At 36.1% G+C, this 144,179-nt stretch overlaps 4 protein-coding genes across 10 annotated transcripts; 2 read left to right on the forward strand and 2 right to left on the reverse strand.

Moving 5' to 3' along the window:
* Positions 1-2,435: 2,435 nt before the first annotated feature.
* On the reverse strand, positions 2,436-19,750 carry lyar (Ly1 antibody reactive homolog (mouse)). 5 transcript variants are annotated; one of them, XM_041276298.1, is made up of 10 exons: positions 19,666-19,683; positions 16,898-17,098; positions 13,466-13,580; positions 12,813-12,920; positions 12,525-12,608; positions 10,135-10,549; positions 8,551-8,619; positions 5,756-5,841; positions 4,497-4,567; positions 4,317-4,408 (listed from the first exon to the last, which is right to left on the reverse strand). In XM_041276298.1, the coding sequence occupies exons 2-9, from the start codon at positions 17,017-17,019 to the stop codon at positions 4,499-4,501; spliced, it is 1,068 nt and encodes a 355-aa protein (XP_041132232.1). In that variant the 5' UTR covers positions 17,020-17,098; positions 19,666-19,683; the 3' UTR covers positions 4,317-4,408; positions 4,497-4,498. The 5 variants fall into 5 exon arrangements, with proteins under 5 accessions (XP_041132205.1, XP_041132214.1, XP_041132241.1 ...); XM_041276271.1 differs by lacking the exon at positions 4,497-4,567 and having other exon boundaries at positions 2,436-4,408; XM_041276280.1 differs by lacking the exons at positions 4,497-4,567; positions 19,666-19,683 and adding an exon at positions 17,485-17,572 and having other exon boundaries at positions 2,436-4,408.
* Positions 18,161-29,368, forward strand: zbtb49 (zinc finger and BTB domain containing 49). Its single transcript, XM_041276257.1, has 8 exons — positions 18,161-18,217; positions 21,958-22,130; positions 23,035-24,173; positions 25,433-25,479; positions 25,626-25,699; positions 26,074-26,156; positions 27,977-28,138; positions 28,476-29,368. The coding sequence occupies exons 2-8, from the start codon at positions 21,979-21,981 to the stop codon at positions 29,138-29,140; spliced, it is 2,322 nt and encodes a 773-aa protein (XP_041132191.1). The 5' UTR covers positions 18,161-18,217; positions 21,958-21,978; the 3' UTR covers positions 29,141-29,368.
* Positions 29,369-40,046: 10,678 nt separating this feature from the next.
* On the forward strand, positions 40,047-46,821 carry LOC121330070 (neuronal vesicle trafficking-associated protein 1-like). Of its 2 annotated transcripts, none has more exons than XM_041276341.1 (5): positions 40,047-40,481; positions 40,798-40,979; positions 41,829-41,945; positions 45,077-45,187; positions 46,429-46,821. In XM_041276341.1, exons 2-5 carry the CDS (start codon positions 40,848-40,850, stop codon positions 46,618-46,620), a joined length of 552 nt encoding a protein of 183 aa, XP_041132275.1. In that variant the 5' UTR covers positions 40,047-40,481; positions 40,798-40,847; the 3' UTR covers positions 46,621-46,821. The 2 variants fall into 2 exon arrangements, with proteins under 2 accessions (XP_041132275.1, XP_041132280.1); XM_041276346.1 differs by having other exon boundaries at positions 40,047-40,298.
* A 1,667-nt stretch (positions 46,822-48,488) lies between these two features.
* stx18 (syntaxin 18) lies at positions 48,489-96,981 on the reverse strand. Of its 2 annotated transcripts, none has more exons than XM_041276320.1 (11): positions 96,738-96,981; positions 74,199-74,266; positions 65,216-65,331; positions 64,126-64,203; positions 63,739-63,805; positions 60,506-60,621; positions 59,388-59,479; positions 56,984-57,042; positions 54,632-54,701; positions 53,997-54,077; positions 48,489-48,930 (listed from the first exon to the last, which is right to left on the reverse strand). In XM_041276320.1, exons 1-11 carry the CDS (start codon positions 96,888-96,890, stop codon positions 48,835-48,837), a joined length of 996 nt encoding a protein of 331 aa, XP_041132254.1. In that variant the 5' UTR covers positions 96,891-96,981; the 3' UTR covers positions 48,489-48,834. The 2 variants fall into 2 exon arrangements, with proteins under 2 accessions (XP_041132254.1, XP_041132263.1); XM_041276329.1 differs by lacking the exon at positions 96,738-96,981 and adding an exon at positions 76,274-76,393.
* Between the last annotated feature and the right edge of the window lie 47,198 nt (positions 96,982-144,179).

Genomic DNA, 144,179 nt, shown 5'->3' on the forward strand with positions numbered 1-144,179 from the left:
TGATGAGCTGATAATATTTTTTCAGCCAAAGAATCAGTCACAGTAATTTAAGAGCAATGTTACCATTATGTAAAACAGTATGTGGCATGAGCTTTGTACTAAAGCAAGGTCAGCTGTTCAAACTGACCATTTTAAAAATGTGAAAGCAGAACATACAGAAATGCATGCTGTCAGCTGGCTTGCATTCCCTTCCCTTCTCCCATGACGTACAATGATCTATAGCCACAAACAAACGCACATTAGTTCGTAGGGCTTTAGGGGCAAAAACGGTGTAATTAACCCTTTCCAGGAATCGGGTAACCCGGTTCCTAGAAGGCCTAGAACCGACTCCAAACTCTTCTACCCACTTCTTACATTTCTTTAAAAATAAAATACTAGACATCAGAAATGAGATTCAACAGACACCTTCTGTTAAGGAGGACTCCAACACAATGTTACCAACTACACCTATAAAGGCTACTATGAGGGCTTTTTCTTTGATTACCTTACAGGAACTGACGGGGCTATTTCAACATACAGTATGAGAGCTGCTACATGATGCTCTCTTGATCCGATTCCTGCAAAACTATTAACAAAAGATTTTCTTGGTGTTATTAACACTTACGTTTTAAACATTATAAATGGTTCACTCTCCACCAGTATAGTTTACTCAGCTCTTAAGGCTGCTGTGGTAAAGACTCTGCTTAAGTTCTCAATAACTATAGGCCAATCTATATTGGGTATATTCGAGAAGTTTCAGTCTGGTTTTCCTGCTACACATAGCACCGAGACGATCGTTGTCAGAGTTGTGAATGATCTGCTGATAAACTCATGCTTTCCATCAGTTTTAATTCTTCTAGATCTAAGTGCTACCTTTGTTATTGTAGACCATTCCATCCTACTGAATCATCTTGGAAGCACAGTAGGTATCTGCTATCCTTCTCTTCATTTTCCCCTTGGGGGAAGTAAGGTTTGCTTCTCAGCCTTGGAGGCCAAACAGTTCGGTGTCACCTCTATGACAGTGACTATCCACGAGCCAAGGAGAAATCCTATCCTATTTCAATTCCCAGGGCTTACTCCACGTAGCCCTTGCTCGTGTCCCATGAACTATGTGTCGACTCTTTGTTTACTTGGGGGAAAAAAAAAACAGAAAAAGAAAAAAAAAAAATGCAAGCATAAATAAATCACACAAACTTGACATATGATGATTTTCTTTATCTCCTTCTTGTGTGTCCTGGAATACTGTATTACTGTAGTATATGCTTCTGAAGACTGAGGGGAAAACATTGGCTGTGCTAACAGTCACTTCACGCTCACATTTTAGGACCCCCCTACTTTTTGTCCCAAGCACCATCTTTCTGCCAGAGCAACAGAGGGATTACAGGGATGCCCATATTTTGTATTCTGAACCTGACTTGGTACTAGGTACTGACACTGAGATATTTGGATGTACAAATTTGTACCGGTATTTTAAACTCTAGTTGTGTGGTAGAACACAAACCGCAGTACAGCTTAGACCAGATGTGGAGCATAGTTTTGCAGTCAAAACAATTTTGAGAGAAAAATTCTGAGATCAATCAGCTACCAGGAACCTGACAAGCTGAGATGGGCCAAACAGTCTCCTCTTCGTACATTTTCTTGTTTTTATGTTCATGTCTGTTGTCAAAATCTTTTTTCCATCTATATCAAATCCAAAATAGACCCATTTGTGCATTTTTCTTCATTTTAAAGCAAGAAATGTTCTATTTGATAAACATTTCCTTTTAACCAAGGTTAAAATCTAAATACAGACACTGATATAGAATCCACAACACAAAGATTGCCAATGTTTTCAGAAGTTAAATATTGAATGATTTTAAAGATTTCCACCCAAAAAATTGAGAAGTGTAGGTAACATTCTTCTAATATCTAAAGTATGTGATAGATATATACACACATAAGCACCACAACGAATAAGGATCTGTCTGACCCGATGGATTAGCTGAGCTTCATAATGAACTGGATTTTCCTTCTTCACCCACATTCTGTGTGTGGATAACAGGTTATTTATTCTACCAAGGAATCAGATAGCATTCAAATTCAATCAGACTTTAACACCATTATCTTGTTCTGAATACACAAACAGACCTGCATAGGGCTTCAATGTATCCAGCCAGGTGACTACTGTGAAGGGTGCAGTGGAATGTGCATTAGTCTACTCTAAAGTAAGTGTCAAATGTATCCTTGGGTTTATTTAGCACTTAAACAATTAATCTGTAAAGAAATGTTGTATTACATTTCCAAACTCGGCACCTGAAATATTAAAAGGAGCACTGTATGTGTGTTGAGCCCGACTTTATCTTCACTCTAAATCTTACCAGAGACAATATAGTCTAGTGTTGAGAAACAAGCTTACCAAGTCACAGCTTCCAAGTAGGCAGGTAATTATGAAACATAAGCAAGGACAAAGACATTTCTAAAAATAACTATTTAATGGGGACATTGTTCTTTAAAGTCCCAGTTAACTTGACACAGGAGACAGCAGGGTATTGAAATCATCTATTCATTTTTTTTTTTTTTTTTTAACAAAAGAATGTCCAATGCAATTACATTTTTATGCTGGACATTAGGGTCAGGATTTTCCCCTCTATCTTTAGTAACGCAGGTTTCGTGCGGTAAACGCAGATTTTCATCACCTGCTCACTTCTTAGTTCAGTGCGATTCTCCTCCCTGAACGTGTGGTATTTCTGCAGGCATGCTCCTGCAGGTAATACCATATAACCAATGGTAAAAAATAAACTTGCTGATTGTGACAGGGATGACTGTCGGGCTTGTCGGGACTGAGATGATCAGGAGGTCCTGATTGGCTGGAGGGCGTGCCCAGGGAGCCTATTGCTGCTTGAGAACACAACAGCGGCAGAGTTCCGAGGCGACTGCTATGCCATGGCTGCAGACGGGTGCAGAGCAAAAAGCTTGCTTTATGTACATATAAGAGGAGAGCCTCCACTCCAGAGAAAAGGATTACACAAAACTCTTCCATTCCCAGATGGCCCCATGAAGACTTTGCCCAGCCAGGGCCCTTGAAAAGAGTCAGGAGGCCGCCTGGACTCCGGAAGCGAGATACCTAGGTCAGTAGGGGATTTGAATAAGGATAGAGAGGGTTTTGTCGAGTAGATTCCTGGAGCGGGATGTCTCTTTTAATGAGGCTAGCGCTCATCTTGTGTGGTAAACTCTTATTTTTAGCTTTGATAAATCATGCATTAGGATTACCACTGTTGGTACCCTAGCGTCACACCTGTGTTGTATTAAATCTGCACACTTGCGAAGCGTGTCAATGCCTACTGTTCTGTGTGACTCATTAGTCAGTGACGACCCATGCAGGCAACATCCCCGTTGCAATGACAATTTTCAGGTGCAACGAAGAACTTAATGCAAGACACTATGGGTTTAACAAAGGCAGCACTGACTTGTTTAATACACCATAACATAGCTGACTGTAGGCTACAAAAATGTGGAAACTTAATAAAGTAAAGTAAACAGAAGTTTAAAAAAAAAAAAAAAAAAAAAAAGTTTATTCTGGAGCCTTACTTAGCACTAGCAAAAGGCAGGTGGGAGCAATACTTTGTGGTACAGCCCTTTGCCTTAAGTAATGAGATCTGTGGGACTGCAGCCCATATCTGACACAGAAACTGCAGTCCCAGGAAATGGGTTTACTGGGTTAAGGATAGCCTAAATGAATACAATGGTTCATGTCCAGTAATTGACCATGCCCTGGCAGAGTTGTGATGCCCCGACTTTCTTTCCATCTTTGCATGGGCGGCATCAACTGGAACACCATCGTACATAAGAATACTAGAACTTCTGCCCGACACATCAACATTCTCTAAGAGGGACTATTGACAGTCTCTGCTAATTGTCATCTCTAAAGAGGGCAGTATTTTTATGGAAGATGGTGTTGCAGCTCACTCTACCTGCCAAAGCAGAGACTGGTTAGAATACAATAACTATCTGTTTAGATTTCTAAAGGGAACTGCACATTGTATTTCAAAATCATGAAATCTGGCAACAAAAGCGTTTAAATCAATGCATGACATTTCAGTTTAGAAACATTAAATTAAAAACACTTGAAAAAAGAGAACAACAAAATGTATTTTAAACAAGACCTACACAGTAGCTGCAGAGGATTATTTTACCTACACATTTCCAAATTTTCATTCAGTTATAAAACTAAAACAGCAAACTAGGAAATGAGATGGAAAACATCAAGTGAAGTTCTTTCGGTGATCTAGCAAAATGGTGAATACTCATGCGATTACTTCACAAGTTTCACTTTGTCTTTCAAAACTCTAAACTTAGGATTGCTGCTAATTTTCTTGTTGAACAGTGAAAGTAGTTTTTCTTCAGACTTGTGGTTGTCTTCTCCATTCACAGAGTAATACTCAGCCAGGACCTACAAAACAAAAGGAATGCATTAAAATTAATTTTTTTGTCTGGCTTAATTTGTCGCTGAAATTCAATATGCATTTGGTGGCACATACTTTCACAGGTACTGCACTGTGATAGTGTCCTGGTATATTTGCCTCAGGTGGCCGAGAGAACACACAAGGGACTGTGGTAGGAAGAATGACGTTGTTATGCAGACACAGGATTTAATTAACAAACACAAACAAAAATGACACTACCAGCAATGGTAGCACAGAGAGGACGATACATGACTGTAAAAACACTAAAAATAAAAAATACAATAAACTATGAATCAAAAGGTGACGTGAAAACTAGGGATCGCCGTGTTTTTATAACGATGCTCCGCTGAGACACGCCCACCTGCCTGCTGGAACAGCCCACTGCTTTCAGCTACAGTTCCACGCAGACAGGTAGCGATCCCAAAAGAAGCATCATCACAATTAAATAATTCAATTAATCTATTTACACAAATCCATGTATTTACAACAATTAATCTCAAATATACAAATAAACATAATTCCGTGTGCAGGGCTTCCGCCCTGTCACACGCACTCAACTTATTTAATACAGAAAGCAGGACAGTTCAGAGCTGTTAACCGTAACATGGGTTTACCATGGGGTATTATGTCAAAGGCACTTATTTTACTACAGGGTGTAAGGCATTGTAAATTAATCTTGTGTTCCGTTTTGTTTTTTACATTACAATTGATTTTATTTTTCTGTACTCTGTGACCCAACCCACAACACGATACTGTAGGTTGAATTAAGGGCTGTTCACACCGGACGCGGCTTGCATGCCACCTCCTTGCGCGCCGCTCTGCAGTCGCTGCAGACCACTTCACACTGAACGCGGCAGGGGGCGGTCAGTGGGCGGTCTGCTGTTACGGCTGCATGTATAAGTAACAAACAATAAATGCCACGTCTGGTGTGAACGCCCTTTTACACTGCAAACTGGCTATGTGTGCTATTCCTGAAAAATGTAAACAATTACAAAACGGTCTATTACTGCACATTCCAAGATAAAACACATACCTAAAGCATACTTTTCAAGCAACATGCAATTGCTCATGCTCCACAAGTTTCTTTTAAATAAAGCAATTACATATAAGAGTTACACATTGTACATATACATTATTATAACAAAGCACTATTTCAGCACAGGTCTGAGAGTAAGGTATTTCTTCTTTCACCAAGTTTTGAGAGTCTGCATTGTGTGGATATCCTACAGGGGCAAATGCTACAATACCAAGTATGTTAATAGCATACATTAAAAATAGTTCAGAGGTGCAACACTTAAAACATGTAACACCTGTTAATTTTAAGATAATCCTACCTTCTTTCTGAGTTTTTTTACTGAAATTTCACCTTCTGGGGACTGTTTTAAGACCGCTTGTATGGTTCCTTTCCAACTGAATTTACCTGTAAAAGCATAATGAAAGTTAGATTAAATACAGCAACCCTAAAACTCATAAACTGGCTCTATCACAGACCCCAATTTGAATGCATTTAGCAATGTGTACAAATTGATCAATAAGACACTGCCTAGGAAGAACTGGAGTTCTCACTGGTCCCCCACAACCATGTTTAATTTACACTATAATAGGATTCCAGTGTGAACGTTTTTACATCCTTCCACAGTTCAGCAATCTCCTTTTCAATTGTTTTTATACAAGGGGGGCTTGTCTCTGTCTGTTCTTTCTCCAAGAAAATAAATGTTGGCACATTAGAATACCAAAATAGTGGTTACAGTGCCACCTTGTGGCTAAAACAAGTAAAACAACCAAGTGGAAATATTTTTTAAAAACTAAATGCTTAGCAAAAATTATAACAGTCGCTAAACGGTAGCTTGCTTGTTTAAGCACAATTAGTTATCTAACATGTAAAAAAAAAAAAAAAAAAAGAGTGCTCTGTTACAACAGTAAACAGAGTTTGTACTGGCTCGTGTATTTGTACTGTATGTTTTGACTCCACACACACAAAAAAAAAAAAAACTGCTCTAGCTGTGACCTTTTACACACAGTAAGACAGCATAGTTCTGAAAACCTCATCAGCCAGACAAGGTCAAATCACTTACTGCAAAACCAGTCATTTTAGAAGAGGCTGGTGTCACAATGGGAGATTATTGTCAAATCCTGGAATATATTTAACGCTATTTATATTGTTTACACTTAGCCAAAGTAAAAGGGGGAAATACGTTATTGAGTATCTAGAATTACTAGGTATGGAAATTTTAAACGTTTAAAAACATATCAACTAAAAAAAAGTAGCTAAATGTTGAACAACATGCTAGACGTATAACCGGTCACGTGGCAAATTTCACCATACGCACATTTTTTTTCTGTATTAATTTTAGTAATTTGTCATCCTATACAGCAGTCCGTCGCATATCCACCTGCTGTGGCGCCACATTAAGGGCGGGTATTATAAAAGGAAGAGGTTTGGCAATTGCCTCCAAATAGCTTTTCTAATTGGTGCAACAGAAAGATTGACACTGGGGTGGGTTTTATTCTCAGTCGATCTGGCGCTTCATTGGTGCACAGCGGGTTCATGCTGTAGTAGGCGTGGTATGGTTCAGTCCAAGCAGAGTAAAGAAAAGCGTTTTTTCTGTCGTTTATTTATTTTTAATAAAATTCCATCTCTAAACAAAGGAACGAGGCAAAGCTGCGTTTGAAATTATTTGGAGGAACTGGACAAGAAAACCGTGGCATGTAAATTGTGGTCCCAAACAAAATTGCTGTACAACAAAAACACAAGTTTAATGCTTCACCATTTGAAATGAAAATGCTCAGAATTACTGTGGATGGAGCTACTGAATGCAGTAAAGAGCAAACATCCATAATAAACAGAACTCTCCAGATGGCGACTGTGAATACATATAACATGATTTAAAAAATATATATATTTTCAATATTAATTCACAGAACGCATACGTGTAAATGAATTATGTATATGCTTTAATTTACCAGTAGACTTTTACATTTTAAAAAATGTAATGGATTTCCCGTTTAAACATGGGAATTTTTTGCTTTAAAAGTAAGCAAACCTAAACAAGATTAATTAGGCTACAAATATAGCATTGCTATGCGGTTTGCTATAAAGCTATCTCCACGCAAAGGTTAAAAACAAATACAAAAAAATGTAAATTTACAGTAAACTGCAACTAATGGCTTCTTTCTTAACTCTCCAAGTCTCTGCCTTCCTGGTTCTGCTTTCTTAATATCTCTGTCATGGTACTTTGCGCTATTTCTTGATACTGACAACAGCCGATAAGCAGCTTGGTTTGAATATTGCTTCAGCTATTTTACACAAACGGCCGGTAAGCATTGTGTTTATGAAGCTTGCTTTGTTTAATTCAAATGCATTTAAAAGCTACAACAATATGCTGCCAATAACTGCAAGTGTGCGCTCCATCCTATAAACACATTGCACAAAAAAAAAAAAAAAAAAAAGCTCTCGACTGGTGTATTGAAACATCACTGCTACATGCAGCTGACTGACGCACACACACTCTCACACACAGTCCGCTTCTCTTAAAGAAGAACGCACCAAAAGACTTATAGTTATAATGCTTCTGTTTCCATCACAGAAGCTGCATTTCCTACCAATGCCATTACTCTTGTAGCCTACTTTTAATATTTACTTATTTAGCGAGGCAGTTAATTGATAAGGGCGGTTATGTGATGGTCAGCTATCCGACGTTCCACTGTACATGTGATATTCTGTAATGTGATATTTTGTAAAAATTAAGTCACCCTGGATAACAGCCTCTGCTTATAAACAATAATAATAATAATAATAATAATAATACATTTAAGGACCAGAAGCAGTCATGTTAAAATAAAATAGTTTTTCTTTAAACATGTACAAAATCAAAACAGCAACTTATCTTCTGACTAAATACAGTAATATCAGCCTGATGACAACATGTCAGAACTGCACACCTGGTAATTCCAAATTTTTAGGAACATAAAACATCACCTCAATTAGTTTTAAAACAATTCTTATTTTTAATTTCACTGCCATTTTCCTTGATTTTTAGTTATTTGTATCTTGCATGACTGCTTGACTCTACACTGCACTAGAATTTCTAAAACCTTTGAATGCCTGAACACACTGTATATAAGATACCTTTGTCTTCGCTGTCACATTCTGCTTCTTCAGCAATTTCCACCTTGATATGTTTTGACTTTGGATTATCTGAGACATACAAAAAGAAGCATATGATCAAAACATTTTAAAATAAATGAATACATTGATTGTGCTTGAAATAAAATGAAAAATACCCACATCCCATGTATTACCAAATAAGTACCCAATTTCACTCTTTTACTCCAAAAATTGCACCCTACACACGTTTGAGATATTTTTGCCCATTCTTCAACACATACAGCTTTGAGTTCTGCAATCGACTTTTTTTTGCAACAACAGCCTTCAAGTCAATCCACAACATCTCAATGAGATTCAAGTCTGTAATCTTCCTTTTTTCGGAAATTCCTTTGCAGACTTTGCAGAATGTTTAGGGTTATTATCCTGCTGGAATACAAACTTCTGTCCAATAAGCCCTCTAAAGCATGGGGTAACAAATGAGTGCAAAATGTCTTTCATATTTTGCAGATCTCATTGATCCTTCTGCAATATAAAGGTCGCCAGAGCCTGAGAAAAAAAAACAAGCCCATACCATCACACAACCTCCATCATGTTTAACACTGGGCATGAGGAACCTTTCTTTAAATTCTTCTCCTCTCTTCTTCCGAACATCTGGTGAAAATAGTCATATTTTGGATTCGTCCGACCATAAAATGCGGTTGAAGAAATCATCAGGCTTCTTCAAGTATTCAATGGAAAACTCCAATCGCTTTTTTGTGTATTATTATTAAAAAAGGTCTGCATCTTTTCGTTTCCGCCCATGGACATTCACCTTGTTAAGGTATTGTTGAATTCTCAATTATTGCGTCAAATCTTTTGCAGTAATCCGAGCATTTTGCCGGGCTGCTCGAAACGATGATTCTTCCAGATTTTGCAGAAATCTTCCTTGGTCTTCCACACCTGAGCTAGTTGCAGTAGCTCCTGTTCTCATGTGTTTTTAAATAAAAGCCCACAGCTTGTTTTTCAGTAAAAAAAAAAAAAAAAAAAAAAAAAAAAAAAAAAGAGTCTCTGCTATTTTCTGGTAGTTTCTCCTTTTTCATTTAGTTTATCTCTGCCATTTTGAGATTGCTGCTGAATCTTTAGTTTTAACCATTTTTGTTGCTTTATTTTTCAGCACTTGCCGACTATGTATTTATTTTATAATTATCACCAGGTGTTTTCAATCATAATTGTCAATAAATAGCAACAAATGGGTTTCATTTGAAATATGCTGATTGCCCAAATACTTTTGTGAAAGTATGAAATTCATTTTTGCATGTTAGGTAAAAATTTGTTGTTTTACTATCAAGCTTACTCTCTAATTTATATCTTTCAATACAACAATTAGAAATTACAGAAATCAGTTTGTGTGTTGTTTTTTTTTCCCTCTCAAATTGGCAACAGAAAATAGGTTATTATAATTACAATACAACCCTGGTACAGTACTGTCGTAAAAACAACAGGTTGTTAGTGAGTGGATATTCTGCATGAGAACGGGTCACACAGCGACAGTTTTTCATGGATCGGTTCAAAAGTGTTTGTAAAAAACAAATATGGGAATTATGCTTTTTTTTTTTTTTTTTTTACCTTCAGAACTTTCATGTTTGCGCTTCTTGCTGCTCGTCATCGCTTCGTGCCGATTGTCGTTTCCTGTTCCGTTTTCTCTCATGACCTCAACAGAAGCAGCTTTCTTTTTGTTTTTCTTCTTTTTCTTTCTTTCGCCGTTTTCAGCCTCCTCCTCCATGTCTCCATGGTCATCTTTGTGTTTCTTGGTCTTACTATTTTCTCCATCTTCCTCTTGGCTTTCCAGTTTTAATTGCTTTTTCTCTTTCTTGCTCTTCTTTTGTCTTTCCTCTTTGCGTTCTCGCTTGTTCTTTTTTTTTTCTTTTGCAGAGGTTTCATTTTCTGTCACTGGAGTGTCTGCCTTACTGTGATCACCTTCCGGCTGCCCCCCTGTGCTAGGCTGCAGTTCGGACTGGCTTGGTTGTTGGCTGCTAGGGGCCTGTGCACAAAAAGCAAAACAAAAAAAAAAAAACATATTTATTACAAATGCCATTAAAAACATCCTATTCTTGTATACTGCACAATGATAGGGCCTCAGTCACAATATGTATTTCTTCACTACAAAAGCAGCTGGTTTATCCTTTATTTTTTTTAAATACATAAATAAATAAATAAATGAAGTCTGCCTAGACAAAGGCTTCAAGTTAACGTATATCTGGTAGCATTTTGATACCCAAAACTCTTAATTTGCTACTAGTTCATGCAGTAGCATTTTTCTGATACCTTACGTTGTAGTTTATATGACCGACTGAGTGAGCACATACACATGACAGGTGTCCTGGGGAAAAAGTAGACCAGAGAAAAAGTGGATCGCACTCTAGAATTTAAAGGGGAGGTTCCATTGTTTCTAAGGTTTAAACATAGATCGCTGTACTAGTGCTATGTCTGAGGAATAAGTAGATTGGATATATTAACAAAAAAATACTTCAATGGATTTTGTGGATGTTTATGACAGTATAACAATAGATAAGAGAGTGCTGTAATATACATCAACAATAAATACATCATTTTACATGAAGTTTGTAAGTGTAATTTGTATGTCTGTTTAACAAACGTTATTGCAACTCAAAGTTTTTTTCTAATTTAGCTGTCTTGTTGAGTTCTTCTAGTGTTTTACTTTTCTTTAAAACTGGGACGATAATGTTTAGTCTTTGTAAACTGTGATAGTTACTGCTAGGCCTACTGACAAAATAATATAAGCAATACTATATATGATTGTATGTCATTAGAATATATTACTAAAACATTTTAATTTCGATTAAAGATTGACAACATTTTGACGTGTATAAAGCCTTTTAATAATACACAGTAAATAAATCTTTGCGATCACACATCAACTACAGCCTACATCTGACTAACAACAACATTTTTAAACACACACCGGCAGAAATAGTTGACAAACGTTTAACACTTTAGTCCGAGTATAAAGACATAACAGAAAACTTTGCATCACACATATTTTAGACAGAAAATAAATAAATAAAACCAAGAAAGAGGTGTGTGAACACATTACCATACGATCTGGCAAATAAAATGATCAGAAAGAAAATGCTGAGTGCAGTTAACCCCAAAATAAATACCCCAAATAGCAGCCGCGCCTTCCTTTTACCGTACTGCGCTAGTTGACTGAGGTTTGTACCGCCCCATGTAGATATGCACGAAGCCCACAATGCAAATCGTATTGGACAGTGGAGTACAAATACCTACAGTACAGAACAACGTGGATACAATTTTAAAGACGGGCTCGTAATTTATGACATCACAGAAACCCCAGATGGAATTATTTTCCTGCAACTCAATGAAACCCATCTATTATTCTATCTATCTATCTATCTATCTAATATATATATATATATATATATATATATATATATATTATATATTATATATATAAGATGACAGATATGGTTGCATTCTTGTAGAACTTAAGGATAAAACAAAATACATTTCGACAAGGAATTGCATTAGTTCCATTTCTTAGCTGAGCACAAGGTGGTTTCAATAAATACTTTCTTATTTAAATATGGGCCAATTATGTGATAGTTTGGGATATTTGGTATATTTAAAACAGTAAGTAGGTGTTTTATTATATATAATTATTATTAGTCGAATAAACCGCTACTGAATAAGACCATTTTGCTGCCTACTTTCCAGGCACATAGCAATCCTCACTACTGCCTTTTTTACAAGTCCTATTTCATAGTTTTAAAATATAATGCAAGCTACATATTTTCCCTATTTAACATTACATTTCCAATGTGAACTACTCAAAGTCTAATCTCAATAGACTGCTCTACATTTGTATTCAAGTTAAAAATACTGCAAATAATACACTGCATATTAAACCCTGTGATTAACAAATTAAAAAACACTGCTATTTCTGCATTATATCTTAGTGGCTTCTTGTTACTTACATTACTGGTTGCTGCAGAAAAGATTTCCCACACCTGGTCATGCAAAGCTGTATTGAAGACCTTTAGACTATTCTTCATCCAGTTCTTCAAAACAGAACAAGATTAAATTCAGACAGCACCAATACAGAAGCCTGACGTAAAAGACTTTACAATGTACTGAAGATGTATTGCCTACCATGGAGTACATTTTTGTGTTAGAAATTCAAAGACTAGAGCTATCCAAACATAACCCTACCAACACATGGCTACTTATTAAAATAATTAGGAAATTCAAATAATTAAATTTACCTGAAACTTGGCTTTTTTCCTTGGCACATTGTCATACAAGCTGACTTCCTTCAGTATGCCACATACTTTTGGAGCGATACCTGGTTTATTCATTGCTTCGTGGATTTTCTGTAATAATAAACAGAATAATATAGAAACTGCTCTCCATCGTAAAGACCAAGCCAAGTACTGTGAACTATCAACATCAGTGATGGAAAGTGGCATAGCCATCAACCCTGGGCAGAACCGGCAGAAATAGCGGACGCGAGGCTGAAGACTGCAATCCAGTGCATCTGCATGCTTACTTAATAATCGAACAAACTAAATGTTTAAACAAACAAACAAATCACATCAAAACAGCACCCAAGCAACGCCATCCCAGCGCAAAGGCAGGGGCACTTCCTGCTGCTCCCAGTCTTCTCAAACTAATTAGGGACTGGGATTCTAACACCAGCCCTGCCATATCTCTGTCACACAACTTTTATATATATTATTTTATATTTATGTATACTGTAAATGTACTGTTGTTGAAACTCAATGGGTTGGTTCCATTGCAGGAACACTGCTTGTACCTGTCTCACCTGGGTCTGAGTGCTGGGGAAAGTGTGTCCTAATTACAGCAGGCTTTGCGACAGACATACGATGCAGAAAAATATCAAAATATATATTATTACCTGAATCCACTGTTGCTGTTTCACATCCCCTTTATTAGACTTGGCTGCATAGCCCTTTCCACCATACTTCTGATCTTCACTGATGCACTTTAGATGGTTTTTGTAATCATCCCCCCTGCAAAAGAAAAACCAGCATTACAACAGGTATTCAGGTAACCCAACAGGTTGGAAACAAAAACAAACAATTGTATTGGCTACTGCACAGGTCGGGAATTCTCTCGGTACTAAACAAAAGATTGAAGATGTGAACATGAAAAACATTAACACAGGTAAAAAAAAAAAAAAAAAAAAAAAAAAAAAAGTAGAAATGTTTTTTTTTTTTTTAAGATTCTAATTGCAATGCTTTGGCTCAGAAAATATCCAGGAGAATTAACAACAGATAAGATGAGATGCCCTGGACCTTGATTAGTATATAATTAACAATTCTCTGAGTTTACCTCTCCATGTATGTTAGAAAAAACAACATATGATATAACCTACATTATCCTACTTATTTTGCTAAAAAATTATTTTAGGAAGTATTTTTTGGATATTTTCTATATATTTCTTAATAGTAGTATAATTACGTTTGTAGGGAACTAAATAGACACACATTATCAAAATCAATCATTACTTGATATAGTGCCCTTCACAATAAATTGTTGCAAAGGTGCTTCACAGGCACAACATAACAGTAATTACTGACACTATACAAGCAATAGAAAACATGCAATAAAAAAAAACAATTAAAATGCAATACAATACAGGATAAAAACATTACTTAATATTAAGATGTAAACGATACACTACAGAAGTGTGTCTTCAGTCGTGTTTTAAAAACTGCAACAGTTGGTGCCTCCCTTATGGAAACGGGCAGTCGATTCCATAATTTGGAGCACCTAATGCCAAATGCTCTACCACCTGTGTTCTTTTTTTATCCTTAGGGACAGTAGGAACCCTGCCTCCTGGGATCGCAGTGGTCGTCTAAGTATATATGGGATTAAAACATAATTTAAACCGTTTAATGCTTTATAAGTAATAAGCATGACCATAAAAATCAACCCTAAACCTTAAAGCCAGGGGTTGCCAATACCGGCGTAATGTGATCATGTCTTCTACTTGTTCAAACCCTGGCAGCAGCGTTTTGCACAAGCTTCAGTCTGGATAACACATATCTGGGAAAACCAGAAAACAGAGCATTGCTATAATCCAGTCTGGATGTTATGAAAGCATGCATCAGTCTCTCTGCATCTTCCATGGAAAGAAAGCGTCTTCATTTAGCAATATTTCTTAAATTAAATAAAGACACTACTTATTTTTCTAATATGAGGTTTGAATGAGAGATCTGGGTCAGACACGGCACTCAGATTTTTCATTTCAGACCTCTCAACTGCAAGAACACCTGAATTTGTATTGTTCATTGATTGGTTTTATTTATTTTTATTTTTTTTTAAATAAATTTAGTCATTGCCAATTATTTTTGTTATTTTCTCCCAATTTGAAATGCCCAATTATTATTTAGGCTCAGCTCACCGCTCCACCCCTGCACTGACTCGGGAGCGGCGAAGATGAACACATGCTGTCCTCCGAAGCATGTGCCGTCAGCCAACCACTTCTTTACACACTGCGGTTTCACCATGCAGCCAAAAAGGAGCTACAGCGTCGGAGGACAACGCAGCTCCCGGGCAGCTAGCAGGCAAGCCCGCAGGCGCCCGACCAGACTACAGGGGTTGCTGGTGCGCGGTGAGCCGAGGACACGCTGGCCGACCTAAACCCTCACCCGCCGGCACTCAGCCCATTGAGAGCCGCCTCCTGGGAACTCCTGTCTACGGTCGACTGTGGAATAGCCCAGACTCTAACCGGTGACGTCCAGGCTAAAGGACGCATCCTGCACTCAAGCAGAGCGCTTTTACTGGATGCGCTACTCTGGAGCCTCGTGTTTCATTTATGTTTTGATCCCACTAGTATTACCTCTGTTTTACCAGAATTTAACAATAAATAGTTTTTTCACATCCATTGCTTAATGTCGGCCAGACAGATAGTAAAGATATTTATGATTGAGGTGTCACCAGGTTTAGCAGATAAATATAACTAGGTGTCATCTGCATAGCAATGAAAAGTGACCTCATGTCTACGGATAACATCAACCAAAGGCAGCACGCAGATTATGAATGATCCGGAATGAATAGGTGCTGAAGTAGATAAAGCTTCCAAGAATGTTTTAATTGTGGTGCAATTAAGGGACAGAGTTTTAATACAATATTCAAGGGGTTTTATTGGGCTAGGTATTATTAGTTCAAAAATAACAGCAGAATGGTCTGAGACTGCAAGATCATCGATAGACAAATTCTGGATGTCAAGACCACAGGTGATAATTAGATCAAGTGTATGACCATGAATGCGAGTTGGGCCTGATGTTGAACAAAACCAACAAACTCAAGCAAACTCATAAAATTATCTCCAAGGGAATCTCCGTCCACATCAACATGTACACTGAAATCAACCAGAGCCACAATTCTATCATGCTTGATAGCGAGCATAGCCAAGAGTTCAAACCCAGACAAGAACAGAGAGTTGGGTCTAGGAGGCCGATAAACAGCTACAACATAAATCCAAGTAGGACAACTAACCACAAAAGATAGAATTTAAAATAACAAGTATCCGTATACATCTTTATGAATAAGGTTAAACTCATTTCCAAACAGTGCAGCAAGACCACCACCCCGGGCTGCAGGGTGTGCTTTCTGATGAAATGATAAACCAATTGGATAAGTCTCTACTAGTGGTATATTATCATCTTGTTTTAGCCAAAACTCAACTAACATTATCCAATTTGGTTTCCAAGATAAAATCATTAATTAACAGAGACTTGTTACCAAGAACTCTTGTGTTAAATAATGCTAACGTGAGCGAGGTTAGTGCAGGGCTACTGGAATTGCATCTTGTTGAGGGTTTTTTTTTTTTTCAAATTTTAATTAGATTTGCATTATAAGACACCTGGGAGGAAGCTGGTAGTTTACAGTGAAGGACTGATGCTACCTCAATATTATACTTAACTGGTGATTTCAGTGATACTCAAATTCTAGGCAATATAATAAGTCATGCATTTTTACAGTAGTTCTCAATATGTTGTATTATGGTTAGTGTCTTCTACAGTGCACGCTAGCTGAAAAATCAGTCTACTTCATGTACGTTTTATCTTAGAACATTAATGTTTAGAAGGTATGGATAATTTGGTTACCAATTCTGACAGCATTTTACAGGAGTTTGACATTTCTGTGGCATTTGACCTCATGATTTCAAAATGTTCCATATTTAAAAGTATCTGAATTCTGAACTTATGAAAATGTCAACAATAAATTGACAGTAACGGCGCTATTTGAAAATAGTCATATAAAAGGAATAAAATCATCGGAACACCTTTGAAAACTTGCAGGAAGCTACTATACTTACCAGAAGTCTTTACCACAGTCAATACAGGACAAGCACCGGCAATTCCTGCAACTGTTTAGATGTTTTTCTACTTGGTTTTTCTTTAGAGATTCTCCACACGCATTACAAGTGAAGAAAACCATTCTGAACAACGTCTTATAGCAAGCGAGTGCAAGACAGAGATGTCAAGTTACAGTACTTCGATCATCCCAGCCACCTTCCCTGCAAAATGAAGCAACACAGGCCTATTACCATCCCGCTCTTTGCACGCAGCACTGCTGCAGAAGCAAAGCGAAACAAGGTAAAACGACACAATACTGGTCCACATACACAATTAAATACCATTAAAATACTACAGCTCCTGACGTGTACTCCATTAAACTGTATTAAAATAACTATGCTGTGAATTCAAAGACAAACATTACAAAGAGAGCTTTTTTTTTTTTTTTTTTTTTTTTTAATCTACGAATTCAAAATTACTCCAAATCACGTTTGGTCTCTTAGCTGGGCAAATACTGGTTTAGTAACAACTAATTTGAGATTTACTTTATAATATCTGACAAACGTTAGACAACATCATGTGCAGTAAAGCATTATTGGATACTTACGAATGAAATGATTTCCTTGCATGTACCAGAGAAGCAGTGCAAAACCACACGTGTCTTGCCGGAAGTGTACCACTATTTACATTCCGCCGCGATATAGCGATGATGCTCATTGAGTGTTCCGACTCGACACCATCCGCAGTTTTATAGATTTATCTGAATTTTTACATTACAAATGAGAGGAAGCACACGGATTTATTTGTATAAATGACAATAAAATATATTCATTATGCTCAGCTCGGTTGTGTTACATAACCCAGGTAAAAAGAACGGAATTGCCGTGTCCATCCTACTATGATAAAAACAGGGACATTAGTTTGATTAACTTTGTGGACAGTGAAATTGCCAAATAGGTGCCCGTAGGGATAAGATAGAAAAAAAATCTACGGGACCACAGCACGAGAAGCTCAGAAATATAGGATTTCTATTTGTTTTTAATTATTTTTAGGAGCGCCTTCCATCCATACATTTAGATGATTAGCGCCCACTGTCTTTAGTCATTAGCCTCTTTTTAATATCGTCTTAATTCATCATCTATAAAATTCCTGCTTTTCATGTTTCGCTAATATATTCAATTATTACATTCTCTCTTAATCCTTAGATCATTGGATTTCCAATTTACTCTTAGAATGCAAGAAACATATTGACCACTAGGTGGCGGGCGAATTCACTGTGGCGGAAATGAGGTAAGAAGTCGAGGACGTGGTGACTGATCATCCAAATAAAACTGGCAAAGGTATTTAATTAAATACATATGTTTTAAAGTATCTGTGTTAGTATTTGTCACGCGCACTATATTTAATTTGTCGGTTTTTTTTTTCAAACAGCATCGATCTTACTCAATTCCAGATAAATGTAGCTATGCAATTACAACGTTTTTTTTTTTTTTTCCCCGCTGGGCCTAATTTTGTCTTGGCAGGTCTCTTTATCCCCGGAGTCAAAGTTAGACATTATTCACGCGATTTCTGCCTAAAATAAAGGACTTGGGAGTTTCGTTTATGGGGTTTGGTTATGCTTGTGGAGGTCTTGTATGAATGACTTTGGGATGTGACCCCCCACCCCTCCGCCCCCGGACAATTATCTCATTGAGGACATTTGTATTGCAAAGCAAAACGACAGCTGTGTTGAAAGGTAGTTATTTTTGGCACTGTCTAGTTAGTTACCTACTAAAAACAACGATTTGCAAAATAAAGGTCATAATATCACAAGCAGTGACATTTCTTTTACACGTTTTGAGAACTTATGCAACCAATAAATCAACACCCAGAGGCTAATATAATTGATATGCAATTGTCGTTACGAAAAGTAACTTAATTTGAAGTAGGTCACTGACTACGGTTGCCTCTGATTTAAAAAAAAAAAAAAAAAAAAAAAAAAAAAAAAAAGGGCCTTCCGAACGGAAGTGGGGGTTGTTAAATTTAAACTCTTAAGAAATCCTACATTTTTCCAACAGTAAACCTCGATAATGTGATTACTTATAGTACTGACAACTAATGCATATTGTGAGTCTATTCCAGTAACATTGTATCCTATTTCATCTAACGTGTGTTCCGTTTTATGGCATTTAGTGCCCCAGGGAGGCATATTGTATTCCAGGGACAGTTTGAGTTTCAAAAGTGTCGACAGATAAGTAAGAACATAAGAAAGTTTACAAACGAGAGAAGGCCATTCGCCCCATCTTGCATGTTAGTAGCTTATTGATCCCAGAATCTCATCAAGCAGCTTCTTGAAGGATGTCAGGATGTCAGCTTCAACAACATTACTGGGGAGTTGGTTCAAGACTCCCACAATTCTCTGTGTAAAAAAAGCGCCTCCTATTTTCTATTTTGAATGGCCCTTTATCTAATCTCCATTTGTGACCCCTGGTCCTTGTTTCTTTTTTAATGTCAAAAAAGCCCCTTGGATCGATGTAGTCTTCTTTGTTCAAGACTGAACAGATTCAATTCTTTTAGCCTGTTTGCATATGACATGCCTTTTTAAAGCAAGAATAATTCTGGTTGCTTTCTTTACACTTTTTCTAGATCAGCAAAGGCATTTTTGTAGCGAGGTGACCAAAACTGAACACAGTGTTCTAGATGAGGTCTTACTAATGCATTGTAAAGTTTTAATATTACTTCCCTTGATTTAAATTAAACACTTTTCACTATATATCCGAGCATTTTGCTGGCCTTTTTAATAGCTTACCCACATTGTCTAGATCAAGATTCTCCCCAAGCCTTTTCAGCTGGGCGGGCCGCCCGGCGAAGTGCTTGTAGCCACCCGTCCTGCAGATGCTAGTGTGCCTTTAACAATAATGATTGATTGCGCGTTGCTGGGTTACGTCTGGACACAACATCTAACCAATCGGAAAGTTGAAGAGGCGGGTTTTGTTTGTTCAGCACTTTGAAAGGCTAAAACGTTAAATGCATTATGCAATATAATAGATATATATATATATATAATATTATATATATATATATATATATATATATATATATATATATATATATATTTATTTTTTTTTTTCAAAGCAAAAATATGACAATGAATGCAGGGTTTTCAAAATAAGCCTGCGATCGGCGCAATCCACCACCTGCTTTATTAAAAATATTGAGATTATTTTTAATAAAATTATCATAATATACAGCAAGGTGATATATACTACATAATAGCTATGCATATGCAAACCCCCCCCCCCCCCCCCCCCCAAAAAAAAAAAAAGCGTATGCCTTTTTGTGATACCATATAACTATGTATCCAGGTGCTTGTGAGAGATATTGGGGGGGGGGGGGGGGGGGGGGGGGGGGGATGTATAAAGGCTGTATGCTATATCAGCTGAACACTTGAACAGATGAACAGTTGCATGCGAAAAACAAAAATAGACGCGTATTAACGAAATGCCCTGAAAACTTAACATAAAGAAACCAATTTAAATGAAGCAATAAGCTCAATAATTAAGCTAAAAAGAAAGTGAAAAGGTTTGTTAACTCCAATAAACCTATGTTATCTCTACCCAGTCAAATCATAGAGTGCCTAAATAAGCACGGTAATTTACCATAATAAACATCAGTAATGAAAAGGAATGTAGAATATAAAAAAGAGCAACCAGACAGCCAACAGAAGACAATACATTATTCAAATTCTTTATCTTATTATATATTAAAGGTAAGTCAAATTTATTTTTCCGTTAAAAGTGCTCCAGTCTATAATGTTATGCCGACCTACTGTACAGAATTCATGTAGATGAAGACATTTGAATCAACAAACTAGACATTTTTCATAGATTCCTTCTTTAATTTCATTATCTCCCATATGATATCTATAATGCACATTTTTATTGCCTGTCTGCAGTACCTTACACTTCTCTATAGTAAATGTCATTTGCCATGTGTCTGCCCAGTTCTGAATGATGTCTAGGTTATTTTGAATGACTGTTGCTGCTGCATCTGTGTTTACCACGCCTCCTATTTTTGTGTCATCTGCAAATTTAACAAGTTTGCTTATTATACCAGAATCTAAGTCATTAATGTAGATTAAGAAGAGCAGAGGAGGTAATACTGATCCCTGTGGTACTCCACTGGTCACTCCATTTTGAGGTTTCTCCTGTAATCAGTACTTTGTTTTCTGCATGTTAACTACTTCCTAATCCATATTCATTCATTTCCTTGAATCCCTACTGCGCTCAGTTTGAGAATTAATCTTTTATGCAGGATTTTGTCAAAAGCTTTCTGGAAATTTAAAAAAAAAACATGTCGTGCTTTGAAATGATCCATTGTCGATGTTGCATCCTCCAAAAAATCAAGCAGGTTAGTTAGACACGATCTCCCTTTCCTAAAACCATTCTGACTGTCTCCCAGGATACCATTACCATATAGGTCATTTTCCGTTTTGGATCTTATTATAGTTTACATATAATAGAAGACAGGCAGGCAGGCTTATTGGTATGTTATTACCTGGTTCTGTTTTGTCTCCCTTTTTGTGGATCGGTATTATGTTTGTCTGTCGGTACAACCCCTGTCTCAAGAGACTGTTGCATGACCTTAGTTAGCTGTTTGTAAATAACTTCTTTCATTTCTTTGAGTACTATTGGGAGGATCTCATCTTGTCCAGGGGATTTGTTTATTTTAAGAGCTCCTAGTCCCTTTGACACTCCTGCCTCTGTTATGCTAAAGTTATTTAAAACTGGATAGGAACAGGTCAACATGTGGGACGTGTTGACCATATCCTCCTTTGTAAAAACTTGTGAAAAATAATCATATATATATTTTTTTCTCTTCATCTATGATTTTGCCATTTGTGTCTCTTAGACATTTTACTTCTTCCTTGAATGTTATTTTGCTGTTATAGTATTGGAAAAATTACTGGAATCGGCAATGTTCATTTCCTGTAGTCAGTAATTAATAGAACTAAGGCAGCACTGTAAGTGTATAGTTTAATTGTGGAGGTTTAAGTAGGTGTGAGTTGTGGAGATGTTACAGCTCTTTCCTTTTGTTTTAGATCTCGGAATGAAGGTTTAGCATGGATTCGCTGTCCAGTCACAGCTGCTACTTGCTGCAGCAGCTCCATGAGCAGCGTATCCAGGGCCTCCTCTGTGACTGCATGCTGGTAGTTAAGGGGGTCTGTTTTAAGGCCCACAAGAATGTCTTAGCTGCGTTTAGTCAGTATTTTAGGTAAGTATTCAGTGAGTACATGTTATCAGTGATATAAAAACTAAAGCAGGTCCAGAAAACGTGATTATTTATTAATTAATTTAATCTCCCTTTTAAGACAAATTTTGTAGTACAGATCAACAATTTTTAAGTTAAAATGCAACAATAGCTATCCAATATATTGTGTAGTTAATGTTGGATATTAAGCCCCTTTCACACTGGCATAATCTACCCAGGTCAGAACCTACCCGGACATGACCCGGTGTCATGCAGGTCGGGTACACGATTTCACACTGCTTTTGATAATGTGACAGACGCAAGTAAACAATATGCGTATTAATGCCCCGGAAGCAGCTTGTTACTGACAAGCTTCTCTGGATTGAACCGTCGGCCCAGATGTTGATTAGAGGAAATGTTTCTTCATCCCAGTTGCAATCTGGCTCATGCTGTGTCTCAATCAACAAAAATATGGCTAAACAGAATAAACAAAAATGTTCCTTGTGGAAGTGAAACCTTCACGCAGGCAAGGCTGTTTGTCATTGGGTTGGCTCACGAATGGCCGTCAAGTATTTTATCTCGCTCAGCCCGGGTCAAACTGTGTCAACCCACATCCTGAGGTGGGTTGCTGGGAACCGGGTCTGACCCAGGTACGTGGTTTCACACTACACGGGATTGTGACCCGTTTAGCCAGGACCCGGGTAGGAGTGCCAGTGTGAAAGGGGCTTTGACTTCTGTCAAATACAACTGTGTAATAGATATATATGTATATATTGGTGAACAAGCCTTAATTATCGTTAGTGCTGCTCTGAAAAAATATAGATTTTCATGAAACAATACATATTTATTTGCTCTGTGGGGCCTTTTGGAATATTGTGAACACATGAACATTTAAAAAATATTCTTCTTTTTTAAATTTTATTTCCAGGACTTTATTTCAGAATTCCTCTGGCCAGAAAAATGATGTATTCCATCTTGACATTAAAAATGTTGGAGGAATTGGTCAGATTTTGGATTTCATGTATACATCGCAGCTAGACTTGAACCAGGACAATGTGCAGGCAATGTTAGACATTGCCCAGTGTCTCCAAATACCAAATGTGCTGAACATATGCAATAGTTTCCTGAAACCTTTTACATCCACTGTAGAACCCTCAGGTGGCACTTGTGGAAGCACTTCATTCCCTCTTCATGGTGTCTTGGCTACAGATGTTGTTGGGTCCACGTTGACACCAGATATTGGGATGCATTGCTCATCTGAAGCCCAGAAACAGGTTTGTGCCACGATAGATATAAACCTTTCCAGAAGGTCACAGACTAAATGTTTGCATCAAGATCAACCAGCTGTTTTGCAAAACCAATCCTTTGAAACCCTTAGCAGTACATCAGTTATACCAGATAAGCAGTTGGTGCATGGTTATAAGCTGCGTAACTTTTACAGTAAGCAATATTTTAAGCAAAGTGCCGCTTTGAATGGAAACTTAAACCAAAACCAAAATAGTGTAGTAGAAGAACACTTTGCATCTAGTGTAACAGAATCTACCATCCCTATGGACATACCTGTGTGCCCTGTGAACAACACAGAATGTATCTCGGAGAGCCAAGAATGTTTGTCGTCTGGTTTTATGACGGAACCTGCCACAAATCAAACCTCTGGAGGCGAGACTTCCCCAGCCAGTAAGCAGGTTTGTTCAAAAAAGACAGTCTACCTTAAAAAATACAATTACTTAAGATCGCAAAAATCTCTGGAGGAGGCTTCTTTGCAGCCTGAAGCAACAGAGGAGAAACGTACAAAGGAGGCAAATGAGTCGAATCCCAACAAAGAGGCATCGGAACCTGTTACAGATAGCCTGCCTGTTGAAAAAGAGATTGACCCTGCCACTACATCAAGTTTGCAATATAGCGATACTTCACACAGTGATTTGGAGGCATCTGAAGGCAATGCAGTAACTCATTCTGAAGACTCGACACATCTTCAGACTTACCAAAAGCAGTACTGTTGTGAAATGTGCGGAAAGACATTCAAGCACCCTAGCAACCTGGAGCTCCATAAACGATCGCACACAGGTATCTGATTTACTGTATGCATCATTTTTTTGTTTAATTTGTTGAGTTGAGAAGGAAGGAAGGAAGGCTTTGGGTTACACAAAACATTACCCAATCCATTCTTAATTAATTGGGAGATCGGTCAGCCTTGCTGGATCTATCTATATCTTTTTTGATCATTAATTAAACCCACCCAGGCTTTATATCCATTGAGCTGTATTATATTGGCAGGCTCTGTTAGGAGGAATCCCTTTTTCCTAATCATGTTGAATGACTTTGCTTTTGACCTGCTGTGGGGTAATTTCACTTGCAATTATCACCACAGCTGCCTGTTTCCAATACCTCCTGTTAGTTTCTGATGCTGTTCATTGGTACATATAAATACCTGCAGCTTCATTTAACCACCACTATATATTGCTTCTGCATCAATATGCAGAGAAATGCACATTTAAGTCTTTCATTCTTTAAGTACAGTGGGTATGCAAGTAGTCTGGATTTTATCTTCATCTTTAGAATAGATCATCTGTTTGTTCACTTCTGTGAGTCACTCATTAGTTATACAACTCGGGAGCATTTTGTAACATCTTTAAAGGGCAGTTGTTAAAAAAAGGTATATCAAAGACTTTTTGGTTTCACATGGTTTCTGGTTTGTGATTTAAGGCTGATCTTGTATCTCTTTAAACACAATACATCCCTGACCTTATCTTCCCATCTCACTTTTGTGTTGTCAGCCAAATTTAAAAGTACCTTTTCAGACACATTTATTCTCCACTATATTTTCTTAACTCTTTGATTTTACTACAGTCTGCAGTGTATTATGATATATTGTACTTTTATCATGGTCGATTGTATCTCTATATTTAACTATTTTATTGTATTTGATTTATTTATAGAATTTATCTGATTAATTGTTATTTGTGTTTTTTTTTTGTTTTTTTTTGTAATGCCTATGTTTTTTGTTTTGTACAGCACCTTGAGACACCTCGGTGTGAAAGGTGCTATAATAAGTTATTATTGTATTCTCATGGTAACAACTATTTCAGTAATATATTTTGAAAAACAAATGTGTTAGCCAAGTTGGTTCAGAGATTAAAGATAAACCAATGATGATTTTTATTGAAGCTTAACCCCTGTTTGACCTGATATATATATATATATATATATATATATATATATATATATATATATATATAGATGAAGATGAAGATGAAGATGAAGTCAACATTTAAAATGTGTGTTTGATTTATCAGAACTGAATATTGTCTGTACTTTATTAATAGGGGAGAAACCTTTTCAGTGTAACATCTGTGGAAAAAACTTTTCACAGGTAAGAACGTTTGTCTCATAAAGTAGATTTGTACACGTTATATTACTTTTAAAAGATACAGCCCTGAAAAGTTACAATTTCCTAACTGTCAGATTTCAAAACTAATTGTTGATTGGTGTTTTATTTATTTATTTATTTGCTACTAGGCAGGTAACCTGCAGACCCATTTGCGTCGGCACTCTGGTGAAAAGCCCTACATTTGTGAAATCTGTGGGAAAAGGTAGTTTGTTGTTGCCTATTTTGTGTATGTGTTTTCTGTGTGCTGAAAAGCATTCAGTATATCTTGTTGGCCGTGGTATCTATTTTATAGCTACCATTGCAAACCCTTACTATTAAATTCCCAATATGACATTACATCTTTTTGTCTTCCTTTACGTACATAAGAAAGAATATTATGCTTTAATTAGAAGCACAAAAAAACTACTGAAAAAAGCTACTGTAATATTAATCGCAGTCAATGTCACATTATGCTGGCCTGGTTTTCAAATTATTATTTTTAGCAAATTTAGGGATTTTTTTATTCCTGTTTTAAATTTCTTTATAGAATGTAATTAATAATGGTTATTATTTCCTAAAACACCCTTTTATTTTTAGCTTTGCTGCATCAGGGGATGTACAGCGTCACATTGTGATCCACACTGGAGAGAAACCCCATCTCTGTGACATCTGTGGGCGAGGTGGGTACAGTTGCACTACCCATTAAAGGAAGACTGTGTTGTCTAATACAGTCTAGGTGCCAACTTAGTGTGGGTATTTGTGAAGGGGGTGCATCGGCAATGAGACTCGGAGACCAGAAATGCTGCAGCTAAGTGCTTGTGCGCATTTATTTAAAATACATTTTACAACACAACGCAAAACAACAAACCGCACTGCCTTCACCACCCCAACGCTGTGATCACCCTATTTATTTACCCGTGGCCTTAAATAATCATTTAATCACTTATTCAATTCCACGTGTTTTTGCAGGGAGAAATATAAACCCCCCCCAGCGCCACCCAATACTTCCACCACACACCCACACTGTGCACTGGAGGTTCTTCCACAGTGCCATGCTGCCACAGTATGCAATAGCATATTTATCGTACCTGGTGCATTCTTCTTGTTTAGAATCACTTTGTAATTAGTTCTCTGTTTTAGTCATCCTGTCCTGGTTTTAAAGCGCCTCTGTGGCCTTAATGCAGCTGTCAAACAAAGATCCAGTGAACAGCTGGTACACCAGAGTATAACCATCGTCTGTATTCCTGCAGCGCTCTGCTCTCTGGAGGTCAGAAATACTTCCTGATATATTTAATAGAAGCACTACGGGCACAAGGAGCTGTATTTGAGGACACAGGTTCTTTAAATATCCGAATATTAAAGTCAGATGTGAAAAGTGAGAAAATGCTTTACCAAATCAATTTAAATAACAACAACACATTAGTTAATTTATATTTCAAATGTATGTCAAGTTGATGTTTAAATGAGTGACAGGCAACGCTTTTATTAAAACTTCATTGCAATGCTTATTTTTATATCATTTGTTTTGTTTTCCAGAGTTTACTGGCTGATATAAATGTACTTTAGTCAATATGAAAATAAAGTCTGGTTTTCTGTCAGCAAATATAGGAAAAGCCTGGGGACCACTGATCTATTTTATTTACTAAAGTTAGTCACATCATAAACATTTGATGACCTATTGAAGACACAGCTATTTGTAACTGTTTTGGCCTGCCTAGTTTTTTGTTTTGTGTATTATACTTGTCCATGCCTAATGACACAAAACTGTATTCTTAGTATTTTTCCTTGCAAGACAGAACATAATTGTACTGCCAGAAGTGTGAATCCTGACTCGCCTACAAACAAATAGTTGTGGGGCAATTTTCAGAAACATTTCTTTCATTGTAGAACATCCTCCAATACCACAATTCTTTTTAACACTGAAAGACGTTTTAAATGTTTTATTGGAATATATTTTAAGTAAATACACAATAAAGGTACCAGTTAAATGCTTTGATTTTGTAGAAAAGTCTGTATCAGTGTCTCAGTGAAAACACAGTTAATGGGTGTTAAAACAGAATTCAAGACATTTGTGGTTATTGTGATAATTTTTTGCAGATGATCGATAGTGACCAGCCCTACTAAGAATCATTTAAAATGGAATGTATTAAAATAGTTTCAGCCAAATTTTAATTTAAACAGGAGTTTTGTGCATACAGGTACTTAACATTTAGAATTGCAATGGGATTGTTTTGTAGACCATAAGTAAATCTCGGATATTTTGCAAACGATTGGTTTAATGTATTTCCTAGTCACGTGTTTTTGTGCCGTTTTCTGCATTTTCAGTGCAATTAAAGCAAGTGTTGGGCAAGTTGTTCCCTAAGCCTAAGTTGAACAGTCTGTGTGATGGAAAGGTGTTGGTGCCTGGCCCTGATCATGTTATAAAATTAGATATGTTTCACCGAAAGGAGCTCCTGATACAATAAAAGGTGTCTCCTTCCTGATTTTTGTCATTGCTTAGGATTTAGCAACTTCAGCAACCTAAAAGAACACAGGAAGACGCACACGACTGAAGATGTGTTCACCTGTGACCAATGTGGCAAATCCTTCAACATGCAGAGAAAGCTGCTGAAACACAGGATCAGGCACACAGGGGAGAGACCATATAGTTGCCCAACATGTGGTAAGCTTGTACAACTTTGCAAAGTGAACCTTTTCTCACATATTTTGCATATTTCTAATGTTACTGTGCACTCTAGAGTTTAATTATCACCAGTTAGACATACTGCTGTTTACTCCCTTATGAAAGTTTACCACAGTATTTGTACAGTTTTACCATGCTTTTTCCATAGTTTACCCTGTATACCTCGCTGGTCTTCACAATGGTAAACCTTTATAAGGACTGTATCAATAACATAATACCCAGTCTACATTTATAGTATTAAGCTGACTGTACCTGGCAACTCGGGTTTAATAGACAAAATTTTAACAAAAAAGTGACGGTTCTTATCGATTTTCAGGGAAAAGTTTTGCGGGTTCTGGAGACTTACGGAGACACGTCAGGACTCATACTGGAGAGCGGCCCTACTCCTGTGAAACCTGTGGCAAGTGTTTTACTCGTTCTGCTGTCCTGAGGAGACACAAGACCATGCACTGTAAGCCAAGTGAAGATCGGCCGATGATGGAAGAGCTGGGCAGTGCCGTCGAAAGCCCTTACCTTCATTCTGTGTGTCAGAAATCTCCAAATCCTGAGACCTTTTCTACCTTATTGCACACATCAGATAAGCTTCCTCCACAACCAAATGAGACTGTTCCCAGTGATGAATTCACTTCTGGCTCCACAAGTTCATTTTCTGAGCTGAGATCCATAGTTCAGCACCAGCTAATTTCACCGCAGGAAAAGCTATGCTCAGATTCCAATAAAGTCCCAAAGCCTTTAATGCAACACGAGCACTTTACATACTCTGAGGAACAATGTGCAAATAGCGAGGAGCCGCTACAGCCTCCTAATGCATCCTTGAGCCGCCCATCCATGACAAGTCTGGACAATCTGTGTAATCTTCCCTTAGGAAATCGCCCAAATTCTTCCTTATATCGAAACAACGAGGGACCCTTTTTCTCCAGCATGACTCTGTGGGGATTAGCTATGAAGACTTTGCAGAATGACAGTGAGCTGGAGCAGTAAATGTTATTCTGTTTGCAAACACCAAAATGGAATGCACTTCTGGTAAAACAGGAATAAATGCTTATTGAAACTAAAATACATGTATTTTCTGAACTATTTTTGGTAAGAATTAGCTGCAAATACAAAAAAACAACTGCTTAATTTCATGATTGTGAATGTTTAATTTATGGTCAAGTATTTGACTAAGTTTATTAGAAAATGTGTGTTAAAATTATAATTGTTACTAAAATTGCCACACTAAAAATAAAAATGTTAAATACAAAATAAAAGTTAATGAAATAATAAAACATTTAACAACTGTAAGGTGTCTTTATTTGGTGTAAACAATGCTACAGTATTGCTTCCACTGGTGAATCTTTTTTTTTTTTAAAGCGGCACAGGTACTGATACAGTAGGAAGCATTACATTTTATTTTACTTATTTTGTGAAAATTGTATTTTAATTTAGTTATTGAAATCTTCATCTTATCAAATCTCCCTCTCTGTTATTTCTCATTTGGATGCTAGTTTAGTTTTAACCTCAGTGCAATGGTGTTTGAACTCCTCTAAATCACTGCAGGAAGAACAATAACACTATGTAACACAATTTTTGTTCCTGGGTAGTAAGTGTTATTTCCTAATTGCTTATGCCTCAAAAGTATAGAAAATGTCTATTATTCCCCACAAACTTTGCTTTTGTGACCAGGACAGTGATATTTTGAAATTTACCTATTTCCAATGAGAAAACGGTCTTTTCGTTCACATAAAGTCAGAAAAAAACAACATATGAATCCAAATTAACATGCATTTATACTAAAGTAATACAAAAATGACTACAAAAGATTTAGAAGTGAGTAGTTTTTCGAGATTTACGATTATACTGTAAATCACTTTCACGAATCAGCTCCCAAATGTAGTCTCCCATCATGTTCTCATACTGTCCTTGGTAGCGGCGTTCAAAGTCCAGTATATCCTGGTGGAAGTGCTCGCCTTGCTCCTCCGAGTACACTCCCATGTTCTCCTTGAATTTATCAAGATGAGCATCAAGGATATGGACTTTGAGGGACATCCTACAGCCCATTGTGCCGTAGCTCTTCACCAGAGTCTCAACCAGCTCCACATAGTTTTCGGCCTTGTGATTGCCCAGGAAGCCCCGAACCACTGCGACAAAGCTGTTCCAAGCTGCTTTCTCCTTACTAGTGAGCTTCTTGGGGAATTCATTGCACTCCAGGATCTTCTTTATCTGTGGTCCGACGAAGACACCGGCTTTCACCTTTGCCTCAGACAGCTTAGGGAAGAAGTCTTGAAGGTACTTGAAGGCTGCCGACTCCTTATCTAGAGCTCTGACAAATTGTTTCATAAGGCCCAATTTGATGTGCAGTGGTGGCATCAGCACCTTCCGGGGGTCCACTAGTGGCTCCCACTTGACGTTGTTCCTCCCCACAGAGAACTCGGTCCGCTGTGGCCAGTCCCGCCTGTGTTAGTGCGCCTTGGTGTCCCTGCTGTCCCAAAGGCAAAGATAGCAAGGGAACTTGGTAAAACCGCCTTGGAGACCCATCAGGAATGCCACCATTTTGAAGTCTCCTATGACCTCCCAGCCGTACTCTGCTAGGCAGCTGGAACTAAACTGAACTGGTGGGCTTAAGGCCCCTGTATTTATACTACTATTTATATTACTGGAAAGTTCTAGAAAGTTCTAGAAGTTACTCCAAGTTTACTCAGCACTGAATCTATCTGGAATGTTCTGAAAAATAGGTACATTTCAAAATATCACTGTCCTGGTCACAAAAGCAAAGTTTGTGGGGAATAATAGCCATTTTCTATACTTTTGAGGCATAAGCAATTAGGAAATAACACTTACTACCCAGGAACCAAAAAATAAATAAAAATTTGTTACACAGTGTAATTATTCTGTTTGGGTTTTCTTTTTCTTTTTTTTTCTTTTTTTTAAACATTACAACAATAGAAGATACAGTAGATCAGTGGTCCCCAGGCTTTTCCTATATTTGCTGACAGAAAATCAGACTTTATTTTCACATTGACTAAAATACTTCTATATCAGCCAGGAAACTGGAGAACCACAGCTTTACTTCATAGATTTACTGCTTAAATGGCATGCACCCCATGTTTTTCCAGTGTATTCATTAAGATTAATGACAGCTGTTGTCTACAGGAGACAACATCAATATGAAATGAGTTACCTTAAGATCTCAGCTTGATCGCAAGACAAAATACTTTTGAAGTGAATTGATCCGTGAAAGGGTAAAGCTTAAAATTCCATTCCCTTATGTTTTTATGATATGTGCAATTATTCTGAGTGATGCTTTGTGATTACCTTTGCTGTGGTGGCACAACCAACCTTGTGTTTTCTGTACTAACTTTAGGCTAAATGTAGTAAGATGTATCTCAGTTGTCTTGCTTTTCTTTTACTAGCAAGTGCTTGGGTTTGGGCACTGATCAATAATCCTCTGCTTTGAAGGCCCAGAATTGATGGTTACAGTTTCAAAAAAATAAACACAGACCCTAAGGATTCAATTTATTATAGATTTTAACGAAAAATCAATTGCGTAGACTTAACACAGGTCAAAATATTCAAGAGTTAATTCTTATGGCAAAACAAAAGGTCTAGATGTGAGTTTCACAAGCGCAGTACACAGGTTTTCCCACTCAATTCTGCCTTGAAAGAAACCTGCGGGTGAAATTTTAACAGGAAGTGCATTTTTTTCGTCCACTCTGAGGGGAACACAGTTGTTAAATATTAAAAAAAATATATATATATTTATAAAATGTGGATAAAAAATTTAAAATCTGGGACTTGACTCATGCCTTCAACTTCAAAAACGGCAACCGAGGGTGCCGATATCTCAGGTAAGTTTTCAGTTTCAGATAGGGATGTTGTTGAAGCTGACACCCTGGGATCCTTCAAGAAGCTGCTTGTTGAGATTCTGGGATCAATAAGCTACTAATAACCAAAAGAGCAAGATGAGCTGAATGGTCTCCTCTCGTTTGTAAACGTTCTTATGTTCTAATGGTACAGTAAAAACGTGTTGGTGCAGATTAAACTACACTTAATTGACACGTTTGCCCTTTTCCAGGCACCTTCATTTCCAAATCTGCAATCAAAACTATGATGAGTTTCTGTCAGTGATATCCCAAGGCAGAAAGAGATTGTCAAGTTTGTATTATTTTGTGACCTTGCATGAAACTATTAGAATTCAGATGGAAAAAAAAAATAATAAGTGCAAATGATCCATATTAAAATGGGTATTGGTATTTATTGAAATGACAGTCAAAAAAAAGAAAAAGCACTAAGGAAGATTACCAAGGAGAGTTTCAAACATGAGTGTTAATTTGAGGAAACTTCCATTGTTAACCAAGAAAAACACCCAGAAGCAAATAACCACCTGTTTAGTAAGATTTACTGGAATTATTTTGTTAGCATCATGCAATGTTATCCACAGAGCTGATGCCATCTGCTGTCCTGTTTCAGGCATCAGCACATTACACTTTCCATGGTGTACCAAAACTGCCACCTGCTCCCTCCATGTCTGTTACCTGGAGACTCCAGCACCCTCTGTCGAAAATGTGGTTTAACAAAGACGGAGGTCTAAGGTATGTTTACTCTGCAGTCTCTAGTGCACCACATGCTTGCTCCCAATGGGTCTCCTTACACTTAATTATGTCAAACCATACTAATGATTTTCCTGGATGGATGAATTGCAAAACACAATGGAAGAGACCTTACTTTCACTCAAGGGTGTGATCTTCCCAAACCACCTGCATAGCTGATATCTGTTGTTCCTGTGCTGGTATCTCAGCCTCTTTCACTTCCTCTGCGTTGGGATAGTTTAATAGTTTACTGTTGACAGAGTGCAATTCCAGCCTGTTCAGAACAAAGGAACAGGCTGGGCTAATACCATTACCACAATGTTCCCATAATGAACCTAATTATTATTTCAGCGCAGGGTAAAACCAGTGGCTATGCCCTAGTTAAAAGCCCATACTGCTTCTAGTCTTCTATGCAAACCTTGGTCATTCAACAGCTTATGAATCCATTTTCCGATAAATACAGTGCTCATTTATACCTCTACATCCGTTTCCTTGCTTCTAAAGAAAATTAACTAGATAACAATCTCACAGGACGTCCGAGCATTTCACCTGTACCCTGGCTTTTACTAATACTAATAGACACAATACACTGCTGCTGTATTTATGGTATTTTCTATCCTGTTGAAATCGTCAAGCACTCCCCAGGTATTTAAGCCACTGGCAACCCCCTTGAGTTTATCTGTGTTTTACCCTGTGCCTAGCAATAAGAACCACTCAGAATTATAAAAGATAAGGGAATTTTCAACAAAAACAAACAAATAAAATATTTAAAGCTCCTTATTCTTTAAGGTAACTTATCTTAAGGCAATAAGCAATGATAGGCACTACATCCTTCAAAATATAATTAGTTTGTACTCAGCTCAGAAAATGTCAGGCTATCCTAAAATACATGCAAACATATTGCTATAATAGCTTACAAAACCTTTTTGCTATGTTTGTGAGAACATTTACAATTTCACATTATTTCAAATAAAAGAGCTGCCATCTAAAAAGGTCAGTTTTGGATCTTTGAAAACTTAACTGTGTTGTAAAGAATAACCTCGGAAGGTTGAATGACTGTAAAATGAAAGCTTAGGAGTACAAAGAACATGTTCCCTTGTGTTTTAAATCCAGCTGCCAAGCCTAATGCACGAATGGGGCTGCACAGGGAATGCCAAGAGGTGCAGCTGCCAAGTCTAATGCAGGAATGAGGCTGCACAGGGAATGCCGAGAGGTGCTTAGCATGTCAGTAATCCTCAAGGGAAGCCTCAAGAGTTTTAACTGAAGGAAGACGTGTTTGGACTCCAGAGAATGAAAGACGGGAAGCAGAGAATATTCCAACAAAGAATGAAATAATGACTGCAGCAGCAGCAGCATACTGGATGTGAAGTTCCCAAATTGTTCTGTTATTAATCAATAAGAGTCTGCCAGCAGGTGTGGTAATATTTACAAGAATGCACCAGGCTTTTAGAAAACAAACACAGTAAACCTCAGCAGGGAACAGAAATGCTGCCACCGTTGTCATGGGGAATGGTGCTTGACAAGTATCCAAAACATAAACACAAAGTTAGAAAAGACATTCCAATTTATTAATAGACATTCATTTTATAACAAAGAATACTCAGTGGCAGCAGAGGTACTGATATGCCAGTATTAATGGCAACATATTGATCACAAACATTTACATTTACAATATATTCAGTGTCTGGGATGAACTGGGTGCCGTCCTGCCTTGCGCCCTGTGCCTGCCGGGTTAGGCTCCAGCTCACCACGACCCTCTATAGGGTTAAGCGGTTAAAGATAACGGATGGCTGGATGGATATATTCAGTGGCAGGCTATATTTGTTAACTATTGTGCAATTATTATGCTTTGACCAAAAGATAAATTCAATAAATAACACTTATGAAATAAAAGGATATCAGCTGTGTTTAGCCAACTTTCTTGAAGTAATCACTTTTTAGACTCTTCCTCATGAAGCATCAGTAAGCATTTACTGTACTGCCTTTGTCAAAGTAGATTGGGCAGTAAAATTAAATTGTTTCTGTATGTTATACCTTTAACTACCACTAGAGGTCATGCCTAGCAACAAACAGTTTACAGCACTATCTCGTTTTATTACATGGTATTTAAATGCTGTTCTTTTGTATGTATTCATTCAAAAAGCTGAATAAGTAAACACACACATGTAAAAAAAATAAAATAAAATAATTAACACAGATTACTCATGTAGTTAGCCAGTTGTGGGCTTATAACATAACACATAAAAATACAAACAGAAAATGTTACAAATGACATTTTCCTATTTTGTTGTACAAGTACTCTGATTTTTTAAAGTTATGTTTTTTTTTCACCCTACATTGCTGCCAAATACTGTTCTTGTTTGCTTTTATAACCTTATAATCTACAGTCTTAATACTCCAGAGTATACAGGGAACTCAGCAATAATCATTCAGAAGTGTTCTTTATTGTACCATATAATTCCCGCTAAACTGCCGTGCCATTCCATAAGTCTATTATCAAACACCCCAAACTATTACTTAGCATCCTGCAGCTTGGAAAGTTGGCACAACAATCCATGCAAGGGCTTTGGGTTGTGGCTGCCTCTATACTCTCACCACTTCTTTCCATCTGTGTAAACATGCATTCTTCTGTATGTTTCTAACTGGTTCCTGAGCGGTGCACAGCTATTCATCCTGCCTCCTGGATGTGGGTTTTCATTATTTTCATGGATGGAATTAGTCATTGTTTTTATGCCTGACACCTATAAACAAATCAAATAACAAAAAGGATCTTATCTAAAAGACTGTTAGGAGTGATTTCTCAGCTGATCATTTAGCAAACATAGGTCGTTGCTCTTACTAATATAGTGGAGTGCTATATCTACTCAACGTGGCTTATCACAGGAATAAGCAGCTTAAGGAATAACTTTACTAATGCTGAAAAGACTGCATGACTTGGGTGTGTTGTGAAGCACAAGGCAATTTTCCATTACAACGGTTCATTTTGTGTCAATAATTGCACTGAAATGGCAAGGAAAGGGGGAGCAGACTTATGCAATGTCCCAGGCTGTGCGAATATGTCACCTTAACAACATGGCTAAGGACCTTTAGAACCACTCCGACATTCACTTGACAGCCAAATTCCTTTGGTGTGGAGGGAGGTGCCATGTTTAAGTGCAATAACACACTCCAATATTGTATAAATGCAGACCTAAGCTGTTAAATAAAGACAACCTAGGTATGTGGACATTGGACTGCAATTAAATACCATGCTGTGTGTCATTGCTTTTAAATACCAAAAAACTTGTTGAGTTCTGTAGGTTTATAACTTCTGTCAATTCTTTATACTTTATATTTTTATATAGCGCCCTTCACACCCTGGCATCCCAGAGCGCTGTACAAAATTAAAAGCAAAACATATGCACCATATACTCCAGCTAAAACCAATTATGTAAACACACATTTATAAAAGTATGTTTTCAATTTAAAAGTTTCCAATGTTTCAACCTGTCAACTGTAACAGATTTTCACAAACGAGAAGCACAGCAGCAAAAATCTCTGGCTCCTGCTGATTTAAGACTGTTTTTGGAACAACTAAAAGGTCTGCATTTTCTGATCTCAAAGAATGAATAGGGATGTACAGAGTTAGTAGTTCTTGGAGATAGGAAGGGCCTAATCCACGATGGACTTTATAGGTTATTACGGCAATTTAATACGAGGACCTAAGCACTGGGGTAATATGCTGAGAAAGAGACGTGTTAGAAAGCAGACTGGCAGCAGAGTTCATTTACCCAATAGGAGAGAGGCATCCTAAGGGTTGGGAATTTTCAAGACACAGTATCATTAAAATTCTCTGCTGGCTATTGATACACAGATTGACAATATCTATATCTAAGAAGCATGTGCCCTGTATCTCAGCACAGCATGCCTTGATATTTACAAAAGTAAATAATCTGCCACAAAAATAAATAAGTCAAATGAGTAGTACGCTGCATTCACTTTGAAAATGTATTATGTGCTGGTGTATAATCATTCTGAACAAATTGCATGGTGCCATATTCATGTTGCTTACTGTGAACAAACATATCTGATTTTGTATGTAACCATTAAGCAATCAACATAGAAACTAATTATACCTTGTGATTGCTCTTCAAAAACAGCTTGTAGAGGCAGCCTCCTACAGTTCAATGCACATTGGTCATTGAACATGATTAAACATTGATTTATTTACATTATTGAAGTGTGTGTGTGTGTGTGTGTGTGTGTGTGTGTGTGTGTGTGTGTGTGTGTGTGTGTGTGTGTCTGTGTGTGTGGTGGATTTTGGTGCTTCTAGATGTAAATATAATTGCAGGATAAGCTGTGAATACAAAGCTCAATTCACTTCAGCATCAGCTTAAGTCTGAACCCAGGCCTAGCAGAGGTGAAATAGAGTTGATGTCTTTTGAGTTATAATTTGTCAAAACAGTTGCTTTAGTGTGATTGTTTCTTTTAAGTACGACTGATTGCCTTGATTGAGTTTTTCAAGTTATGTATGAGCACCTACTTTATACATGATGAACGGTTAGTCAATTTAAATAATCGTAAAATTAACATGTTTTTCCATTATTGTGGTATACAGGTTATAAAGATTGTAATCAGACCAGTATCCTTCCTAAGCTATCATTTCAGCTACTCGATTTCCATTGCTGAAAACTTACAGTAGCCATTTCATGACAAACCATCATCATAATTTTCTGTATTTGTTACTAGGAAAACATCGTCAAACAAGTTCTGAATAGCGCCATCTCAAGCCCTGGTTTTAGTGCACTAAAAAGACAACTGTTTTGCATATTCCATTAGTCACTGGGTATTGCTGACTCTTTAAATGGCTGTTGTGCAAAGCAATCTGAGATGCTTTGATGCTAAGTGCAATTCCAGTGTTTGTACTTAGTGGGATACCCTTTGCAACAAAGCATGACTATTACAAAGTGTGTAATATGCAATGTGTCATTGCTCCAGACAGACTGGAAAAAGCAGCAATGACAAAAACTCAGGTCTGGATCATCCCACAGATACTGTGAACTGTGTAGGAGGGGGAGAGCTTATGGGCTGGCTGCTAAAACTACTGTTGCTGGAAATGTAACAGTCTGCTTTCTGATTAAGTGTATAGGAGGCTCAACTATGGAAGATTGTAGTGTAGTGAATATACAGTCAGTAATCCTATTTTAGCATAACAGTGAACATAATTGTGGGACACAATGTTTATGCTAATATTATTTTCCTAGAATTTACAGAGAACAGTACCAGATAGTGCTAGGATAAGCAAATTTCAGTGGTCTGGCAGACAGGGTTTAATTATTATTATTACCTTTACACAACGTTTACTGTATGAATTATAATTACTGATGCCCCATTCCTCATTCTAATAAAATCCTTGCTCCCCGATGCCTTCTGATTTTTTGTGTTTCGCAAGGAATTATTTCTGTTTGCATTTTAATGATCTGAAGTGGTTATGGAGCATCGAGAAAACTGGAACGAAAGTTCAGTTGTATGATGATGATGATGATGAATAATAATAATAATAATAATAATAATAATAATAATAATAATAATAATAATCATAAAGTGTCCTCAAAGACAACGTGCGCAAATCAGAATATACAAATGAAAAATAAAATGTGAAATAACAGGTCATTTCGACCTTGTTACAAATCATTTATCAAAATACCTTGTTCATGGCATCAATTTGCCATAATAGAAACTTCGATTTTTTTGCCACATGTAAACATCTCCCTAGTTCATTTTTATGTGGTTACCTGCAAAGTGCCACCCAGTGGTGTAGTGTTATAACTGCTGATCATCCCTCCTCCCGTTCAAGGTTTTACTTAAAAAATAATAATAATCCCGTTTTGTGCTTTACCATTACACATGAAACGTGATCTTCCTTGAGGCACCAGAGACCCTATTAACAAAGCCTGAACTTTAAATGATATTGGTATTAGTATATTTTACAAGATATGCAGCATGTGTGTATATATATATATATATATATATATATATATATATATATATATATATATATATATATATATATATATATATATATATATATATATGTGAGTTGTAAACATTTCTCTGGTTTTGGATAGCAGTTTTATAATAATAATAATAATAATAATAATAATAATAATAATAATAATAATAATAAAAAAAAAAAAAACGCATTCTGTGTCCTATGCAATAAAAATACATGCAGAGAAGGGGACACCAAGCCAAGTGAGTCACGACACTGGGAGCTGCAGCTTAGAGGTATGTAGCCCCCCAATTAAATAAGAGCAAAAAACTCCAGGTGCTTCCATGGGATGAAACAGGTGTCAGTGTAGCTGATGATTGGTGCATGCGTTTTTACCTTTCTTCGGCATTTAATATGTATACTGTAAGCATTAAAAAAAACAAAAAAAAAACTTTAAAAGTTACAATGTGCAATTTCATTATTTGATTTTGTTTGGATTTCAATTGTACGGCAAATCTTCTCCCCTAGGATCTCTACAATAACTTACATTTCATCATAAGAACATAAGAAAGCTTACAAACAGGAGGAGGCCATTCAGCCCATCTTGCTCGTTTGGTTGTTAGTAGCTTATTGATCCCAGAATCTCACCAAGTAGCTTCCTGTAGGATCCCAGGGTGTCAGCTTCAACAACATTAATGGGGAGTTGGTTCCAGACTCCCTCAATTCTTTGTGTAAAAAGCGCCTCCTATTTTAGTCTCCTAGTCTAGATGACTCCTAGTCTAGAAGACATTTTGGAGTCAACATAAAATCCTAGATCTTTTTCAAAGATTCCTTCTTCAATTTCAACATCTCCCATATGGTATTTATAATGCTAATTTATATTGCCTGCATGCAATGTCTTACACTTTTCCCTATTAAATGTCATTTCAAATTCATGTGTGTTTAAGAGACTGTTTCTTGTCAGTTCACATTTAAGAGCTAAACTTGTATGCATTGTACTGTACAGGCATTCATAACTCTATCAATACAGTGGAGGCTGTGTGATCCAGTAGTTAAAGAAAAGGGCTTGTAACCAGGAGGACACACTGTGTGACCCTGAGCAAATCACAACTTCCTTGTGCTCTGTCTTTCAGGTATTTAAGTCGCCTTGGATAAATGTGTCTGCTAAATAAACGATTAATAATAATACGCGGTTTATCCTTTTTCCTATATTAATAATGGTAGAATAACGAGTACAAAATGTGAGCTGTATAGATGAAAATAATCAAAACAATAAAAGAAATGTAGTAGACCTTTAAAACTGAGTTGAAAACAAAGACCTCTCCCACCTAGGTTATTATTACCACACACAGGAGATTACGATGCTATACTGCATCACTGGCCGGTAACAGCTCGCTGAAGTCTCTGAGGGACAGCTTCAGTTCTGCAGATCTACCCAAGGAAAGCTGCTGCGTCATACCTTCATCGCTGATACAAAATTAAACCATAAAGACGACAAATCAATTTCTTTACTACACCCCTTCAAATATACATCGTCGCTGCTACTATCTCATTCACTTTATTCCGAGATAGCCGCAGGCAGGGAGTCCAATTAGTCGTGGTAAGAGATTGTGCGGTACTTGAGTGCATTCTCATTGCTGGGCTGAAAAAGGTTGTTTCGGCTGTGCGTGCTCTGGCTTTCCAAAAGGACTATTGCGACAAAAACAACGTTTTGTGATATAAAAACCTGACACAACGGGCGATACAAGAGTCTTCATTTTCAGTTAATATTGCTTTATTGAAGGTTTGTAAAAATAAATAAATAAATAAATAAATACAATGTAACATTATTCTACACTAATCTTTGTATTTTTGAGAGCGACTTTTTAGGCGTTGGTGTTTTTTTTTTTTTTGACAATCTGGTAAATATGTGTTGGTTTAGAGTCGATAAAGTGTATTTAGATGAGGACATGCAGTAATGAACGACACGTTTAGATGCATCGTGTATCGTGATATTTTAAGTGTATTTGTGTCTTTATTCAATTATTAATTATTCCTTGCATTATTGAAAAATGACGTGAGAATTCAATGTCAAAATCTTTCAACTGTTTTCTTTGTAGGGCAGAATTATCATAATTGAAGCTGAAAATATTTGATTTTACTTGGAATAATGGTGAAATTGGGGAATAATTTTTGCGACAAGAATAACACCAAAGTGCCCATCTCTGAAGATGGATTTGATACCATCCCCCTTATCACACCCTTGGATGTCAGTCAGCTGCAATGCCCCCCGCCTGATAAGGTAAGTATTTTATTTTCTTGTTAATAATGTACAAGTCACAGTCTTTTTTCAACGCCCCCAAATTAATGCAATTCAAATAATGCAGCTGTTTATGTATTGTCTGGACAATTAGTATATTGGGGGGTGGGGAGTGCTACCTAATATCAACTAATACAACAATAATTATTTTAAACATTTTGAACCAGTAGGCTTAATTATTATTATTATTATTATTATTATATTATTATTATTATTATTATTATTATTACAGATGTGTCTTGCTGGTTTGATCTTAGATGGCAGGCATGTACTGTATTACAGTAAATGTAATGGTTCATGTTTGTCCCAGACCAGTTAAAGTGTCAATTTCATTGTATTAAGATGAGACACTGATCATGCTGTATCTCAAGTTATTTTAGAAAATGCAGTGAAAAGCTTCATATATTTAACATTTCCAGGGGCACACAAATTGTTTTAGACAGTGCTTTTTGGTCTGATAAGGTTTTGCTTTGCCCAGTAAACAGAGCTGTAGGGTACCTCATCCCATCCCTTCCAGGTTTGTCTTAAAAAATTGTACCAAATTTCTATAATTAGATACACAGATTTGGTTATCTATGGGTTAGTAAAGCACTATTATAGTGACTTTGTGTTGCCATGAAAAAGACAAAAGTTCCACATCCGTGATTGAGAAGTCCAGGTAGCCTCTGTCACACATCTGTGATTCAAAAGTGCAGGTAGCCACTGTCACACATCCGTGATTAAAAAGTGCAGGTAGCCTCTGTCAGACATCTGTGATTGTTTACCATTTAATTGTTAATTTCTCGAGTTAGCTCTTTGTGTTTGTTCTTAAATGCTGATGCTTTTTTTAAGGTGATGGTAAAAACTAAAACAGAATATGATGGTGACCACAAGAAGGGTAAATTCCATACCCCTAAAATTGCAGAATTTACAATAAGCATCACTGAAGGTGTCTCTGAGAGATTTAAGGTAAGTAATATATTTGCTTAATACAGTTTTCTGTTTTTGAAGCTAATAAAACAATTACATATTGAATGTTGGCACTGCTAAATTAAGTTTACAATAAATCTTTATAAAGACCCATAAAAAATATCATACAAAAAAAAAAAAAAAAAAAAAAACTGGAAAGATACTGTACAGAAACACACAGCTACAATATAAAGAACAAATAAAGTGCTGCTGCTGAAATATACAATGGAGTTGCCTGTATTTAAATAATCTTTTTTTTTTGTTTGTTTCTTATTTAAACATGTTGTTGAAGCTGAAGTATGTTGATAACCTGTATAGTCCCCAAGGATCTGAACCCACGCTGCTTGGTTGCTATGTTAGGTTGCTAGATTACTGAATTAGACAAAGCTTGTAGAGAGAACCTGCATCTCTGCGGGATTCAGCCTCTACTGTGAATGCAGTATTTCTGTATAGAACGTTTTGTTTCATTATGCGCTAAGAAAGAGTTTTAATTTTGAGTTCACAAAGCTGTTTTAATCAAATGACCGTATCAGTGTTTTAGATTTAGGATGATCTGTTGCTTCTGATAATCAGAGGTATTTTAAAATGTAAAATACAATGTAGTACCAGCTGTTACAGTTCCATAATGCCACTCGACTCCTGCTGTCCAGAGATTAATGAATGGTAATTAGATGTATTCAAACGATTCTTATCTCAAGCACCTGTTCCTTAAGTATAAGCCAATGTGCTTAAAACAAAACAAAACAATATATATATTATAGTATATAATAGAAAATTATACTATATATATAATACTGTATGTAGCAGAATATAAACAAAGACATTTGAAATTCAGATGTAGTTTTACAATAATTTACAGAAGTATGGGAAGAAAGCTGAATGTGTTTGTGTAACTGTTCTTTTACTACAGCAGTTAACTAAAGCAGGAGTCATTTTAATGATGTCATTTTGTTACAGTTGTTTTACCCCCCAAACCACAGTTCTATTTAATGCCATCACCTTCAAATCATTTGTCAAATTGAATGTAATGCTGTGAAATCTGTTGATACTGTAAAATCTGCTTAGAGAATAAAAGAAAGATACATTTATGGTTATCTGTTTAGAGCGAGAGAAAAAAAAAACAATGGTGCAGTCCAAATATTGTAGGACACACACCAACATGGCTGGTAATAGGAACATGTAATAAATCTGAACACTGTGTGACCTTAAGTCATTTTTTATTTCTCACCAGCCCAATCTTGATTATGAATAATTTATATTAAAATCAATGGTGGGTGCAGGTTGAGAAATTACAATCATGATTAATGGCATGGGAAGTCTTTTGGGAGTCAACCCAATCATTTTAATTAAAAAAAGACACACTACTGAATTACATTTGACTACTATTTTTGTTATGTTAGATATATCATTTTCACTCACAGTCCTGAAACGCCTTTTGCAACAGAAAAGCATTTGAAAAAAAAAACGTGGACCATTTAAAGAGAGTAATAATGTTAACAGTGGTACAAAATATTGCTTTTCGGCAGCTTCCGTAGTTCATAATTATTAGGTTGGTTAGCTCTCTAATACCACCTCTAGGTTAACAGTTCATCTGGATCTATGAGAAGACAATTTTTGAAAACTATGAGCCTTTACAAAACTAAAACTAAAACATATAATCATAAGCATACACTGTAGTGTTATTCAAGGGACAGGATGATGGCAAAGGGTTTTTCTCAAGTGACTTAATGTAGTCCAGTGGCCCAGGGACAAGCTAAAGAGAGCCGCCCTCTAGTGGTAAGGTGCTGCTACGATCCCCAGCTGCAAAGGTGGACGGTTTCATCATTGGGCAAGAAGGGAGAAGGTCCTGATCTGGAAATGTTTTGAATTTTTTTTTTTTTTATTTAGTATTTTGTTTAAAAGTGTTGCTCACCAATGTATCTCATTTCCTAGAGGATCCTGGAGGACAGCAGGTAATACACGAATGCATTACAAACAAAAGACATTTGCTAAATATAGAAAAAAAAGCCTTAGCAAAGACTCAAATAACAACACTTAGAATTAGTTAAATCTAATTTAACAAGCACATGACATCTATACGCATTTGCACAACTGATGCTGATAATACCTATAGTGCATGGTAAAGCAAACACTTGAAATTGAAATATTTAGTGTTCTGCAAAGTAACTCAGACACACAACATACTGATTCTAAAAGACAGTTACTTGCCATGTTTATCTGCTATAACTTCAATGCACAGAAGTAGGAAATTGCCATTTTTAAGATACACCATATTACTGTACTTAATAATGATAGGACAAGGCCTCTGGATAAATCTTCAGAGTGTATGAAGCGATTTGGAACTGTCCCTACAATTATGTTGAAGTTTGGAAATGGAGCGCCTTATGATTTATTTGCATGGCTCTGAGAATGTCCCTTGACATTAACACATATCAGTGTGCTCTGTGCCTGAGGATAAGACCATATGGCATTGTTCATCTAACAGATGCTTTTATCGTCTGCCTATCAGCAGTTTACTAACATCTTTGATCTGATTTATGTCTATTACATTTTTGTAACATAGTTTAAGATACAGTGACCTTGTTGTATATTGTTAACATTACTCATTGATACTGAAGTGCTTCCAAATGTGAATGCGCAGCTATTAGGAATAAAGGAAAGATAAAAGGTATGTTTTGGTTGAATCTGTGTGCAAGTAAATGTGTACAAATCAGGTTTACTTGAGTTTTTAAAATCTGTATCTGTATTGTAAAAGTACAGTGAACGGTTTTATGAAAGTGATGCCAAGTGCCTCACAATAGTATACTAGTGCAGAGATTCCCACTGACCTTCATGTCTCCTAGGTTGTTGTGGGGAAGTGGTGAGGGAACATCCACAGTGTCGGACATTCAACATTCCAGAGGGAATCAAGGGTAAAATAATTGGACACTAATAATAAAGGAGTGTCCATTGGTGTTTGCATTAATACAGTATGACTGCTAGGGAAAGTGCAGCAACCACAGTATCTCTTAACATATTAGCTGATGTATAATTGCATCGATATACAGTTCTTATGTATCATACTGAACAACCAACCGATAAAACACAGTTCCTTGCCTGTGTAGTGAATTGCTTGGTTTCTGTCTTTGCAGGTCACAGTTTTAGTGCTTTTTGCACTGGCGTTTCTCACCTGTGTAGTGTTTCTGGTGGTCTACAAAGTTTACAGCTATGACCATACCTGTCCAGAGGGATTTGTCTTTCAGGTAAGTTTGCAAAGCAAACAACGTGAACATGGGGGGGCTCTCAATTAACAGTTAACACAGAGACAAAGTGGAATCTTGCCATGCAAGGACAGTAATTAACATAAAAAAAACAAAAAACAACCCCCAACACATTTGTAGACTGAGCAGATTCCCCCACCTTTTAGAACTACCCCCCCCCCCGGAAATCCTCTACACTCAACTTGATTATACCCATGTAAAAATATCTAGAGTATTACTATCTCTAAGACCCATCTTTGACTATAAACAATCTATGTTAAGATTACCAAAGCTGGCCAAAAGCATATGTAATGGCACATTTCCATTGGCGTCATGAAATTCAATCCCATCTGCAGGCTACAGTCTATTATCCAATTGTATAACTGAGATGTGACAGGAGGGATGTGAAGCTCAGGTTTGGAAAACTATCTCCTTAGCAAAAGCTCCCAGATAGTTTAGCTATCTAACAATGACAAATACAACAGTTACTAGACATGACAACACAAGCAAAACACTCAGTTAGTGCAAAGCTCTTTTCTCGTAGGTCTTTGTGTAACCATTAGACAAGGAACAGATTGCTCGGCAACATCCAGATATACCTTCAGTCACGCCCCCTTTGGTAGCAAGTGCAATCACGTCTCCTCCAATCCATGACTGATACATTGCCTAGTAAGGCTCTGACTTCTGGTATTGTGGCTTCGACCCCTTTTTAGATGGCCGACTTCCAACTGACCCTGGAACGAACTGTCAAACCATCCAGTCCGGGGCACACTGTTCCTGTTATACTGTGCCCTCACAGGTCGGGAGGATTGTTGACTCGGATTAATTCGCTCTCTGTGATATTTAAAGAAATATGGAGCTGTGGGTGCAGTGACCTGTTCAGCACCTCTGTACCTCAGCAGGCCAAGAGCTAAAACATATACTTGGCAACAACAGTTTCTGCAGCTGCAGGCCTACCCCAGAGTGACTTAAGAGAAGTCAAAATACAGGGTTATTCAGAATTTATGCAAACCTACAGCAGCAAAAATGATTAATCCAAAAATGCTACAATTGAAAATAAATTAAAGTGCTTTGCTGTGATAAATCAATAGTGTCACTGTACTTACTAACAAATAATTCTGCAGCATTAAGTTTGTGTGAGAATTATGAATTGGAGTACCTTAAATACAGCAAACTTACTGCCATTTATAGTAACCAGAAGTTCTGCCCAGATATATTTCATTCATTCATTCTTTTCTTTCCAGCACAACCGCTGCATTCCAGCTGGGATAGACAGTTATTATTCTGAACAAGACCCCAGTACCCGAGGAAAATTCTACACTGTTATTAACCACTACAACGTGGCTAAGCACACGCTCACTCGCTCTGTGTCACCCTGGATGACAGTGATGTCTGAAGAAAAGGTATCTGAACAGGAGACAGAGAAAGCAGCTTAGAAGTGAGCGCTGCTATCAAGAGTACAGGAGTCACACATGCTGAGCAGTAATACTGTATAAATGGGAGCTTTTAACTTTAAATATAACTATAGGTAGCTAAGAGAGTTTAAAAAATGTATTTTACATTTTTTTGGGGGGACGACGACTATATAACGCTGCAGATTTTTGCCTACAGTTTTGAATAATACCCATTGTAAAGTAGAGAATGAGATTCTGCTGCTGTTTGTCGTCCACATTTAATTGTCTTCAACTTCACGCCAGTAGCACTGTAAAGACAGACTCATCTTCATTTGAGATGCCGAGTCCCTCTTTCTTAATGGTTATAATTAAAGTTCACTTTCAGGTCAAGCAGATGTGTGTACAGGACACTGTCAGTAATAGATTACACTGTATGAAGAGAAACATACTCATTATTTCTGTTTTCTTAAATCTTTCTTGTCGCACTACTCACTACTACTGCTAATTTGTAAGTGATAATGAAGTTCTAAGTCACATTACATGTTTGATGTTATTTTATTCCTGCAGACAGAATTCTATTCTCCGCTGTGGCTTTTGCGGTTTAGCTAGGATGTGCACTGGAATACAGATGGGTGTACTGTAAAAAATAAAATAAAATGGTCTTCATTATGTAGTTGCCATTTTTCATACTGTTCCTTTTCAATTGGAGCGTTCATTGATTTTCTTGCTTAATGACTCCCAATTTGTATATTTCATTCATATCATGGTTGGGAAGAGCTCAGATCAAGCTAAACACAATATAAAGAAGAAATGTTACACAGGACCCTTTCAAAATATATTATGTTGTCCATCATACAAGGCATGAGTGCATTTGTGAAGTAATACACATTTTTTTGGAGATCTGCATTCCAAAACAAGTAAAGAAATGCGCATTATATTGAATATCAGTAAAAACAACAACTATATATAACAACTTCTCTTTCATTTGATTTACAGTATGATTTCATTATCTTGCCCTATTACTGAATCAATGTAAAACACATTAATTAATGAATGAGAATTAAGACCATTACCATCATTTGTGGTTTCTGTTACATTACTAAAAGCATCCCTTCAGCCAGTGTTCAATTTTAACACTCAAAACACTTAATCAAAATGTCAAATTAGATATGCAAGTTCTTTATGAAAGGCCATAATGCAAATGGATAAAAAAAGGAAAAAAATGAAAAGCCGTATTTGTATGTTAGTAGATATGTTTATAATAATATTTATTTTCTGCGTGTTGCAAGGCTGTGCTGTGTTGAACCTTCATAGATGGAATAGTTTTTGACAAGAGCTGTATGTGCATACAGATTCATTGTTTTCCTTTATGGTTCCTAATATGGTGTTTGTAGTGGAAATGTCAAAAGTAGCAGTAAAATAGAAAATCCACAAAAAAGCACATTACATTTGACGAATTAGTGTAACACATCACTGTTTACTGGTTTAGTTTGAATTAGCGGAGACAAGCCATTGGAAGCAGTACATCATACCTTTTCTCAAAACACGAGTGCAGTTTAGTAATTCCTCATCTGTTTATTAATGTGCAAGCAATGTGATTTGTTTAGGAGTAGTAGAACAGGATTTAATACTTTATGCTGTTGTAAAGTGTCATACTGCATGAAATGCAAGAAAGCCAGTGCCAAATGTTTTTCCTTGCCTAAACAAACAGCTCTCACAATCACATTTTAAGCAGGTCATGTCTTTTTTTTTGTTGACGATCAAAATGAAGTCATGTACTTTAATGAATGTAGTGAAGTAACTTTTGACATTTTCACTTTGTGAAAAATAAATAAAATATAAGAATGACATAAACCAGATTCAAGTCCAGTTACTGCCTCTAAATCAAAGTAGACCACACGACCAGAATCATTTCACTGACTGTTTTAATTGCAAAAAAAAAAGAAAGGATGTGAAATATTAAGTACGGCTTGTCTTAATCACCCTGGAGTGAACAGGGTAACTCTTCTGGGATCAGCCAAGACAAAGCCATCATTAACAACATCACACATATCTTAACAAAAGCCATGCTTACAACAGCATGCGTGTCAACCCTTTTCACAAGATATGCAGGCTTCAATGGGATAATCTTTTTCTTTTTTTAACGCCTGTTGATCAGATCTCGAGTTGAATTTATATTTCATGTCATGTAATTAGGATTCGGATGTGGTCTCCATGTGCTGCAGAATGACGATCCCCAAAGACCAGTTCTCTGCATTAGCTGCCATACCAGTCCAGGAACAGCAAGGAAAAGGAACACATGACGAGGAAGAAAAGAATCCACACACGGAACCCGGCATTGTTTTTAATCGCCTGGAAAATAGAAACAAAATTGAAATATTTACATGATAAAATGGAGCTTTATTAAGGGATCTTTTTCTCCTTTTTGAACATGGAACAACATTCCAAACATATAAACAGGGGGTTCCAAAATATGAACTCTAGGATCAACCGGTGAACTGTTTTCCCAGCTAGTCTCCAGCAACAAAATGATATCATTGAACACCAAACACAAGTTTAGGAAAGCTTTTCTGCCATATTGGGTCAGCTTCACCAAGGTCATTACACCTAAATGCATTGTGTTCCATTTTTTATTTAAGTAAAATAAATCTTACAAAACCAGTTAATCAACACATTCATTTAAGGACTTGAAAATGTGCCAACATTGTGTGTTACTAGTTATGTAACCTTAACAGTTTTTTTTTTCTTTCACAAAAAAAATGTGTTAATTGCATTTTGGTGTAAAGACCTTAATAAATCTGGCCCAATTGCTATTCATGGCAGCAGGTGGAATATAATTTTTCACTAGCGCTGCCAATACTAGAGCTGGTTTAGAATCCTATTTTAGGAACAGAACCCAGGCCCCTTCAGGATGACTGCAAACACCTTAAAACAGTAAGGCAAATGTAAAATGACATCTGAAACTACTTAATTTAAAATACAAGGAAACGCTTTACTGCCCTAATAGAATTTATATAGTGGTATATATTTTATTCAGCAGTTAAACAGAAAATCAATTCGTATTCATGGTAATCGACGGCACATTGAACAATGTGCCAAAGCGCTTCCTAATTCTTTAGAAACCTTTTATAATTTGTTACCCATTTCGTGGACGTAGAATATATTAGACTCCTGGTAAACCTGGTTTGTAAATCATTTTTAGAGTCCTTCCCAACTAATATGGAAACATTTTAACTATTTGAGTGGTAGTAACAACATATACTATTCTTTATTATGTGTTAAAATATGAGTTTGTGTTTTTTCTGACAATTGTTACTGATGGATCTCAAATGCATCTGCCAGTTTTGGATTTCATAATAGTCAGCAACATAAAAGTAATAATTCTCAAGATAAGTTTGATCTTATACTTTAAGGGTAAATTAATGTTGTCTCTTAAACTGTCATATCTGTTCAACATGAATGTTAACTCTAATTAAATAAAACATACCATCACAGTGTCCTTAACAAAGCCGCAGTGTCCCAACCCACACTCTTATGTTCAAAATAATTCCTTAGTGCCAGGGGTGCATATACTGTACTGGGAAATTTGATTTCTCACCTGTTAAATATCCTTTTATGCGTTTATTGCTGTTTCTGCTTAATCATTAAATTACCAAGCTTACTAACTGATGCCCCAGCACGCTGCAACTTAGTAAATGAAAGACGTCTTCATATATATCACAGCTACAGAGGGTCCAGAAATTACATTTGCACACTCATAGTGGTCATTTTTTAGAAGGAGACCTGGTTGAAAAAGGACACTACAGCAGACCGAGAAGACACACAATAGGATATTAAACAGGCAAGAGATCCAACGATATGAAAATGAGGATGACAAAGTATTCCTTTCATTCACATTTGTAACATTAGGTAACAACCTTCTTAAAGAGTAAGTAGCATGGCTGACACTGAGTGACCAAGTACACAATTACCGGTATCATGTTATTTTCAGGTACGCAGATAAAAAGTTGTATGCAGCGCACTGCATTTGCTCCCTCATGCCTACACAACTTCTAAATAACTTATGCTTTGAAAACACGGAAGTGCCTGTTCAAATATGGTACGTTATGCTGTTTTCAGTCTTTTTCATATTTTTTTTTTAATTGAATTTATCATATTTGTCCACCTTTTAAGAAAATAGTATGCAAATATTTATCACATGCAATACATTGGGTCTTGTACATGTTTTTACTTTTGAAACTTTGCGGTGGATTTCTCATTTTGTCTTGTTCCGTGTGAACTGTTTAGAGAAACTGATTGTCTGCTTCCAGTTTCACTTAACATTTGTTTTGTGTTTTTACTACAAACCTTATGGCTCTACAGCTTCGTATGGAGGAGGACGCTAAATCAGACCATCCAGATTAATCTTGGGATAGAAATAAAGCGTAGCTACTGTACTCCTGCAGATAATAAAATGTATCAACTTTTTCCAACAGTTTTTGTGAATAACATAGGAAAAAATTTAACTAAAGTTATCAAATAAATCGATAGTAGTGTCCATTATTGCTTATAAAGACCCTAAGAATAAACATGTATTATGTCACTGCAATCACCCAGGTTAAACAATGTCCTGTAATTTGCCCAAAACATCAATATTTTCAACAAAACTTTCAGGAAGTACTGCAACGTCCGTCGGGTCATAGAATAACACGCTTTTATCCATGTATCTCTAAGCAGAATACATAAAAAAAAATACTTCACATTACAAAAAAAAAAAAAAAAGGTTTGAATGGTTTCTTAAGTACTTTATAATGTTCCCCAGAGTGTTCTGAAAAAAGGGCACCATTTCCAAGATGCTACTGTAAAAAATTGATTTTTAGTGAATTTTTCTATTATATTTACCACTTATGCATTAGAAAGTGAAAAAAAATCTATCTCCTTTTCACATTAGCTAAACCCCCATCAGATCGCAATTGATTGCACATGTACCAAAATCTGACATTACAAGGGTCATATTTTGGTATGCATACCACTTTCTTACAGTGTACCACTTTCTAACACTATAAGGGTATTAGTTTGTTCAAACACGTACATTATTAGCATATTTCATAAAGTGGGAAACCATTGCTAACAGAGAGTCTAGATTTGTAGATGGCCGAGGTTTGTACCGCCCCATGTAGATATGCACAAGGCCTACAATGCAAATTGTATTGGACAGTGGAGTACAAATTCCTACAGTACCAGAACAACGTGGATACAATATCAAGGTATGAAGTTTATTTTATAGACCAAAAGTAACATTAAATAACATTACGAATTTATAAGATAACAGGCAATGCCCTAACAGGGTATTAAGATTATTCAGTCTCTATAAAATGCTTGTTTAATCTGTCACAGAGAATGGCAGCTCCAGTTTTGTTATAATGTTAACCCTGGTTTCACCCACGCTAAAATGAACACATACCAGGTAGATAAATATTACTTCATCAGAATACTGACTACTAAAAAAAAAAAAAAAAAAACAGGCGCAAATAGCTATAACGTACCATGATCCAGGTAACGGCTTCCTTGTTTTAGCAGTACAAATAATAGAGAAATACAATCTTCAGATGCATTAATTTACCTTTTTATAATATATTATCACTACCTTGCGTCCTTCTCCTGTTTAAATAGTGAAATACATATACACATATTATATATTGCATCGTCAAACTATAACTTGCACACATAGCTGACTACTGTCACCTTTTAATAAAACTAACCCAGCGTGTTTTTTTTTTTTTTTTCAATCTTGGTTGATATCCCTTACTCTGTTATTACTTCTTAGTTAATAGCTTCAAAATTGTACAACATTTAAAAATGCAGTGAAAAGGCATGGTGGGAGCATACATATTCATGAACAAACCAGTTCGTGTGACACGTTGCATGAATCTTTTAAATATAGCAGTATCGTGCTGGAATTGGCTTTCCTTTTCAACACAGCTTGGTTGTAGTTGTAACCTTATAAATGTATAAGGTCATACATGCAGGATTCAACGACAATGTGGCACACGTTACTTTCTAAAATTTTTTTAAATCACTGTCTTTATAAGTGTATGATTTGATACCCAACTCTTAGTCAACAACTGAAAACAGATGGAGGATAATTTTGTACCACTTAATTTGCACCTGTGAAACATAACCTGGTTAACCGTACTGACGGCATATAACATGCTTAGATGACAGATATGGTTGCAGTCTTGTAGAACTTAAGGATAAAACAAAATACATTTCAACAAGGAATTGCATCAGTTTCATTACTTAGTTGAGCACAAGGTGGTTTCAATAAATATAGGTCTTCTGAGTGCTAGTTTGGGGTATTCGGTCCATTTAACACAGTAGGTATGGGGTTATTTTTTTTAATTATTTTTATAATTATTAGTTGAATAAACCGCTACCGAATAACGCCATTTTGCTACCAACTTTCCTGGCAGGTAGCAATACTCACTATAACTGCTTAAAAAGTTAACATCTAACCCTGTGTGTGTGTGTGTAATTCTTGGTTTGTTCATTATATTTTAAAGTAAAAGATTACTGCCCATTTTCAACATGCCAGTACAAATGAGTCTGCTTTAAATCAGCAGACCCTTCCTCACAGGTCCTGCAACAGTATCAGGAGGGCACTGTGTTTTTTTGTTTTTTTTTCTAGATCGTCCTTTGCTAACTGGGGTAGTAACAGGAGGTATCCATGACAGATTTGTGCTTCTGCTTCACAGTGGCGAGAAAGACAATATTTGTATGGAATACCCAGTTACTTATCAAATGACTGTCAGTGTATTTATAGCATCAGCTGTCATAATTTGAGTGCAGTATCAACACCCCCATGTGACCTGTTTTGACCAAATCAGGATAGAGTATTTAAAATACTCATTTTATAAATATATAAAATGTTTGAAATTACTCTGTGTGGTTCTTACTGTAACTACTCAAATATTCAGGTTCTGTGTTTTTTTTATATACTTTGTGTTAAGGGGCATTAACTGGGTTCAGGAGCTGCGCTTCAGGCACAGTTGCCCGCCATACACGTTACGTAGGGTAGATAAGCCGAAGTGCCTTGGAACACTTGGGCTGATCTAGCCTGCGTTTCATCTCTCTATGGCACGAAACTAGAACTGATGAGAAGCTCCTGAACTCAATGAAGGAACTTTTCAAAAAACATTTCAAAAAGGGTTCTAGTACTCAGAATGTTAGTAAACACCAAAAATAGGTATTGGGCTACAAGAAAACAAAGAAAATATAGTTTACTTACTCTTTAAATATTTTCTTTAAAAATCTTCTGAGGGACTGCATCTTTGTTGTTAATTGGTTTGAGTTTTAATGGAATACCTACATTCTAAAAGCAGACAGCAGACAAACACAAGAATAAATACATCAGCCCTTAATTGTTAGAAAACCATTACCTCTCTAATGTCTTCATTGCCTTCTTTGACGTTCTCTGTTGCACCCACGACCAACTCGTGAATATTGTCAATCTCAGACTCCTATTGGGGATCAATTAAAAGCAAATCAGCCACAGCAATGCATACAGAGGACGGTAGCTGGTAAACATTTACAAGCTTCAAAGAATTAAACAATGCTTCAGTGTGCTGTCACACCTATTTAAATAAATCAGCAGGGGGAGATATCACTAACACTTTTACAGCATGCGGCCACTTAACAGTTTTCTCTAGATCGGTTGACCACTTAAATTCCATTTCGGATTAATGAAACTTAAATAGTCTTTTTTTTCAAAAAAGGTAATTAACATCAAGTTAAGAAGCAGCCAACTATTTATTGCTTGCACAAACTAGCAAACTGTGGAATCCACCAAATTGTTCACTGGGTATATTTCTCTATATAGTGTAAGATGTAAAGAGATTTAGCACTAATATAAAGAGATAATAGTATTTACCCTCACATAAAGCACAATATAAACTATATTTTAAAGGTTTTCCTTTTTCATAAAAGGTTAAAAGGCACTGCAAAACAATTGCTAAAAATCTAAAAAGAAAACCTTATAGAAATTATATTTCCCTCAGTATTAAAGTCACATTACCTGTTGTAGAACCTTTTCTGCAAATATCTCCTGCAGTCTAGAGATTTCAACAACTTTGCCTTCTATTTGCCTGCAATTAAAAACAACAAAATCCCACAAGTGTAAAGCATGACATGTATTTTAAATACAATGCAAACCTGGGACTAACATGTGTATTACTGTCAACATGAGTTTTAGTAATTTGTTCAAAACTAATAAGCACTTAGTTTAGATCTAGTAAGTACAGAACGCTTAATAACAACCCATCCTTACTAACAAACCTGCTCACTGTGTGGTGGTGTATTAAATAGGAAACAAAGATTCATTTAATTTAGTTATTTACTCATTAATTCAAGTACTTTTCCATTTATTAAGTTAGCTTGTGGGCATGCAACCTAGCGACCTTCACCTATAAATAACATCCACAATTGAAAGCATTACCTCGGAATGTTGCCCCTGTTATCTGCAGGTTAGTCACTGCAGTACAAGATATTATTTCTATAAAAATACAGGACTTTTATTTAGCTGCAGCTTGGTGTGCTCCAGATCAGCCACAGGGAAAAGAAGAATCAATTTGAACCATTTTGTAAAAGTAGCTTCATCCCCTCAAAGGGTCTTTAACTACAAATGTTAGTGAGTAAACCTGGCAGAACACAGTCCCTGGTACTGTATTTATTTTATTTTATTTTTTTAAAGATCTACTTGGAAATAAAAAAAGACACAACTGGATTCTGAGATAGCAGAATTTGTATTCCATTTAATAAAAATATTTAATATTCGCCACCGCTCTAACAAATCATATATATATATATATATATATATATATATATATATATATATATATATATATATATATATATATATATATTTTAAAAACACCTTATTATAATAACATAAAAATAGCCTGTACTTTGCTGTATTGCCATTTGCAGAAAGTTGACATTATTTATTATTTGTTTTAAACTACTGTATGTATGGAGGCTGTAATGTTAGACACTGCTGTCAGCCTCCTAGGGAACACACTTAAAAGGTTTTGCAATATCAATTCCAGATTCTGCACAGCATTCTCTACATCCACCTTTTGGTCCCTCTCTCAAACTGGGTTCTTCAGTTAATTGATTGCTGAACAACTTTGTTGACTGTAAATCTGACAGACACCAGAACAATATTTTAGATCAAACTGGCATTCAGACACAAATTACTTTGGGATATTCTGAGCGACACCAACCTGGCCCCTGGAGGTGAAAGTGAAATACCACTATGCCACATCTCAGTAAATGCCAACATTTGCCAACAGTAATCGTTTAAACTAGAAAAGGCAATCAACAACACTAACATGAATACTGATGGGGCATTCCTGAATCAGATGGAAATTACTTAGGTTTTAACAACTGTTAAAGGTCACATTTTCTATGCGAACGGCATTGCTATACAAATATTTTTTTAAAACAACATTTGTCTTCCTACTGCACTTCAAGCATCTTTGCAAATACTTCAATCCTATGTATCCACTTTTAATTATATCCTAGCCTTCAGAGGTCACATAAAGGAATGCCAAGATAATGAAAACATACAGGTCACTGAAAAAGACTGAGGACAGACCCTGGAGACACCTGGAGGAGATGCAATGGATCCTTTGAGTTAGAGATCTCGTAAAAGGAAATACATGGCAGAAATACAGAATGTTTCAAGTTTATGTTTTAGATTAGGATTCCTTATTCTTTATTAAATCACTGATTTTCCGATTACTCGTACGCTTCCAATGTCTCTGTGTTCCTTCATGTGACCTGTGAAGGCTAGGATAGAAGCGGATACATAGGATTGAAGTATTTGCAAAGATGCTTGGTCAATTTTTCTTTGCCGAGTGCAAAGAAAACAAACAAAAACAAAAAAAAAACACCTTTATAACAATGAATACATTTTTTTACCGTAATGTGGGAATCACAAAGTGATGGCAAGTCCTTCTACATCCTTTAACCACAGAATAATAATAATAATAATAATAATAATAATAATAATAATAATAAAAAAAAAAAATAGTATGAAAGCATGATATTTGTTCAAAGACAAAACTGGTAATGTATCCAATCTGATCCATAAACTAAACCGCTTCCAGGAGAATGAGTAATCCTAAATCAACCAATAAGAACATCATGCGAAAGTGTGTGGCAATAGTCGTCAAGGCAAAGTTTGTGTATTAATATGGTAATATCAGGACTGACCACCTATCAACATTTTTAATCCACATAACACTGATTGACATGCACTCAAGCAGACCTATAGCTCACTATGGGATGCTGCTCCCATTTAGATATGATGATACAGAGATGAAAGAGAAGCTCTAGAGAAATAAGGAACATAACTAAACCCTACCTGACTTCATCCACTAGGTTGTTCATTTCACCAACAAGCCTTTGGTTCTCTTGTTCAAACTGTATATAAAAATAAAGGAGAAACTATTAAGAAAACTAAACTCTACACACCAAGCTCATTCAGTCTTTCTTCTACACACAATAGGGGTAATTTGAATCAAGATTTTTAAATGAATCCTGTGAGTCTCTGCTTTAGGTACAGTGATTATTGCCGGGAACAAGTGCGACTGCAGTGGCAACCAGATCCATCACACTGAGGGACTTTATTGCTCACTCTAGGTTTAGTACCACTGTAGGTATCTGACTGATGACTCATTACTTCAATATAGTGCCTCATTATAACCAATCTGTCTTTTACATTTCCCTGCATTGTCCACTACCCATAGACTGTGCAAATGGTTACTGAATTGTTGCCTAGGAACAACATTTAAATCTTTCATTTTGTCATACCCTTTGGAAAGGTACAGAAACACAATACAGTGAGATTCATTTGTGCAATAAATAAACTGTTCTGGAAACAGTGGAAATTTACTTTAACAGTCTGTGATGTATTATTTTCCATTTCATTCAGGATAGACTGTTATTTATCTACCAAGCCAATTTTTACACCCTAAAAAAAACAGCTTTTATTTTATTTTTTTGCATGACCAGGTTTAGTGAATAAAAAAGAATATACTGTCAACTGGCAGCGACTCAAAGAATATTTACTGAGTGCTACCTGCAGACACACAAGTGAAAATGGAAGTTCACTTAATAAACTTAGTATGCCGTCAACTTCCAATCTATTTATACATGGCTGGTAAGCATGTTATACAATTCACCAACAGCTTCAAGACAGTACAGCGATTTACTTTACAACCACGTTGTGTTACTTACATTGGATTAAGGTATGCACCCACTATGACCAGACACAAGGCTGTCAAAATTGTATTTTTGTGAAGAATATGTTCGAGAGAATTCAAGATAATATAACTTCAAAGACAAAATTATTTTCTTATGTGAAATTTTGACTTTAAGTAGGCTGAAAACATAATTGTGCTTCTTGTTTTCTATTTATCCTTCTATTTGATGATATTTCCAGTCATTCTGAGTGGTTGTGACAGAGCAGGAGCACAGCCTTTAAATAAGTGTAGTCCTGGGAGCTAAGATGGCTGCCCAGGACAAAAACTACATTTCCCAGCAGGCTGCACTTGGCCTAGCTGGCCAGCAATTAGCTGGGATTTAGTTCCTCTGATTATAATCAGGCCAGATATTTAAGGGCACTGTAATGGTGTCTCTTTGTCTGTGCTCAGGCTAAGGCCTGTATGTGTGTAGAGACCTGGCTATTGTCGTTAGTAGGTATGGCAATCAGTGTTTTGTTGAATAAATGTGTTTAGTGGTACCAGTAAGCGGCTTATCTGTCTGGGTTATAGTTGTAAAGTGTTAGTCCTCACAAAAGAGCTAGGGTTTGTGTTTTGTTTTATTTTGTGTTCTTGATTATAGTAAATATGCACATTAGCACTTAAACCTGCCATCTTTGCTTCTGAGACTCTCCATTACTGCCTAAAAGCCTCTGCACCTATGCTATCCTGCTCACAGTGGTCCATTACTTTTTCTCTAACTCTGCCTTGCAAGGTTTGAGCATGCTTTGAGCTTGCCTGGAGGATCCTAAATGCTCAGAGTTAAAGCTTTCCTCATTCCTTACAAATCATTTGATAATGTGACCTTTGAACGCTGACAGTCCCATCTACTCTCTGTTTATATGAATGCAGAGTAGGCTGGGCTGGCACAGCTGAAAGGTCATATTGTTACCTGATTTGAATGGAATGAAGAAAGCTGTTCGGTCCCAGAATGTAGGGTACTCCACACAAGCAGCTCAAAGCCAAGTAAGGCAGCACTCACAACAATTGCAAACATCATCAAATAGTAAGGGAAATAAAATAAAGAAATGAAACATTTAAAGCTACTTGCACTTTAAAAGAAAAGGGTGACAAATTGGAGCCTCAGTTCATGCTGTAGACTGCTAACAGGAATAACTACTGTTATGCCAATGTTGTGGTTTTGAAGCTTCTGTTTGCCTGTCATTTCTTTCTTTCTTTTTTTAACAGCAATGCAAAAAAAAAACCCATCTGAACAATGTGATGCACAAACATACAAAAAAAGAGTAGATATTTCAAAAGTGAAAACAGAAGACAGGAACAAACACTTAGTTAAGCAGGGAAGCACAATTCAGGTAAGAGAAATACAATCTACCAACTTCCCCCTTAACTGGTTCCTTTATAAACACATCACCAAAAAGGCAAAAGCATTCATTAAATGTGTTTAAATTCAGCTTCGGTAACAGAGTAAAATACTGAAAAAAAATGGTAAGATGCATGTAAACAGTAAAATGCTGTAATAATAAAGTATTAACACAATTAAAATACCATCTGAATTTCTTCTGGTGAAAGCTCATCCTCCACTTTCCCATCTTCCCAGAGGCCAAAACTGGACTCTTGCACATCTGTAGTGTTTTTGTCTAGGAGATAAACATGAAACAATTTAAGGGACCATTACCCATCAAATTGCTTTGAAGAAAGAAATGTTAAGACTTTCCAAAAAGAAAATAGAAATGGTCTATTTTCAAATAGCCCATAGGCACAGGTGGCCTTTCAATTTGCTACATTTTAAAGATGCTTCATCAAACTGCTCAAATATCATTTTGTTTCAGATCTTCAATTTTAGTCGATATGATTGTTTTAGCCGTAAGGGCAGAAGCTTCATTGCCCCTGGAAACCTGATAACCACTATGTGAGCATGCTCCAGGAACAGTAGGGGGTTGGAAAGGAAAACAGAAATACAAATACTACAGGGAATACTGGAAACTTTTGCATTTTCTCTAAATAAATACTTTTTAAACTCTGGTCCCTTTACAACTATAGGATTACCAGGTTTAGTACAATTTCATGTACATGGTGTTCATGCATTTCAAATTATTGCTTGACTGTTTGAAGAAATAGGAAGCATACACGGATGGGCTCCTTTTAATATCTTGTTTTTCATTAAATAATTACATTTTTGCAGCATTATTATGTGCAAATTCAGAATAATCCTGTGTTCAGATAAGTTAATCATAGGGGCTAATAAATAATCTCAGACAGTAATAAGGTAGCAGTATTTAAGTCGGCCACAGTTAAGAAACAATATCAAGTAAAACCTGGCCCTCCAATAAGATTTGTCGCTCTTGTAAAAACCAGGGGTGGCCAATCACAGTCCTGATGGGCCATTCCACTCCAGGTTAACAGGTAAAATGAGACGATTAAATGGATCCGGATGGCGGTTTAATTGGTTCAATTATACAATTTAAAACAGGGTGGGAACAAAGACCAGGTGTGGAAGGATGAACTTTGGCCACCCCTGGTATAAACTTTAGATATTCTACTTCATCCATGGATACAAAACCTTTCAGATTTTTAAAAGTAAAACAACGGCAAGCGTTTCCTGATATGTACTGTATTTCTCTTCTAAGAAAGCCTTCACCTTGAAATGTTTGGAAGCTGCTTACCGCTGCTTTCACTGGTCATAACCTTTTCATCAGTCTGCTCTGTAGAGGACTTTGTGGTTCTTTCGAGAGTCGTGGAAGCCAACCGTTTCTTATTTTGCTCAGGTTCAAGTCTTGACCTAAAAGAAAGGACTGTATTTGTGGGTGTGAGCATTTTTTAAACGTAACTTAATTAAAATTTGAGAAGAATCAAATAATTTAAATCCTTTTCTGCACAGATTTATTAAACTTTTCACCTGTCAAGCAGGCTTTGTGACTATCTACAGAACAATAAGAAAAACAAAGAAGACTTTAAAGCATTTGAACTGTTAGGTCAACCATCCTTTTCATGAAATTATTCTTTTGAAAGCAATTCAATGGCTCATTTCCATGCAAAAGTAATAAAAAGAGTAGCTTTCCATTTGAATGGAAAATAAAATAAAAAAAAAAAAGTTCTATGCACCCAAATATCGCCTGCTTCCTGCAGTAAAAGAGAATTCAATTATCACACAGTATGGTTCTGATTTACATGAATTAAAATGCAGAAATATTTTCCAGTCTACGGTTTGAGTCTAGCAGATATTTAAACACTTTAAATTTTATTTTCTACTTCTTTTTTCATTTGACAGGAAACGACTTTAACTTGGACAATAACTGAATATTTAATTACAGATTAGTGGCAAAAAAATATTGTGTATTAAATCACATTAATTTCTCTGTAGTAAGTCATTCTTTCTCTCTGTTTCTGTTTTTCTCTGTCTGCTTTTTGCTTTTTAATTGTTTTTCTTTTTAAATAAAGCCATACATATTCTGATGATCAGTTAATTATGTGGCAGGTAACAGCAGAAGCACACATATACATTATAGCAAAATCTTTAAATTCATTCTTATTTGTTGCTCTCAGAAAAAAAACGTCAGGAAAGTTTAACTTGAATGCTTCTGTCCATTACCCAGTAATTTCTAAACAAATAAGATAATTAAGGAAAATGTTTCTTTAAAAAACTAAAGAGCTTGACTTCATTGCATCCGTTTTGTTGCATTCCTGGGTTTACAGAGAGGTCAGTTCTTTGGATTAGACACAGTATTTCCAAATTGGAAGCCATCTATAAGAGGTCAACGTGTGGGTTCTGGTGCTCCTGTAACAAAACCACATCTCAGCACACTAAAGAAGTTTCAAATTAGTAACTGGGGGAACAATGGGATTGAATTGTAATTTGACGTAAAATGGATGGATGAAAACGTTTGTGATCTGTATCATTGATGTGGCCAGAGGTTAAAATAATGTGTAATTCTTCTCAGAATGGAGTGTGGTAACCAGCAGTGTACCACAGGGATCAGTATTAGGTCCTCTGCTATTCCTAATCTACATTAATGATTTAGATTCTGGTATAGTAAGCAAACTTGTTAAATTTGCAGACGACACAAAAGTAGGAGGAGTGGCAAACACTGTTGTAGCAGCAAAGGTCATTCAAAATGATCTAGACAAGATTCAGAACTGGGCAGACACATGGCAAATGACATTTAATAGAGAAAAGTGTAAGGTACTGCACGCAGGAAATAAAAATGTACATTATAAATATCATATGGGAGATACTGAAATTGGAGAAGGAATCTATGAAAAAGACCTAGGAGTTTTTGTTGACTCAGAAATGTCTTCATCTAGACAATGTGGGGAAGCTATAAAAAAGGCTAACAAGATGCTCGGATACATTGTGAAAAGTGTTGCATTTAAATCAAGGGAAGTAATGTTAAAACTGTACAATGCACTAGTAAGACCTCATCTTGAATATTGTGTGCAGTTCTGGTCACCTCGCTATAAAAAAGATATTGCTGCTCTAGAAAAAGTGCAAAGAAGAGCGACCAGAATTATTCCGGGCTTAAAAGGCATGTCATATGCAGACAGGCTAAAAGAATTGAATCTGTTCAGTCTTGAACAAAGAAGACTACGTGGCGACCTAATTCAAGCATTCAAAATTCTAAAAGGTATTGACAGTGTCGACCCAAGGGACTTTTTCAGCCTGAAAAAAGAAATAAGGACCAGGGGTCACAAATGGAGATTAGACAAAGGGGCGTTCAGAACAGAAAATAGGAGGCACTTTTTTACACAGAGAATTGTGAGGGTCTGGAATCAACTCCCCAGTAATGTTGTTGAAGCTGACACCCTGGGATCCTTCAAGAAGTTGCTTGATGAGATTCTGGGATAAATAAGCTACTAACAACCAAATGAGCAAGATGGGCCGAATGGCCTCCTCTCATTTGTAAACTTTCTTATGTTCTTATGTTCTTATGTAATTAAATAAATTTTAATGGACAAAACCAGTAAATGTAACACTAAATGTAAATAACAATTCAAAGTGAAATTATGTGGGGAAGCTATAAAAAAGGCCAACAAGTTGCTCACATACATTGTGAAAGGTGTTGAATTTAAATCAAGAGAAGTAATGTTAAAACTGTACAATGCATTAGTAAGACCTCATCTTGAATATTGTGTTCAGTTCTGGTCACCTCGCTACAAAAAGGATATTGCTGCTCTAGAAAGAGTGCAAAAAAGAGCAACCAGAATTATTCCGGGTTTAAAAGGCATGTCATATGCAGACAGGCTAAAATAATTCAATCTATACAGTCTTGAAGACTACGCGGCGACCTAATTCAAGCATTCAAAATTCTAAAAGGTATTGACAATGTCGACCCAAGGGACTTTTTCGACCTGAAAAAAGAAACAAGGACCAGGGATCACAAATGAAGATTAGACAAAGGGGAGTTCAGAACAGAAAATAGGAGGCACTTTTTTACACAGAGAATCGTGAGGGTCTGGAATCAACTCCCCAGTAATGTTGTTGAAGCTGACACCCTGGGATCCTTCAAGAAGCTGCTTGATGAGATTCTGGGATCAATAAGCTACTAACAACCAAACTTGCAAGATGGGCCGAATGTTCTTCTTATGTTCTTAAGTCAAACCTCAACACGGCAGCCATATTCAACATCATGGTTACAAACACATTTATCATTCAGCGCTTAAATGCAAACATTATATCAGTGCAGCGCACCATATGGTCTCTGAGCTGTGAGAAGTGTTATTTCATCCGAAATACAAAAAGTAATGTCCACAATATGGCAGCCATCTTAGATCACAGCTCATCAGTGTTGAGCTGGTAGTTGATCTTACTGGACCAATACGGTTTATTAGATATTAGGAGCACAAAAAGAAGCATCAGACCTGGCCGACGCAAACTTTAAAAGAGAACACATTCACTCACAGCCTCTTTTTATCCACCACTCTTTTGACCCTGATCGCTCGCTGCTCCGAGTAAAGCTTGCATACACCTGTGAACATCAAAAACCCAACATTAATTAACTGCAACATTACACCAAAAATAACGGAGCATAATCCTCTATCTAGCTCTGTGTCACATAGTTTTGTTTGTAAACATACACTGGAGATGAAAGTGATGCACTTAGTTTAGCTGCTATAGAGAGAGGATAAACAGTGAGTAACAAAATGACAATCTTATATTTAACTATACCTCTAATCAACAGAATGCACTTCTCAGTCAGGAGTATGTAACCCTGACAATGCTACTATTAATATGTGACTTAAAATGCAGAATATTAAACATACTTGATGGAATTTAAAACATAATTACTTTTTAGGTAAACTTCTGTAAGGTCCAAAACAGCTCCTCTATGTTCTTTCACCTGAGCGGAGAAGACTTTTCTTTCAGCTAAAAGAACAAATTATAATAAAATGTTTTTAAATACCTAATGTAAAGAAAGTACTGATTTGTGTAATTACTGTAAATCTTATAATACCAAATTACCTTCTATTGTTGTCAAGCCTTTTCTAGATCAGGCGTGACCAAATGCCTTTTTAATTACTGAACTGGTACTTGATCAGCCATGGCTTGTGCACCCCTATTCTAAAAATATGTTGTCTAGTTATTCAATACATAGATATATATATATATATATATATATATATATATATATATATATATATAATATATATATATATATATATATATTATAAAGCTCACTAAAACTAAAAAAAAAGATCTAGAAAGTGCGGATCTGGGAGGGGATCTATTGGAAGATCCTCTCACGGTCCTAGTGCCAACGAAATCACAATCCAGACAACTACACCATATAATTTTGATGTGGACTACAGAAGGGCTTAGATTTTTCATACAAGTTGTCATTTGGCACAACAGCAATATCGTCTTAATACCATGGTAGCATTTCAAATAGTCTGAATATCACCACAGCTTTTAACAACCTGTATAAAAAAAGAAGTGAGGGACTCACTGGTTTTAATGTTTTTTTTTTTTTTAAATAAATCTGTTTTTGATATTATTTTTTTCCGCAGTATACTTAAAATAATAAACTAAAAATACAGACTGTGCTGTGAACAGAAAAAAATGTGAAAATGGGCTCTTCCTCACAAGACCGATGGATTTTCTATGCAACCGGGACCACTGACAATATATAAAAGCTGCATCTCTCTGTTCTGACAGACCTTGATAGAGAGCAGACAGTAGGCACTTTGATTGACAAATACTGATGTTCCATGACAAAGTTCAGGAATCTGAAGTCCTGCCCTGGCTTCACATTATGACCCTCAACCAAATGACAGTGTGATGGCAGGTGTCTGATTTTTTGGTGCAAATCATTTATCTAATCCCATTTGTCTGCTTAGTGTAACATTCTCCTTGTTCTACACATCAGAACTTGCATTACCTTCTGATCTCAGCTGACGAATGGCATCGGAACATGCTCTCATGAATATCTGTGCATCTTGGTCAATCTGATCCCGGTCATTATCTGTCATATGAGAATAGTCTGAAGAGATAAGGCTGCAAAAAATAAAAAATAAAAATGAAAACAGCATCTGCTATGATGTGCTGTTGCGGTTTTAGATGACATAGACGATGAAACATAACATTTTATGTACACTAAAACCTTGTTTCCACTGTAGCTCAACAAGACGACCAGATCACCATTAAGACTGACTTATCACACAACGTTTTGCCGAGAAGTCATAGTAGAACCAAGTAGGAATAAAAGGGGTCCTTGGGAAATCAAATTAAAAAACAACACATAAACAATGTTGGAATACATTTCAGGCGATTTAAATCATGCGACATTTTCCTTTTCCACAGTTTTGCATACATACTGCATATCACAACTAAGCATTGTAAAAAACTGTATACAAAATATTTACAGAACCCCACATTAAAAAAAATAAAAATAATATATATAACAGGAAGTGCAAATATGATATAATGGGAGTTTTGTGGATAGAACTGGAAGGTGCATAACCAAACATTCTTCCATATTTCAATATTCAGGTGTACATGTATCCTTTGCAGACATAAGAAGGTCTATGTTTTACAAGGACAATTAGTCAGTGGGCAAGCAACATTAAAGAGATAAGATAAATACCATCTAAATGAGTCTCTTTAAGCTGCCTGATCCACTGTGTAGAATTAAAAATCCATTACAAACAATACGAAAAAAATCCAATCATACAGGTGAGTGTAAACAACATGTTCACCAGTTACAACTGGATGAAACTGAAGCCTCTGTGAAGGTCATATGTTTTTTTTGTTTTTTGTTTTTTGTTTTTTCTATTTCAGTACCCTGCAATTATCAAAACCAATCTGAAAAACCACCAGACAGCTATAGCACTTAAAAGCAACACATAGTAGAAATAATTACTGTACTTCACAATTGCAGCTTTTCATTATTAAATGGATAGACTTGTTTTTAACTAAATGACAGTGCCATAAATATCTGATTTTCGGTGGAGCAAAACTACTCAGATAGGTAAAGAACATTATTGCATTAAAATCTGCCTAAGACCAGCTAAATAATAATAATAATAATAATAATAATAATAATAATAATAATAATAATAATAATAATAATTTGTAGGCAGACTGAGCTACTATAGAAATGGCCCTGCAATGATGTTTACATAAGTAATACTGTATTGCAAATCCTATTAAGCAAATCCTGGGAGAAGTCATTGCAGGCATTAGTGTTGCAGGTATCACCTATCTCCCAGCTCTCCGCTTCAGTTAAATTGCTGCTTTAATAAACACTACTGCACATTAGAGCATAGAATTTATTTCTGCAAGGTACTAACAAACTGTTATAGTAGTGAGCTCTCCTTTAATTTGACATTGCTTTCCGGTAACCAGTGCTCACTACACTTTGCTTATTATCTTTAGCATTTACTCTTGGGAGAGTTTGAATCCTCCACTTTGCCTCCTCTTCCTTTTCCATCTTGAAAGTAAATCTGCACGGTAATGTTTGGGCTATTAACCACTACTGCTTAATTATGAATGTTTAAAAAGATACAGTAATTGGCAGGGACTGGGCAACCTTGCAATGCTGCAGCGGCCCCTACTGGCCATGGAATTGATGGACGCCCCATCACCTTCAGTTATAGTGTGTTACGTGGAGTTGCTGTGGTGAGAGAACATTACAAATCAAGAATAATAACAGGGATAATGTATGCATAATAATATATATATATATATATATATATATATATGCATATATATATATATAATATATATATATATATATATATCGCAGTAATTAATATGGGTTATATACACAATTAATTTTCCACACAAAAACAAACAAACAAAAAGAGTTTTGTTCTGATAGATTCACAAGAAGTAAATAGATAATTAATATGAAATAAAAATTGAAAAGTTATGATTGCATAAGTATTCAAACCCTTTGCTGTGGCAAACCTAAATTCAGGTGCACAAAATGACATAATTAGTTGAACGGCCTCTGTCTGTGTGCAATATTAGTGGTTCTCAAGATTTCAGAATAAAACACCTATTTCTGTGAGGTTCCTTGATCAGGTAGGGAATTTCAAGCAAAGACTCAACCATGAAGACCAAGCTTTCAAAGCAAGTCAGGGATAAAGTCATTGAAAAGCACAGGAGAAGGGTACAAAAAATACATAAGTCTCTGAATATCCCTGTGAGCACAGTACTCAATCATCAAGAAATGGAAGGTGCATTGTACCACCCAGACACTGCCTAGATCAGGCTATCCCTCCAAACTGAGCAGCCAGGCAAGGAGGAAACTGGTGAGGGATGCTGCTGTGAGGGCAACGACAACTTTGAAACAGCTACAGAGTTCAATGGCTGAGATAGGAGAAAATGTGCATCAGTCAACAATACTCAGAACACAGTCAGGCATGGTGGTGGCATCATCATGCTATGGGGATGCTTCTCCTCAGCAGGGACTGGAAAGCTTGTTAGGATTGAAGGAAAAATGGATGGAGCAAAGTATAGGCAAATACTAGAGGAAAACCTGATTCAGTCTCCTAAAGACTTAAAACTGGGGCAAAAATTCACCTTTCATTAGGACAATGATCCAAAGCACAAGGCCAAAGCTACACTGGAGTGGCTTAAGAACAAGAACAAAGAAGACTACGTGGCGACCTAATTCAAGCATTCAAAATTCTAAAAGGTATTGACAGTGTCGACCCAAGGGACTTTTTTAGCCTGAAAAAAGAAACAAGGACCAGGGGTCACAAATGGAGTTTAGAAAAAGGGGCATTCAGAACAGAAAATAGGAGACACTTTTTTACACAGAGAATTGTGAGGGTCTGGAATCAACTCCCCAGTAATGTTGTTGAAGCTGACACCCTGGGATCCTTCAAGAAGCTGCTTGATGAGATTTTGTGATCAATAAGCTACTAACAACCAAACGAGCAAGATGGGCCGAATGGCCTCCTCTCGTTTGTAAACTTTCTTATGTTCTTATGTTCTTAAGAAAGTGAATGTCCTTGAGTGGCCCAGTCAAAGTCCTGAATTGAATCCTATTGAGAATCTGTGTAAAGATTTGAAAGCTGCTATCCATAAGCGATCCCCAAGCAACTTGAGACAGCTTGAGCAAATCTGCCAAGAATGGGCACAAATTGCACCAAGCAGGTGTGCAAACTTGGTAGAGACTTACCCAAAAAGACTTGCAGCTGTAATTGCTGCCAAAAGGTGCTTCCACCAAATATTGAGTTGACGGATCTGAATACTTATGCAATCAACATATTTCAGTTTTTTCTCTTTAGTTTTTGCTGACCTTTACTGAAACTTACCTTACCCTTAGAAATCTTCAGTTTGAGCATTCAAATTTTGAATAACATATTAAAAAAAGTTTAAAAAAAATGTGTCTGCATCATTTTGTAATTTCACAAAATGGGACACCATAGGAATGGTCTGAATACTTTTGCAAGGCACTGTATATATAATGATTTCCATTACATGAGAGTTGATGTTGAACTTCATGCTGATTTGAATGTGGCTCTCACCAAGATAAGCACCAACTAAGACGTAGCTTTGCAGTAAACTGATGTGATCCATCTGCAACTCCCTCCATTTGCGTTGTTTTCCATCTGATGATGTAGATATCCTTCTGTCTGGTGTTGACTGCTGAAGTGTAATGCTGGCTCCAGGGATCAGCTAATTTTGCCTCCCCAGCGCATCAGCACACACAACCGCTGCGATGCTGGGTCCAGGGATCAACCCAGTGCGGTCTCCCCAGCGCATTAGCATGACAACCATCTGGATTGAGCTAAGTAGGGTACATCTCTGGGGTCTTCAAGTGGGCACCTTCCATCCTCGGTGTTTCGTTGACTAGCCCACGACACCTCAAGAGAGCTCAACAGTGATTCTGGCATCCCAGCATCACCCCACTCCTTCCCCCACTCAGCACAGCCCAGCTTACTTACCTGTACATCAGCGTTGCTTTCCTTCTATTGTGCTTGAGATCCCCATCCAGAATTTTTCATCTAGTTGCTGCTCCTTTCTGCTGCTTCAGATAAGTTCTTCACTGTGCGACGCAACTCTTGGCCACTGAACCCGACTTCTCAGAAAAACCGGGTTGTAGAGTGTGCCACAAATCCTCGACAACCCATCTCCGCTGGGTAAGCTTGGACTCTCCATCCTCGTTGTTCTGCTTCAGCAGCTAGTTGAGCAGACCGAAGTTTCTTCCTCTCATACGTCTCACCCACAGCATCTTCCCATGGCACTGTTAACTCTACCAGATGAACGGCATGCTGATCCAGACCACAAGACAATGTCTGGTCAAAGGTTAGTGGTAGCAATCCCAGGTTGACAAATAAGCCGTTGTCCAACAGCTGCCAGCATCTTCCAGTCTCTAGCAGCTTCCAGTTATCCTGAGCGAGGCTTGATTTTAACACCTTTTCTTGGTGGTTGCTCTCCTGGATGGAGGAATATTGTCTTTTGTGTGTAATGCTTTGGTGGAACTGGTGGCAACTTATTGGTCAGGTTACGCTTGTCTTCCAATGCTAAGGCCAAACATCACAGCACATGGTCATGGCGCCAAGTAAACTGTCCTTGGCTAAGACCCAGCTTACATCTTGTCAAAATGTTCCTTAATGTTGCAGGTAATGAACACAAAGGACATAAGGGATCCTCACCCATCCAGAGGTTTAGGTTCTCTGGTGATGGGAGAATATCATATGCTGATCTGATGAGGAAACTGATCCTGCTCTGTTCCATTATCCATAGGTCTTGCCAGCTGATCTTGCACTGTTCCACAGTCGCCCATCTCATCCATTCTCCCTGTTTGGCCTGGGAAACGACCTTGACACACCTGATCCTCTCCTCCTGCTTTTGCACCTCATTGACTACCAGCTTCCTCCGTTGAGCCGGGGTTGCCTTGTGCCATGTAGGAGGAGCTGAACTGAGACCAAAACCTCCTTTTCATGCTGAAATTGCCCCATAATATCTCTGATTCAAAGGGCAGCCTTAGCATCTACATATCTATCTATCTATCTATCTATCTATCTATCTATCTATCTATCTATCTATCTATCTATATATATATATATATATATATATATATATACACACACACACACACACACTTCTTTTCTTTTTTTTGCGGGATATATATCCTATACCTTTGAATCTGCACCACTTTAGTGTATATTTTTAGTTCAGCTACAGCACATACATAGGACATTTCCCTTGGTGGTGGTGACTGTAAGGAAGAGATGCCATGGGATTAAAAAAACCTAACGTGACGTCAAAAAAGCAAGCTATCATTTTGCTTTACCCTTCTGAAAGCATAATGGTGTTTACAGTGGCTTGCGAAAGTATTGACCCCCCTTGGCATTTTTCCTATTTTGGGACAACATGGAATTTTTACAACCTGGAATTAAAATGGATTTTTATTTGAATTTCATGTAATGGCCATACACAAAATAGTCCAAATTGGTGAAGTGAAATGAAAAAAATAACTTGTTTCAAAAAATTCTACAAAATAAATAACGGAACCATTAAAAAGCACCATTAAAGCCATTATTAAAAAATGGAAAGAATATGGCACCACAACAAACCTGGCAAGAGAGGGCCGCCCACCAAAACTCACGGACCAGGCAAGGAGGGCATTAATCAGAGAGGCAACAAAGAGACCAAAGATAACCCTGAAGGAGCTGCAAAGCTCCACAGCGGAGATTGAAGTATCTGTCCATAGGACCGCTTTAAGCCGTACACTCCACAGAGCTGGGCTTTACGGAAGAGTGGCCAGAAAAAAGCCATTGCTTAAAGAAAAAAATAAGCAAACATGTTTAGTGTTTGCAAAAAGGCATGTGGGAGACTCCCCAAACATATGGGAGAAGGTACTCTGGTCAGATGAGACTAAAATTTAGCTTTTTGGCCATCAAGGAAAACACTATGTCTGGCGCAAACCCAACACCTCTCATCACCCTGAGAACACCATCATCGGCAGGGACTGGGAAACTGGTCAGAATTGAAGGAATGATGGATGGCGCTAAATACAGAGAAATTCTTGAGGGAAACCTGTTTCAGTCTTCCAGAGATTTGAGACTAGGACGGAGGTTCACCTTCCAGCAGGACAATGACCCTAAGCATACTGCTAAAGCAACACTCGAGTGGTTTAAGGGGAAACATTTAAATGTATTGGAATGATCTAGTGAAAGCCCAGACCTCAATCCAATTGAGAATCTGTGGTATGACTTAAAGATTGCTGTACACCAGCAGAATCCATCCAACTTGAAGGAGCTGGAGCAGTTTTGCCTTGAAGAATGGGCAAAAATCCCAGTGGCTAGATGTGCCAAGCTTATAGATACATACCCCAAGAGACTTGCAGCTGTAATTGCTGCAAAAGGTGGCTCTACAAAGTACTGACTTTGGGGGGGGGGGGTGAATACTTATGCACACTCAAGTTTTCTGATTTTTTGTCTTATTTCTTGTTTGTTTCACAATAAAAAATATTTTGCACCTTCAAAGTGGCAGGCATGTTGTGTAAATCAAATGATACAAACCCCCAAAAAATCAATTTTAATTCCATGTTGTAAGGCAACAAAATAGGAAAAATGACAAGGGGGGGTCAATACTTTCGCAAGCCACTGTATGCACTTGAATGAAAATCTGAGCTCAGAATTGCCTTTAAATGTAAAATACTCATGTTAAATTAATCCCAGATCCCAGAAAAGTACAGTACCTGGTCTGCAACCAAATTAAATAAATGCATGCAATCAGATTATCACTTTTTTTACATTTATTAAACATTAATTGTTTTGTTTTTTCTTAGGAAAGATTACGTTTTGAACTGACACTGGAATTTGGGTTGAAAAGCCAATCGTCTCTCGATTTTCAGGAACATCTTTTTGCAACCAGCACCACTTAATTCCACTTCTACACTTGAATTTAAAAATACAGCATGTGCTATAGGATAACAAAAATCATATTTTTAATATATATATATATATATCTTATATATAATCATATATATAATATATATATATATATATATATATATATATATATATGTGTTGTAAACCAGTCGTCAGGTGATCAGGCCCGAAATGTTATTACAAAATACTTATGTTTATTTTTTTTATATTTTTTTCTACTTTGACAAGTACTAAGACCCTGTCAACTAGTAGAAAAAAAGACACACGGACGGTCGACGTCAGACGAACGTTACGTCACTGCCTGTCGTTTACAGAGTGTGCATTTCGTACCACTGCTATAACTATTTCTACACCGACACACAATGTTCTACACGTCTCACACAGGTAAAGGACACGTATATTGATAAATGGCTGTTTTACCAGTGGGTCACATTTAAGAAGAATACAAAGTTACAAATACTAGCAGGTTTTTCCTGTAATAATGTAAAAGGTTTCATGGTAGAATTCGTGGTATACTCAAACTGTTAAGGCTGTACGCAGTAGATGTGGAATGCCACAGAGAGACATAATGAGAAGTAGGTTTTAGGGAGAAGGAAGCTTGGTCTTTAGAGCTGAAAATAAGTGAATAATGTAAACAATTTGGGTTGCCAACAAGGTCCTTCAACTGTGGACTGTACAGTTCCATGACAAAGTTTCTCACCACTGGCAATGGAATTATTACTCAACTTTGTAAAGCCCTTTAACAACTGTATCTTTGATCTCTTACTTGTTTTCCCATTAAAAAAAAAAAAAATTAAAAAAATGTACAAGTTGAAAAAGTACAATATTGTTCAATTGACTCAGTTTGTTCTGACATTCTTTTTCTAACAAGATTCCAGTTTGTTACGGTCCGTTTACACTGATCCTACAGCATTTTCCAGCATTCTTTTGATGTGCAGGCATTTGCCATGAAAAGACTTGAGAAAACATCACAGCAGTCATTTGTAATGATGTAACCCTCTCCTTTTCATATTTAAGATAAATACACTGACAGGCAGTCATTTGTAGATGGCAAAGTAATCTAGCTTACTTTGAGCTGTGGACTTCATGATACAGGGACCTTTACGAATAGTGTTTTGAAAACATTAAATAAAACAATTTCCCTTGTATGAACCTTACAAAAGCCCTACTAAATCTGCATACTAACATGTGTATTTCATATCTTTGTTATCATGAACACCAATTGAAAACACAATTTATATAATATACAGCATACGTCTGCCACTGCCTCACTTTCATTGTCATTATAAGGCATGTTCCTGTAACCATGGCGACCTATGAAACAGTTTGAGGTCTGGAAAACATGTTAAATGTGTCCAATTAATCAAATAATGAGACCAATTAAGTAACTGAGAGCTCGGGTGGAACAAAAGCCATAAGACACTGCAGAACCTGCAAGAACTGAGATTGACACCCCTGCATTAGAACAACCTTGGCTTTTATTATTTTTTTAAACCAACAGTGCCCTCTTGTGAACAACTGCAGTATTACTGCAGGAAACATCTTGCCTTTACAAGTGAGTGGTACTGACAGCTCAAAGGAGTTTTTTAAAGAACATTAAAATCCTATTGTGTAACACTGAATGCCCTGTCATACTGCAGACTTGTTCTCCCAAACATTACCACAACATAATTGAGTAACTTCCACTGAGGTCCCTTTGCTGCAGTTTCATATTTCCTGTAAACTCCATTGTAAGGCAGGTGTCCATATTGATATTCACAACCCTAGTATGCTATCCCATAAGAACATATTCCTCATACTGGATGTTTTAAAATGCTCGTTTAAGTAGCATTACTTTAACAGAGCAACATACTGATTTTTGTTCCAACTGCTACAGATGATCCAGTAAAAGGTGCAGTTTCAGGATCAGTGAGTCATATTTAAATGCAGAGAGTAAGCTAGTTTCCTTCATGCACCTTTTGAAAGGTCTAAAATCATACTGTTGAGAAAAGAATATGATAATGTTACCTGCCAGCGTTGATGTAATCTTTCCGGTGCTCCAAGAGAAAATCTTTCAATTTAGTGATGTTGGCAATCTGAAAAAAAATAAATGCATTTACTTTATATTAAAAAAAGGGGGGGGGGGGGGGGAAGAAACAAGAAACAGTAAGAGGACCAGATGAAAAGGATTGCTTCTTAAATTATTTCATATTGTGTGCACAGTTTCAGAAACCTTATGGCACCATAGTAGACACAGTATCTCCTTTTAAAAAGAACATATTCTGATAACCTCAATATGCTGAAGATTTTTTTTTTTATTATTATTTTTGTCAACTCTTTCCCAAATAAGGCAGAGAACAGCAAGCCTGATCTATTAAACAAGATATTGTAACAAACTGCTCTAACCTTTATGGTTCCTAAAATTTGGAAAACCATGGTCTGTGAACAAACTTCAAAACGATTTGAAAGTTACAACAGAAGACATATTCTTGCTCTGGCTGCTCATTTTGTGTGTATTTGTTTTTAAACTCAACGCCGTCCCCCAGTAAAAAAAATCAACCATATAAATATATATATATATATATATATATATATATATATATATATATATATATATATATATATATATATATATATATATATATATAGTCAAGTGCCACGGGAATGCATGCATGAAGAGTGCTTCTCAAGTGAAATTTGTACTTGTATTGTCATCAACATCATCATCAACATAGTAATAGTAGTAGGTTTTGTTGGTATATATAATAATATATATATATATATATATATATATATATATAATATATATTATATATATATATATATATATAAAAAAAACTGTTACCATATTTCTGGATTAATAGTGTTGCCCCTTCTTTATAGTTTATATTTATTTACACAGAATTATGCAAATGGTTTGAACCAACTGCTAAATTCACAATTGTTTCTTTACCTTAATGCATTTCAAATCGGACTGTATAAAATGACAGTAGTTGTTAGACAGAATCAAGGCATCATAGGCATTGTTCTGTTTCATTCTGTTGTTCTGGCTTGCTGGCATATCATAGAACACTTTCTTTGACACATCCACATATGTTTTATATCAATCTGTAATCAATCTGTAGGTATGAGCAATCAGTGTTTTAATCTAATTGTAACTAAGATAAAAACTGTGTGTGTGTGTGTGTGTGTGTGTGTGTGTGTGTGTGTGTGTGTATATATATATATATATATATATATATATATATATATATATATATATATATATATATATAAACACACACGTGAACATTATTATACATGACTGTTATGTATTTTGGCGACACAATACTAGTCTGGTTGAGATTAATTGATAAGTTTTCAGGTCCTAGTAATGTATAGACTGTCAGCATTAATATACCAAAAACATTTTTATTCTCTGATATGTAAATATAAAAGTATGCATTTAAAACAAATAATATTCTGTATAAAACAGCCTACGCTACGTTCAGTATGATTCTTTTGTTACAGCCCATATCACTGCCTCACATCAGACAGACAGAGACACTCATTTGCAAAGCGGGAGGTTTTTTTTTTTTTTTTTTTTTTGTGCACGCACTTCCCCAATTCCCGCCTCTCCCACAGGGAAAGTCAAGTTAGAATCAGGAAGCAATCAGCGCAGAGCACAGACAAACTAGATGCTGATAAAAAGCACGGTAAAACCAAAATAATAAACCAAATAAAATTTTAACAAGGAAAAAACAATAAATAATAAAGACATGCGCGTGTGTAATTAAGTCACGTTAAAAAAAAAAAAAAAAAAAAAAAAATGAACGCTTAATCGCTGAAGTTAACTGCGATTAACTGACAGCACTAAATATATATATATATATATATATATATATATATATATATATATATATATATATATATATACACACACACACACACACACACACAGTTGTAGTCAAAAGTTTACATACCCCAATGTAAATTTCCGAAAAACAAATAATTTTAGGAAAACTCTTTAGTAGCAAAAGTTACAAGAAAGGAGATGTCTAAAATGACTTACTTCAGCAATTGTTTTGCAAAACTCCAAAAATTGTAATAAACAATATTCATACCCTGTGATGCTATGATAGTATTGTAGAGAAATAATTTAACGCAGACAGGCGCATCACACAGGGCGAGGCAATCCAGACACAGGCGGAGAGCAGGTGCGAACCCAGGACCTCTCGCACTAAAACACAGCGCCGATACCGCCAAAAGAGCCGGCATCGCAACGACATCGGGCTTATGTCTTTGTATGTGATTACGTCACCTACCAGCCCGCTGCTGCCTTCCCCTGTGCACACTACAGTATTCTCTACAAGGTGCTAGAAATTTAAATATGATAAAGCAGACTCTAATTCTAGAAATATCTAGAAAGTGCTGGATTGTAGGTGAACATTCTTACAGAGTATAATAGGGTTAGGCATAGGATGATTGCCACATCGTAAAGCACAACTCATCAAAATCTACTTTAGCATGGTTAAGAAGAAAATCAAGGTTCTGGAATGGCCTAGTCAAGGTCCCAATCTAAATCCAATTGAGAATCTTTGGTATGAGTTGAAGAAGACTATGCACAAGAGAGGTCCTCTGAATTTGAATGAAATGGAACAATTTTGCATTGAAGAAATGGCCTAAAATCACTGAAGAATCATGCCAAATGCTCACTGACAAATATCCTAACTGTTTAAAAGAGGTTATTATTGCCAAGGATGCCTCAACTAGCTATTAATTTCATTTTCCTTGTCAGGGTATGAATACTTTTGACTTAGCCTTTTTGGAGTTTTGCAAAAAATGATGAAATAAATAATTGTAGACACCTATTTCTTGTAAATTTTTTCCTCATCCACAAAAGCAAAACTTCTGCTACAGAAGATTTTTCCTACAATTATATGTTTGAGAAATTTCTATAAATTGTAAATTTTCATTGGGGTATGTAATTTCCATTGGGGTATGGGGTATTTAACAACATATAAGGCTTTGAGAAATCTTGTTTTTACTTTTTTTCTACTTTTACAAGTGGCGAGTGCAATTTGTTTTAATTGCTGTCCACTCATAAATAAGATGCACTCGTAAACAAGATGCACTCGTAAACAAGATGTGCTCGTAAACAAGATGCTTTTCATCTCAAGAGACTCCTCTGCTAAAGTGCAACATCTAAAATAAGCCCATTCCTAAAACAAAAACATTTCTGACATATTCTAGCTGCATGGACCTAAATTCTCATTGAACTACCCTTTTTTTGTAAGATATCCAACGGCTGTTGGTGTTTTCCAAACAGATTAGGTTGTGAAATATGTTTCCTGGCAATTAGATGAACACCTTAAATCGTATTTCATAAACCAGTACCAGCTATTAACGTATTTCATAAACCAGTACCAGCTACTAACAACCTTGAGACTCTCAAGTGTATACGAAAACAGAAAGAAATAAATTCTCTGTAAAATTAAAATTTAAGCTGTAAAAAAATATTTCCAACTGCAAAAGAGCATGAAAAAATGTTAATGCAAAAGTTATGTTCCACAACTTTAAATTTATCTTAGACAGAACTGACAAAAATCTTCGGTAAGAAAGTTTTAGTTTTTTCTTTTACAATTAGGCCAATACCGCCTTTGTCCATAAGATGGCGCTAGAACAAAGTCTACTGCTTTGAGAAGCATTACAAACAACACTGATAAACAAAAAGTATGTTCACAGAACTTTAGACTTATTTTTTTTTTAAAACAGCATACTTACTATAGAGTGATTTACACTTATGCTTTGTGAAGTGTACAGTGTCCATACAAGACATCTGTACAATTACAAAAAGCTGTAAATCCTCTATAATAAATCAAATTAAATATCTTTTCATCGTACTTACTATAATCACACAATTGCTGCAGCTATTAAGAAAATTGCTCCTGTCTTTTCTAATAAAAAGACCATGAACGTCTATGATTTCTATAGGGATTATGTAGACCACAAGCAGGGGATTCAATTTATATACTTTGGTTCGTTATAACGAACCTGGACCACCCCCAAAAAAGAAGAATATTTTAACCTATGTGAGGTCTGTCAAGTGCAGGAACACTTTGAGTAGGAGGGGCTATGTTTCACATCGGTCGATTGGCCAACAGTTATGGATTGGAAACCAAAGTCGATTGCAGCACTCAAAGCTGTATGTGTTGAAGAATGGGCAAAAATATCTCAGAAAACATGCCAGGAACTGGTTTCAAAATACATTAAAAAATTATTTTTTCTGCAAGCTGTAAAGGAAGCAAAGGGTGGGCACACAAAATACCCAAATAACTTTGTCAAAGTATGAAATTACAGTGCTCACCCGTTACGACGTGCCCCAGTATAGTGTGGAATCGGGTATAACACGGTAGAGTCGTGGCTCCCATTTGCTCCATAATGCCATTACAGGAGCCCTTATACTATAGGTTTTGCATGTTATTTCATTGTATGCATGTTATGTAATAACTTGTTGTTCTCTACTTCAGTTTATATCTTTCAATACAAAAAATTACAAATGATAGAAATATACATATAAATTTAGGATTTTAACATCGAAAAATTGTATTGAGTTAAACAAAATATGTAACCAATCTGAGGCAGTACCTAATCCAGTATTTACAGCACATTTACTAAGACTCAAGAGGAAACCAGGGTGTTTAATTAAACAGTTAGACAGAAGGAAACCTGACAAGGGACTGAGGATATTACATATTATCTTGAGTTTGTTACTGAGCAACATAGATGAAAACTTGCAAAACTTAAAAAATAAACACAAAGGTGCCCAATGTGCCAATTGTGATGGGTCCACTGAGGGCTAAGTAGAGGCCATCAAACTTTTTTCACTTCATTTAAAAGGCCAGCAGCTCTCTTCTTTTAATCCCAATAGCCACTATCTCAACTTAAAATCTGTCTCTCTTGGTTGTTAAGCAGGCCCAATCTTTCTTCAGGGGTAATTTTCAAAGGCTTGTGTGAGTTTCCTAATGAGTAAGGCTAGTCTACTCAAAGCCTCAGCTATCTGATGAGATAAGGGCGCAAAAACTCAGTCCAATTACAGCAGTGCTCATTCAAACAAACAAAATCCTATAACTATATAGATGTGAAGAAACGTACATGCACCAAAAATTAAAATAAAATAATAATTTAAACGGTAAGGCAGACAGATTTGTGGAAAGGATGACTTCCTTTATCTCCTAAAGTTGCTCTGATGCCCATGAGACTTGAAATTACCAGACAGAGGTGTTTCATTCAACAGGGAGATCAAGAGAAGTTGTACTTCCATTCCTTACTTAACGGCATAAGATTATCCAAAACTTGAAAGAAAAAAAAAAAACAAACTCCTAACTTTAACCAACTCTGCTCTCTCTGGTGACCCTGGATAATGTTTACTGAACAAGACGACATTTTAATTGTCTGTCTGAGCAGAGCGCTAGAACTTCAGAAAGCTTATTCAACCCTCCTGTTGTGCCTCAATCTCAGTAGATGTTGCTGGGCGCGCTCCTCTCAAAGGCAGCCCTTTCAAAATGTCAAGTGCCTGGTTCTCAGTTGATTTGTCTCTTGTGTGTATATGTTTCGTCTCAGATTCCCTCTGCAGCTATGAAGGCCTTGCATTAGGTCACAGGGATCAATTGCTCTTGTAATTTAAGATCCTAAAGAGCAAGTAATACCTAAACAATGAAGTAGGGGTGGCCTTGTGCTTAAGGGAGCGCTGACATTCAGGAGACAGTCAGCCTGGCTGCAGCTAATCTCATCACTGAAAAACACTTGCCTTTTCAGTTTCTGTTTCTTATCAGCAACTACCACAAATCAAGAACAACTGTGTAAACTCTTCTGAAAATGAAAAGATGGGTTAATTGTAGACTGCACTAGTAAGTGGATGTGCCATAGCATTTTACAAGCCGGTGTAGACGCTTTTGTTAAGATCGCTGCTGCTGAATGTCCTTAACTGGGTTTCTAGGCATGTTGTTCTAGATTAGATTCCCTGAGAATAGACAATTTCAGTTTGACTTCTGCGCAACATGGCTTTATTGTCTTTTTTTGAATAAGTAGGGAGGCAAGTTTTATTTTATTTAGTTTTATTTGATGTAAATAAGCTATGCAGAGGGTTTGCATTATTCAGTTCATTACCATCTGTTATAAAACTATATATATATATATATTTTTTTATACATGAAAATGAAAATTCTGGTTTGGTTTAAATACACCTTGTCAGTAACACTCAACAACACTAAGTACAGTTTGCATATTTGTGTGACATTCGTTTATTTTCATGGGAATTGAAAAGTTACAGCAGTAATCTAATTCTCCATATAAAAGTTTATCAGTGTAAAATGGTAAAACTGTTCAACTATGCAACAGGTTTTTTATTTTATGAATTTGTTTTAAAAAAAGAAAAGAAAACCATATGAATAAATGTAAAATAAAAACAAAATCAATAAATACATTAAAAGCAAGTGTGTTTAGGCTAAGTTAAAGGTTTAATGATTTTTGTCCAGGGGCACTTCTGACCTTTGGAATCACAAAGTTCAGATCATTTATGGATCGCAGGTCATGATGGCTAGGAGTAAGTAGGTTGCATTTGAAAACATCTATTAAAGTAACTGAAAAGAACACCTATAAAACATCATGAATCAGAATGTAAATTACTTTAATGAATATTAAAATCCACAATTAAACAGTAAATTACAGCTTTGGAGGTAAACCCAATGCTGCGTGGTGCATTTTGAGACAAGGGTTTTGTGAATACACACCAATACAAACATCTGAAATAAACTGCTTTGCTTACTGTAGTATTGTTATCAGAAGAAAAGCAGTAAACATAAAATGGAGTGTCATAATAACGTCAAACTTTCATTTACCTGTAGAGAAATACAAAATTACAATGCAAAACAATTCCTTTTTTTTTTTTTAATTTAATTTAAAAATAATTTACATTGCACAGATTCAACACTTTCAAGTCACATTTCGTTGCTTTAACTATAGTGTAAGAATGTAATACATTTGAAGTAAAAAAAAATGGATCAAAATTGATTCCAAACTAAAACAAAATAATCTATTTATTGCAAATGCATTTATACTGGCATGTGTACCAAACTAAAATAAATTGGGGTTTCATTATTGGATTAAAAGGCATGTCTTGGGGGGTGGATTGGACTACTATCTTACTGTAATAGGGCATATGGAGCTGATCACAATATGGTAGTCTAATAATATCATTACTACATGACCTGCAACTAGTTGGCCCCCACATTGCTACAGGCGGAACTGGGTCTAGTTTAGTACAATACACATTAAAAGTATTCTATAAGCACCAAGTTCTGATCTTAAAGGATTCACTTTTTTTGAATTTGCTAGTAAATGACCTTTAGTCTACTGCCTGATCTTTTCAGTATTTCATAAGTGCATGCTTCTTGATAAAAGCATGAATTCCTATAAAGCCAACAACCTTCCAGATGTACAGTTTTATTTAATGTTAGAAAAACTGGAAACTAGTACTTGAAAAGTCACGGCAACCTTTAACAATTGTAAATCGAACATAAATATTACAAAGTACATTAAATTAAAAGTAATATTAATATTACAGCAAGCCAAAATTACACTACTCCACTATCTAGTTCAATAGAACAAGCCAATTACTGTATTTTGTATAATCATTACAAAAAAACAAACTTAATTTAAAAAATAGTTATTAGTTTAAGCTTGAAGCTATAGAAGTTAGGAAATCTAAGAACAAAAATAAATAAATTAACTTTAATGCTGCAGCTTAATGTCTCAAAGGTCAGGAAATGTCATACCACCAATAACTCAGCAGGATCCAGGTTAGACTTTTAGCTTACAAGCTGAGATGTGATGGGCAGGGTAGCATTCAATGATAAGGGGAGTGAAAATGGCAGAAGTAAGAAAAATCTTTTTTAAGCCTTCGCAACAACACCTTTAACAAGGAAGAGTTCCACAAACAATGACAACGGCAGCAGTGAAAATCTATATCTAATAGATATCTAATCTATATTCAGTTTCATTTTCACTGCTCCCCTGATGAGCTGTTGAACACTGTCAATATATTTTATTAAGGGTGGTTTCCCAATTAATTTTGCTACCTCACTAACATCTCCATCGACAGGGATACAGTGGAGACGTCTGCATGTTTGTTTTAACCACATTATATCTGGAGAATCACTCATTAATCTGTGATGAAGCTTGGTATTGGCATTCATTAGCACAAGTGCTTGGGGATCTCTACACCTTCGTTTCATGAGTTTTGGATCAACTGGGCTAGTGAATACTACAGAACCATTCGTCCAAACTTGATTAAACTTTGCATGCAGACTCATTACAACAAGTTATTTCTTATAGTGTGTGAGTGTAGCTCGTGCTACTAACACTTGTTTGGCTGAGCTACTGAAGGAAACATTTTGGGAACTGATTGCGTCAACTGGATTAACCTGTGTATTGACTTTTACTGCAACAATTTATTCCACATACTTGAATGTAGCTCCCGGTGACATCATCTTTCACAGTTTTAACACCTGACAGGTTGAGCTGTTGAAAGCTATATCTTGGAAACTGCTTGCAAGAATTTGAACTACAGGCATGCATTATAATATATTCTACATGCTGTGGATGTGGGTCACGTTGACCTTGTTAATTATACCGATACCTGTTATGTGTTATTTACATCCTTGATAGGGATATCTGGTCATTATTAGTTAACCTTCTAATTGTGTTGCTAAAGATTTCAAAAATATTTTCACTACTCCCTTCGTCATGGTTTATGGAACTTTTCCTTGTTAAAAGGTGTTGCGAAGGTTTTAAAATTAATGTTCTTACCTCTGTCATTTACACTGCTTCCCTTACCACTGAATGCTACCTTGCCCATCACATCTCAGTATCTATTAAAAGACTAACTTGGAGGCAGCAGAGTTATGGTGGTATGGCATTTCTTGGCTTTTGCGGCTTCAAGCTGCACCGTTGAAGTCAGTTTAATTGTCCATTTATTTTTGTAGATGTAAATTTACTGATGTATCTTTTTATATGGCAGCTTGAATGTATTGTTTTTCTGTAAAGTGAAACTAAAAAAATGTAGAATAAAACTGTTTCCTATATGTTTTTATTATTATTGATATTGATATGTAAATTTGACATTCACAATAATGGCGCTCTACACCTTTAAATTTGAAACGCCAAGCCTTTGTTTGTTCTCACCACCAGTTAGGCTCAGAGACAAGCAGACTTGCTTACTTGCGTGCTGGATGTCACTCAACACTAGCAAAACTGTTTACTGCACTTTAACACAGTGATGTCTGAAATTACCATGCTTTTGTTTACTTTATGACTTCTTGCACGGACTTTAAAATCTGAACCCAATTGTTTTTGTTTTGTTTTTTTCATACGCAATCTCTTCTTCTAACGCAACCAAGCTCTAACTCAGCTGTAAAAACCGCTGACAGGCTGCATTCCGTACTAAAAGAACACGCCTCAGAGGTGCTCTCGCCATGACCGTCAAGATCGGCATTTTAAATACAATGTATAGGACTGTGTTTACTTTCTGACAATGTTAGGCTAATGTAGAATTATACAAAAAAAATCGGAATATCTACAGGTATTGTAGTTCTTAACCACGTATAATGGGATTAAATTCACATTTTCAAGAGGTTCACCGCTACGCTCTCTGATATTTATGTAGTTAATTTAAGTCCAGAATGACCCTATAGTTTTACATTTTCCTCAACTTGATTGAACTTACAATTTTAATGTTACAAACTCATCATTTGAAAGCAATCTTTACAAATAAGGACAGAAACATCAAAGCAACACAAATACAAAGAATTTCAATTTGACTGTTAAAATATGTACGTAATTCAGATTTGTACTGTCAGTAACAGAAAAAGTCCATGCAACTGATGTACCATTGCATTAAAACAGCAACAACGAATGGGTTTGGAAAATCTGCCGCCATAGGAAATGACTGGGGATGGGAATCCACACTAGGCCAACAGGCCCACGGCCCAAAACGTACTGTAGGAGGTCAGCCGCAGAGAGCCGCTATCTCCCACTGACAGGGCTGGAGTTCAGAGAATTTAAGTGATCTTCCAAGTGACTGGCTTAATAACTTTTGTATGCACAAGCTACAAAAAGCAATCAAACTCTAACCAAATGAAGCCAGCAGAGAGACCGCTACCTCGGTGCTGAGTACTATAGCTGTGGCTACCGCAGTTTTTTTTCTAAGTCTACATACATGGTGGCACTATAGTAATTAACTATGTTTTTTTTTTTTTTTTTTACTTTCAAATTATGAAAGTAGTCTTAACAATGCTGAACACTTCAATTTCATTCCCTTTGATATTTAAATTATGTACTAAAATGATGATCAATAAAATTAACCCCCAATATTTATTTTCAATTTGAGCAGCGCCAAAAATTATAAACTTACCACACCGCAGATCCAAACTGAATCTTCTTTAAACACAGATGATGGTTTTATTTAATTGTTTTCATTACCCAATCAAACCATTATGAGAGAAAATGATGACTGCACTTAACTTTAGTTCAATTAAATACCGAAGAACAACGTTGTCTTTTATGTTATTAATAATAATAATAATAATAATAATAATAATAATAATAATAATAATAATAATAATAATAATTTCTTAGCAGGTGCCCTTACCCAGGGCTACTTGCAGTTGTATACAATAAATACATATCAATAATTACAGTACAATTAAGAGTAAGACCTGAATATGCAATTAGATGGTTTGCACTTACAGGAAACGTGTTAATCACTGAAAAAAATCACTGAAATATGTTTAAGCTGTAAAAAAATAAAAAATAAAACTATAAGACATAAATAAGTGTGGTGGCTCTTAACACAAGGCGCTGTGTGGTGGGAGCTATGTTTTATTTTAAATCTGTTCATTAATGTTTTGACCCCCATACTATCCTTAAAAATACTAACCATGTAGATACTGTTTAAAAAAGACATAGTGTTAATACTTCAAATGATACCACTCTACCCCCTATCACTGCCAAGATATTAACGGTTCAAAAAGTTTAACATGGAAACTAAGTTGAAACCATATCTGCGTGGCATAGTGTTGCTATACTTGCATGCTGTACAGATCAGGTAATAACTGCTGTCAATAGCATTTACAAACAGCTTACTGCTGCTCTGGTTCCCATGAACTGTGACGTTATTATATTTATTACGTGGGCCAATTCAATTTAAAACAATCACCACCTACAACACATCACTTGGTTTAATTATGTTGTTTTCAGCTAATTGCTGATTTCGTGAATACTGTAACACGTTGCATTGAGTTTTACTTTTAATATACTCTACATCCAGCTTTAATTACCCATAAAGCTGCTTTGAGCTTTCTTCTTACATTTGCAGGAATTCTATTGATTAAAGAATGCTCAGATGTCAAATGACTTCATCAGCATTTAGAAGGGCTATATGTTTTCGGTAAATACAGGATACATCATTGGAGTTATGAAAAACATACCACTTGTGATACAAATACTGATAAGAAGCCAAAGGCAAGGTCAAGTATTATTCACAGAGCTTTCAAAATTAAAAGTAGTTACAACATGCGTCTGGCACAAGGCTCTAAACTGCAGGCTATTAAGAAATCTACAAAACCTGAAGAACCCAATAACTTTTCTATTAGGAACAGCCAATAGTGACAACAAGAAATTAACCTCAAGCTTGACAGGACAAAGAAAAAAAAATTGTACCACTATTTTATTTAAAAAATAAATAAATAAATAAACTGCATTTTGGCAGGTTTTACATGCTTTGCGTAGCAGACACAAGCTTCCCTCTGTGTTTCTTTAATGTCTCCTGGTGGTACATTTTCCACTGTTGTCTGCTTGCAATATTTTATAACTAGAATCCCGCATCTTTGTTTCTGCCTTTACATGGGATACTCTTAAATACACACACGCTTTCTGAAAGAGGTGAGTTTATAAAATCAAAATTAAGGTGGCAGAGTGTGTGAAATATATCAGCAATAGAACAAGGTTATATTTGTATATTGTTTTTTAGTTAATGAGGGATACCCCACTTGAAATTGAAACGTTAAGTGGGAAACGCAGGAAACACAACAAGGCAGTTAAGTAAGAGAATATGTGATTATCATGATTTGTTTGGTAAAATCATAAAAACATTCATATAGTATCGCCGTCTCAGGGCACCCCTATATATGGGATGTTGTTAGTATTCTCTTCTATAAACACTATATTGTACTAAATAAGTACTGTAAAATAAAAAAATATATATATATTAAATAAATAAATACAAATCTGTGAACTTTTAAAAAAAAAAAAATTCTATAAAGCACCCTTTAGGGACTGTTTCTTGAATGTAATTTTTTGTACTGGTAGTGTCTGCCCATTTATCATACCCAAATGCAAAATGGTATAACAGTGTGTATCATACAATAAACTCAATTTTATTTAACAAATGATTGGTTTTCCATTTCTAATAAAAATGAAGACCCTCCCAAATGGTGTTAAAATAAAGGCATTTTTAAAGACTTTCTGGCAAGTATACTGCACTGCAATGGTAATAACTGATAATTTCAAAAGACATTCTTATTTCTTTGAACACCACTGAGCTGTTATACAGTTTACCAGAACTGAATAACAACGAGCCTGAACAGTAAAAGAAAACTGACCACAGCTGTCATATAGTCATTTTTCTCAAGTGTTTCGCAGGCCACATTTGACATAAAAAAAAAATAAATAAAACCCCAAAAAACCAACTAGTGACGCAACAACATTATCCCAGAGGGTATTGTGGTAACAGAATTAAATTGCAGGTCACCATTCCAGAAAACTATTTTCCTAACTACTGAATTTGAGGCTCCCATATTAGAAAAAATAAAACCAAATCCAAGAATCCTTTAAATGAAAGGTCATCTTCCATTTGGGAGTTGAAAAAAAGTGACCACAGTACCACTGCAGTAGACAGAAGTTAGCTTCTCTTGATGGCCAGTTGCCTATTTTATAGGTTTAAATTCTTGCAGTATTATAAGTTATACAATTTGATGAATATAAACATGTGCACTGTCACGAAAGGTATTATGAAAATTATATTTTATACATCTTTGATTATTCTTTCAGCAGGATCCCTAACGATCTTCATAAAACTGCACTTAATGGTAGACGCAATAATGTTGACGACAACTGATTGCAAATGCTAACACCATTGCAAAACCCCAAACAGCTTATTACAGTACTCAACACCACACTATGTTGCTATGCCACAATCAGGAAAGGTAAACTACTACGAAAAAAAATGCTTAAACTGTTTATTATAAATGACCTTAGCCAATCAGGTTTTAAATAGTGGTCATTAAGCCACTTCAGATTACATGAATTTCAAGCAACCTTAACGAATATCAAACCTTAACAAATCAAAACATAACCTAAAAAAACACCCACATAAAACATTTCTTTATACACACACACACAAAAAACACACACACACACACACACACAAAATCTGTTTATAATATCCTCTTCAGCGGTCATTACCAGTAAATATAACTGATCTTCTCTTTCGAGAAGTTTTGCCACAGTCAATTGACCCTTGCATTGGACACTGCTAAAACTGATGCTCTTCAAAATTCCATTTAAATAAATGATGTAATGAGAAATGAAAAGGATATATGAATGTTGAAATATAGGACATATTCAGAGATGTAACTGTGTTATTTAAAGACAGTTTTGTTGAAACTATTTTAGACTGTTCTTGGTTTCAGAAAGTGTAAAAAAGTTAACAAAAAGTGTAAAGCTGTTTCAGAATTCTTTTGAAAAAAAAAACCAAAAAAAACAACTGTCTTTAAATATAGGGGCTCATCTAATATTACTGCAGTACCATAAGATACATGTAGGATTCAGATGATACAGGCTAAGATTCAGATGATACAGGCTATAAAGGAAACCAAATATAGGGCTGCATGTTGTCAAATGAATTACTGTACCTGTTTGATCATAACATGGCAAATGTATAAAACTAGCAGGTCATACATACAAACCAGGGTTATATCGTTCACTTTCGTATTTATTTAATTTTCAACTTTATATTAGACATCTTATTAATACTGTATTAATAATTTGCTGGTCTGCGTACAAGGCTAATATCTTTACACAAAAAATAAATAAATAAATAAAATCTACACTCACAATAAACTCCTTTTTTATTTTGTTTAAATGCATTCAGGGTTTACATAACTTAAATGTCTGTTTCTGTTGACTGGTAAACTCCTAAAATAATGTTCCAATGTATTAAATTCACAACTGGGTTTTTAAGAAGCCATAATAATCCAGTATGCTGGAGTAAACACCAGTAAAACAAGAGTGAAAATGGAAACCGTGACGATAAAACTGTCTGTGATACGGAAACATGTCAAACACAGCAAAAATGCACGCTGTTAAAAAACTATCAAACCTATCAAGTGCAGGAGAACAAAATAACAACATTGGAAATACAATTTTAACTTTAGACTGTGGTCAATTTGTGGTCTAGACAAAACCTACATTTGCGCACTGCCCAGTCTCCTGTCTGCTCCAAGTTTGAAAAGGTAATTGAACTCTGTCTATAATTACTGGATTAGACACAGATGGACTGTGTGTACGTCAAGGGGGGTGTTTTGATTAATTTTGATGATTGCCTGTAAAGCCAGACTTTTCAAAATGCACTTTAATCTGTTCAATGGTCTCTTGATTCCCGGGGGTATGTCTTTAGTAATTGTGATGTTTTCAGCAATTTGGAACAATTGGACCCTACCTTTTAGTATGTAATTAAATACAATTGCAAATAAGGTTACAATGAACAAAATCTTAGCATGTAAACATTATGTTTGTGTTTACTGTATCATCAGTAGATTCTATTGTGTCTTCAGGCAGCCTTTGATTTTAGTATCATTGAAAAATATGCAGTACTGTAAACAGCTCAATAGTTAAACACGACATCCAAAAAGAAAACTTGGTTGACTAGCCTTTTGCAATCCGAGATATTCAGATTAGATACACAAATCTCGTATGCAAGTATTCCTGAGAAGCACATATAAAAAATACATTATAAACCCACAGCTCCAGGTAGCTTGTCAATAAAAAACAGTTAATACAAATACAAATAAAAAACTCTGTAAAATTCTACTTCAAGAATATCTGATTGTCAAGAAAAAAAAGATGCAATAGATTAATAAATGTAATAATTAGCCTAAACAAAAGACAAAAAAACTAAATAATGTAACAAAATTAACTCTACCATTTTAATTACTTATGTACAAAATGAAAATGAATTGACCAGAAGAAATATGCAAATAAGCCTGCAGCTACAGGCCAATGCCTAAACACTCAGACAAAGTAGTATAATAACTATCCATGGAAAATGTTTTCTATGTGTGCTTTATGCATAGTACCTGCTTTGCCGACTTACAGTTGCACATTGTTATTATGGAAATATTGCAAGTTTAAGATCTTTCTCTTCTTGTGTATCTCAACAGCACAGTGTGACTAAACGCACGCTGCATTTTTTTCTAGACTGTGTTTCTCTCCTATCACAAGAGCAACTGCATGGGACTAAGAAGCTAACCATGGTTCCCATGCATTTGTGTGGCCAAATAATAATGACTAGAGGGCTAGTACAGCAATCCATTAAACCACAGTTCCCCTTGCTAAGCACGACACTACTGTAGAGTGCAGAGATATTACTGAGGAAGTACCAAATTGAAGCCAATGCTATAATCCAGTACACTTCCAAGTGGTATTGAAAGCATGGCCAAGTGTAGCAATAATCATTGAGCTACATCCCTTCATCCATTTATACCTTTCCAAATATCAATAGCAGCTCAGGAACCATAACATAGTTCAGGTTTGTACCTCTTTAGTTGTATGCTGTTCAGCTTTACCCATAAGTAAAGGTGGGCAGTAGTTTAGCTCCGTGACAGTCTAATTCACAACAGTAAGGGGGCATCATTTACACAGATATTTTTTCTAGAAATATATTAGATGCAGTAAATAAAAGATTTAAAAAAACAGGTTAAACAGCTGAGTTGATGTGCAATAATACATTTACCTTTTAAAAGAGAGACTGTCAGCCAACGAACTGCCCCAAATATCTCTTGGTTCAAGATATGCTAATCAAGACAGAATATAAACACAGCAAACACAGTATCTATACATAATTATTTTTACGATCAGAATCTGTAACTGTCATCCAGCACGAAGGAAGAAATACAACCCTTTAAAAGAGCACATCTGTTTTACATTCCAAGCAAACTGTGAACATTGTTCCTGAAGTCTTAATTTCATATTTTCCCTTTTTTGATGTTCCACCTTTAATCACTGCCTCACGAGAGTATCGACTTTCTTAAAGAAAAACTGTTAAGTATAAAGAAAATGTTATTGCAGCATGTTTATGAAATCATAGTTCGAGGTTTTTTTTTTTTCAAAACCTGACCGCAACGTAATTGTCTGCAGGACATTCCAATCTCACAATTTCAAGTTCCAGTTCTCAAGCAATTTCAAACAATATCGTTGGGTATATGGAATACCACACAGTGGTTATATTTCCAGAAGTCAGCATCCAGGCTGTTAGACACGGTTTTTATTTTCATTTAACAATATTTGTTTTCCACGAATGGTTAAAAGGTTTTCATCACCATAATGTGTTTCACTTTAATGTGAAATTGACTATTTTACAATTTTGTTGTTATGGATTTACTAAGAATATAGTGTGAAGTGAGTCCTGTACATTCACAAACCAAAGGAATATGAGTTTTTGAACCAGCGTACGGACTCTAGGATCAAATCCAGTTAACATCACACAGTCATACAGGGGAGATGAAAAAGTTTTTGTTTTTTTATTAAACATTTAAATAAAAGTTTTTTTTTTTGTTTTTTTTTCCCCCACTTCTCAATAAATGGGGATTTTTGATTTTCATGGGGAGAAACCCTGTTTTCAAGTCAGGGAAATGGTATTCCTGTTGCGGCAGTAAATAAAAAAAAAAGGGTTAACTTAAATATGGAAAATATGGGTTTTACAAAACTGATATTGTCCAGTAAAAGTTTTTACCAGGTGTGCACCTCTTAGGGTTTCACTGAAATTGCTGTTAGTGGTATTTATTTGGGGATCAGTGCAATTTGCGTGCATGTACATGACCATGTTACTGGAACCATTCAAATCCCTAGCCATTTTTGTGAGCCAAAACTGTTTTGCAGATTTTGCTTCACTAAGACACATTGTATTTTTTAAATTCTTCTTAATCACATTGGCAAAAATATGTGCCCTTCTTATGTGGGACTACTATCATGAATTGCTGCTATCATGTATTATGCACTTTCAACTGTATTTAATGTATTATGCATTGTTTTTTTTTTTTATTGTATCATGTATTATGCATTTCTCTGTATTTAAAGTATTATGGATTTTCTTATTACTGCATCTTGTAAAGCGCTTTGTTATGGTGGCCCTCTATGAAAGGAGCTATATAAAATAAAGATCGACTGATTGATATTTTGTATGAAACATACATTAGGGTGTAATAAAAATCTACAGGTACAATGTCAAGTACAAACCTTGTTTAAAATATTATTTGGCAAATGCAATTATCTTTAAACCAAGTAAATGAGATGCAAAATAAATTACAACAAACACATGCAGAAAATGTGTCACAGGGTGACAGGGTGAGGTGTCCCCTGCTAGGCTTAAAAATCCATATCCCTGCATGAAAATGGTCTCCCTGTTCAAGTAAACATGAGGCTGCAATGGGGGATGGACCCTGACTAGTTATCCAACTCATTAAACAATGTGGTTGATTCATTTAGGCAGGTTGGATATAAAAAGGCTCCAGAAACCTGTCAGTGTGGTAGGCTGTTGAAACTGCTGGTTGAGCACTGATATACAGTAGTCTGTACTAGAGGTACTGATGAAAGGCCTATTTATACAGGCGGGCCAGACTTCACTTAAATAAAAAGGGAACCAATCTACTCGGAAAAAGGATACTCTATCTGGTTCAGAAGCATTTAAACAAAACCGAACCAGGTAACTACAGACCAGTAAGTCTGACTTCTACTATACGGAAACTATAATAAGATCCAAAATGGAAAATTACCTAGATGGTAACAGTATCCTGGGAGACAGTCAGCATGGTTTTAGGAAAGGGAGATGAGATCTTGTCTAACGAACCTACTTGATTTTTTTGAGGATGCAACATTGACAATGGATAATTGCAAAGCATATGACATGGTTTATTTAGATTTCCGGAAAGCTTTTGACAAAGTCCTGCATAAAAGATTAATTTTCAAACTGAACGCAGTAGGGATTCAAGGAAATGCATGCACATGGATTAGGGAGTGGTCAACATGTCGAAAACAGAAAGTACCGATTAGAGGAGAAACCTCAAAATGGAGTGAGGTAACCAGTGGAGTACAACAGAGATCAGTATTAGGTCCGGTCCTCTGCTCTTCCTAATCTACATTAATGATTTAGAACTTCTGGTATAGTAAGTAAACTTGTTAAATTTGCAGATGACACAAAAACAGGAGGAGCGGCAAATGGTTGCAGCAGCAAAGGTCATTCAAAATGATCTAGACAGCATTCAGAACTGGGCAGACACATGACAAATGACATTTAATAGAAAAAGGTGTAAGGTACTCCACGCAGGCAATAAAAATGTTCATTATAAATACCATATGGGAGATACTATAATTGAAGAAAGAATCTATGAAAAAGTTCTAGGAGTTTATGTTGACTCAGAAATGTCTCATCTAGACAATGTGGGGAAGCTATAAAAAGGCCAACAAAATGCTTGGATATATAGTGAAAAAGTGTTGAATTTAAATCAAGGGAAGTAATGTTAAAACTTTACAATGCATTAGTAAGACCTCATCAAGAATATTGTGTTCAGTTTTGGTCACCTTGCTACAAAAAGGATATTGCTGCTCTAGAAAGAGTGCAAAGAAGAGCGACCAGAATTATCCCGCGTTTAAAAGGCATGTCATATGCAGACAGGCTAAAATAATTTAATCTGTTCAGTCTTGAACAAATAAGACTACGGGGAAATCTGATTCAAGCATTCAAAATTCTAAAAGATACTGACAATGTTGACCCAAGGGACTTTAGAAACAAGGACCAGGGGCCACAAATGGAGATTAGATAAAGGGGCATTCAGAACAGAAAATAGTAAGCACTTTTTTACACAGAGAATTGTGTGAGTCTGGAACCAACTCCCCAGTAATGTTGTTGAAAGTGACACCCTGGGATCCTCCTAGAAGAAGCTTGATGAGATTCTAGGATCAATAAGCTACTAACAACAAAACGAGCAAGATAGGCCGAATGTTTGTAAACTTTCTTATGTTTTTATATTCTTAGGAAAAAATACTGATTGCTGCAGGTAAAGCAGAGTTATGAAGCAGGAGAGTTTGTTTGTATCTGTGTCTGGGGTAGACATGTTCCCTTTTAAAGAGCTTGAGACTGTGAATAAATTGAAAGCAAATGAATAACATACCAAATTAATTTAATAACATATCACTGAGCTTAGTTTAAATGTTTAGTGACTGGATAAATGTCTACAAGTATTAAAATAAACTGAAGCTTTTAAATGTTGGCAACCCATCATTGCAGTATATATTTTGTCCAGTTGAGTATGTAATAATATCATCTCCCATAATTAAAAGAAGCTGTTTAAAAACACTGCTTCTAAACAATTACATATACAGGTGGTTTAAAGTAGAATATAAAAAAAGAATGCATGCAGACTAAATTAAAATGTTACAGATACTTTAACTGAAAGGTTATTATTTACTTTGTCATAATGCTAACAATAATCATACTCTTGATGAAGTGGTGTAAAAGTCAGTTGGAGATTTTTGGCCAGCACCACTTTCACAAGACTATCTACAATGCAACAACTCAGCTGAAGAAACAAACGTAGGCACTGTTTTAAATGTACACATAATGCAAAAGTACTGTCAATAGTATTTCATGTAATCTTTATTTGAATTATATTTGAGATTATATTGGTGCACCCATATTGTGGGCATTCTTTTACAAGATCTTGAAAATGATAAATAATTATATGAACTGTAAAATTATAGGTTGTACTGTGAAAACACACACACAGATTAACTGTGCTACTGTAAAGTGCTTTAAATGTTTACAGAATGTGTTTTGTAATATGCCACTTTGTATGACCTAACTGGGGAATGGTCACATCTGTGATTGCTGGCAGGGACAGATTTAACTCCTGGTAAATTACTTATAAAATGTTACAGCTAACTTGAAATCTGCAACTGTTTGAGTTGAAAACAAGTAAAAAGGTCTAATTAAGCAAATTCTCAGTTCTATTAAGGGTTTAACAAAGTAATTGAGAACTCAGTTGGAATGAAAACCAACAGACACAGTGGGTCCCCAGGACCAGGAATGGGAAACCCTGGCTTATACCATCCATGGCTATTGAGGGCAGCCATTTATCATTCCCATTGATTTCAATAACAAAGACATTGTTTAGACCGCGCTAACCAAGGCGTATATTTCGGGCAAACTCAGCTGTTTGGATCTCGTTAAGTGCCATTCACATTGATTTCGATAACAAACGCACTGCTTATACTGTAGTAATCGCTCTTACTAATCCAGCAATCAGCTGTTTTCACCTTGTTACCTTGCCATTCACATAGATTTCAATACAACAGCAGCACTTTACTGCAGTAAAAGCTTAACAGATCGATTAATCAGCTGTTTGCACTTTGTCACTGAGTGATTACCCATTGGCTACTTAATCCCTGTACGCAGCGTCAGATTTACAGTTTGAAAAATCAAGCGCAAATCAATCAAAATCAACAGCAAGCGTGGCTGTACGAGAATTCAATATGTAAATAAAATGTCTCTGTTAGATACTGTGCACTTCCTAAAGACAGCAAACAATGCACAGTTGCTTAAAAAAAGTCTTTGTTGGAAACAATTTGCACTAATGTAGCCTGCCTGCCTGTACTGTACTTGTTAGCACTTACTTTTTATTACATTCACATGTTTTAATTAGGGCTGTCAATCAATTCAAATTTTTTGATTGGTTAATTGTTTTGATTACTGTACTGCTGATTGGTGGGCATTTTGAATGTCATGTTATTGTGTGGGTGTTTATACTGTCCATCGCTTACTGCAGGCAAATCATGTTACAGTAACACAAACGTGCCCATTCTAAATGGTGGCGACTGTACTATGAGAATCACCTTTAATTGAACTAACACAGGGTGCAGTATATTTGGAGAAATTAACTTGCCAGATTCTTATTTTTATGTGTAACCCCACTGGTGCAATGTTATTAAATGTAAAGTGAATGTAGCTCAAAAATAACTGTATGCATTCCACCTGTTCTGCACTTCCATTAGCTGAATAGGTCCCAAGCGTGCAGTTAAGAAAGAAACACACACATGTATTCTCATTTTAAAACATGACATGTGATACGGCATTAAATTAAAGGAAGCTCTAAATGTGTATGCCTTATTCTCAGGTTATCAACCTGATTGGCATTTACATATTTATCTCAAGAAGCGACTGTAATGACCCCTATGCTACAAATGTCAACTCTTCATTGTAAAATACTGAAAACTAGTGGGGATAGTAATGGAGGAAGTAGCTACACTTTAGACTGATTAAGAATATCATAATCTGCAGTACTTATCTGTACTGTACATCACAGTAACCATTTTGATGAAACTTGCTAAGGACATTCTCTTGCAAACGTTATTGTGTTTCATAATCTGGGTAAATATGGAGACCTAATCTTGGTACCTTCTTACTGTAGCTCGGCTAAACTCACATAGGTTGGCAGTAACGCAGTAAACGTGATTTATTTTTCTCCACTTTCATAGAAAGACTTTTCATTATGCGTAGTTTTATTGTTTTTTCGTATGATCTAGAAAGTGTATTACTGTACTTGTTTTTCTCTTCCGCACTCAGTTCTTAAGATTACAAATACGTTTTTAAACTTATTTATTACACAGAAAGAAACTTACATCTACCATCCCCGCCCATGACGAAGAACAGCGTGCTACCCTTTTAAATCTGCACATGGCGTAAAAAAAGTCATAAAAATCAAGCTGCTCTCATATGGTGTTTGGTGCATGAAACTGATGTCATTGTGGCTCCAATAAAGACTTGAGAATGCTCTAACGACGGAGAAGCTGGAGCCATCATGGCGAAAGCAGGAATGCAGTTTCATCATATAAAACTTACTGTAGATGTGACAGCTACCATACTCCAATAGTTTAATTGTGTTTATGTAAAAGCTGTGCTTTGCAGCAGCGCTCAGTTTATCCTTATTGACAGTACACTACAATTAAAGTCAAGCCCTCAGCCTTAAATAGTATTTATCCTAATAGCACACTGCTAAATACTTTTACAAACCACTAACCGGGGTTTTAGTTGTATGGAGAGAGCATGTAGAATATCTTATTTTGGTTAGGCCTGACATCTCTGTGCATGCACTGTCTGGCGAGCTAGTAGGAATATTAATTATCCAGCACAAAACTCACCACTTCCTTAGCTCTGCTGGAGAAGTCACCCTTTGGTCTGCTTTTCTTTAAGATTTCGTCTTTTGCTGAATCGAAGCACACTCCGATTGCTTTGTTTCTTGTTTTGACAGTTTTTACGCTGGCTTTGAACAATAAAGTAATATCAACAACCATGTTTATAGCAATATTTCAGCGAATATGTTTAAAAAAAAAACCCACAAAAGCAAAAAGCTTTCAGCCTGCTGTCAAGAGACACGTCACCAATTGATCACGTCATCCAAACGCGACGAAACTGTAACACACGTGGGCTCGAGTCACACCTCCCAGGGCTGCCAGTTCCGTTTTTAGAACATACTTTGTGGTTTGTTTATACCTGGTCTCTTAAGTCAAAAGTACAAAACATAACAAACGGCTGCACAGTTGTCAGCTACAAACCCACTGCTGCGAGACCCCCCCACCCCCCCCCCAAAAAAAAAAAAAAAAAAAAAAAACTAGAAGAATTTAAGAAAACGTTTAACATTGCACCGGATACCGCTCACAAAAAAAAGTGTAAACACAAACAGTTAGGCTGGTGAAGTGTTCAATATCTACTGAATTTATTGAGACACTGAAATCCAATTGCATAGCCCATGTGCACACTGTAACTGTTTTATGCAATAATCAGTAACATATACAGTGTAAATGTTTACCTGATAAATGCATACAAGTGAGAAGCACATTTCTTTTGAAAATGTATGTTCCTTATTCTGGTTAAATGAATGTATGTTTGTTATTGTGGTTAAATGCATACAGCTGTGAGGCACACGGGATATGCATTTCACAGGAATCTACTGCATGGGCATTTTCATAGGGAATGTGCTTCATTTTTTTTTTTTTTAAAGTTAACAGGAATATGCAATTATCATGTATGCAGTTCATTGGCATGCACTATAATTGTATAATTCTTAAACCTACAGTAATATTATATTGGCACACCATGACTACATTGTAAGAAAAAAAAAAAAAAAAAACATGTAGTTTTTTCTTCATGTTCTAGAATATACTGTATAGTCACTGACAGGCACAACACTTAAACACTGCTCTTACAACTACATTGATTTTTCTCCCCTTTCACTCAAGCACTCCTGCCTAGGTCTGGACCTAGGCTCTGGCTACCCAGGACAAAATGATGCAGTGTGTGAACCAGGTACCTGGGTCGGACCCCGGTTAACCTTGGTTCTAGCGACCCATCTCAGGATGTGGGTAGACACGCTTTGACCCTTTTTGAGCGTGTATGACGGACATTCGTGAGCCAACACAATAACAAACAGCCATGTCTGCGTGAAAATATGACTTCCGCATGGAACATTTCTGTTTAGCTATCTTTTTGTTGATTGAGACACAGCATGAACCAGATTGCAGCAGGGATGTAGCAACATTTGCTCTAATCAACATTTGGGCCGACGGTTCAATCCTCAGAAGCTTGGATGGAAGCGCCAGTAATAAACTGCTTCAGAGGGATTGATACGCTCATTGTGCACTTGCTTCTGTCACCCAGGTCAACCCTGCTTTATCAAAAGCAGTGTGAAATCACTTACACGACCCGCATGACACCGGATCCTGACCCAAGTAGGTTCTGAACCAGATATAGAGCATGTCAATGTGATAGAAGCTTTAGCAATGTACTGTATGATAAACCTACTCTGCTCTGAAGAAGGAAAAAAACCTCCTTCGCCTATTGATTCGCCTTAGAATTCTGATGAATTAATTCTGTTTTAAATACCATTTATACAGCTGTAACAATTACTATATTCACACAATTATTATCACTGTTCCTGAATCATGAGAAGCTGACACAGCTGTGGACTTTGTGTGTCTTAAGAAGAGCGTGTTAAATAAAAGTATTGAAAGAACCAAGCGTCTTTTCTGTTACCTGCTCTTGCACAACATGTTACAGTACAGACCTTATTCACGCTAGACTCAAAACGAGGCTTGGAGTGCAGCTGCGAGCTTCTGGCAGCCGATGTCTCTAACTGCAATGGAGAGAAGTTGCACTGTTGCGTTTTGTTTTGTGGTTCTGATTTAAGAAATAATCTGTCGAAAAATATATCATTTAATATTAATTAGAGAGCTCACTGTATACAGAGGGCATTATTATTATTATTATTATTATTATTATTATTATTATTATTATTATTATTATTATTATTATTATTATTATTTGAAAAGGAGGTGGGTGGGGGCAAAGACTTGTGAATCATATTAACCCTTAAAGGTTCACATTGCCATTTTGACTACAGAAAATTATTCTAATGGTATGTATTGTGCATATGAATCACTAACATATTTCACTATTGTTTAATATATATTAATTTTTAGAAAGTTACTAATTATATCTCCAGGTGCACACTGCCATTTTTAGATGTTAAAACTCCAAATTATGTACATGTATTATTTAATTATGTTTTTTCGCTTTTATAACTCCAAAACAGCCTATTTAGCTTTAAAATAACAATTTTCTGAAGATAAATGTCAACGTTCATTTCTGTGTGAATGTACATATTCTTCATTATAGTCACAAATTTGATTATATTTCAGTTATACTGTCAGGGAGCCAATTGAGCATTTCCAATCAGTCCTAATGAATACAAAAGTAAGATGCAGAAGCTTGAGACTATGCATGGATGCTAAAGGGAACGTGTCTTGAGGAATGCAATCTTCTGTACCCTTTCTGCTGTATGTTTTTTGGAATCCTCGCATTATTATCTGCCCAATCATCAATTTCTTTAACTTTTATTTGGGGAACACATATTAAAGATTTCGTCCCATCGGTAGCTGCATGACAGTTGCTTGCACACCAAGCCTCGTTTTCAACCAAACAAGGCCTCTGCGTGAATAAGGTGTATTAATGCTTGTGATGGGGTAACCGTGTGGGTGTGTGCATTCGTGGGTGTGTGACAGGCAGGCGATCAAGTTGGAGGTTGAACTGCAGATGAACAGGAGTTATTTACATAGCACCACACTGAACAGCTCACTTGACACTACCAGCAATTATAGCGCATGGGGTACACGCAACACAGTGTATGAAAAAATTGGTGGGCTCTCTGAACTAATCTTCTCTGTTCAATAAAAAACAAACTCTGACTACTGCAGTTTTGACTTGTTTGCTCACTCTTCGGTATCCAAAGCTGATTCTGGTTTTCTCTCTCACTCACTCACTCACTCACTCACTCACTCACTCACTCACTCACACACACACACACACACACACACACACACACACACACACACACGTCGGCGAACTTCTTTAACCCAGTTTGCTTTGGTTTTGCAGCAGCCCTGAGGTTAATGAATGGAACCTTGTTATAATAATAATAATAATAATAATAATAATAATAATAATAATATAATAATAATAATAATAATAATAATAATAATAATAATAATAATAATAATAATAAATCAAATCAAATACATAAAATATTACGTGCTCTAAACAAATGTAAATGAACTACACATTTTCTATGTAGGGGCTGGTCATTTTACAGTAGTATTATTATTTGTTTATTTACAGTATTATTTGTATCTTTATCCAAGGCAACTTACAGAGACTAGGGTGTGTGAACTATGCATCAGCTGCAGAGTCACTTACAACAATGTCTCACCCAAAAGATGGAGCACAAGGAGGTTGCTCAGGATCACACAATGAGTCAGCTGGGATTTGAACTGGGGACCTCCTAGTTATAAGCACTTTTCTTCAAGAACTGGACCACTCAGCCTCCTGCAGTACCTCCACAGGGGCTGATCATTTTAATTATGCAGTGTAATTACAAGCATTGCCAATCACCTTCGGGGTAACATCTTTTTTAATTTCAGACATGAAACACACTTAATCAAATTCAAGAATAAGGAAAATTGAAAATTATGGCAGCAAGAGATTTTCTTCTACTGTGCAAATATAGATTTTCTGAGTGCTGTCGACTTCTTGAGACAGACAATGTTGACCTTGACACGGTTCAGTTTGTAGTAACAATGTACACAATTGTTTAATTATTACCAATTATTTTTATTTCAGATTTACACTAAAATGCTGAGTTATCATAGCTAATATTGGATTCAATGTCAGATCTTTCAATACTTGTTTAAAATGACATATTAGTTACAGTGGGGTTACCACTCAATTAAAGTGATTTCTATGGCCCTGAAACCACAGGTTGATGCTCGCCTGGGGGGGCCGGGGTCTATTTGTCTTTCACTAGACTTTACACAATGCCAAGTCCATATACCGTTACAAATTAGAACATAAGAACATAAGAATGGTGTTAGTACTTGTTGATCCCAGAATCTCATCAAGCAGCTTCTTGAAGGATCCCATGGTGTCAGCTTCAACAACATTATTGAGTAGTTGGTTCCAGACTCCCACAATTCACTGTGTAAAAAAAGTGCCTCCTATTTTCTGTTTTGAATTCCCCTTTATCTAATCTTCATTTGTGATCCCTGGTCTTTGTTTCTTTTTTCAGGTAAAAAAAGTTCCCTGGGACAGATCGCTGCATAGTCGTCTTTGTTAAAGACTGAATAGATTCCATTATTTTAGCCTGTCTGCATATGACATGCCTTTAAAACCAGGAATAATTCTTGTCGCTCTTCTTTGCACTCTTTCTAGAGCAGCAATATCCTTTTTATGGCGAGGTGACCAGAACTGAACATAATGTTCTAGATGAGGTCTTACTAATGCATTGTAAAGTTTTAGCATTACTTCCCTTGATTTAAATTCAACACTTTTCACTATATAGCCAAGCATTTTATTGGTCTTTTTGTAGCTTCCCCACATTGTCTAGATGAGACATTTCTGAGTCAACATAAACTCCTCGATCTTTTTCATAGATTCCTTCTTCAATTTCAGTATCTCCCATATGGTATTTATAATGCACATTTGTATTGCCTGCGTGCAGTACCTTACACTTTTCTATATTAAATGTAATTTGCCATGTGTCTGCCCAGTGTCTGAATGGTGTTCTGAATGTTGTCTAGATCATTTTGAATGACCTTTGCTGCTGGTTACCTCACCCCATTTTGAGGTTTCTCCTCTAATCAGTACTTTCTTTTTTCTACATCTTAACCACTCCCTAATCCATGTTCATGCGTTTTCTTGAATCCCTACTGTGTTCAGTTTAAGAATGAATCTTTTATGCTGAACTCTGTCAAAAGCTTTCTAGAAATCTAAATAAACCATGACAGGAGGCAGTGTGGTCCAGTGGTTAATGTCCAGGGCTTGTAACAAGAAGGTCAATCTCTCAAATCCCACCTCTGCCACTGACTGACTCACTGTGTGACCCTGAGCAAGTCACTTGTGCTTCATGAATGGTAGCTGTAAGGTGATTTTTAGTTGGATAATTTATTGCACATACTAGTTTCTTTAAATTCATTGGTTCTCATTTGATTTTCAATGATCTGATTGGCCAAATTAATGTGTAATAATTGGAATTACAACACGTACAAAAGTCAAATTAGAATGTGTACTAAATTTTGAAACTGTACAAAATAACACACTTTTGACCTTCCATAGAATGGGTTATCAAGCCATGTTATTGCTGTTGATTTATCAGGACCCTTCTAAAGCCATCCGGGTGCATAAATCTGAATCAATTAGGCTAACTATTAGCATTGATGGGCCTCATTCTACATAAGTTACTTATGCCCATCCAAAATAATTTATCTTGCAGACTGGCTGTTTCTGTTTATTTATTTATTTATTAAAATCAGATCTCTCTATATTTTCCCCAAATGTCAATCAAAGTCATCCATGAATACTATGTATTGTATACAGAATGGGGTAATCAAATTGCATATTTTACAAGCATATTAGAAATGATTAGTTAGTTTGTAGACTATATTGGGCAAATATTCCATTTGAACCCAGTTAATAACTAACTGTTTTACCCTACACTAAGACTAGCATTTGTTTGTGTCTTTATTACATTTTACACTATAAATAGTGAATGATTTATAGCTATATACTTTACAGCAATTAACCTTTATAACTATATGGCCTGTTTTTTATTACAGAAATTATAGGAGTAGCCTATATTTAAGTTAATGTCTTCAGATCATAAAACCATGGTAATAAATGCCAGAGTGGTATTTGAATACTCCTGCCTGGAGCAGATTTAAGTATTCATCAGTTCTGATGTTCAATGTTATTATATTAAACTGGATGATATTTATACTATACCTACAGGATACAATTTGGTCATGTTATGTTTTATGAGCTTTTCATTTCCCACAGTTAAAGGCACAGGAAGGGTTAATTGTCAGAAGGCAAGCTCAATGCACTGCTGAGAACAATTTATCATAAATGTTCAGTTTCATTCCCCATCTGTATGAAAACAATTACTATCATAATGACCCAAATACAATACAGAGTGCAGCAAAGCTAAATTAAATCTGAGTGGTGTAAAGGACAAGTGTCCCACCTAGTCATTCTGCATTGGTACCAAATTAATAATGAACTATTTACAGTAAGTTTTTCAGAATCTGAGGATACATGGAGTTACCTTATTTCTGTCTGTTCGTCCAAAGGTCGTACTTCTAATCCGGTGGAAGTCAATCATTTGGATCTACTTTACTGATAGCTCCATAAGCAGCCGTAGCACATGCTTCTTCTTTGAGTGACTTGTTCTTAAAATTATGGAAGTACAGCACTGAGAAAAATCAGGGCCACAACATCACACACAGCTGAGTGAAAGCTAAGCTGTCAACAGCTGCTAGACAACATGTTTGACACCACAGGGTCGTCTGGTGTTGTCAACGTAGCTGCCAAGGTTTTGCATTTTTTATGAGGCAGATTCATCACCCAAGACTGTTTGAAAATGGTTTGGCTCTGCTTCATTTACAAGGCCAAGTGGTAAGTGTCATGAACAATGTCCCGTAAAGGGCAGTACAACACGCCAACTTAATAATTGGTTTTATATGAGGAAACACAGTTATCCGGCTAATGAAGCCCAACGCATAATAGTTGTAAGCGTTGGTCAAATATTTTCTTTGTACTCTAATCTACTACTTTGATACAATGCTTATTTAAAGATAAAGAATTCCAGATTAATTTTATAAATAGTTTTTTTTAGTTTTGTTTTATTGATGTTAAAAATTCACACATTCATTTTGTTTAAATGTGTGAGAAAATATGGTGGTGGAATCCATCCTCCAGTATTTTGCAAAGTCACAGTTTTTTTGTAAGGCATACTGTAAAATCAAAAGCATGTGTCATATTATAGCCGCAGTTAGTACACATCAATCTACAGTAGTATAATTACTTTTCCAAAAAAAAAAACAACAAACAATTCATGCAATAAATGGAGCAATGTGGAGAAGTACACTGGATGAAATGTAACAAAGCACTAAGACTGTAACCTGCACCTATCCCAATTCTACACATAAAACTCTCTGAACTATGGCACACTGGATGTGGCTGCATAATAACTATAACATCAACGCTTCTCTGATTGTTTTTCCCCACCTTGATTGTAATTTGGGGTAACCTGAGGTTTCCAAATGCACAGATCTTAGGCTGCCTGGTAAACTACATTGGTGTGTGGGTGTTGAAATATTTGACGGAAGCTATCTTATATTCCAGTGGTAAAAGCACTGTTTCTTTTGGTGGTTCTGTAGGAACAGCATTAAGAGAAGTAAGGGTGCCTTAATTAGCACTGTCATTTCCAACTGATCACAAAATGCCTGATGTCACAGGGTGAAAAAGCACAGCATGGTGCTCTAATCAACAAGAGCAGGAAAGGACTTGTCAGTTTTCCTTGAAAACATTCACATCTTCAGGTCCTTTTTAATGAACAGTTTATTTTCACTACAATAAATCTTTCATTACACCACTGTAATTTAACATACAAAAGAAGCTTTTAGAATACGCTACTGGCCCTTCTGTGCCCTACAGGAGTGTAACCAATCCTGTCTTTGAATATGACCTTTGACCTGACATGCTGATTATACAAGGGTCTTGACATGAAACATGATACAGTGGTACCCCCATGATTACCCTCTCATGATCACATATCTTCAGTCTATAGCTATAGATGTGACATCTTCAGTTAAATTTTTGCAATTATCTGTTATACACATAGATAATACAGTAGTACTCATTACATATATATGTAGTCTATAACTTATTGTTGATAAGCATTTCTTTTCATTTCCCCTCATTGGTCTTTTATCACAATTAAACATTGCCATTTCTCACCACCAAGAAATTAAAACAGGCCAACAAGCATTACCAGTTTTGCAATAGGCCAAAATGTTATTATTTATTTTTATTTATTTATTTTTATTATTTTTTTTAGAATCACAGTTGTCTGTCCTTAATTTTATCCATCATTTTTTTTTCAAACCTCATAAACCTTAATTCTGATAGAAACCCCCTGTTTTATGATAGAAAGTTTAGCCGAAATGTATTTGGTTTTGATTTCCAGTTGAGAGTTACTCAAGCAGGTGGATTGAGTGACTTGGTGATTCACAGGGACATGGGGTAGGGGTGGAGTTGTTATGTAGAAATCACATTATCTCAAGGTTGTGACATTTTAAAGGTTGTGCCTATACCACATATAAATATAAATAAATTATATTGTGATCATGACATAACAAATTAAATACAGAGCACTTTTAAATGTCCTGAGATAATTTAGCTTGTGATCATTCAATAACCATTTCATATCCTTAATGAGCCACCATAGAAATCTGCCAAGCATCACACTCCTGTGGCAGGGATCCAGCAGAATACTAATTGTTTTGTTCAACAACCAATGACCAACTGACAGGCAGGAAAAGGGACATATAAAAAACTAAACTGCCTGTAAAGTTAGCTGAAATACATAACTTAAATATAATGCAAACTGTATACAGCACCATGCATTAAAATAAAATTACTTTATTTAGAACAAAAATACTGTGATAGTGATGTCTGTAGGGTGGTGATGTCAGACCAGAAATCCAAACACACACAAGTACTGCCAGGTGAAACCGGCTTGCAACGGTGCTCAGCTTTTTATTAAATAAAGTTTTACAAAACAAACACAAAAAGGGTACATTGGTCCAAACAAATAAACAAATAAGCGTATAAACCACCACGCTTTACCTTCTCTCTTTACTGCCTCTCTTTACCTTCTCTTTATGTTCTCTCTTTACATCCTTTCTTTACTTTCTCTTTACCTTCTCTCTTTACCTTCACTCTTTACTGCCTTTCTGTACCTCCTCTCTTTACTTTCACTTTACCTCCTCTCTTTACATCCTCTCTTTATCTCCTCTCTTTACCGTCTCTCTTTACTGCCTTTCTTTACCTCCTCTCTTTACTTTCTCTTTACCTCCTCTCGTTATCTCCTCTCTTTACCTTCTCTTTATGTTCTCTCTTTACATCCTTTCTTTACTTTCTCTTTACCTTCTCTCTTTACATCCTCTCTTTACCTCCTCTCGTTATCTCCTCTCTTTTCCTTCTCTCTTTACCTCCTCTCTTTACCTCCTCTCTTTACATCCCCTCTTTACCTCCTCTCTTTACCTACCTCTTTACCTATGCAATTGTCATATAGTTCTGCTGCTGTTAAAAGTGTTAGCTCCAACACTGGAGTAATAAGGTGTCAACCATTTAACACATAAAAAAATACAATTCCCTACATCTGAAGTGGGCCAATCTGCAACCCATACATTAGGAATTAGTCGATTTTCCAGACAGCAATAATGTTTTTTACATGTACATTAAGACAAAAATAATTGTTGCTTAACTATTAGGGAGCTCTGTTCTGTGTTACAAGTGTCCGTGTCAGATGTAAAATTGTCAGCTTTCAGCTAAATTGAAATCATGTTTATTCTGTGTACAAACTATTTATTTAATATAATTCTACCTGTGACTTTGATTGATAGTGCCGGAAAGTGGTGTATAGACATATTTTATATACCCCATTTAAAAACGGTACTGTTTCAAGTGCCTTTAAAAAAAAAAAAAACATGAAATATTTCTCACGTAATCAACGCTAACTCCTTCAAATTACAAGTCTGCCTTTATACTGTGTGCAGTAGCTATTTTGACATATTCAAATTGATTTTTAAATATGCATGGATTACCAAGTTTATTAATAACTGTTCTAACTTCACATGTAATACATAGTATATAAGCTATATTTCTATGTGACATATTCAGACATTACCTATTTTGTGCATTTGTAGAAAAAAAATTAAAAAGTATTATTTGAAAATTATCATTTGACTGAAAAACTAGTTTCTGTCACATAACTAAAACAATAATGTCCTGTCTAGAACTATATAATAATTTGTACATAATAATACTTCTTAAAGCAGTAAGTACGAAGCACCTTGGAACCGTGCCTATATTTTATAGTGTCATTTATATTAAACATAACAGGTTGTTATTTGTGGCAGTTTGCAGTGTGGTTTTACTATTTCCTTATCCCGTGCTACATTTGAAACCCTGGTCTGGGTTCCATAACTATACAACCTTCTCATCTGTGCTGTTTCTCAAGTTCATGCATATCACTCTTACATCACTTAAAACAAGAAAAGTCTGTTTTATTAATTGACAAGTTACAGTGCTCACAAGTGTGTGATAGCAATCTAAGATGATGATAGCTTTTGACAACCTAGGAGTTACCAAGCAATTATATCCTCAGACGGCCCAACAAACTGTCTGCAAATAAAGCAATTGGATGTTTTTTGCGGTAATTCAGGTGTAAACATCGGTAATTTCTAATTGGGTCTTCCTTTATTGCTGTTCTCTTTAGGGGAAATAGGTTGAACAGACTTTTTTTCTACATTTTCTCTTCTGGACTTCAACATCACAAGGCCTCTTCTTCCTGTACTATGTGGTTTTCTGTCTGTTTGAGTATATATTATGTTTCTCCACCAAACTATCTTAGGAAATGTTCTATTTAATTAAAGGTGTATGATATTCCTTTCTGTGAACCAAAATGAACCTCTGTAATCTTACATAATATTGCTTTTTGGCAAATTTATTGTTAACAATTAAAAGATGGACAGGATACAAGGTAACATAAGATGTGAAACATATTTCTTTTCAATGGTTGGTCTGCTATATAAAAATGAATTTCATATGTTGTAATTTTATTTAACTCATCAGTTACATAATAGGCCAATGAAAACAATCAGATCATCAGGCATTCTGAACCACTGTTCGAACGTGGGGCTTGATAAACAGCCAAGTGTCTAGCTGGATGCCAAAACTTCTTACTGTGGTAGGTGGCAGGATTAGACATTAGTTTTTCCCATCTTTGGCTGCAGACAGTTTTGTGCCAGACAGACAGGCAGACAACGCTGTGTGCAGGACATCTGTGAGACATCCCTATTTAGCGTACCCAAATGGTGTCATCTCTAGGTCACAGCACTTTCACTATCATTTGAATAATCACAGTTTCTTTTTACAAACAGTGGTTAATCTCCACTTTCCATGTCTTAGTTTGATCATAATTAACGCTGCCTAGACTACATTATCTAATCAAGTATCCTATCTCTGGCTAGCTTAGGGGCTCATCAGACCTATCTATCACTTGGTCCTTGTGTCTATTTCATTTCAGATCTCCAGTAGATGGTCAGTCTGCAATACAAAATTCACTTGAAAATTGCATCTAGGAATCAATGTTTGAATGGTATTCTAGTCTGTCCATTGTACTCTCATATATCTTATTGCAAACCACTTTATTCAACTATGTCATATAGATGCATTTTACAAAATCTGAGGCAGCTTCCAAATAATTATGTAGCTGGAAATGGAGAACATGTGAAAGTTATAGTCATATCATTTTGAATCACAGCATTTTTCCATTTAACCAGAACAATAAGCTCATGTTGTTCCTAAAAAAACATTAGAACTTTTAATTACCAAAAGACTGACACCATAGGTAAGAAAAAAAAAAAATCTTGTAAAAGCTGCCTGCCCTACCGGTATTCCTGATATTTGGCAACCAATGCAAACAATGGTATTGTTGAACTGTTACAGTAAAATTCATTTTGAGGTGGAAAGAGGAAGGGAAAACTGTTTTCTGTTACTTTTTTATAAGGGTATTGTTCAACACAACTATTTTAGCAACTATAGTATTACTGCAGTTGTGTCCGAGTTACAATCCCGACTCAGCCACTGACTCACTGTGTGTGACCCTGAGCAAGCCACTTAGCCACCTTGTGCTCCGTCCTTCGGATGAGACATAAAACCAAGGTCCTATTGGAAGTGACTCTGCAGCAGCAGTTGTTGATGCATAGTTCACCCCAAGTCTCTGTAAGTCGCTTTGGATAAAAATGTCTGCTAAATGACTAATTAATAATAATAATAATAATAATAATAATAATAATAATAATAATAATAATAATAATAATGTTTCCAATATATTGCGCACAATTTTATTCTTTGTGATAGCCAGATTGAGATACCACATCTTGTTTACATGTCCCAATCAATTCCAAGTGGAAGGTTACAAACATTACACACATTGCAATAAAATTAACAAAACTTAGTAAAAATGTGTTACGCAATGTAACCCAGAAGTTTGGCCTGGTTATATCTTGTCTTGTTCTCAAAAATAACAATATAACCCCCCTCTCTAACCTGTAACAAATTCTGGAGTTTGAAATAACCTGCCTTCTTCAAAGCCCAGACATTAAAAGCCATAGAATGTATTCAGGATCATTTTCACAGGCAGCGAAATGTAAAGTCACATAATGTTGATTGATTGTCTGGCTGTCAAATTGATCTAATGGACCTCTGTCAAAACCTGGAGCTATATGTAATTCCTGTCCTCCATGCATTTCAAGCACAGACATCTTCATTACAGTATAGTGACAACATCGAAATAGTGCAAATGTCTAGTCATGTACTGGCCCTAGAATACCCCTCTACAGCATGGTTTTACATTGAGTTTACTTCTTTGGTGGATTATTATTTTTGTTTTAGAACAGTATGCACAAAAGGACTTTGATTGAACCAATTGTGTTACAGTGAAATATTTCCAAGTTATTTGGCACGGATATCTGACCAAAGTATTTCACATGTAGCAAAACATGTACTAAAGTTGGCATAACATGGGACATACCTACACAATATGACCATATCAGGAAGGCCACATTGCAAAACAAAAAAAAAAAAAGAAAGGTCAGTCCAATAGAAGAAATTAAAATATATAATTAAGCATGATTTTCATTTTTAGAAGAGGCTGTTCACATGGAAAAAGAAAAATAAGTCTCACCTTTTTCTCGTGGTTTTGGTAGTACTTTCGGGTAGTGTGGGTTTCCATGTAGTTTTATTTTAACCAGAAGTTTCTCCTTCCAAAAGCAAATAACCTGCCCTGGTAAGCTTCCATTTGGTAAAAGAAGAGCTTTTGGTCAATTGTACATCTTGTTAGCGTGAGAAGGCAATTTTCCACCCTTTAAAGTCATGCAATGTTTTAGAAGTGCATTTCCTATAGTGTGAGAATAATGTGCGTTGTATGTGTGTGCTAGGTCATGCTAGAGGGTATCAACTTGATAAGCTGTGTGGAAACTCGACCAGAGTTCTTCTGTATAAAGAGTCATTGTTGCTTTTAGGGTTATTTGGTTAGCATTAGTTAACACAATGGCCAGCAAAAGTGAATTATCAACACATTTGTATTCATATTTTCAAATGAAACTGGAAAATATACTTTGAAATTCGGAAACATGGCATACTGTGTGTACATAATGTATAAGCCACAAATGACAGCAACTGAAAAAGTTATTAAATGCATGCCTACATATGGCAAATGATATGTCAACAAATGCACCAGTTTACTATATTACCAGTAGAAAATTGTCAGAAAATCCTGTGAAATAACTTGTCTTACTTTCTAAAAGCCTCTTGTAAACAAAACAAAATAAGTAAATAAATAAATAAAATAAAGGCTGAAATGAAAAGGAATGGAAAAAGTGACAGTTTGGCTGAACAGACCAAACTGAGACAACATCCTTCAATGCAACCAGCAACTGTTGCTGTTTTATTTGGTAGTTGCTAAGGAATTGTCTAAACCGACTGACTGCTAGTGGTTGGCAAGCAATGCCATGGGATTTGAAGGCGGTGTATTTAACCCCTGGCCACGACTAATATTTCTGCACAAAATTCCTAAAAAAACAGTCCTAGTGTTGCAATTATATTTTGTGTTTCCACTGTTTCAGCATGTTTTCACTGTCATATTTATAAAACACATTTTTATGGGACTAGATTGTGTGGTATTACAAGAGGAGCTATTTTAGCTCAACAACATTGAGTTGCATAAATGCTTCCTTGATTTTCACTACAACAAAGAAACATGTTCTAAAAGGCGGCTTATGGTAAAGAAGTGAACATTAAATTCTCTGGCAACAGCTCTGGTGGACATTGCTGCAGTCAGCATGCCAATTGCACGCTTCCTCAAAACTTGAGACATTTGTGACATTGTGTTTTGTGACAAAACTACACATTTTAGAGTGGCCTTTTATTGTCCCCAGCACAAGGTGCACCTGTTTAATGATCATGCTGTTCAATCAGCTTCTTAATATGCCACACCTGTCAGGTGGATGGATTATCTTGGCAAAGGAGAAATGCTCACTAACAGAGATGTAAACAAATTTGTGCACAAAATTTGAGAGAAGTAAGCTTTTCGTGCATATGGACAATTTCCAGGATCTTTTATTTCAGCTCATGAAACATGGGACCAACACTTTACATGTTGCGTTTATATTTTTGTTCAGCGTATTTGCTTTCGACAACTTCAATGTTGACTATAAAATCCGGCCCTGCGAATGTCTTGCGATGTGATTTATAGTTGGAATTGAGTAGATTTGGTCAGGCAAACCACTCCCTTCTCAACCCACTTGTTGTCAACAAGTGATAGATGCTTTCTGAAGGGTGAAAAGGGCTTGTTTTTGTTCTGCAATCTTTTCTCTTGGAACTTTTCTTGTGTTTTATTACCGCGAATGCTTTCGTGTCCTCGCTCGCTAAGTGCTAACTTTGATTTGATCCTGTCCTAATTCCAAATTTTTTTATTGGTCCACATGCGTACCTGCGTACCAGTTATGTGAACCTGAGTGCACAAGGAGCTGGAAAGCCATATTATCTGCAGAAAACATGTAGAGAATGAGTGCGTTCGCAACACGCAGACTTTTGAGAGTCTGTGTCGACTTTGCATCAAATTATGTGGGTCTGTGCGCATACCCTGTCCGAGTAAACTGCTTGACCGCAGCCGGAACCGACAACAGAGGTCACGCATCCTCTGGGTGCAGAGTCTGCGCATCTCCTGCAGATTCTAAAAGGGGATGCGCTGTAACAGACCCGTCTTCAAAACAATGGAACCACCAGTGCAAGAGGGGTGTAGAGAATCACATGCAGGTTTAGCACCACCTAGAATGGGGGTGTGAATAACATAGAGAAAGAGCTTGTATAAATTACAACTATTGTATTGCGAATGGATATTCCATGCCAAAATTAAAAATACATAAACATGCTGTACAACATTTGTTTCAGCCCTTGTGCACAGGTAAGAAAAAATAGACTTCACTTTAAATTAAATATATATTTTACCTCAAATTTATTTGACTGGATACTTGCAGAAAGTTTCACCACCATTTTACCATCCTGACTTTTAACTAATTTAGCTTGGCAGTTGGTGCTTTGTTTACTCTCAAGTATTGGCATCTCTGGGTTTGTGAATCAAGCAGTTAAAGTTCACTTATTATTTGGTATGCATTTTAATTTCAAGTATAATCTGAATCTTAACTTCATTCAATTTGGGTTCCTGAGCAAAAATAAATAAACCCAACTCGACAGTGGATCCCAGACTCCTGCCACTTTTCAGCTTTATTTTACTTCTCCTCGCTTTCATCTCGGATGTAAGCATGCATGTAAATGTGCTTAACGTGACCTGTCAACCCTTCAAGCTCCTCCTTCTGTACTCTCTCTCTAAATAAACAGAGCCAGGTAAAGACAGATACAGATAGATATAAAAATAATAACTCAATATTGGAAAAACAGAATCCATAACCACTCAGAGTGATCAAAAAGCATGAAGGATATACAAAAGCAAGTAAAAAGACATTTGAAGATTAATCTTTAACATTTAGCGCTGAAGCTGAAGTCTATTTCTAGTGCAATTGATTGAAGCTACATATCCATTTTTTTCTGCATAATCACTGGAGAAGATGATTGACAATTTGACGCTTTTTTTAAAACTTTAAAAATTTTTTTAATATATATTAATTATATATATATATATATTATATATATATATATATATATATATATATATATATATATATATATATATATATATATATATATATTTTAATATAGACACGCCTTAGGTAATTATTATGCAAAGCCAATGCCTTGACTCTGTGTTCCTTCAATTTAAGTCAAATAATTTGTAAAGCTGGAATGAAAGCAACTGAGACGGGCCAGCAAATGAGATGGCAATTGCCAAATATGCTGAAACAAGATCCTCTAAAAAATTAAACAATAAAGAAAATTGCATGTATTTTGTGCTTGATTTCCCATTGCATTCCTTCAAGATAACATTTGGCTGCATCGTTGGGCTTTGAAATCTTTTTAGCAATTCCAAATTATGGCTTTCCTCAAACAAATTAATGAATAAACGTAGGTCTGTTCACAACAGGTCTGATTATCAAAATTGACTTTTGTCTGTTTTTCCTTTTTTTCTTCTGAGAAATTGTTTTTGTTACATACAGATTGTTTTTGTTTGTATGAGTTTTGTTTCTATTTGAGTATTGGGCTTTGTTGTAGTTTCTATAATTACAATTGTAATATAATATGACCCTTGCCAGTCCCACCTACTGCATCAATGGAATGACAAAAGCTGTTCAAGCTCAAAACCAGGTATAGGCAGATTTATCAAAAATATATAGGAGCAACAGAACCAAGTGCTTGGAGCAATGGGAACAAGGATCTGGGCTGTAACAGACTGAAAAAGGCACAAGAGAGTACTGCTGTTTTAAAAAAGATTTGCTAGAAAATGTTCTTTTAGTCATCGGAATGGTACCCAGAGACGTATGGGGGTCATTACAACTGTCAGGCACAAACAATGTGATCATTTTCTGTATTTTTGGATGGATCTGAGAGTAAATAATACTGCTGCCAAACGGTCAATTAAGTGTAATTACAATCACTTATCTTGGATGAGGGAAAACCACGTGAAATAGATACAGTATTTCTTTGAAATGATCATTTCCTGAAATCATATTTTTTTATAACATGGTTTATTGTTTTATCTCTTTGCATTGAATTTTTTTGTTCTGCTGTTTTGATGTTTCAACCAAAATTCAAAGAGGAGAAGTGATACATTTTATTGGGCTAACTAAATAATAATTATTCAAGCTTTTGAGACCTCAAAGGTCTCTTCTTTAGGTGAAAGTAGGAAAGAGAGATTGATGTTTACATTCCAATATGTTTACATTGTCCCAACCTGCCTCCAGGCAGCTGTTCTCCTCATGCCCATAGCACAGGCAGTTTGTGCATCACTTCTCATCTTCCTACTCAGGCACTGCAGACAGCAGTGGTTTCCTCTCTCGCTCTTTGTAGACGCAGTGCACCACCTGGGTTAGTCTCTCCACTGCTTCCATGAGCCCTAGATACCCTCTGCTGACCCCCTTCAGCTGGATTTCAGGTTTCAGGCAGATGAAATCCAGGAGGATATCCAAATGGCTGTCCCCCAGTAGATGCCTCCCCTCCATTCTCAGTCACGGGGGTACCAGCCCTTATATCTCTCCATTCTTCACACACACAAAAAAAAATCCTTTTAAAAAAAAATAAAATAAATAAAGAGTAACCGCAGTACCTGCTGTGGCCTGGGTCCATGGAAATGCTAAATCCCACGTTGGACATCATGTGTGCCAAGGTAGCCTAGCAGTGACGACGTTCCCAGACCAGCTGACAGAGACACACAGGCAGGTACTATGGTTGAAAAGCTTTCTTGTGCACTGTTTCTATTGCAAATAAAAATAAATAAAAAGGTACAAAAACACTGCTCACAGAGCAAATTAAAACAGTTTAACAAAAACAAATCACAAACACAAATTGACACCAAACAATACTATGCTTCCAGCACGCGTAGCAATTGCCTTCTTTTAGTTTCGTTTTTACTTTCATTTCTCTTGTTCTCACGTACATCCTCTCTGCACACCCACCCTGAACAACAAAAGCTGCTGCTTTTTATACCTGTGACCATCTCCAGATTACCAATAAATTAATCAAATGAATTACTCTGGAGATAGTCACCTTCTGCACGGGGTTTTAAATAATCCCTGAATGCTGACCATGCATTTGCAGGAGCTGTCTGGCAGAGACAAGCTGCTAACACTGCCTCTGTAGGACCACATTCAAACCAATTATAACAAACAGTATCATTTTAAATAAACACAAAATAAGGTCAAATCACAATCATACATACCCACAAACCATTCTTTAAATACACCCACAAATTCACCCTTTCTAAAATAAGCAAACAATTCATTTTAAATCATAATACAATAAATGCAACACATTTATTTACAAGCGGGCTTTGCCCTGCCCCTTGCCTCATGTGGCTCATTTTTCTGCCCTGCCACATATATAATAAAGGGTTTCTCCACTCAATGGTTTTTACATCGAAACATTTTGAAATTAAGCCCAAAGCAAAATCAGGACTGCTTTGGATTTGGATTTGCAGCTGCATTGGCTTGAGGGGGATTAACTCTCCTTAACTCTGCCTTTATCAGGCATTACTGAAACAAAGGAATTAACAGATGAAAGAACCCCCAGAATCCACCTGAGATTATGTTATAGGACCACCAATTGCAGGCTGTCTTGTAGATTATCAGAAATGTCATTCTGTAGTCTGGCTTGACAGTTACACAGAAATGTCATCTGAAAATTGGAATGAGTATTTGTAGTGTATAGCCACCACAGACAGCCAGGGCATCTCTGTGATGAAATCTGAAGTTTTGCTTATCGATGCCAAGTATTTCATATACCGCAAAAGAATAGAACACTACAGCTGTGGCCAAAAGTTTAGCATCGCCCTATAGAATTAACTAATTTTGCTTCATAAAGTTGAATGAAACCTGCTGAATAATGTTATGATAACATATTGAATTACATCCCACTTTGCAGTTTTCTATATACTTAACAAAAAACTACCAAAAATTTAAAAATGTGACATTTTGAAATAAAACATCTAAATTATGTTCATATATATATATATATATATATATATATATATATATATATATATATATATATATATATATATATATTATATATATATATATATATATATATATATATATGTCCCTACAATCCTTACATTTTTGGCCGTAGCTGTACTAACACATTTATCTGTAAAATCGTGCAACAAGCTCTTAAATGTGAAATTAATTAACTTCACATTTAAGAGCTTGTTGCACGACTTAAATGTGAAATTAATTATCTTAATTAACAAAAATGAAATAATTCCTATACACAATGTTGCCTTAAAAGAGGGTGGCCTTAACATGGTTCTTCAAATAGATGTGTCCCATAGGATTGTGATTATTTTAAAAGTTCTAAGTTTAGCTAGTTTATTGAACTTTATTAAACCGTTTAATCTTTCTCAATTGTATTTATTTTACTTTTCGTTTATGCAAACTGTTCTAATTTACTGTTTTAGCTTATTTTATCTTAATCAAATGTGGTAGTTTTAGCATGTTGGTTTTTTAGAGAGGTAATTTCACAGAGGTTTGGTTTTCCAGAAGGTGGCCTTAATACCAAAGGTGACTTTACATTGCTAATAGTAGCAAATTCGGACAGTAAAAATTGCCCTTATTTGCGAGGGGTTCTTTTTACTGAGGTGGCCATAGAGCAAGTCTTTATTGTATTTGTCAAGGTTTACAAATATTTCAATTACAAGTGTGGTAGGACAAATATTGTGGTGGATCTCTCACATTTACCTAATTCTTTACCTAATACCGGATCTTTATGTTTACAAAAAACAATTAAGAGGCCAAACAAGTGCATGAGCCCAAAAGAATGATCTGTAACCAGTGACAGCCAGAGTGGTTTTGTCACAGTACTTACAGTATCTCTCATTTGAAGTACAATAGCTTTTTACATTATAAACTACAAGGGCAACAACAACATACCAATGTTTAATGACTACTATTCAGCAATACATGTAAAGATGCTGAGAGGGGTCTTTCACTTTAAATGAGTCATGACCTCAAGACCTGAAAACGCCTCTCTAACACAGGGCAAAAGCACTCTTGTTTTGATACTTGACTGTAGCTGTGGCAGGCTTCCTTACACAGATTGTGTTGTCATGGAGTGACTGTTGCTTATAAATATTGGGGGATTTGATGCAAAAACTCATGCCAAATGAGGACTTTGAAAGGATCCTGTTTGCATGCCCCAAGGAGAAATCAGAGCTAAAATGTAAGGCCCACATTTTCAAAGCTCCCACATCATTAATTTCAATTCACACAGCTTGAATTTTTTATGTATATGTGGCCAGTTGTTAATTGGTCTTTGATTGGAACAAATCTATTCAATAAATTTAAACTGCACACACATGGCAGCTCTATGTTTGCAGTGGTGGTCTGTAGTATGCCTATTGCCAACTGTAATGCTTTATTTAATTCAGCCCAATGTTTTTTTTTTGTTTTTTTTTTCTTTTAATATCTCGGGGGAAAAAGCTACAGGCAGCTTTGACTTCATATACATCCTGTTAGAATTTCATATTTACTCACCCAAGCAATATTTACACAGAACAATAAAAAAAGGTTTGTGCCAACTAAATAACTACCAGCAAAATTATATGCCACTTACAATGCAAACAGATTGCAGGCCTTTATTTCTTCCTTGCATACACAGCCCTTCCTTAAAATAGCTTCTTGAAATGCCATATCACGACTACAAAGTGGAATATAAATACCTGGGAAGCTGCAGGTTTTGGATGCATTATTGATGTCTACTAGGACTCACTTTCAATACATGAACCCTGTCTGTGCCCCATCTACACATACATGGAACCACTAAGTGGTCAGGATCACACCTTGAAGCTTTCACTTGCTGTTTCGTAATTGCTTGTACAACAGGGTTTAAATATGGGTTGGAAATATGCAGTGAAGAGTTTATATTAATTTTAATTTCTGGTTCTGCATAATGGAGTTTAACAGGCTTTTTGTTAGTTTGGCTTGGGTTTCATTGATTAACATTAAGGTTGAAGACATTAAAATATTTTATTAAGTTTAACGAAAGGGAAACGGGTAGTTATATTAACAATTCATGAGATTATGTTAACTAAATATTTCAGGAGCATCCTGTACATGTGTGTGTCAAAGTGGCTGCTGATTGTGAACAGGTGTAGCGGTGATGCAGATACACAATGATTTGTAATGCATGGAGGTGACAAACAGGGTTACAGTCCAAACAATAAACACAAATTATCTGCCCCACAATAATACTGGACACGGTCACCAGTCCTGGGTGCGTGCAGTTGTGCTCGTGGTCGGTGATAAACAGGGTTATTTTTATGACTATTGGTACAGTGCTGATCCTACTTGTGCTGGCCCAAGGCGACAGCTCTGGATTTATGTTAGTCATCTGGTGGTTTAACAAACACAGACAGTTACTAACAGACAATACAAATAAACACAACAATCACAAATATTCTTTACAGTGAACGCTTTCTTTCTCACGCAGTAACTACTGCGGCTCTCACAGTCCTTCCAGGTCAATACACAAACCCAAGAGAAAGAGAAGATTAACAATTCTCTAACCCTTTTATGCTATCACGCTGCTTGCTGCTGCTACCTCATTTACCTTCCAGGTCAATTCGTTCCTTCAACCGAGTCTCGCCCTCTTCCAGGCTGACTGACTTCTTGACCCTGAAATGAACTGTCAGGCCAGCCTGTCCAAAAACTTTCCCTTTCACTACTTCATGCCTTCATGCCCTCTGTTTGGAGGGTGATTTCCAAACAGAAGTAATCATATTTCCATCACAATGTGTTACCAATATTTTACTTAATGTTTATGCATAGTCTGTCTATAGATACTGGAGTGGCATGCATATCCATACACACACACACACACACACACACACACACTTCTATAGTGTATAAGTATTGTAACATGCATGAGGGGTAGGGGTCAGGGATGGTAGGTGACACAATCTAAACACGAAGACATAAGCCCGCTGCTTCAGAGAGGGAGGACATGGGTTCGCGTCTCACCTCCGCCTGTGAGAAACCCCTGCCTGCAGGAGCCGAGGTTCGCCGCATTGGAGTCAGAAGTGGACGGTTGAGGCTGGCAGGGGAGTTTACCATGCATGGGGCTAGGGGTCAGGGCTGGTAGGAAATGCAATCAAATATTCAGAGCTGGAGGTCCTGGGTTTGCGTCCCACCTCTGCCTGTGAGAAGCTCCTACCTGTGGGAACCACAGTTAGTCACAGTATGTAACAAATTCTATAGTAAAAGTCCAACAAGAACATAATGGGAACATTGGTACGTTGGGAAGCACTACGGTATATAATGGGGCACAGAAAAGGTGACAAAGCTGTTTAGTCAGGTTACATATTTAAGTCTTGAAAGATCATGCAGTTAAACTCTATATGAAATACACTAAGGCCCAATGACAACATTTGCATTGCTTTATTAGAGGGGGCTGAGTCTTTACTATGCCATTGGAAGTTTAAGAGCCCATAACACAGCTTGTTGAAGACAGACACATTTAGAATATTTTCTAAACATTTAATATTCATTCTATATTGATAGTCCATAAAATGATTTGAACAAGTTTGTTACTATACTAGGTTAAAGAAAGTTCTGTTAGCATCTGTTATTGTTTAACTTCACAGGAAATTTCACCCCAGCAGTGTGTTCAGAGTCAAAGTATGTTACTGGCTGAAAAGTATGTCAGTCTTTAGGGAAATCACCCAAGAGGTTAATGAGAGAAAAAAAGGTGTTGAAAGGGTTGGAACAATTTCACTCTCCTGTGCTAACCTCATGTATAATAACAGATACCATTTTATTAAAATACAAATACATGTTTGCTATGGGCCTGGCAAGGGTTTCATTCAAAAATGCACATTTGAGACTGATATAGCAAATAGAAGAGCAGAAAGGGGGTAATTTAATTGAATTATAAACATTTAAGCTTATGTAAAGTGTTCATTCAAAAATAAGGAAGCTGAGACATCACCCCCATGAGGGTGCCACAGCCCACTGTGTTAGTATACTCTAAAAAGAAAATGTTAAAATGAAATAAAACACACGCTGCACTGAAGAATCATTCACTTAACACAAACCGAAGTCCACCATGAGTTTGATTTTAAACCATTAGTCCTCACCAATATGATCTGATGTGCTACCTGCAGTTGTCTTCTTAGGGTTATCTGTACTGAAAGAAATCAGGGCAAGTGGAGTTTACTTCACTTATTAAAAAAATAAATCTGAAAAAAGATCTCCCTTTTCTTCCAAATGAGTAAAAACAAAAAAAAAGATGAAGGAATTCCACTAGATGTATGGTGAGCTTGGTAGTGTTCATGCTATGTATAGCTAGTGATGATAGCCAGTGAAATGTAATTTAATCACTCCATCTGAGAGTGCTTCTAGTGATAACTTTGAAGAAGTTCCATAACATGGACCATGTGTTGGACTGCACCAGCTGACGACTGCCTGACCACCGCAAACTGTTTAAAATGACAGATTTCTGTAATGAAACTTTAAACAAAATATGACAAAGTATGTGGTTATAAAGTAGAATAAACAACTTTTAAAAGTTGAATTCTGAAACACGGACCACTCTCGCCTGGGTCTGATGGCAAACATGTGCTAACTTCTCTTTTCATTTTTTTCTTTTGTTTTTTTCCTCAAACACCACCCAATTTCTGCTGTTTACCTTCAGCGACTCTGTGATCAGCCTGATCAGAAGAACCCGATTCTCCTAATTTTTTAAACACCAATTGCTTTCCAGGCAATTACTTCAAACAAAACAGCAGTACAAGTTCTTAGTCTAGTGCACTTATTTTGGCGCTAATACCTCCTATGTGACTGATCATTGTTATTTAAAATGAAACAGTTATAATTTTGTTTAAGGGATGTTAAGGAACTCTTTGAAGAAAAGCATCATTTAAAAAGGGGCCCCTGCTGATTCAAAAACAATGAAACAATCAACACATGGAAACCTAAAATTAACTCTTCTCCCTTGGAGGCTGCACACAAAAAGTGACTCCTCCAGAGATGAACTGGAAATAGCTTTTTACAGACAGGGAACAGTGGTTTGTCAGATGTTTTGTTTATTTGTAGCCTCCTGGGTGATGTCTACAGTAACTGCAAGATATTTTACAGATTTTGTGTGTATTTATCTTATATATGTCACTTGTTTATTGTCTTTTTTATGTATTGTAACCACATTTTTCAAGCATTGTATGTAAAGACTTGGATAAGGGAAAGTTTGGTGAAAACAAAACTGCTTTTACAGCTTTGGATTAATCTGTGCATACATATGTATTACTCTGCTCTGGGGACTAGCTCTAAATGGATGTTTGGCTGAGCTAGTAACACTTTGTTATCTCTGTCTTGATATGTAACTCTCAGGGTATCCAGGGTTAGCCTGGAAAACTTTAGAATATACTAAAGCAGTATTGTTGCACTGGTTGCAAATTGATAAACCAACCAAAATGTTTGATCAAATTTGGTAACAACTAAAATAATGCCATAAATTAATTAAATAAATATATAAATAATTCTATGTAATTCAGATAATCTTCTTGACATTTGAATAAAGGTGAATTTGTCTACTTATTTAAAGCTTTGCCAAAATCCCCTCACTGTGTATAATAAACAGCAGCATTTTACATTCATGCTCTTGACCAAAACACTCAGCCCAAATGGATCTCTTTGATTTAAACGTCATGCTGTTACACTGGACCAAGGTAGATTGGTTTGCCTGAGTTTTACAGACCTGTTCAAAGCATCGTAACTAGTTAACCACCAACAACCTAGTCTGGGGAAACAAAAGAAGCTTTTTCAAGGAAATGCTTTGAATTTAAAACACAATGGGTATGGTGTGCCCTTCAGTCTTATATGGAGTGAGTGTTAATGATAATGTTCCTGCCTGAGGGCAAACAGACTGTATCTACACAACTTCCTTTTATAAATACATCCCTAGTTAAATAAATAAATACATAAATAAAGTTGTTTTCTGGATTGGATTGTCTGGAACAGGAAGTCGTAAAGGGGTATATTGAGGAGTTTGTCATACTATATAACATACATTTTTCCATAGTAATTACAAAAGACTTAAATATTTCAATTGTTGAAATCAATTTGATATTTCACCCGCTACATTAAAACAAAGAAGCTAACCTTGTTCAGAAGGTCAAACTACAATTGAAAAATCCAGTATTATTAACAAAAAATATTGCTGTTTTGGTAACAAGACAAGGGCCCAAGGCCTTGCTTGGCCTAGCTTGATTAAAGACAGATCGGAAGATATATGGAGTCAACCCCAACCAAGCAGGCCGTGCTCTCCTGCTGGGAGCCAGTCTCTGCTTTTGTGCTGTGCTCTGAACACTAGACTTTCCATGGTCCTGTGAGCTCTGCGGGGAAAGCCTGCTTTGTTTGCCTGTTAGCATCTGCAAACCGTTGCGACACATGATCCCCCCTCCCTCCCATCCCCTCCCAGCAAGGACACTCATTAGGCTTATTTTCACTTCAAAGTTTGTATTATCAGCCATCTCTAAAGGCAATTAGGAATGGGTGGCTTTGAGTATCAGACACTTGGTGATATTAAGTGACTCATCTTTAATGTTTCTTTTGTTAATGGAGACAGTGATTAAAATGATATGATTGCAGCCCACCAGTCCATTTGACTGGTAAACACTGATGTAAAATTGCGTGTAATTAACTGACAGTCTATACAGGTTCTGTTTAGCGTTTGACAAGCACAATGGGAGAACATTCCAATTGGAAAAAAGTAATGAAGCTCTTTTGACCAGTTAAACAGTAAAATCAACTCATTTATAAGAGGAGCTGAAATGCTTCCTGTCATTTTTTTGTTTTTAACTTATGAGCAACATCTTTCAAACTTTTAAAATCTCAGAAACTATATAGATCATAGAATGTAAAATACCCCAGAATATAAACTGCCAAAAGTATTTTAAATTCTCCTTCTTTGTCTTTACAAGTGCATGCCGGCATCTCATTTGTATGTAATATGCAATAAAATTACACTTTTTATGTTGTCACAGAACATATGTTAACAAAACACAGGCATGCTAAAAAGACTGTGTTTACATTTAAATTGTGCTCTCAGTGTAGTATATAACAACCAGTGATCCCGTTTTTGTAGAGTCAGTCATATTATTACTGTAAGCATATGCTGCCAAAAAAGGGTGAACAATAAGATGCAAAGTGATGACAGCTGTTGCGCCACACTACATTGTTAGAACGCAATGATGGATGTATCTACAGATAATAGTCTACAGAAACTAGTTGAAAGAGAAACGGAAGTAGGTTTTGTATTCTTCCTTCAAAATGTCACATTATTTGTTTTTGTTTTTTTTTTTATTCTGCATGTACGCAGTGTAGAATATTTGCTGTGCAAAATGATATTATGCATGGCAAAACATAATGCTACTGCTTGTTTGAAAGTGGAGAAATAGCAACTTGAGTTTGTTTAGCATTTGTCTGTGTTCTTGCTTCCTATTCTAACAAACTCATTGGCACCCCTGGCATCTCATTGTGAGATCTGTTGATCCTCTCTACTAAGCAGCTGAAGAACAAGATAAGAAAAACCAACAGAGTAACTGGGGAAAGAAAGTAAAATTATTCAGCACTTAAAGGGCTGGATTCAGACTCGTTCTGTTTGCACATGCAATTGCCAATTAGATTATCTTAAAGGATTCTTTTGATGTGTTCTCTGCAGCTTTCCTATCTTGACCAGTGCATCTCATCACACACACACACACACACACACACACACACACACACACACACACACACACACACACACACACACACACACACACACACAAACACACACGCACACATGCTCGCACACACACACCACTTCAATGTGTACTTTCAACTGTTACCTAAAATAGCTGTGAAATCAGTTCAGATTTGAAGCTGATGCTTACGTCATACTAAGCTATAGAAATGAATGGGAAGTTACTGTAAATACCAGCTGTAGTGAATGCTAGTTTAAAGGTGAGAAGCTGTTCATAAGCACATATTAAAAATAAAAGAAAAGTAATACCCTTTTTATTTTGTATGTACCTTGTGCATGTACACACTGTGGATGTAGAATAAAACACTAATAGAAACTTCTGTGAATCACTTTAGTGGTATTTAAAATAATCGTTTCATGAAAATTGCTGGTCTTGTTTTAAAACTAAATTAGCACAGACCTACGCTTTTTTTGACTTTTACCAAAACTTCAACATTCACTGTTGTTTGCTTCATTGTTATGTTCTGAAATCTAATGACAATGATATCATTGCTGCTTTTAGTTTACCCACACTAACAGCCAGTTATACCATACGCATTAACTACGGCCCACAGTGGATATGTATAAGTTAATTCACAGTGAGCCTGTATTATTTAACACAAGACATATTTAAAGAAGTTTATTTATTTTTTTTTTTAATAACATGAGTTAAAGCTTAAGACAAATGTCCTATTGTACATTTTTTACTATGTCAGATTTGTTTTATGCTTTATCACATTTGACCAAACTTCACTCAGCATTCTTTGCTATTAAATAACGCTATTGGGTGTGCTAGTCAGCAGATACTGGTGCACAGATAGAGGCAGGGTGCAAACTCATTCCATCCAAAAAGGGTGGAGCCTGCTTGTGCTGAAAGCTACCAAAGGCTGAATATTTGTGCCTTACCTCCTTTACCCTGCAGGGGTCAGTGTCATACAGACTCTCAACCTTTTTTTTCTTCCCAGACCCACCTTAGATTCCTGCAGTATTACATTCAACTCTTCTTTTTTTATATTCATATATTTTATTCATGATTACCCTCCACCACCTTGTCAGTGTTTTTCAGATATTCTCTATCCCCATTGTGGTGTAAAAAACAAATTGCGAAAAGAAACTAATAGAAAATACAGATGGCTTAATTACCCTCACTATATCAATGGCTTTATTTCGGTGTCTCTAATGGAAAGTTATACCCACTGCAAAACCACACCAATACAGCTGACCAGGTTAAAGCTTTTGCAACGCTTATAATGTTGTTTTTAATAAATGGGATAATTAACATAATTTTTTTTAGTAAAAATAAAATGTTGGTACATGACAGAAATCTATTTAGGGTACACTACTTTTTTTTGGATGTTGTTTTCGGTTCTAAAATATAAACATTTTTTAAGGTAAAGGCTAGATTTTGCTGCACAATTGAAAGTGTTCCCAGTTGGAATGAGCCCAGAGACACTTCATCCAAATCATACACACAAAGGAATGCAGGCTGCACCTGACTCCAAGTAACAGAATACTTCAGTCATCAGTGCTGTCAATCCATTCAAATCAATTGGTACAATGAGAGTGTGGTTTTGTTTCTATTTACATGCATTTCTGTCCAATATCAATCCATTTTGTGCCACATAACAGCACCCTGTGCTACAGGAACAATTCCTAAGCATATGCTACGCTTTATGACTTGTATTTTAATACCGTCATTTATGACTTTTCATACACTGACAATTGTCTAGTTTAGGGGTACAAATAGTTTTGAAAATGAATACTAAACTGTTTTGAAAGTTTAGCACCAGAGAGTCTACTGGTGCTAAATGATCAAATCCTGACCTAATCAAACCCCCCTCACAACTAACCACATGACACAAACCTTCTGTCCTGTGTATGTGGATGAGTGTGGGTGGGTCATGTGAGTAGTCCTGACCCAATGAGAAACTATCTTCATCTATGGTTGCTAAAGGAATAGTAAAAATAAAAACATGTCTACTGGCAGCATAATTCAATGTTGCTGGTCCTATATGAGATACCATGGCACATATTTGCACCACTGTAGTTTGTACCACAAACAAAACTCATGATGTGAGTCAGACCTCAAATATTCTTACTTGAACAATAGACTTAAGAGTACAGTTCCATATGACTGTAGAGAACCACTGAAATGAAAGAAAGAAAGAAAGAAAGAAAGAAAGAAAGAAAGAAAGAAAATACCAAGGGTAGGTGCCCTAAGATTGGCCAGTCGCAGTGTAAACATACTGCTATTTACATTTTCATTGTGACACTTATCAAAGTAAAGGTTTTATCATATGTACTAAGACAATATGTTCATGAAAAGAGCGGTAATATAGTAATTAGAATATTTATTGCATCTTCTTAGCGAGATATTAACAGCTGGAGTTGAGTTGTGGTTTGCTGCAGCAGAGTGTCTGAAGGCTAATGTTTATACATGCAAGGGTGCAAGAATCAAAATAACATTGTTTTTGTAAAATGTAGACATCATCCATACAAACAAACCTGTTCTGTCTTCATTTTACCTATTTTAATACTGTTATATACAAAAATAAAAGATTCTCCCATCAGATTTTGGGGCGCCCACCTTCACCCCCAAATATAAAGTGTGCTTCTATCAAAAAGCTTTTCATACAGTTGCCCTGTGCTAAACCGGAATATGTTTTAAAAAAAAAAAAAAAAAAAAAAATTACAATACAATTGCACACACAGACATTTATAGTGCTCAATGTATTTTAAATGTATAAATCATTCTGCTGAAATAACATCAATGTGTTTTGGGTAGGCTACATATTTCATTATGTAAAAATATGAATCTGTACAGCACGCCTATACAGTATAATATATAGCTCACTTTCTTTTTACTTTGGCCTGTAGGCTACCAGTATGGTAACACAAATAAAATCATGCTGCTGCATTGTACACATGCAAATAAAATATTATTTTGAATTGAAACTAAATGATTTTAGCTCATTATTATTATTATTATTATTATTATTATTATTATTATTATTATTATTATTATTATTATTATTAACTTGGCAGCCTAGACAATTAACACATGCTAGACCATGAGGCCTGTGGCAGGAGGATTGCCCTGCATAGGTGGGAATTAATGTTGATGTAAGTTGTATGTGGAAATGGGTTTATTGTGTGTCTTTTTGGAGTTGTGTGATTGAATTGTTGTTTTCAGACAGGCGCTCGATTGAGACTTGCTGCCTGCTAGGCTTGGCTGAGGGGAAGGACAGAAAGTGTTTGATAGTGCTGGTCCTCAATCAACAGGTGTGCAGGTCTTAACTGAGTGTCCGTCAGTATAAAAACATCCGGTGGAGATGGCTCATGGCAGTTGCAACGGCGTGCTGCAGAGGGGAGCTGCGAGTATTCAGGAGGAGAGGGTCTGCTCGGCAGGAACAACAGCTACGCAACCCTGAAACTGCAAGCAGTGCTTGTGAAGGCAATGCCTTGCCAAGGACGTATGAAGCAGCAGGAGTCGTTATATGAATAATGGAATAATTAAATAGGTTAATTTAGGGCAGTTGTACACAACTCGGTCCTGGAGGGCCGGTGTCCCTCCTGGGTTTGGTTCTAACCATACCCTAAATTAGTTAATTGGACCAATTAAGCTTCTAAAAAGGTCCAATAAAGTAATTTAGGGTGCAGTTGGAATAAAAACCAGCAGGGACACCGGCCCTCCAGGACCGAGTTGTGCACCACTGGTATAGTGAATAGTGATCCCAAGTAATGTACAGTGAGGGATACATAGTGTAGCCGGTTCCAGGAGCGGGATGCCTCATTTATAAGGCTAGTGCTTGCCCTGTGTGGCACCTGTTATTTGTAGTTTTTGTACTGTGTTTTATTTTGCCTTTCGTACAGCTTGCTGTATGTGTCCTCTGTGCGTTACCGTCTCTGGTAATGTCACATGATCACCTTTGTGTTCTGTTTTTGTTTGTGTGAATAAATCCTGCGCGCCTGTGCTGTCGTTTTCAACTCCACCTCCAGTGTATCTCTTTATTGTTTAAACAGCAGAAAACCACACACGTGTCACAAGCACCCTGTCACAGTGCCGCATTGACAAGCTATGATACTTACAGGAGGACAGTCAATTTTCATTAATACAAATTTCAAAGGATCACAAACAAATTTTGCATTATACCATTAATTTGTATTATCATTAGTAGTCTATAAGACAAATGTATACTGTTCATTTTTATTTCAGTTAGTCAGGAGTGCAGTGTTAAATTGTACCCAATTACAAACTAACTGCACATTAATAGAATAGGTGTGTTTCCTATTTCTAACAGATGCTCAGAATGAGCTGGAGGGGTTAATGGCACATGTGTGCAGTCTGTTGCTCCCAACATATTGGGGAAAACAGAAATGTCATAGAAATTTGTTTTCAAGGCCTACAAGTACACCCTGCTTTTATGGAAAAATAGGTATTTGTCTGTTCACCTCAAAAATGCATCGAGCTTAACTGGCAACACACGAGAAAAGCGGACTGGGAAATTGGAGCAATAATTATGACTGTTTAAATCATGCTTTCAAAAGTTCCAAACAAATTGATGCAATTGTAAGGGTCGCAATTGTCTGCAGCTTTCGTACATCTCATTATAATATCTGAGAACTCTCATTTGCACTATCCCCGCCCCCTTTTTGCAAATTTATTTATTGTCAAAGAGATGGCATAATTATGCAATATAACGTGAAACAGTCCTGAATTAGAGCTGAGTAATCCACCTTAGTGGTCAGCATAGTTGGGATCTCAAAATAGAACAACTGCAATGCTAGGGCAGAAAAAAAAAACCATGAAAAGATAAAACTAGTGGATTACAGCAAGTACACACCACTGGGTCACTGGAAGTTGACCTTCTACTACATTAATGAAGATTTATAATGTCCCACATAACCAGCACTGAACTGAAGTAATTCTTAATTAGAGCTGTCCATTAAATTAACATAATTATTGTGCTTGTGTTGTAGTTGGTTCAAGGTTGCCCATCTGATTGCCCCAGTAGCCTTACTCCCTATTCATTCATGTGCAAAAGTGACCAGAATTTTACTTTGGGAAAATACTCTGCTAAATGTTACCAAAAGGACCCTGGACCTTGTGAAAATAAGCTTTAAGATATGAAAAGCAGAAGGGCCTGATTATCCTTCAAAGAGCAATTCTAATGATGTGCTGACTGTTTTATGATGACAGCTTGGGCTGTATTGCGTATATCTGTGGCAGAGTATCCTGCAGGGCTTTTCATGTAAACCGAATACTGTGCTGTAATAAGAGATTGGTATGAGTGTTAAATGGTCTAATTAACCCTTCGAACCAGTTTCAAATGGGTGGAGATGTTAACGAGTAACCGTAATAGCCTGGGAAAACAGTGACCATAGGGCCATCAGCAGTTATAAAGCTCTACTGTCCTCTTCATAAAATATACATCAGTGGCTTGCTTTATTACTGAGATGCATCCCAAAGGACAAGTCTACAGCTTGCATTGCCTATTTTACTGTATGTTTGGAATCAGTATTAACCCAATGTAGTTTGTTATTGGTCCCAAGACTAAAGGTAATGTCTGTGACTTCCAAATCTGTGTACTTACTGTAAGTAAAGCTTTTTTCCCTCTTATTTGGTAGAACAATTTCCTGCCAATAACTACAGCATTTGCCTTTTTTCGTTCTCTTAATTGGTTATTTGGGATAGGGGTCTGCGTTTTATTATTATTATTATTATTATTATTATTATTATTATTTATGTATTAATTGAATGTGAGTTTTTATGTAAATTTGCTATTTTTCTTTGCGATAAGTAAAACTTTTTCTCTTCAATTGATCTGAACGGCAATCAACTGGATCAATTGAATAGAACCCTGAGTCAGTTCATGGACCAGCACAGAGAACAGGTATGTTATATCAGATTTTTTTTATAGCATTGTATCTTTTAAGATTTAAAAATAATAATAATAATAATTTTAAAAAGTTAAATAAACAAAATCACGGTTGGGGCACTGAAGGAAATTAAGGGTAGGAAAAGTGATTTCAAAATCATAATACATTTTCATTCTTAAAAAGATATTGGGAACACCGGTATTGGTGTTCCACCAGTCCTCTGTTAACTTCAGTGTTTCACCACCGCCACCATATCTCACATGAAGGCTTTTGACGGAGCTCTGACAGTGCAAGTCAAGTCAAGTTCTGTCTGAGGTAACGTCACAGGGATCCTGCAAGGGTTTTCATGTAAACAGAACATGGTGAAGAAATAATGAGGGATAATGGACAATGTTAAATAGCGTAATTAACCCTTCAACTAAACATGCCTGGGAAAATGTCCAAGCAAGAGTAATAGCCACTATGAGAAGCCCTTCTTATTTGAGACTAAATGATAAGAGCATTTTTGTTTTTTAATCTAGCCCTATTTCTATACTCCAGTGTGTGCTACCCCACCGTTAAATGCATGGGTATTTTTAAATCCTTTAGGAAAGCATGCAAAAAAATCCCATGATGGATATAGGTCATCCATTATGCTGAAATATGTAAGGTCTTTGTCAAATCTTCATACAATAAAGTCTGTTTTTTCTGTTGTCTTGAAAGTTATATTATCATTTTATTCCTTAAGAAATCCGGGCAGAACCATTAGCAGACCACAGCATAGCTAGCATGAATTTGGAATAAATAAGGTACAGTGATTGTGATACAAAAGCAAACTTTTACTCGTATCATGGTTATCATGGTGCTACAGTGGTTCTGGGTTGTCTTATACTGCCTGTGGCAGAGCAAGGCTCTGCCCTTTTTAAATTGGCAGGGATGGGGTTAATTTCCCCTACCTGCCTGGGTTTATTATGTTCAGGTGGCTGGGGTTGATTAGTTGATTAGGTTAATTAACGATCAATCAGAGCCCAGCCACCTGACATAAAAGGAGGCCTCTGCTTCTCATTTAGGAGGAGGGAGCTGAGGAAGCCGGTTGGTGGTTTTTGGTGTGTGATTTTTGAATTTTGATAAATCCAGTGAAGGCATTGCCCAGCCTGGAAATTGTTATTTTTGTTATTTTTGCTTTTTGTCTTTCTTTTGGTGTTTAAATCGCTTTGTTTTGGCCCTTGTGCCCTTTTATTTTTGTGTATTTATAATAAAATAATTTTTTTGAACTACAGACTGTCTCTGGGCCTCTATCCATTTGCCAGCCTGCCACACTGCCCTACTAAAAAAAAAAAAAAAAAACATATTTGGCACACTTATAATGCTCTGAAAGCTCTCAGGTTAGAGTGGTGGAAAAAAACAAAACGACAAATAACTTAAAAACCGTTGTCCTCCCTTGTGAAGTTCAGGCACGTTTGAAGTCCAAGGTGACAACACAGATTTTATTTTGTATTTTAAGCAGTGAAATTAAACCAACTGTTATCAGTGTGGCCTGGAGTAGATCCTGTAATCATTACAAGAAAATGATTCGGAAGTCCGTCAAATGACTCCAGAGCTCCTCTGCTTTGTTTAGGTTAACGGTCCCATGTCAGCAGTTGATGGAGTGGACAAGTAGTTGCCTCAAGGGCCTGACTGCTTCAGTATGGGGCAGGACCCCATTGAGAAGAGCAGGCATCATTGAAAGACCTCCAGTGCAGGTGAGATACAATGTTAATTTGTCACACCACAGACTTAATTTTACCCCTATGCAATTCTACCTTTTAAGAACAAAAACATTATCATAGATTATTGCTTACTTACTAATGTTCCTTTTCAATTACAGGGCTGTTTCAAGACTCCAAAGACTCTTAAAAGATTAAAATAGTCATCTCTCCTGTAAGTGTGCAGATCAAAAGAATAAAGCTCAATGGCATAATCCTGTAGAAGATTGATCTCTTATCTGCTTGGGTTCAAATTAGTCTGTTTCTATTGCATTGGGTGTTTCAAGAAAACATGCTAAATATATAAAAGGCAAGTCTTTTGGTCATTTGATCATCAGCGGTTCATTGTTGTTTTTGCATGTGTGAAGTATTATACAGTATGTAACCTGTCTGTCCCATCTTTTAATTTCGCTAGACCGATCCCACCAAACAAATGTAATAAATACACTAGCATGCAAAATATTGCAATAATAATAGAATATAGTGTTGCCAGGCAGGTGAAAGTTGCTGGGTGTTGCCCCTACCTCACACCCGTAAAATCCTAGCAACGCCACTTGGCTTGCCATAAGCTCTGCCTGTATAAGAAAGTAGATTCCTCCCTCTCTGTAGCCTTCTAGTTATTAAGTCATTTTGTTTTGTTTTTTCTCCTCCTGCTAATGCCTATAAATGCAGAAGGATACAAATGTAACCTATAAACTCTGCTGTAGCTCAACAGGGAAGCAAAACACAGAGAGAAATATACATGTTATTAATAAACATAACAATAACATGTTGTTTTCTGTTATAGTAATACACAATTATGAGTAACACCTACAGTACATATATAACAATTCTTACAAAATTGAAAAATAAAACAAGATTCAACTGTAAAGGAACCCGCACATTAAGTTGACATATAGCAACATTCATGTGAGCCCTAGGAAACTGCATCACTGTGGGGCCTAAATACATCTGTCATGTCACAGGACTTGTGAACCTGAGCAATAGTAATTACTGGCTTATTTCCTTCATAATAATTTAAAGTTGTTTAAGGTCTTTCAAAATGTTCTTGTAATTTAGCACTCCAATTACCAGAGGTTTCGTTTCATTACAGCTAATTATCCAATTGAACGCAATCTGTGGGTGCTGCATTAGAACAAAGTGTCACAACAGTTATAGCAATCTTGACAATAGAGCAAAATAAATAAATAAAGGAAAATTTAAAAAAAAAAAAAAAATTATATAATTGGGTAAGCCTCAGCACTTTCTTGTAGGTACTGAACAAGCCATTTTAGGGTGTAGGGTGTCTATTGTATAAGAGGTGTGGTCTAGCTTGGTTCTGGCAGCTCAAACTGTGTGAATATTAGTCTCTTATGTAGAGCCACCCAATACACATATTGTAATATTAACTTATCAGAAATCACAAAAAGGAAGACTGTACTTGGACTAGAATTGTGCTGCATGTTCTCTACATAGGACAGCATGTACTACAATTTTTATGAATCTGTTATAGCGATATGCTTATTGTACCATAATTCAAAACAACAGACTAAGGGCAAGCTTTTATAAACTTTAAAAACTTTTTAATACAACAAAAAGCACAATACACATTTTTTAGTAATTTAACAAATGATCTTTATCAAAAAACAAATAAACTTATTTCATTTAAAGTATTAGTTCATAACAAAAGTACTGGCACCCCTGCTTTAGTAATTTGTGTGTTACTAAGACTGTCAGACATTCATTATGATTCTTAAGCAGTATGTTACAGCTTGCTGGTGAAATCTGAGCCCATTCTGTCAGCTCAGACAGATAGAATACACAATGCTTGGCTACAGATGCTACAGCTTTTATCAGATCAGTCCAAAGCACTATTGGATTGTGGTCTAGTGATTGTGAAGGCCATTCTATGACTTTTATCTTTGTGTTCAAGAATTTCAGAGTGTTCTTCAAGAATATCAGCCATGAACAAACTACTAGAAATTGTGTATTTTGATCTTTGTCATATTAATTAGTGGCTAATGTTCACTAAATGCTTGTATTTAACATGTTTTCTTGAATGATATTATATTAATTATAGGGAACCCATATTTTTGTCTGTGGCTGTAAGTACATACATGGAATTGCTTGTAAGATTTTTTTCCACAATACAACAGCATATTGGTCTCATGGCATGTAAATCCAATCGTACTGAATAAAACAACAACAATAGGAAGGCCAGGCCACTTAGGTACCTCCTGTCTAGTTACCAAGAAAGTAACATCAGGTGGTGCATCGTTATGATAGTGCTATTACATTTCTGGCTAGTTAAACCGTTTTACAGTCTTTACTAACTAAACTAACCTTACTTGTTCTGGCTTACCAATGTTAATGCTTTCTTTGGCTCAAAGCGAGGAGACTTGAAGAATGTAATTCAATGAAAAGTAGAGCGACGAAATATTCCAGGGCAAAATCATCTTGCCGAGTTTACATTAAGCCATTTTGTGGTCAGCTTAAGCATGCTTTAAATAATCCCTCTGTCATCAAGGTACATATTTCATTTCAAAGTCAAACTTGAAAGCCTGCAATGATTATTTCTTAAAAGACAGTTTGTTGTGCAGAGGTTTTTATTTGTATCATGATGCGTAATTGTCAACGGCAGCTTTTAAACATGAGAAGGATGCTGTAATAATATCCCAAGAATACCATGAAGCTGAGGTACAATAACAGACAGCACACTATTTTAACAGTAATAACACGGTGTGAACCATTACAGGAATGCATCCTAATTAGTTAACCTCCCTGACGTCCTTTTGTCTGGTGCCAGTTGCCATATGGAATCTCTAAAACATTCATTTGTAATAGTGGAGGCTGAGGCTACTTGTTTTCTAGAACCAGTTTCTCCGGGATAACAGGATATGCTGTTCCAGTTTAAATTAAAGTAGTCTACAAAGATCCATAACCCTGAGGCACATGGGTTGGACACACAGGCTATCAGAAGACTCCCAGACTGCTCATCTGACCTGTCTTCAAAGCCTATGTAGCCCACACAGCCAATAATCCCAAGCCATAATTTGAAAATTACAGCATAGACATAAGGACTTCTCTCTGTTATTGGTGCCTTTATTTGGCTTTAGGGGTGCTATACAGCAGTTGTCAGGAGTCTAGTTCAAATACTCTGAAGGGAGACAGAAACTGATAAAAGGAAAATCCCTTTTGATGTCTGGTGAAAAAAACACTCAGTTTGAAAAACTGAAAGTGAACTATTGGGTCTGAGTTGAGGGATAAGAGGACTGTGAGGTATTGACCTGGGTCAGGACACCATAACTCACTGCATTAAAAGCTGTGTCCTAGACGAATAAACAAGAAAACAAAAGCAACGCCTTTTGTAAACTGCTTTCAATTATTTTAAAAATTCTTACAGTAGACAAAATGGAGAAGTAAAAAAAAAAAAAAAAAAAAAAAAGATATCTTTAAAACTTTACACTTTTTAAAAAATAACAAAAAGAAGTGAGAATCTGTGCCAACAGTAATGTCCGGGTCGCCATTTCGCAGGTCAAAAAAATAATTTAATGCCCTAATATTAATCCTTTTTTAGATTGTTATTTTAAAGCTTTGATGGTTTCAAAATATATTGTTTAGAGAAAAAATAGTAGATCAGCCAGGAATAACAAATGAGTGAATGAGCATTATCTCTTTTCATTTTCCTTCATATTTATAGTAAATATTAATAAATATATAAATATTATATACCATATAAATCACTACTTCGTAACTCCACACCACTGGTGGCCAATTCTTGTAACATTTGAAAGAGGTATTTAGAATTCAGGAGTAAATTATAATGACAGTAAATCAGTCTAATTGTAGGGTTATAATGGCAAGTGAAAATTAACATTCTCCTATAAAATGAGAGGGGAAAATAACTACACCAGAGTATAATTAGAGCTAATGTTAAGACAAGCAATTGATAAATTACATTTCAGTAATTAATAAATATGGAGATAAGTATTTAAAAAGTATTATTAGTAGGATGAAACTGGAAATTGCATGTGGATTGTATACACTAATGATATATCAACGCATTATACCTAGTCCCCTTTGGGTATTTATTGGAAGTAGCCTCCAGGAATACCAGAACTTTGCATATAGAAACTAATAAGTAAAATGAAGGCTAATTAAAGCAACGTGTTCTCATTTGAATATATACAATTCATTTAGATGATTTGTGCATACAGTTTTATGGCTGGTGGAAAAAAAAAAAAAAAAAAAAAAAAAAACAATATAATAAGAAGCTGAACAGCTGTCTACAAAAAAGTACTAACTTACTTTCTTTTTTTATCACCCTGACATTTGAATACATTTGATCTTCTAAAAAGTAATTAATTGCATGCTTTTGTTATTCTATTGTTGGTTTATCCAAATAAAAATAACATAATGAATCTGAAATAATAATAACAAATAATTTTGCCAGGAAGTACATAGATGCAATAGGTTATTGCACAGACTAAATAAAGGTTTACAATGAATATGAAATTTGGTAGGGCTACAAACAGCATACATTGGGACCCTTGTTTTAAAAAGAGATATCTGGCCTCATTTATGGGTGGGAAAGTGATCCTTCATGTTGTCTCATTAGAATGATGGCATCATGATGATCATTGTATCCTCTCAGTCCATGCTGGGGATTTGGTTAAGTGGGAGCCCTGAGGGTAGAGTTCCCTTCTGAGCTGCAAACATCACTTCCTTCTGCACAGCAGGGGGACTTTGGAGGTCTCCCATCCAAGCAACGACCTTAAGCATCCCTGCCTAGCTTCTCAATTCAAAGGTGGGATTAGGGTATGTTTCTCACACAAGGCCCTATTGACAAAATGTCAACCCGTGTTTTATTTAAATTCATGCTTTTTTTTTTTTTTTTTTTTTTGTAAAGATGTGTTTGAATCATTGAATCATGAAATACTTTTTCATCTGCTTCTAAACAAGGGGTGGAGTAAACACTCCCTGGCTTTCATGATGTTTACAGGCAGTAATAACAGTCCAGCGTACAAAATAATAATGACAACAATACATGGAAAAAAGCAAAATGCACAATGCATAACATTCTGCATCGATCCAAATGGATTTAATTTTACCAGAGCCGTGATAAAAGTATTATTTTTACTTGAGCATGCATGTATTTGAAAGGAAGGTAAGTTATGTTTTTAAATTTTAGTTTTAAGTGTGCCATTTAGTACAGATAAAAGAAAGAGTGCTCTGAAATTATTAATTGTAGAAATATTGCATTTTCATGGGGATGTGCTATACATTGGCAATATTATTATGACAATATCCTAGAGAATCAACTCAACAAATGACACAGCACTTACAGTACAAAACACAATTTTAATTTTAGGAATGGATTAAGTACACAGCTGTACAGACTTCATTGAATATGATAAGGTTCAGATTCCATACACAGAAATGGAGTTCACAACACAAATATATTTCTATGTAATAGTACTTCTAAACAATATCTGACACATTGTTTCTGAAACTGGCCAGTGCATACAAGTTCAAAAGTTTTAATGATTTAACCCTCAAGCCATGCTCATTTCTTCTAGGCCTTGTAATCAGACTTCTTGTCTCCGTAAAATCAGCAGCAGGTTATGAGTGCTAGCTCAGCTGATTCTGAGCATGTAACTTTGCTGTCATAACGCAATAGAAGTCCTGGCTGCTCTGGGTCTTGAGGCACCCAGCTCTAGCAGAAATGATCCAGTACGTGCGGTACACCCCAGGACTGCTCTGGTTTAAATAACTGAATTATACTTTTGGGTAACAGGGCTCTAAGTAAACTATATTCTTTATGTTATTTCCATTCCCTCCATCCACACCAATTTATATAGCTTTACACGCTCTCCTGACCTACAGTAAAGTATTTTATTAAGATGTTGGACTTCATTCTTAGATGTCGCTTGAAGATAAATGAGAAAGTGAGCAATTCTACCATGGGGGGGGGGGGTTCAAGGATGTATGGAATGTACAGAAGCAACGAATGATAGTGGCAAACCACACTATTATAGGATACTAAGCCCTAGACCAAAGCTTTAGCTAAAGAGTTATTGAAAGTGAATACAATAAGGTTTAATGTTCATGAAACTGTTTTACACTATTGTTGGCTTCCTTAGCATTTAATCTTTGAAAACTGAAGCTTGGGCAATAGGGCCCGCAGTTGAATATGTGTGTATCAAATGAGAGATTATCACTAGAAACACATCTAATTTAGTCCAGGTCCCATTTCTGTATCTGCCCTGTGTCATCCACATAGACAGGACATAAAACACTTCCACACTGTAATGTTTCTGTTACCGTACCTGCTTGTCATTATAGTGCTTTCTCTATGCGGGGTTCATTGAGAAAAAAGGGAAGAGGCAGGTGTATTTCATATTAGTTAAGAATATTGCAATGAAGAGATCTCTTTTCATGTTTTTACTTTTTTGGCACAGATTCAAACAAACACTTGTGATGCGTGTTGTTTACCCTGTACGTTTACAGTTGGCCCACAAGAGTGCACACACACATTTCGAATCTTGTTTTGTGTTTAAACGTAAATATTTATCTGTTGCAAATTTACATACGATCTACAGCATGATTATGGATTCTTAACATGATCAAAGAGATTATGCAAACCAAAGCAAAGCATGCAAATAAAACATAACCATAACCAATTGTAAAGGTTGTAAACACATTACATGGGTTCCTATAATCTAGCTTTGCTGCAGTGTACAAAGGAAAGATCCTTAACATTTTAACCTGGCATTTTCCAAGGTTATTTTCAAAATGTTGTAATACTAAAAAGACTTCTAGAAATTCTGGTTATAGAATGATATATTTTCTTTCAGTATTACTGCATATACCATCATTGAACATTCTATTTTTTTACTTGCTTTATGAAGAAATTCTAAAATACAAAATATACATCAAATAACATTTAGAATTAATAACCATGTTTTTTCATATATATACCATGAACGGTATTACCATTAATAGAAGCTTAATTGCCTCAAACTTAACAACTTAGCATATTAATCAGTCTAAGAATAAATGAATGTGGATACTGTATTTTATAACCTTTCTACTTGTTGAATATTACAGCTACTAAGGCTGCTGAGTCTTGAAGCAGAAATAAATATCTGGTAAATGTACTGTTTATTATTATTATATTATTATTATTATTATTATTATTATTATTATTATTATTATTGAAGCATGCTTTGTTACTTTGTCATGTTAAAGCTCAAATTTGATTTTTTATTATACTGTACATACTATTATCAGATTTTACATAAAACATATGTTTGTTTTTTTTTTAATAAATATGTATACTGTTTCCAAACTATATGTTGTGCACTGAAAAGTTTTAACTTATTAAGCAGTGATTTATTTCCCTCATAGAAGTAAGACTGACATATTGATGAGGTTTGCAACATTTTGCATGACATGCTTTGCATAGATCGGAGGCATTCTTTTTCCAAGTTAAATTAATGGCAGGCAACAAGTTTCTAAATGTAAATAAAATTCCAGATGGTTGAAATCAATGCCATAAAATGATACCCAATAAAAGTTATTTTAAGTTGTTATGGTTCTTGTCTAAAGCTACAATTTTTAACACATGCTACAGATTTTTAAAAAAAATATCCACACCAGTGAAAACAAAGAAAAATAAATAATAATTAAGATTTTCTGATTCAATATTCAAAACCACAGACATTTCTGAAAAAAAAAAAAAAAAAAACCTAAAAACTAAAAACTGTTAGCATTTCAGTTCCAGTTCACTGTTAAAACAAACACACACATCATAAGGAAATGGCCTATGGTGAAGAGGTCGACAGCCATATCTATTCTGAAAACAGAAGAAATATCATCCTTCGACGATAATCAAATGACTTCGTCTATAAGTAAAGGAACAACTGATAATTTGTGGTGTTGGGGATAACCCCCCCCCCCCCCCCCCCCCCCACCCCCCCCCCCATCACAAACCACTCTGTCGAAATGATCCACAATGCATAGCGTGAGGGAGAGGGAATGTTAAGTACCCAGGAGGGTGGTGTACAGGTGATTATTAGCTATGAATTCCACAGTGGCAGGCTTGATTTATTCCTACAGAACCAGCAGCATGTCAGGCGCCAGACTGCTGACCAATGTGACCTGTCAGTCTCCACCTAATATCACTGTCCTGACAATCGTTAAAAGGGAGTTATGTATCCAGGGCAGGCAGAGATTGGGTGAAATAACTTAATTGCTGATGCAGAAAACACATTGCATTGGGAACATGTTGAGACTTCAAAGAATGAAACGTACTGTGATCTCTGTCGGTGAATCGATGCAAAGCATAAGCCGGCCATATTTGAATTTTTATACCGTATGTGTAAAATGCAAATGAAAACATTCTCAAATCATAAATAAAGCATGGACATTTCAGTGTTGGAGACAACGTACCCACAGTAAATCTGATCAAACGTGGTCCCTCAAGGTAGTTGCATAAATTGTTACTGCCTTTTAGAAGCTGTCCTTAAACACTTTTAAATTAACCAATTAAAATATATTATCTTACCTGTATTTACATTGTCATTGTGCTGAGAATATTTAGGGTCTTCATTTAGATTTATCATATACATTAATTTATCTTTACATCACATACAATTTCACTATGTGAATTCAATATGCAGTGCACTAGCTAGTTGTCTTTTTTTCATAAAAGCCTTTTGTATTTTTGAAAATGACAGCTGACATTTGCTTTCTTTATACTGACGATGCAAACTGCTAGTGCCATTAAACATTGTACAAATACCTAGATTCAGAAGGGAAAATCATATAGAAGTACTGGAAGTACTTATAGAGGTAGCTCTGTATCTGAAACCCTATCAAGTTACCCCACATACACTGATGCAATCAAAAACCATTAACTATGTTTTTATGTTAAAATGTGTAACTGTTAAAACATGTGTTTATTTAAAACAGACAGTGAGCTCCTCCTATTTCAACTTGTTGAAAGTACAGTGACTTGCAAAAGTATTGACCCCCCTTGGCATTTTTCCTATTTTGTTGCCTTACAATCTGGAATTAAAATGGATTTTTTGGGGGTTTGTATCATTTGATTTACACAACATGCCTACCACTTTGAAGATGCAAAATATTTTTTATTGTGAAACAAACAAGAAATAAGACAAAAAAACAGATAACTTGAGCGTGCATAAGTATTCACCCCCCCCCCCCCCCCCCCAAAGTCAATACTTTGTAGAGACACCTTTTGCAGCAATTACAGCTGCAAGTCTCTTGGGGTATGTATCTATAAGCTTGGCACATCTAGCCACTGGGAGTTTTGCCCATTCTTCAAGGTAAAACTGCTCCAGCTCCTTCAAGTTGGATGGGTTCCGTTGGTGTACAGCAATCTTTAAGTCATACCACAGATTCTCAATTGGATTGAGGTCTGGGCTTTGACTAGGCCATTCCAAGACATTTAAATGTTTCCCCTTAAACCACTCGAGTATTGCTTTAGCAGTATGCTTAGGGTCATTGTCTTGCTGGAAGGTGAACCTCCGTCCCAGTCTCAAATCTCTGGAAGACTGAAACAGGTTTACCTCAAGAATTTCCTTGCATTTAGCCCCATCCATCATTCCTTCAATTCTGACCAGTTTCCCAGTCCCTGCCGATGATGGTGTTCTCAGGGTGATGAGAGGTGTTGGGTTTGCGCCAGACATAGCATTTTCCTTGATGGCCAAAAAGCTAAATTTTAGTCTTATCTGACCAGAGTACCTTCTCCCATATGTTTGGGGAGTCTCCCACATGCCTTTTGGCGAACACCAAACATGTTTGCTTATTTTTTTCTTTAAGCAATGGCTTTTTTCTGGCCACTCTTCCGTAAAGCCCAGCTCTGTGGAGTGTACGGCTTAAAGTGGGCCTATGGACAGATACTCCAATCTCTGCTGTGGAGCTTTGCAGCTCCTTCAGGGTTATCTTTGGTCTCTTTGTTGCCTCTCTGATTAATGCCCTCCTTGCCTGGTCCGTGAGTTTTGGTGGGCAGCCCTCTCTTGCCAGGTTTGTTGTGGTGCCATATTCTTTCCATTTTTTAATAATGGCTTTAATGGTGCTCCGTGGGACGTTCAAAGTTTCTGATATTTTTTTATAACCCAACCCTGATCTGTACTTCTCCACAACTTTGTCCCTGACTTGTTTGGAGAGCTCCTTGGTCTTCATGGTGCCGCTTGCTTGGTGGTGCCCCTTGCTTAGTGGTGTTGCAGACTCTGGGGCCTTTCAGAACAGGTGTATATATACTAAGATCATGTGACAGATCATGTGACACTTAGATTGCACACAGGTGGACTTTATTTAACTAATTATGTGACTTCTGAAGGTAATTGGTTGCACCAGATCTTATTTAGAGGCTTAATAGCAAAGGGGGTGAATACATATGCACGCACCACTTTTCCGTTATTTATTTTTTAGAATTTTTTGAAACAAGTTATTTTTTTCATTTCACTTCACCAATTTGGACTATTGTGTGTATGTCCATTACATGAAATCCAAATAAAAATCCATTTTAATTCCAGGTTGTAAGGCAACAAAATAGGAAAAATGCCAAGGGGGGTCAATACTTTCGCAAGCCACTGTATATGGTTTGAAGTCATCTGTGGGAGATTCCATTTAGCAAACACATGAACTATTTAAATCTAGAAGTTGGAAGCAGTTTCACACAGCAACCTTGGTAATATATCCAGAAACACCAGGAAACCTAGTTATACCTCAGTATGAATAACTACTGTGGAGATAGTCACTAAACGTGAATATACGAGGACAACCACTAAAAGAAAACAATGGATTACACAGCAAATATTTCACTTTTAAAACAACATCCTCAGGCTCCTTACACACTATAAAAATTCCCATGCCATTTAAATTTAGACTTGGTTGAATCAAAGTTTGCATTTCTACTTTAGGGCATTAGAAATGATTTATATAATGATGTTATTCTAGTTTATCTAAAGACTGTGAAGATTAAGTCATAAAGTGCTTTCTAAATAAAATACCTGATATCTATGTTTCCTCCATCCATTGCTCACTTTAACCGTTATTGTTTTTTTGTCACTACCTCAGGCAGAATGTAATTATAATTAACAAAGACACTACATAATGCTGTTCATTCATGCTGCTTAGAACCATCAATCTACAACAATAATGATTCCCCAAGAATGTTCGTGCCATGTCTATGATTAATCACCTACTTTTAAAATAAAACATACAATTCTGTAAATTGGTTAATAATACTGATATCTGGTCTTCTTTTCAAACACCTTCTCATCCCAAAACTAAAAGACCCCATTTGCTTTCTTTATAGTGACTATGGTGGGTATGGTGCTAGCTGGGTAAAGAAGCTGCTCTGTAAGAATCGCCCACAGCTTATTCAGTTCGAGGCCTGGGGCAACGTGGGTTTCAGTCTTCCCACACAGCTTGCTTTCTTATGAATGCCAAAACAGGTACGTTTTATAATCTACTCATTTAGGATTGCTAAAATATTCACTAATGATCACTAACTTATCATTTTTCTTGCCTCCAATTTTATTAAAATATGTTCTGCATCACTTTTGCCCCAAAGCTGTGCCATGCTTTATTTTGTTAATTGTTTCATTTTGGGTCCTTGATATATTGGCCGTGGTTACCATCATCAATTATATTGCTTAATAAGTATGTTTTCCATTGTCGTTTAAAAAATAAAAAAGATCAGATAAAACCATAGTGTTTTCCAGCATGAAACTAATACAGGATAATGAATTGCTAGACCATGGGGAAAAAAAAAAACATTTTATACTTTAATGCACACTTTATATATTAATTAAGGTTTGTATATATAATTTGCATATGTAATGCTTAAATGTTCTAAAACATATGTGTTTAGACTTAGGCTGTGAGCAAAAGCTTTCTTTTAAACAACTCCTGATCTATGTAATTTGGAGCTTTTTAGAAAGGCTTGAGAACTATACAGAAAGTGAATTAGGAGAGGGATAATTATATTTACAGTGGTTTGGGCTCGTATTTTTTATTATATATCATGTATAATAGACAGGTAATACATTTTTTTCAATATTTTTGAATAATCAAATGCTTGCATTTTTTTTTAGTATAGTTTAGCAATTGTCAGGGTAAATTGACAGGGTTGTCTATCTCAATTGGTACAAAGCTATTTTGCCAAACTGTGGAAACTGGAAACATTAAACATTTTTTTAATGACTTTTAGGGAACTGATAAACAGTCGTTTGTTAAATTTCATTTTACTTTGTATACATACCTTTTCATTTTTTTTTTTTAAAGCGACCACATCAAATACTATCACATCAAAGTATTCCCTGGGGAGATCTTGTATTGCAAACAGAACTGAAACACGCTATGTTACATATCCATGAACAATTCAAAATAGCTCTGATAGTTTATTTACAATATATTTTCTAAAATATGTAACACAATCCAAAAAAAAATGAATTCAATTGTAGTTGCTTGATTATTAATAAGGCATATAACTGACTAATATGCTCCAGGTGTTTGTTGGAAAATGGTCTAGATAAGGTGAATCATATGATTTCTATATAACTTGCATGCATTGTTTATATCCACCCATTCTTTCAGGCACAGTTTAATGCAGTTGGTCAGAAATGAAGAGTATATTGAAATAGCCAGATCAAACTATTCTGTTGAAATCCCAAGATAAATGATGTCAGGCTCTTAACATGACCATTTATTTTATTTTATTTTACTTCCATGTTCCCAATATAATTTGACAAATTTACCCTAGGTGTGTAATACAAGGCCTGTGATGAAGTTTCCTGTTACTTCAACACAGTCACCTTAAAGAAAAGTAATTATTTGAAT

The sequence above is a fragment of the Polyodon spathula genome, chromosome 2 (assembly GCF_017654505.1).
Source record: "Polyodon spathula isolate WHYD16114869_AA chromosome 2, ASM1765450v1, whole genome shotgun sequence".
NCBI lineage: Eukaryota > Metazoa > Chordata > Actinopteri > Acipenseriformes > Polyodontidae > Polyodon > Polyodon spathula.

Excerpts from the sequence above, each read along its gene's own strand:
- zbtb49 (XM_041276257.1), top strand. The coding sequence starts at position 21,979 with ATGGATTCGCTGTCCAGTCACAGCTGCTACTTGCTGCAGCAGCTCCAT. Across the intron at positions 26,157-27,976 it reads CTGTGACATCTGTGGGCGAG|GATTTAGCAACTTCAGCAAC; the intron begins GTGGGTACAGTT and ends GTCATTGCTTAG. Across the intron at positions 28,139-28,475 it reads ATATAGTTGCCCAACATGTG|GGAAAAGTTTTGCGGGTTCT; the intron begins GTAAGCTTGTAC and ends ATCGATTTTCAG.
- lyar (XM_041276271.1), bottom strand. The coding sequence starts at position 17,019 with ATGGTTTTCTTCACTTGTAATGCGTGTGGAGAATCTCTAAAGAAAAAC. Across the intron at positions 12,921-13,465 it reads AACAGCAACAGTGGATTCAG|AAAATCCACGAAGCAATGAA; the intron begins GTAATAATATAT and ends TTATTATTACAG. Across the intron at positions 10,550-12,524 it reads TTTCTGCAGCAACCAGTAAT|GCCCCTAGCAGCCAACAACC; the intron begins GTAAGTAACAAG and ends TTTTGTGCACAG.
- stx18 (XM_041276320.1), bottom strand. The coding sequence starts at position 96,890 with ATGGTTGTTGATATTACTTTATTGTTCAAAGCCAGCGTAAAAACTGTC. Across the intron at positions 63,806-64,125 it reads TACAGAAGTTTACCTAAAAA|GTGTATGCAAGCTTTACTCG; the intron begins GTAATTATGTTT and ends TGATGTTCACAG. Across the intron at positions 59,480-60,505 it reads TATGACCAGTGAAAGCAGCG|ACAAAAACACTACAGATGTG; the intron begins GTAAGCAGCTTC and ends TTTATCTCCTAG.
- LOC121330070 (XM_041276341.1), top strand. The coding sequence starts at position 40,848 with ATGGTGAAATTGGGGAATAATTTTTGCGACAAGAATAACACCAAAGTG. Across the intron at positions 40,980-41,828 it reads AATGCCCCCCGCCTGATAAG|GTGATGGTAAAAACTAAAAC; the intron begins GTAAGTATTTTA and ends GCTTTTTTTAAG. Across the intron at positions 41,946-45,076 it reads GTGTCTCTGAGAGATTTAAG|GTCACAGTTTTAGTGCTTTT; the intron begins GTAAGTAATATA and ends CTGTCTTTGCAG.